Source organism: Oculina patagonica, chromosome 4 (assembly GCF_052425735.1).
Source record: "Oculina patagonica isolate OP01 chromosome 4, crgOcupat, whole genome shotgun sequence".
Classification (NCBI taxonomy): Eukaryota; Metazoa; Cnidaria; class Anthozoa; order Scleractinia; family Oculinidae; genus Oculina; species Oculina patagonica.
The window spans coordinates 44,214,821-44,336,716 of NC_135761.1; the positions used below are offsets into that span (position 1 = coordinate 44,214,821).

At 38.9% G+C, this 121,896-nt stretch overlaps 4 protein-coding genes and 3 pseudogenes across 10 annotated transcripts; 5 read left to right on the forward strand and 2 right to left on the reverse strand.

Annotated features, from left to right (window-relative positions):
• Positions 1-5,657: 5,657 nt before the first annotated feature.
• On the forward strand, positions 5,658-26,161 carry LOC144652483 (ATP-binding cassette sub-family C member 4-like; annotated as a pseudogene). The gene is made up of 8 exons (XR_013570549.1): positions 5,658-5,770; positions 15,538-16,086; positions 16,763-17,142; positions 17,668-19,634; positions 20,360-20,930; positions 21,744-21,880; positions 22,345-22,706; positions 23,214-26,161. The product of XR_013570549.1 is annotated as an ATP-binding cassette sub-family C member 4-like (transcript).
• Positions 26,162-31,111: 4,950 nt separating this feature from the next.
• Positions 31,112-43,212, reverse strand: LOC144652490 (ATP-binding cassette sub-family C member 4-like). Its single transcript, XM_078512504.1, has 7 exons — positions 42,557-43,212; positions 41,461-41,840; positions 38,564-40,200; positions 37,379-37,949; positions 36,943-37,079; positions 33,689-34,050; positions 31,112-32,424 (listed from the first exon to the last, which is right to left on the reverse strand). Exons 1-7 carry the CDS (start codon positions 43,079-43,081, stop codon positions 31,870-31,872), a joined length of 4,167 nt encoding a protein of 1,388 aa, XP_078368630.1. The 5' UTR covers positions 43,082-43,212; the 3' UTR covers positions 31,112-31,869.
• A 2,666-nt stretch (positions 43,213-45,878) lies between these two features.
• LOC144647928 (uncharacterized) lies at positions 45,879-50,612 on the forward strand (annotated as a pseudogene).
• A 5,639-nt stretch (positions 50,613-56,251) lies between these two features.
• On the forward strand, positions 56,252-59,396 carry LOC144652529 (uncharacterized). Its single transcript, XM_078512575.1, has one exon. The coding sequence runs from the start codon at positions 56,593-56,595 to the stop codon at positions 58,819-58,821; it is 2,229 nt and encodes a 742-aa protein (XP_078368701.1). The 5' UTR covers positions 56,252-56,592; the 3' UTR covers positions 58,822-59,396.
• A 2,235-nt stretch (positions 59,397-61,631) lies between these two features.
• LOC144652478 (uncharacterized) lies at positions 61,632-81,659 on the reverse strand. 4 transcript variants are annotated; one of them, XM_078512487.1, is made up of 21 exons: positions 81,139-81,659; positions 80,938-81,024; positions 79,048-79,176; positions 78,058-78,120; positions 77,021-77,527; positions 76,653-76,742; positions 75,756-76,214; positions 74,899-75,018; positions 74,451-74,567; positions 73,640-74,080; positions 71,287-71,672; positions 70,543-70,813; positions 69,606-69,837; positions 68,834-69,024; positions 68,503-68,757; positions 67,691-68,062; positions 66,819-66,957; positions 66,075-66,216; positions 65,375-65,704; positions 64,425-64,686; positions 61,632-63,943 (listed from the first exon to the last, which is right to left on the reverse strand). In XM_078512487.1, the coding sequence occupies exons 1-21, from the start codon at positions 81,161-81,163 to the stop codon at positions 63,783-63,785; spliced, it is 4,779 nt and encodes a 1,592-aa protein (XP_078368613.1). In that variant the 5' UTR covers positions 81,164-81,659; the 3' UTR covers positions 61,632-63,782. The 4 variants fall into 4 exon arrangements, with proteins under 4 accessions (XP_078368613.1, XP_078368614.1, XP_078368615.1 ...); XM_078512488.1 differs by lacking the exon at positions 79,048-79,176 and having other exon boundaries at positions 81,139-81,658; XM_078512489.1 differs by lacking the exon at positions 75,756-76,214 and having other exon boundaries at positions 81,139-81,657.
• A 4,591-nt stretch (positions 81,660-86,250) lies between these two features.
• Positions 86,251-93,353, forward strand: LOC144652651 (uncharacterized). Of its 2 annotated transcripts, XM_078512729.1 has the most exons (6): positions 86,251-86,488; positions 86,776-86,862; positions 90,494-90,595; positions 91,696-91,742; positions 91,817-91,883; positions 92,896-93,353. In XM_078512729.1, the coding sequence occupies exons 1-6, from the start codon at positions 86,464-86,466 to the stop codon at positions 93,009-93,011; spliced, it is 444 nt and encodes a 147-aa protein (XP_078368855.1). In that variant the 5' UTR covers positions 86,251-86,463; the 3' UTR covers positions 93,012-93,353. The 2 variants fall into 2 exon arrangements, with proteins under 2 accessions (XP_078368855.1, XP_078368856.1); XM_078512730.1 differs by lacking the exons at positions 86,251-86,488; positions 86,776-86,862 and adding an exon at positions 90,292-90,364.
• Positions 93,354-97,828: 4,475 nt separating this feature from the next.
• On the forward strand, positions 97,829-121,367 carry LOC144652476 (uncharacterized; annotated as a pseudogene). Its single transcript, XR_013570545.1, has 21 exons — positions 97,829-98,104; positions 98,310-98,384; positions 103,083-103,427; positions 104,043-104,321; positions 104,949-105,068; positions 105,864-105,911; positions 106,467-106,682; positions 107,093-107,344; positions 107,792-108,117; positions 108,684-109,122; positions 109,899-110,284; positions 110,793-111,063; positions 111,623-111,869; positions 112,310-112,503; positions 113,582-113,836; positions 114,480-114,854; positions 115,399-115,537; positions 116,180-116,321; positions 116,798-117,127; positions 118,204-118,492; positions 119,380-121,367. The product of XR_013570545.1 is annotated as an uncharacterized LOC144652476 (transcript).
• Positions 121,368-121,896: the final 529 nt, after the last annotated feature.

Here is a 121,896-nt window from a genome sequence, read left to right on the forward strand (position 1 = left end):
TAGTCGCTTACTGATTTATTTACGATATGCAAAACAAATAACGTAATAAACTTAACGTACGATAGTTTAGAATCTCAATGCCTCATACTAAAGAAGTAGAAATTTAAAACGTTTGTTTCAAAGTGGTTTGATTTGAAGGTACCCGGATAGGTCTTCACGTTCGATTAATATTCTTGTAAGCCATTTACCAAACTGAATGTGTATTCAAAGCAAAGTATTTCCATACGCGTTTTTTTTGTTTCAAATTAAACTTGTTGCCTTCTCACGCGCATTAAGTAAAACTCATTGCGCAAGCTCACGGCATATACTTCAAGGAAGGCTAAACTTCCTTTACAGCGAAAGAAGAGACCACAAAATCGACGGCCTTTTATTGTATAGATTACATCAGCAATCCATAGTTTACTAAGATAACCAGCTGGATTCAAAAGCATGTAAGCCACTTATATTACATTGCCAACCAAGGTGAGTTTTCATTTCATATATTTTAACGGAATCTTTACTTCATCGTCTGTTGCATTTAAAAAGAATCAAAACAAATTATGTGTTAAACTTTAGATACGATAGTAAAGATACTCGATTCTTGATGACAAAGTAGCAGCGATCAAGAACGTTTACTTTAAAAGCGGTTTCATTTCAAGTTATCAGAGCAGGATTTGTCTGCACGCTCGATTGTGATTATTATAAGCCATTTAACGCAATGCGTATTCAAACCAAAGTATTTTTGTGCTCTTTCCGTTTTTTTTTTAATAAAATCGAACCTTCATAACGCCTTATCATCAGCGCAATAAAAACCTGAATAAATTTTAAGATAGGGTTAACTTTCTTTTCAGGAAAATAGAAAGATCTATAGCTTACGTCAGCCGAGTAACCTGACTATTTGCACAGTTCACTCTTTTGCATTCTAACGACTGCGAGATTTCGTATTGTAAAAAAAAATGTTTCATCTAAACAAAACATCATCCGCTGCGCGATCGTTTAGTTAAAGTTACACCTTACACACTTATTTCGTTTATTTAAAGATTCACTCCTGTTTAGGAGTCTTAGGAGACTAAATTTTCTCGCTTACTGATGCATTTAAGATTAGCAAAACAAATTACGTAACAAACGTTAAGTACGATAGTTTAAGATCTCAATGCCTCATGCCAAAGAAGAAGAAATTAAGAACGCTTGTTTCAAAGTGGTTCGATTTGAAGGTATCCTGATATGTCTTCACGTTCGATTATTATTCTTGTAAGCCATTTACCAAACTGAATGTGTATTCAAAGCAAGGTATTTTCATACGCGTTTTTTTCTTTCAAATTAAACTTGTTGCCTTCTCACGCGCATTAAGTAAAACTCATTCCGCCGAAGCTCACGGCATTAACTTTAAGGAAGCCTTCATTTCCCCTTCAGCGAAAGAAGAAGAGACCACAAAATCGACGGCCTTATATTGTATAGATTACATCACCAATCCATTGTTTGCTAAGATAACCAGATGGATTCAAAAGCATGTAAGCCACTAACTCTACATTGCCAACCAAGGTGAGTTTTCATTTCATATCTTTTAACGGAATCATGATTAAAGAATTTTGAATGGCATTTTACTTCATCGTCTGTTGCATTTAAAACGAATCAAAACGAATTATGTTTCAAACTTTAGATACGATAGTTAAGATACTCGATTCTTGATGACAAAGTAGCGGTGATTAAGAACGAAAGGGGTTTCATTTAAAGTTGTCAGAGCAGGATTTCTCTTCACGCTCGTTTATAATTATTGTAAGCCATTTAACGCATGCGTATTCAAACCAAAGTATTTTTGTGCTCTTTCCGTTTTTTTTTAATAAAATCGGACCTTCATAACGCCTTATCATCGGCGCAATAAAAACCTGAATAAATTTTTAAGATAGGCCTAACTTCCTTTTCAGCAAAGGAGTGGCCTAACTTCCTTTTCAGCAAAGGAGAAAGATCTATAGCTTACGTCAGCCGAGTAACCTGACTATTTGCACAGTTCACTGTTTTGCATTCTAACGACTGCGAGATTTCATATTGTAAAAAAAAAAATGTTTTATCTAAACGACACATCATCCGCTTTGTGGTCGTTTAGTTTAAGTTACACCTTACACACTTATTTCGTTTATTTAAAGATTCACTCCTGCTTAGGAGTCTTAGCAGACTAAACTTCCTCCCTTACTGATGCATTTAAGATTAGCAAAACAAATTACGTAACAAACTTTAAGTACGATAGTTAAGAATCTCAATGCCTCATTCCAAAGAAGTAGAAATTAAGAACGTTTGTTTCAAAGTGGTTCGATTTGAAAGTATCCGGATATGTCTTCACGTTCGATTATTATTCTTGTAAGCCATTTACCAAACTGAATGTGTATTCAAAGCAAAGTATTTTCATACGCGTTTTTTTTTTTTTTTTCAAACAGAACTTGTTGCCTTCTCACGCGCATTAAGTAAACTCTTTGCGCAAGCTCACGGCATTTACTTCAAGGAAGGCTACACTTCCTTTACAGCGAAAGAAGAGACCACAAAATATACGGCCTTATATTGTATAGATTGAATCAGCAATCCATAGTTTACTAAGATAACCAGCTGGATTCAAAAGTATGTAAGCCACTAACTCTACATTGCCAACCAAGGTGAGTTTTCATTTCATATCTTTTAACGGAATCATGATTAAAGAATTTTGAATGGCACTTTACTTCATCGTCTGTTGCATTTAAAACGAATCAAAACAAATTGTGTCAAACTTTAAATACGATTGTTAAGAAACTCGATTCTTGATGACAAAGGAGCAGTAATCAAGAACGAAAGTGGTTTCATTTAAAGTTATATCAGAGCAGGATTTCTCTTCACGCTCGATTACAATTATTCTAAGCCATTTAACGCAATGCGTATTCAAAGCAAAGTATTTTTGTGCTCTTTCCGTTTTTATTTTTAATAAAATTGAACCTTCTAACGCCTTATCATCGGCGCAATAAAAACCTGAATAAATTTTAAGATAGGCTTAACTTCCTTTTCAGCAAAAGAAAAAGATCTTTTGCTTACGTCAGCCGAGTAACCTGACTATTTGCACAGTTCACTCTTTTGCATTCTAACGACTGCGAGATTTCAAATTGTAAAAAAAAGAGTTTCATCTAAACGAAACATCATCCGCTGCGTGGTCGTTTAGTTAAAGTTACACCTTACACACTTATTTCGTTTATTTAAAAATTCACTCCTGTTTAGGAGTCTTAGGAGGGTAAACTTCTTCGCTTACTGATGCATTTAAGATTAGCAAAACAAATTACGTAATAAACTTAACGTACGATAATTTAGAATCTCAACGCCTCATGCCAAAGAAGTAAAAATTAAGAACGATTGTTAAGAAACTCGATTCTTGATGACAAAGGAGCAGTAATCAGAACGAAAGTGGTTTCATTTAAAGTTGTCAGGGTAGGATTTGTCTTCACGCTCGATTATAATTATTGTAAGCCATTTAACGCAATGCGTATTCAAACCAAAGTATTTTTGTGTCCTTTCCGTTTTTTTTTTAATAAAATCGAACCTTCAAAACGCCTTATCATCGGCGCAATAAAACCCTGAATAAATTTTAAGATAGGCTTAACTTCCTTTTCAGCAAAAGAGAAAGATCTTTTGCTTACGTCAGCCGAGTAACCTGACTATTTGCACAGTTCACTCTTTTGCATTCTAACGACTGCGAGATTTCAAATTGTAAAATAAAGAGTTTCATCTAAACGAGACATCATCCGCTGCGTGGTCGTTTAGTTAAAGTTACACCTTACACACTTATTTCGTTTATTTAGAAATTCACTCCTGTTTAGGAGTCTTATGGTGGATTTCCACTGACGCGTAAATTTTTACGTGCGTGAAAAAAATTAGAGACAATGTATGAACGGCCTGCGTAAACGTGTACGCAAGCCGTTCATTCATTGTCTCTAATTTTTTCACGCACGTAAAAAATTACGCGTCAGTGGAAATCCACCATTAGGAGGGTAAACTTCTTCGCTTACTGATGCATTTAAGATTAGCAAAACAAATTACGTAATAAACTTAACGTACGATAATTTAGAACCTCAACGCCTCATGCCAAAGAAGTAAAAATTAAGAACGTTTGTTTCAAAGTGGTTCCATTTGAAGGTATCCGGATATGTCTTCACGTTTGATAATTATTCTTGTAAGCCATTTACCAAACTGAATGTGTATTCAAAGCAAAGCATTTTCATACAAGTTTTTTTTTTTTTTTTTCAAATTAAACTTGTTGCCTTCTCATTCGCATTAAGTAATATTCATTCTGATCGCCAAAAAATTTATATCATATTGAAGTTCAGTCTATGTGTAATGCATGTGATGTAGTAGTTTTGTCATTGACATCAATCCCTTTAAGTATGAGGGTTTCAAAGTTGATAGGTATCGCTAGAAAAAAAACTGGGTCGAGCCACCTTAAGTAAAACGCATTGCGCAAGCTCACGGCATATACTTCAAGGAAGGCTACACTTCCTTTTCAGCGAAAGAAGAGACCACAAAATCGACAGCGTTTTATTGTATAGATTACATCAGCAATCCATAGTTTACTAAGATAACCAGCTGGATTCAAAAGCACGTAAGCCACTAACTCTACATTGCCAACCAAGGTGAGTTTTCATTTCATATCTTTTAACAGAATCATGATTAAAGAATTTTGAATGGCACTTTACTTCATCGTCTGTTGCATTTAAAACGAATCAAAACAAATTATGTGTTAAACTTTTGATACGATTGTTAAGATACTCGATTCTTGATGACAAAGTAGCAGCGATCAAGAACGTTTACTTTAAAAGCGGTTTCATTTAAAGTTATCAGAGCAGGATTTTTCTTCACGCTCGATTATAATTATTGTAAGCCGTTTAACGGAATGCTGATTCAAACCAAAGTAATTTTGTGCTCGTTCCGTTCTTTTTTTAAAATAAAATCGAACCTTCATAACGCCTTATCATCGGCGCAATAAAAACCTGAATAAATTTTAAGATAGGCTTAACTTCCTTTTCAGCAAAAGAGAAAGATCTATAGCTTACGTCAGCCGAGTAACCTGACTATTTGCACAGTTCACTCTTTTGCATTCTAACGACTGCGAGATTTCATACTGTAAAAAATAGGTTTCATCTAAACGAAACATCATCCGCTGCGTGGTCGTTTAGTTAAAGTTACACCTTACACACTTATTTCGTTTATTTAAAGATTCACTCCTAACTCTACATTGCCAACCAAGGTGAGTTTTCATTTCATATCTTTTAACAGAATCATGATTAAAGAATTTTGAATGCCATTTTACTTCATCGTCTGTTGCATTTAAAACGAATCGAAACAAATTATGTGTTAAACTTTAGATACGATAGTTAAGAAACTCGATTCTTGGTGACAAAGGAGCAGTAATCAAGAACGAAAGCGGTTTCATTCAAAGTTGTCAGAGCAGGATTTCTCCTCACGCTCGACTATAATTATTGTAAGCCATTTAACGCAATGCGTATTCAAACCAAAGTATTTGTGTGCTCTTTCCGTTTTTTTTTTTAATAAAATCGAACCTTCATAACGCCTTATCAAATTAAACTTGTTGCCTTCTCACTCATTGCGAAAGCTCACGGCAGTAACTTCAATGAAGCCTACACTTCCTTTTCAGCGAAAGAAGAAGAGACCACAAAATCGACGGCCTTTTATTGTACAGATTACATCAGCAATCCATAGTTTACTAAGATAACCAGCTGGATTCAAGAGCATGAAAGCCACTTACACTACACTGCCAAACAAGGTGAGGTTTCATTTCATATCTTGATTTAGTTTGCAAACGGAGGTAGAATTAAATCAAATTCGAAAATATTCTTACGTCTGATCGCCGAGTGAAGATTTAATCATCATCAAATGCAGAAACAATAACTCATTTTAAGTGTGCTCCTATTTAAAAATTAGAGCCGGTAATTCTTAATCCTTTCTTGGTAGGTTGCGTTTTGTCAGTTAGTAGCAGTGTTGAATAGTTACTTCGTCATTTTATGCATTAAGATTTTTATAATGACACCTTATTAACTGTTGGATCAGTACCCAGCCGGTAATTACTATACTCCCGCGTTTGAACCTTTTAAAAAACTCCAGAGCGAAGAAAACGTCAGCAGGTGCCTTTCGCGAAATCAATCACTATATCATAACCTCCAAACTTGATTTAGTAACCAAGGTTTCCAAAATGTTAATCTTAGATATTCTTTAGTTAAGAAGTTTTGCTTGTAATAAGGAAAAAGAGGAATGTTCCATAGGTCTTTTTAACACTCGGCCGGGTGATTGAATGGTAGCTCGGTTTTGCTACGCTAAAGACAGTAGTGCTTTATAGAATGGGACCTTTTATATTTTTTTTTATATATTTTTTTATATTTGGTCACTCGTTATGTTCATCAGTTCAGACGAATGTCCACTTTTGGAAATGTTTTGATCCGCAGATCAAAACAAACAGTTATCCAATCATTTCTCGAATTTGGAGTCACATGATGCGAGGTCTGTTGACATAAAATATTCCTGCCCTGTCGATCGAAATCTAGAACAGCGAAGTGTACAGAACTCGAATTCGAATGAAACAAGCTTCGTTCTATTAACTAAGCGGAAATTCACAGCTTACAGAAAGAAGAAAATATGCCATTGACCTCTCTTGGACAGGAATAAGTAAAGCGGATACGAGCGCTTGCATTTTAAATGCTTTTCTGTCGCGCGCTATGCCCACACTATGCACTTGGTTTTGGTAAATTAAAAGAACTGAGCTATGAACTCCGCTTTTAAAATAAGATACTCTCGCAGTTTACGCCACATTATGCAAGGATTTAAGCATCCTGGGCCTAACTTTATTCACGGCTTGCAGAAAGAAAAAAATATGCCGTTTATCTCTCTTGGCCGAGAGTGAGTAAAGCGGAAACGAACGTTTTCCGTCGCGCGCTTATGTACATATCAGTGACACACTAAGCACTTGGTTTGGTAAATTAACAGGAGCTATGAACTCCGATTTTCAGATAAGATACTCTCACAATTATCCCGGGCATTAGCTTGGCGGCGTCTCGAATTCAAAAATTAAATGCGATGTCGCAAACTGACATGAAAACATTTACAGTTGGTATCGTGCCAGAACTGACCGGTCTAACAAATTGATAGTCGAAGGTTTGCATAAGCCGTTAAACTTATTACTTGTTTTCTACGAATTAAACGAAAAAGTAAATAGCTTCCTAGAAGCCACATGAATATTTGGCGCAACTGAGTCAAGAAAATAGAACACGCGTCGAAGGAAGCGACACATTACAGTGGCATTACATTGCTGCAAATCAAACAGCCTGGCTTGACAACACAATAAAAATATTAGAAAAGAAAAATCCTTCGCGCAGCTCATAATCTGCTGGTCTTGTAGTGAAAACATAAAGTGAACTGTACTGAGTTTTATCTTGCAATAAAAATGAGTCACAACAAACCTTTCTAACATATATTTCATCAACAAATAGGCGTCAAAAGTTGTCAAACTCTGCTTCGCAAAATAGCTGGCCAGGAAATCAATTTGAAGGCTGGCTCAATCATTTGAAAACATCATGGCATTTTGAGCTCCTTATAAACATAACAACAAGACCGTCAGAACTCCTAGCTGGTTAGAATTAAGTTGACTACACTGAAATGCAGGAACATACATTGACTGAAGTCTCCTTCGCCTTCCCTTGGCATGGCGCAAACACGCAGCTCGCCAGGGTTCTCATTCCTTCCATGTTTTTCTAACTCCAGGTTATCAAGAAATTGAATCTTATCGAGAAAATAATTTCCTTCGCTTCAGGCGAGTCCGTGCTTGATTTCTTTTGCCAGATACCCTTCCTTTTAATACATTTCAATGTGCTTTTGCGCTTTTCAGCCGCGCGTCGACCTTCGGTCCAAAGAAACCAGAAAGAAAACAAAGCTCGCATCCTGTTGTCCTTGTTGACCTTGTTGTGTCTTTAAACACGTCCAGCAGATAATCTGTGGCGATCCTGGATATATTTAAGATGTTCTTTGACGTCAATTATCCATCAAGTCATCGACTGGAGCGAACGAAAAGAAGTCCAAACAGATTAGTTGTAAGCAGTCTCACTTTGCGTAGACGATGGCTTCCAGCAAAAATCGCGGCCCATCCACCCAAATTGCGGCCCATCGCTCAGATTTCGCACAGAGCAACTACAATCCACGCCACTTTTCTTGGGACACTCGTCGTTTTTGGCACTTCGGAAGAGGAAAAAAATCAATAATTACCCCCCGCCCCATTACAATGTTGTGTACCTTGAAAAACCAATGCCTACCGTTGCTGTCTGTTTTGCAACATTGGTTTCCGGGGGAGGGGGTTCTCCATTTCTGAGAAATCGTGACGAAATGTCACGTTATACTTGCTGAAATGGGTGTCCCAAGTCTTTATGGCGCGGATTGTCTGGATGGTCAGTGCATACACCTCAAAAATAGTTGCATTAGGCCGATCAAAATGAAACTTGGCCTAAGTATTTATCTTAAGTACCTAAACCAATGAGTGGAAATAGAAGGTCATGTGACCACCTTGTGACGTAGACGAACAAAAACTTAATCGTCACATGGACGAGCCTGTTCTGCAGTCAAATGCCTTATTTTTATAGAATTAAACATTCTTATTCATCTGAATTCGTTACCAAACTTTAGACGGTCATTTGGGTCGAAATATAACAGTTTTATGCTTTTCTTCGCCCTACTGTGATTTTGGGTTAAAAAAACAATGGTATTTGTACATTTTTGGTGTGAAATTCTGAGATGGTGTCACGCTTCACCAATGGTTCACCATTGGAAATGACGTCACTATGACGTCAGCATTGCAGTTATCTGTCATTTTGATAGCAGCATTCGACTCAGCGTCCAAAATTACCTAGTATACAATCCTTTGGCCCTACGTTGAGCCTTATGTTGGCGAATTATAGACGGTTCACCATGGTGAACCTCTTATTATTTAAAGAAAATTAATTATTTTCCTTTTATAATAATGGTTCACCATGGTGAACCATTGATGTTTCGGCGTAAAAAGGGCTACGATAGGGCAACAAAGATGGTATTCTAGGTAATTTCATGCGCCGAGTCCAATGCTACTGTCTCACCGATCGATAACTGCAATCCTGACGTCATTATGACGTCATTTTCAATGGTGAACCACATGATTCACCATGGTGAAGCGATATTTAGCTTTTCAAATGAGCTTTAAACTTGTTGTAAAAGTGAAAATTGGTACAGGAGTACATTTATAACACAATGAAACGACAATTGACATAGAAAAGCTTCATGTTGCTGACAAATTGAACTTTGTTGTGTTGTTCTGGCTGTGATATGCTTTATGGAGTGTTATATTCGGCCGACTTGATATAAAACCAGGATTTTCCTTAATTTCAAAACATGAAATAACGTTACCAAATAAAATTGGGATCTTGTAGAAGCTTCTGTTTTAATGAGCAACCGATAAGGATAGCACATGCACAGTTTGGGAGGAAATAAGTAAATTCCTCTAGTTTCCTTGATTTCACCTTCGGACAATCCACGCCACTTTTCTTGGGACACTCGTCGTTTTTGGCACTTCGGAAGAGGAAAAAAATCAATAATTACCCCCCGCCCCATTACAATGTTGTGTACCTTGAAAAACCAATGCCTACCGTTGCTGTCTGTTTTGCAACATTGGTTTCGGGGGGAGGGGGTTCTCCATTTCTGAGAAATCGTGACGAAATGTCACGTTATACTTGCTGAAATGGGTGTCCCAAGTCTTTATGGCGCGGATTGTAGAATAACTGTAGAACATCTCTGAATTTTTTCAAGGCTCAGAAAAATTTTTCACAAGAGATACACTGGATTAAAGCTGAAGAAACGACCCGAAAGACAACCAAAACAAACATACGCTTTGAAAGTAAATTCTAACCTCCGCGCACAATCCGCCGTGATTTTACACAATTGTCACGCATAACGCTTCTTCAATGCTTTCTTTGTGTTGTGTTACCATCTGGCAGGAAGCGCACCACGGGAAAACTTGAAAAAAGGCAAATATAAAATTCTAGTGGAGTCCACTCGGGAGGAATTGACACCGCCATGTTGTTACGTCACGCTATTGTTTTCCACATTTCCAAAAGTGGACATTCTCCTGGAGTGTTCATAAAGAAACAAATAATATTTCAATTAGAGGAAGTTTCCACAAAAAACTCCACCCCCTTAAACCCCTAATTGAAGAAACGTTGACCCTGCAAAAGCATAAACCATGAACGGTATGACCCACTGGTGTTCTGGGTAGACAGCCTCAGTTAGCTGGTTCCTTTTATTGATATAATCAAGATATTTTCTTTCTTTGTGAGCTTTGAAGCATGATTTATGCAACCTGTTTTATCATCATGTTTATTCTGACACAGACGACGATTATCTTTTCTGATTTCCCAGTCAACATTTGGGTCGCATCGTTTATGGTATATGCTTTTTATGGGTCAACGATTCTTTAATCAGGTATATACAAAAAGCTGTCAAGCTTATCTCGGAAGTATGCAAATTTATTCGCTTTTCGAATTAATGGCTTCCAACGGGCAATGCAAAGTGGCTTATTGAAAATGCTCTGCCGGCTATTTCCTGAAATATGGCTTAATTAAGTAACACAAGTAGTGCACGATAATCATGACGAGACATGATTACTTCAAATTCAACAGTCGCAAGACGGATTCGCGTTCAATCGACAATCGACAAGAGCATGCGAACTAAACGGGAAGCCATTGAAGAAATGGCAGGAAAGAAACGTTGCAACGGTTGCAACGGTCAGGACATCAGACCCGAGCAAAGGTGAACATATTTATGTTGGTTTATGCCTTAGTATTTCTAGTATTGCAATTACATTGATTCAAATAACAAATACGGTGGTAATACTTTTGGTCAAGCATTCGAAGGCTGGCGTGATTTTGTGCCGTTTTTGTACGATTTTGAATATTTTTTTGACAAATGCTTATTGATTGGTCCAAACCAAACTTTTCGTATTTTGGAAATATCATCCTTCTACAGTTGAAATGCCTTAATCTCAAGGAATTCCGAGATATGGCACATGGTGAAAATGACGATTCTTTTGACCGACCATCTTTCATGGCACGTGAGAATATTCTGGTTTTGTTTACCGTTAAATAATTAACTTAAACCAAAACTCTTGAAACTATGCTTCTTTGGACAAGGAAGAGTCATGCAATAAACCGGTTTTATCAAAAAAATTTCTGCGCTTGATCGGTTTGACATGCGAATCGAATGAAAATGGTCGATTTTCAACCCAGTTTGGACCTTCGGAATCGAGTCTAGACGTAAAATCGAGAATTTCGTTTTTTCAGAAAAATAAAAATATGTGAAGAAAAAAAACAACATAACGTTTTTAGTTTTACTAAGGGCTACCTATATGCAGAAGATAAGCGAACTCTTTTTTTAACCTTGCCGCACTTTTTTGTGGAAACTTCCTATTAAGTAAACAACGGTTATACTCGTGATTACAGGAGACGGTAATCAAAGGCAAGTAAATGTCAAAAACCCAGACTCGATTTTTATCTTAAAGTTACTGGAAAACTGACAAGAAAATAAAAAGCTTGGAAAAGGTATTTTGTTTGAATGCTCTATGTATTGTCTGTTTATTGGCATTCAACTGACTGCGAGATATTGGATTTTATAATTTTCGTTTAACAAAAATATTATCAGCTGCGCGAACGTTTAATTTAATACACAGAGCAGAAAAAGGATCAAGAAAATTCAGTTACAGAAAATTAATTATTTCACTTTCTTACCTTGATTATGTGACACTCGAAAATTCACAGTAATTAAAAAATTCCTGTCTACTTATGAATACTAGTGATGATTTCATACAAAAATTCGAAATCTGTCAGATGATATGTTTAATATCGCCGTAGGGCCAGTGATCAAATATTAACCCTTAAGGGCCTGTTTACATGGAGGGAGGGTGTCCCGGCTAACCGAGTTACCCGGCTAGAAGGGATGAAACATTCCCCGCCTTTACATGGAGAATTCACAGCCCTTCTACCCGAGTTGAGGCAGAGTCATTGAAGCGTGACACAGCGTGAGAAAACCATATAGCTTCAAACGATTGTAGAAAAAAGGCCTTTTTACTGAATAATCAAGGCTAGCTATCTTAAAACCTATATTACTTTGATGTGCAAGCTCTTAGAAATTTACTCCGTCTATTTTGTGGGGAATTCAATCGAAATTCAACAGTCTTTGGTCACCAAATTGAGATTAAATTTGTTGTTTCGTGAATTAGGATAATCATTCCTACGAAAATTTCGAACTAATTATAGCTGTTGCTCTAAGAAATATTTTCCAGCTTACAAATAAAACTAACTCGATCTAGTTTTGGTCAAATAGCACTGTTTGGGTCCCGAATTTATGCATTTTATGCCATTAACTTCAAAGTAAATTTAAGAACACGCACGAAGACTTATCCCGGCAAGCCAGGATAGCCCGGGCATAACAGTTTGCATGGCAAAAAGCTATCCCGCCTAGAAGGGTGCCCCGGGCAAGTAGACCGAGTGCCCCGGCAAGGCGGGTTACCCTTCTAGCATGTAAAGGCTTCGATACGTTTTCTAAAGAAACGTATGAAAAGTTGGCTCGCCCAGGGTAGCTCGGGGCACCCGCCGGGGGCACCACCCGTCGGGGCACCCGCCTTCCATGTAAACAGACCCTTATAGTAGGCTATGGTTTGTTTGTCCGTACTAATCAGGAAGAGACAGATGAAACCAAATTTGGTTAAATGCCGGATTAAAGGATTTAGTATATTTTTTATTGTTTGATGCATTAAAGCTTAGCAAAACAAATCTTAAAATGTAAGTACAACAGGTAAGAAACTCGATGCTTGATGCCAAATGAGACGAAATCAAGAATGTTTGTTTAAGAGTGGCTTGATTTACAGGTATCAGAACACGATATGTCTTTATACGCTTAACCCTCGGACGTACAAGGGGGGGGGGGTGGATGCCACCCCCCCCCCCCGTAAGGTTTTTTCCAAATTTTGAAACAAGCATTTACCCTACAATGCTGAAACTTTCGGTAGCTGTTCATTGATCCTTTGCAGAAATTTTGATATGTCAACCATGTGTCCATAGTATGTGACGTTGCCATGGCAACGTCATAAATACAAGCAGGTCTTGCCAAAAATCGTCATTTTTAACATTTTTCTTGATTTTTTCCATTTTTTTATAACAGAAGTGCAAGATTTGTTTATTTTTACATTCCATAAGCATTCTAGCTTGATTTTGCATCAATTTCTGTTACTTTGTGACTTTCTAAGAAAATGTTGAAATCCAATATGGCGGATCCAAGATGGCGGCTCTTATGACGTCACGTGACGTCATATGACGTCATAGCCAATTAAAATTATGTCATCTTGTAGAGTAAGCTAAGGGCTTTCTTCTCAGAGCAAAATAATTTCGCTACGCCTTAATATAACGAAAACTGCGGGGAGGGGTTCCATCCCCCCCCCCCCTTATACGATGATGGGGGTATGAGTTTGCTTGTACGTCCGAGGGTTAATTATGATGATCGTAAGCCATTTAAAGCAATGCGTATTCAAAACAAAATATTTCATTCCTTATCAAACCAAACCTGCATGTCGCCTTGACATTAGCGCATAAAAAACTCAGTGCAAAGGCTCGCAGCGTTAAATGTAAGAAAGCGTCAACTTCCTTTTTTTTGCGAAAGAGGGAGGTTCTGGTTTTTGCAGACCACAAAATCGATGGCTTAATTTATATTCTATAGATTACGGCAGTCGAGCAATCCAATTATATACATTTGCACTTTCTACGTATTTGCATTTAAAAGACTGCGAGATATTGTATTGTAAAAAAAGAGCTTCATTGAATCGAAAGGTTATTACTTCGTTGTAGAAAATCGAAATCGGAAAGAATAATGTTCCCAAATCAAAATATTTCTCATTTTTTTCAATAACACAGAAATCTGCTTTTGCATTTCCCGCATCTTAATATTTGTTTGGGGCCAGTAATTAAATCTTATCCCTTTTAAGGTAGCCGACTTTCTGTTTGTCTACCTTTTTGCATTCTAACGACTGTGATATATTGTATTATAGCTTGCGTTTGAGAGCGAGAGTGAGACTTAGCTTCCAATTATGAGAACGTTTGTTTACAGTTTTAATTTCGAAATTGTATTCAAAAGGAACGCTGCTATCCGGCAATAATTACCTTGCATGCCCTAGGCCTACTCTGGGACCCAAAGTCGCCGTAACGTTGGGCGACGCTTATTTTGACCAAAATTACGGGCGGTTTAAGGTGACTGGGCGATTCTGAGCGATTTTAGGCAGTTTTAGGTGACCTTTTAGGCAATTTTAGGTGACCGACCTAAGTACAGTTGTGGTATACATGTACATGGGAATCATCATGGTACACCATAAAGCATTGTTACAGAAAATATCTATACTATCTATAAAACAACTTAGAGCGACTTTGGGTGACTTTAGGCGACTTAAGGCGACTTTAGGCGATATTAGGCGACTTTGGGCGATTTTGGGTCCCAGAGTAGGCCTATGCCCTCTTGAAGAACTAGAAAGCGTAACGAGCACAATCGTCTGCTTTTTGCGCACCAATGCTATTACTGTGAATAGTTTAAGTTACAACGCTGCTGTTTACGGCTAATGGTCGTTTAAACGTAACATACTCCCATTCTAATCTGCCCACCAAGCAAGCCTCGTCAGCAAGTGAAGATTTGGAGGGCAATTATCATAAACATAAAAAAGTTGATTTAATTGCCAATAAATAGAACGAAAAGTGCGTTGAATAATGAAGCGTGACTGTCTGATTGAATGCCCTGCGGAAAGAACTCGCACTGCACGCGGGGGACGTGGTCAGCAAAAAATTCAGCACCGAAGGAGCTTTGTATAAAATTGTTATTTTAGACTTAGATAGTAACCAGTAAATAAAAAAGTCTGCATGTAAAATATCCTATTAAAAAAAGCTTCAAAAGGACTGTCACCAAAAGTACAAATTTTATGCAGGCTAAGTGTATACGTATCCAGATTCCCTTCACAGCAAGTACAAGTCCTTGTGCAAAATGCATTTCAACCATATGTTGTGTGTTCATGATTTTTAACATTGGCATGGCAACGACGTTTCGTCAAGCAGGCTCAGCAAAATCGCAACCTTTTTCAACAAAAATCTTATTTTCAATCACGATTCTTCAGAATTAGTACATTCCGTATTCATTTTCGTTATCATTTGCGGATCCAAGATTGCAGACTAAAGGACGTCAGACGACTTCATAACCAACAAATAGCCGTCTCATCTGTAGAGCAAGAGGGGGGGGAAGGGGGGTTGTGTGTCCATCACCCCCTTACTCTCTCGTACGGTCGCTCCCATATGATTTTGGATACACGTCCAAGGGTCCGAGTCCGTGCGTGAAGACTTCCCCGCCCCCCACCCCACCCCTTGCCTCGCCCAAGGTCTTTATAGGGTTAACTAATCAGTTAATAGCTACTCTTTCTAATTGCTATTCTCTCTGTTCCAGAATTGTAAACAGCAACGCATTCTTTGAAACATGAATGGCCCTTCAGAGAGCCAAAATCCAAGAGATGGAGCAAGTTGGCTGTCAATCATGTTCTTCTGGTGGATGAATGACGTGTTAAAGCTGGGCAATAAACGACCGCTGACCGAAGACGATTTGTTTCCTCCTCTTGAAGATTACAAAGCTGACGTTCTCGTAGAGAATGCTGAGAAATATTGGCTCAAAGAATTAAAAAGGAGTCAGTCCGCGAAAAGGAAACCACGTTTGTGGAAAGCAATGATCAGTCTTGTTCCCTGGAAATCAGGTTTTGTAATGATAATCTTAAAAACGCTTCAGTCTTTGAGTTTTGTCTTCCTTCCAGTATGTCTTTGGCTTGTGTTAAAGACTTTAAACGATGGACCAAATATAGACATGAAGTACGCGTTAGTCTATGTGGCGACTTTGGGAATAACGAGCGTAGTAAAGGCTTTAACGACGCAGCACTATGATTACTTAACCGAACTCTGGGGATTGAAGCTAAAGGTGGCTTTAATAGGACTGGTTTATAAGAAGGTAAGCTTAATCATAGTATGGGCTGCAGGCTTCGGGACAGGATAGGAGAGGAACTCTCCTGGAATAATGATAATTGATGAGAATCAATTTATATAGCGCATTTTTTTTTTTTATTTTTCAAATGCGCTGTACACATTTTTTTTTTACACAAAGGCCACACCCCCCCGGGATCCCCTTTTTTGTTTGGTTTTTTTTAAATGGGTGAAGGGGGCTTTTTTTTTCTTAGAAAAATTTTTTTTAAAAAATTTTTTTTTTTTTTTTTTTTTGGGGGCCCCCCCCCCCCCCCCCCCCCCCCGCCCGTCAACCAAGAGCGTGGAATCAAACTCCTTCACATGAATAAGCGGCTTGATGACAATTTGCCCCAAGTGCTTAGCAAAACCAAAAAGAATATTTTTTTTTCCAGTACGCTGCCTTGAATTGACGCTTTCTAAATTTAACAAAAGCAGCACACCATAAAATATCCCTGCAGAATCATGCAAGACAAATCCTGAGAAGTCAAGTTCGTTCAGACAATACGCCATTTTTTTCTTTGATGTTGGCAAATGGGCAGAATGAGCGCGTTTTAAAATAACCCCATAAAAGTTAATGCACGAAATATACCGGTACTATCTAGAATCGACCAGCAAGTACCTTTATGGCTGAGTAGAATACATTGTTTGTATTTGTAATCTTGTAGGTTCTCTCCCTTAGTCGTTGTAGCTTGGAGGCTACGTTGTCTGGAAACACTATCAACCTGGTGTCAAATGACGCACAGAAGATCGAGAAGTCTTTGAACAGCATTGGCTTTATGCTGTTGGCTCCGCTAGAAATCATCATCAGCCTGTTGATCCTGTGGTACTTGATTGGCTGGAAGGCACTTATTGGTGCTTCCTTCTTTATCGTTTTAGCAGCCTTTCAAATGTTAATGGCGAGAAAAGCTGCAAAGCTGAGGAAAAAAGCGGCCGCCTTTACAGACAAACGGCTCGTGGTGATGAATGAAATCATCTCTGGAATACGAGCTGTGAAAATGCATGCTTGGGAGTGGAATTTCAGAGACGTCGTTTGCGACCTTCGCAGGTAAATCTAAGTACAGTCGAACCTCTCTTTAGTGAGCATTGCAAATGTCAAGATTTTGTGGTGGCTTACAAAAGGTCAGACCACAGAGGTCTAGATTTTGAGACATAGCCTGTAGTTGTTTCCGGTAGAGGCTTTATCTTGCAAAAGTTCACCAGCCAGCCCAGAAACGCTATATGTAAGAGCACATCCTGTAATTCGAAGAGATTTTAGTGCATCCAGGGCCATTCCCAAGTTGTAATATTTTAACTAGCAGCGTCTCAATAAACCCAAAAATTAATAACAAAACATGACTAACTCATTACAGCAACATATTCATGCTCCAGTGTTTTTGCTTGAACGTATTTTTAAATACGTAATTATTTCTTCCGGGGAAGCTATCATCTTAATAGCTTCCCCGGGTGAAATACACCCGAAAAGCCGTCCTCACAGACCAGTTTGCCAGGGCTGCTACTCTTTTGAAAAGATGACCACGCCCCTGCTTTATTATTTCTCATTATTTTTGTTTCTTCTGCACTCTGTTTGCAGGAAGGAGATGGCTATAATACATTTAAAGGGTTTGATTGTGTCAATGCTTCTTGTTTTGTTCTTCACAACGATTCCCATTGCTACCCTGGTTTCCGTGACAACTCTGACTTTGACAGGGACTCACCTGTCACCATTTGCAATATTCACACTACTTCTAGGCTTTGCTATACTACGAGAAACATTTTGTTATAACTTGAGTTTGGCCATGCAAATTGCTTCAGATGGTAAAGTAGCTCTTGATAGAATACAGACTTTTCTAACAGAGAAGGTGACAATGATCGAAGGAATTGGGGAGACCCATGCCCAAAATCTACCAATAAAACAAACCGTTAACCTTAACGACAACCTTTTGGTGCAAAATGGCACAGGTAAAAATGAAACGAAAATGGCTGCCCAGTTAATAAGTTACATAAAACGAGAAGACCACTTAGGCCAAGCTCAAATGGTCAGTCCCAGCTCTTCAGCGGAGGCGTTAACGGAAAAAGTGACAACAGAATTATTCTCCATCAACTTAATCATTAAACAGCCTTATGTCTCAGTATTTGAAGCGTCATGTTCTTGGAATCAAGAGACTTCAAGCGACACTTTGAGCGACATTACTTTCAGTGTTTCCAATGGTGACTTGTTAGCAATAACAGGTGCAGTTGGAAGTGGAAAATCCTCACTACTAACAGCCATTCTCGGAGAACTGCCCCTCCGTACAGGAGCAATATCGTACTATGGAAAATTGGCCTATGTTCCCCAAATACCCTGGGTATTTTCTGGCACTGTAAGAGAGAACATTCTGTTTGGATTACCTTTCAACGAGGAGAGATTCCAGCACGTAGTTCACATATGCGATTTGACGAAAGATTTGACAACCTTTACGCGTGGTGACCTTACGGAAATTGGTCAGCGTGGAGTGACCCTTAGTGGAGGTCAAAAGGCACGTGTGGGTTTAGCTCGTGCAGTGTATTCAGAAGCTGATATTTATCTGCTTGATGATCCTCTGAGTGCAGTCGACACGAAAGTAGGAAGAAAACTTTTTGAGAGCTGTATCCTTGGCCATTTATCTGGCCGTATTCGTTTGTTGGCCACCCACCAGTTGCAATATTTAAACGATGTGGATCGCGTCGTTGTGATGGAAGACGGTTCGATCGTTCACCAGGGATTATACACGGAACTTCTTGAACAAGGAGCACTAATGCGAGTCGCGGGATTTCCTGAGCCCCATGATGATGGACCTGGGCTCGTAGACAGTATCAGCCTAGACGAATTAAATGCTTCGCAAATTCATAGCTCCTCGACACTCACAAACACATGCGATATGCCCGAGACTGGTCAACCACAAAATCATGACCTGAAATTGGCTGATCCATTTGAGCATGGCACTAGGCTTACGAAGACTTCCACTCTTGACGAGTTCCCTGATGAAAGCCGGAACATCGATAAGCTGCAGCATGGCTCTTCAGTCTCGATGAACGCAGGCGTGAAAGGTCTAGCAAAAGGAACAGAAAACGAAACATTTGTACCTAATGCTCAGGGTAACGAAAGCGTTGACCAGGAATTGTCCAAATCTATCGATAATGACCCTGATGTTGTAGGGAGTGTAACTGTCGACGCTTTCAATGATAAAGGGATCATCAGGAAAAGCCTGCGCGAACTTTCAATCTCCTCGGGATCGTTTATGGATGGACAGCCTGAAGCCTTTATAGAGGATTCGACTCTACTTGAAGCGGCGAACGAAAGCAATGGCGGCAATGTCATCGACGAAATGAGTCAGCAAATTACTAGTGTTCCGGTAGATCCAAACATGTGTAATGTGTTAAAAGCTGATGATGATCAACAATCAACCCTTGACTTAAAGGAAGAGGAGGAAACCAAGAGTGCCGGAACTGTGACCTGGCGACTTTATTGGGACTATTTTAAGGAAGGACTGCCTGTTTCCAGGATCATGTTTCTTGCAGTTGCCTTACTATTTGCACAAGGTAAAGCTAATTCAATAACTTGAAAATATCGTATGTGGGTAAGAGAATAAGAAGAATAAGAATAAGAACTTTAATAGTAATCTCCCCATAGAGCTTTTCAGGGTGTGTGTAATTTAGTGGCATACCGAATTGTTACGACACAATAATATTTAACATTAGCTTGTGACTACATTTTTACAAAGTTTATAATTATCTATTGATTTTTCTCTATAATAAGACAGTCATTGTGGAATTTGTTTAGTTTGGGAAAAACTGCTTGATACCCCAAAAATTATTTTGGCAAGACGTCACAAAAATTAACATTGTTAAGAGACAGGTTTTATTGTGTATTTTTCAGTGTTTCTAAGACGACCTAAAGTGATTGCTGTCAAAAAAGATATGGCTAACAATGAAAGTTGCATAGTGAAATGTTTGCAGGGTTGTGTGATACATGTTACAAAATCGACATTCAGTTTCACTTGCTTGGCCAGATAAAACTGTAGTAAAAATAAACATTATCTAAAAGGGCTTCTTAAATGTTGTTACTTGGGTCACCTTGATCATGAGAGCCTTACAAATCCACTTGACAGGCATCTGTGCTCTCTTTCAATAAGGAACAATAATAATGACAATAATAATGATAAGGAATAATGATGATTACTCGATCGCTTGAATTTAATGCTTGCACTCATTGTTTCATTCAGTGTATTTTTTCTGAATGACTAAAAGCATGAAAATTGTCTCAGTTTGTCTCCTAGCTCCAAACTGGTGGTTGACAAGAATGGCAGAGATGTCGCCCGACCAACAGAAAGCACCAATCACTCAAGTCGTTCACGCTTGTCTGGTGGCGGTGGCCATTGTTGTCATGGTAGCATCGTCTTTCTCCTTTTACTACCTCCTGCTGAAAGCTGCAGAGAACCTTCACAGTAAAATGACCCAGGCGACAATCAAGGCCCCGGTAATTTTTTTTGATTCAACCCCAGCTGGGCGTATCCTGAATCGCTTTTCCAAAGATATTGGTTCTATGGACGACGTGTTGCCACCGCTATTTCTACAAGCTCTTATATTTTGCCTCTTTTCGCTTTCCGCTATTTTGGTCCCCGCTGCAACAAACGTCTGGCTCTTTTTGGCCCTTCTTCCAATTATTGGAATATTTGTTTACTTTGCGCGCTATTACCTGAAGTCTTCTAGAGAGCTGAAGAGAATCGAGGCCATCAAATGCAGCCCTGTGTACTCACACATCACGGAAACAGTTAATGGACTTGAAATAGTGCACACTTCAAACATGGGCAGGACATTTGAAGACAGACTGAAGAGGTTAGTTCCAATTCAATAGTAAACATAAAGATTTTTGACTGTACTTTATTTCCGGCTAAAACATATTTGCGATAGCTATTGGAATTTAAAGCACTTGCTTATTAAAGTAATAATCCTATTTATACAAATTTAAGTCTTTTATTGTCATTACACATACTGATGAATATATGAAATGAATCAAATATGTGAAAAAGAAGGTTAAAAGAGATAGATATTAATATTTCTAGGTATTTCATTGTTCGCTTTGTAATTTCCTTTAAAAGCTTAAAGGCTGACGGACACATTTTTATTTATTTTTGAAGACGTCAAGTGATTAAGGATTGGTAGTAATATACGAATGTATCCATCAATTAGTGGCACAAACTACTTGGTAAAGACAAATGTGAGCGCTTTCAACTTGATAACACGAGTCACCACGGCCATGTTTCTACAATTCGCCTGCAGTTCAGTGAGTAGAGGACCCGACCGGTGTGCGATATTCATGGGTTTGGTCGACCTTCTGTTGGGGAAACGAAGCATTCTAGCTTTCTACTAGAGGCTTTTCTCACTAACTGATAAACTTCTTTGTTATAAAAAAAATGATAGTTTAGACTTAACCATATGTAGAAAATTGGTTTTGAGGAAGAATAAACACTAGAATTACTGTTAAGCAGGATGATGGGTTACCCTGATTTAATCACCAAATCTATAATCAGGGATTAAAGTGCCCTGAATTTTTCTAAGGCTGGGCTTTCTGGCATTAAACTTCTCATACGATATCGATTTCTTACTTGTTCCTTTTTCATTTTTTTGTCATTTGTATACTTTTTCTAGGTATCAGGACGAGAATACTCAAGCTTTTTTCATGGTAGTTTCCTCTAATCGCTGGTTGAGCGTACGTCTCGATCTGCTGTCTGGTGTGTTTGTCACGATTGTCGCAGTGGCTGCCATTTTGGTTACAGAAAATCCTGGTGAGTTAATTAGTCCTGGGTGGGAAGACTACCGTATGAAAGGGACGGAAATCTTCGTCAACTCTCTTGCGAATGTAAATTTAGAATTTGGGCCTTACTGGGGGTTTTCCAAGTAGAATGCTATTCTTTTTGGCCGTCAAGGTCTCGCCTAGGGTTTTGCATGAAGAAATAACAACACTTTCATACTGTGTTGGCGGTCTTGAACGATCAGGCGTGGAAAATAGTCTCTTCAGGGAATCAAAAAAGCTTGAGCCACGCCAGAGCGAATTCACGGTTTGGTGTGAGGTACGTTAAGATAAAATTAAAATCGAAAGACGTGAGCTGGAAACAATAGCGAGAGCTGAACATTTCCCACGTGTCCCTCGTTTATCAATTTGTTCTCTACAAATAAAATTTGACTGGTTATTACCTCTTCGGGTGTTGAAATTCCTTACATTTAAAAATTCTCCTCTCTTCTTCGTCAGCCTTGGCCGGACTCGCTCTGACATACGCATTGCAAACACTGGACGTGACTCAATATGGTGTACGATCAGCTTCAGAGGTGGAAAACTTGATGACGTCAGTCGAACGTGTAATTGCGTATACTGAGATCGACTCTGAGCCCGGCTACAGCACTGAAAGCCATCCTTCAGAATCCTGGCCCAATGAAGGAAGCTTAACAATAGAAGACCTTTCTTTGGTTTACTTTAAAGGCGGACCTCGTGTCTTAAATAATATCAACGTTTGCGTTACCAACAAGGAGAAGGTTGGAGTTGTAGGTCGAACTGGTGCTGGAAAGTCATCTTTGGTATCCGCTTTGTTTCGTATGCCAGATCCCCTGGGGAAGGTACGTTGCTGGACAAGATAATTGATAGTAAAATTAATAGTCAGGCCAGTCTAAAACACCTCCCGAAAAAGAGGAATGCTTCAAAGAATATTATTTATTATTATTATTATTGGTAGTTTGGCTGCCTGATAGTTTCTATTGCCCATTTCGCGAGCAAGGAGAGCACTGCAAAGAGTCTGCAACATTGTTTGGACACAAGTAGCAAGTTAACCAACTAACAGAAAGTTTGTCTTCGCATCAGTGTGTGTATTGATCAAAGGCAACTAAATGACAAGCTCTTAATTAAAAGTTGTTAAGTCCCATACAAACACCAGAAGACGAAGATGCCTGTCTGCCCAACTACAGAGCTCCTCCAAATTTTTTGATTTACAAACTGCTCTTTCCAGCAGTTTACCCTTGTTTTCTGATTAGTTAATCTGCAAATACAACGTGGTAGTCTGAATGATTACCACATTTTTTCACAGTTAGAAAAGAATATTTTGTGACAAGCCTTGCTTTACGTTTTAGGTTTTTATCGATGGCGTGGATATTGGATCTATCAATCTCCAAGACGGCCCGCAGGTCCATGGCTGTTATCACCCAGGATCCGGTGCTATTTGGAGGTACCTTGAAAAAGAATATAGACCCATTCTCAGAATATACGGACCAAGATCTCTGGACAGCTCTGGAGGAGGTGCAGATGAAGTCCCTTGTTGAAGATTTGCCAGGACAGCTTGAATTCAAACTGAAAGAGTCCGGAACAAACTTGAGCGTTGGTGAGAGACAGTTGGTGTGTTTGGCTCGTGCTCTGGTCCAAAAGAGCAAGATCATCATCATGGATGAGGCCACTGCTAATGTGGATTTCAAGACCGATCGTCTGATCCAGGAAGTCATTCGTAACAAATTTATAGACTCCACAGTGCTGACCATTGCGCATCGACTGAACACCATCATGGACTATGATCAGGTGCTGGTTCTTGACGGTGGACGAGTGGCGGAGTTTGATAAACCTGGGATGTTGTTAAGAAAAGGTGGACTATTTGCTGAAATGGTGAGAAGCCAGAACCAAAAGCATTAAAATTAGCAGCGGCCCAATTGGCACATAAAGACTGATTGTGAATAATGAACGATGACAAATAAAGTACTAGCGAGTCCTAAAGGAATAAACAGTTCAAAAACGGATTCGTGGGCCAAAAAATAGTGGCGTTGTTCATATTTGTGAAAACTTGACCTACAGTGCTCAGAAAGTAATCACTGTGAAGATAAGGGTTTAACAGTAGATGAGTTTAATTGTAGATTTTGCTATTTTCTTATTATGTATCTTACTATACATCTGTACTTCATTTCTTAATCTATTTTTATATTAACCTTTTATTAACTATTTTATAACTATTTTTATTTTACTATATTTAAAACTTTTAAAACATTTTTTTTTAATGTTATTGTCCCAAAAAGTTGGTTTTTTACTGTCACGCAACTGTCACGCCGCGAAAAGATAAATCCAAAACTATTGAGTCAAAAAAAATAAGAATATTACAGGTTGTAGAAAACCACTTTATAAACTACTTGTCCAAGTCGCTGGTCTGTACGGTATTCCTTACTTGAGTTATCCATCAAAATGTTTCACGCAAATAAATTTAGAGAGCACAGTATGGAAACGCCATGTTGAAGCCCAACTGCTTGGGCTCCAACATGGCAGCCAGAAATCAACAGAAACATCTGGCATTTACTTCTGCTATAAAAATCGGTCAGATCACCACCATGAACAAGTAAACATTCATATAAACATTTCTCGCAGAATCTCGACTGTTCAGATTGTTAAAAATCACAAGATAAAGCATTTTGTTAAGTATACGTGACAGCCTTGTGGCGGCCATCTTTGATCTCGTGTGGCGTGAAACTCCGAAATTCAAAATACTCTATGTTAAGGACGGCGAATGCTATCAAGCTAAAAACCTTCAACAAGATAATATATATTAAGGACTTCAAGAATAGCCAGTGAAGGATAAAAACTCAGGGGTCTTGCGATTCTGGATTTTTGAATTTTTATGACGTCACGTGGAAACCAAGAATAATTTTGGCACTTTAATAACGTTCCTGTATTTATGTATCTTTGTACATATTTTCGAAGTATAGTAACAATTACCAACAGGATTTTACCGGTCCTCTAAGTTACTATGAAGCCCATCGACTACTCAAGTGACCTCTTAGAAATAAAGTACTTTTGATGATGGTGCTGAAAAATAATAATTATTACAGTATATTTGTTATTTTTATTTGAGAATGCTAGGGACCTAGTGGATAAGAAACAATCGCACGAGTCTTTGTCGACACTAGAAAAGGGCTCGACTTCATAAATTGTAGATATGTGCATCCATGTTATTGTTGCCATTTATAAGGTGGCGGTGCATGGAATTAATAATATAGCTTGAGCTTTTATAATGAATTTCAAGGAATAGGAGCTAGTTTACAAGGTAGTGGCTTGAGTGTTGTGCAGCCTCCATGTAACAGCCTTATCATGCACAACTCCTTTTTGTATACGATTGTCCACATGTAGAGCCAGCTACTAGGTATCACCGATTACTCGACCACTTTGGTACATTTTCGTTCACATTTGAATTATGTAACGTTTGAACTATGTAAAATTCACAGAGTGCCAGTCATGAACTGTATATAATCTAATCAGTTTTTTTTTTATAATTTTTGATACTTTAAGGACTAACTTATATTTTTTTTATATTACGATTAGTTTATATTTAGGAATAGTCTATATTCAGTTTTAGATCTATCTTAGTCCAGTCCCTGAACTCCCCCTTCCGCGCGCCTTTTATAGGTGTTTAACCCAGGCGCGAGAAGAGAAAGTCCAGGATAACTTACATGCGCATGCTCAGAACGAATTAATCAGAAACGAGGAGTATGACGTCACTCGCTTGGGACGCACGCGCTAAGGTTAAAATTGCTTGCTCAAATGAATGCAAGAATAAATGTTTTTTTGTCCTAAATTGCATTCAAAGCCAATTCAATTAACAAATACAAAATACCAGGAAAAGTTGAAGGATAGCGATTTGCGTTTTCACCGTCAGCTTTTAGTATAATTATAGTATAACAAGTTAGGCATTTTTCAAAAGTTATTCTCGTTGATCCTGCTTTAGTACACGGTCGCGTAGTTGAATACGTCATTTGTGCTGCGCGTTTTTAGAAGTACTGCCAATTACGGTTTCCCCGATTTCGGGGGAAAAACTGGCGCATGCGAATGCGCATGCAAGTTATCCTGGATTCTCTCTTTTCGAGCCTGGGTTCAACCTCTATGAGGTGCACGAGGAAGAGAGAGTTTAAAGACTGGAGTAGATCTATCTTAGCAACATTTCTATCTTTTTAATTTTAATGCCATTGTAAAGATTTAGCTAGTAGCCGAGCGTTTTTAACATGACCCTCTGGCTCGGGAGACTGAGAGACCACTCCCCACTTTTTTGACGTTAAAAATAAAGTTACTGTTACTGTTACTTAAAATAGCGTAAAAAGGAAATCCGTAGCCAACTCTAAACTGTGACAGAATTTGAAGACATAGAAAGTTTTAGTCCGTTTAAGGAATTGATAAAACTGTAAAGGAACGAAACTATGAACGTTATGTTGAATAAACCGAAGTGGATGAAAATTTTAACCTAGGGGCGGCTAAACGTTCAGACATATTCATCCAATATTATAATGTTGGATAAAAATGTCGGATCGTTTTGTCTGTATGCTTGGCTTAAAATTCTCACAAGCGAAATTAATTCCCCTTACTACAACGCATGAACTCCGCATCACGCGTTACAAAATTGTAGACAGCATTTATCGTGTTCCTTAGGTCCCTGTAACTGCTACAATGCTTGTCAAGAATCTTCACACAATTCCCACTCCAGGATGCAGATCCCTCGCCTGTTGCAAATGCTGCATTTACGAGACAGTGATTACAAAGGAGCAAGCGAAGACGACAATATTTGATCTTATTTTACATTGTAGTCACTATGTGTCTTCTCATTGGCTATAGAGAGCCTGCAGCTAATTCTGGGAATCAGCGTAACCTACAGATTATTCACTAATCTGCTAGCAGATTAGTGAATAATCTGTAGGTTGCGCGCGCAATGCATTTTTACCAGAGTAATTTTAAGTTCACGTGTGGTGAATGGGGGGTGAGTGGTGTCTTGCACACAGCAAAGAAAAACATGGCTCGTCGATTCGCTTTTTCAACCAAGCAAGAAATTGAAAAATTGCTGGACGATAACACAAAAAAAAAGATCGACAAAGGTTGCGAAGGAACTGTTCCACGAACACCTTGAGGAGAAAAACAATTAGGAGCCGGACGGCAGAAAGGGATTAGCACTAGTGTTGAAATCGTTTGTCGTTGTTCTTTTCAAAACAATATAAAACAATTATTAGATTCCGTTTTTGTAATATCCGGAGTAATCAAGGTCTCGGTAAGTGTTATCAGCCTAAGCCTTCGGCTTACAAAAACCTCATCCAATAATTGTTTAATATCCGCACAAATAATTGTTTAATATCTGCAGAAAAGAGTTTTGTGGGACAACGCAGAACAATTTTTGTTGTCTGTGGTGAAAGGAAAGGAAAAAGTGTTTGTCTTTCGTATCGTCTGTGCCGTGCACGATCATACCTAAAAACCTTTTCATTGTAGATGTAGTCATCCCTCTTTTAGATCTGGAAAATTATTTCGGATGGATCCAATCTGACATTCTCGATTGATGAGGAGCAGCCAGTAGGCAGCTCCCGATCAATCGGGCATTTAAAAATTTGGTCGTTTGAAAGTTTTCAGTAAGAATGTTGAGGAAGAGACATGACGGTTTTTTCAGTTAAGATGTCGGGCCATTTGCGAGTTGTCAGCTAATCTGTTTAGGATAAGAGATGATTTGTTACAATGTCAAGCCATTTGTTAGTTAAATTAAATTTTAGCCGTGTGTCTGTTTTCATTTTGAATGATGAGGTGGTAATAAGATTTGTCAGGTTATATAAGGGCCTTTGGTTAGCTGTAACTAACTTGCCTGAGTTGCCAGTACGTTGAGGTTAATGCACAACTTAAGGCATTATCCTCCAATATATCAGCCGCCGGAAAGGGTTTATTTACTAAATATCGTCGTCTTCGTTTATGACTTTTGTTATCACTGTCTCATAAATGCAGCATTTGCATTTAAGCTTAACAAGCCTAGCGTGGAAATTGAAGATTTTTGCCGAGCAGTGTAGCAGTGTTGAAGTGACCTAAGGGCCTGTTTACATGGAGGGAGGGTGCCCCGGATAACCGAGTTACCCGGCTAGAAGAGCTGAAACAAAGCCGGCCTTTGCCTGCAGAATTAACAGCCCTTCTACCCGAGTTGTGACAGCGTCATTTTCGTGTCATAGCGTTGGAAAACATTAAGCTCCAAATGATTGAAGAAAAATATTACTAACAATTATTCACCGAAGTGGAGGTAAATATCCACCACATTCACCGACACTGAGGTGAATACTTGTTTTAGTATATACCACATAAATTAAATAACTATCTGCAGATTTTCGGTAAACAAAGCGACGCGCGAAGCCATTTTGTTTCTCTTTAGCTGCTCGGAGGTGAATAGTACTTTGCTAAGCATCTACGAGGTAACCAAGCAGCGAGCGCAAAAAAGCACTATTCACTTGTGTGGTATATACTAATCAAGGCTAGTCGTCCGCAAGCTCTTAGAAATTACTGAGTACCTTTAATTTTATAGGAATTCAACAGTCTTTGGACACCAAATTGAAATCAAATTTGTTGTTGTGTGAATTAGCACAACCATTCCTCGAACATTTTGAATTATTTAGCTGTTGCTCAAAGATATATTTTCCAGTCGGCAGAAAAAACTAATTTTGGTTAAATAGCACTGTTTGGATTCAGAATTGTAATTGGTCAAATGTTATGAATAATAATAATTATGACAATTGCGCAGTATCAATCAAGGATTTTCACTTGCGCAAATAAAAGAAAATACAAAATGGCCCTAAAATTATAAACTAAAATACATGATAGTGTAAAATAAAGAATAAATAGCTTTAAACGCCCTGAAAATGGTCAAACAACTACAGAACTTCAAGAAAATGGGAGATCACCACTTTGGAGCAGCCAAAAAGATCGCACCCAGGGTAGCGGAGGAAGTAAGTATCCCATGACCAGAATCACCACAGACCCAACAGAAGGAGGGGGGAGACAGGAGCCACGAACAAAAAAGACGAACGAAGGCAAAATGGAGTGATCTAAGCAGAGGCGTATGTGACATTTTGCTTCGTTCTAAAACAAGGCGAGCGGCTGAGTTCTGTTATGCCATTAACTTCAAATTTAATTCAAGAACACGCGCGAAGACTTATCCCGGGAAGACTGGATAACCTTGGCATAACCGTTTCCATGGCAAAAGATAGCCCGCCTAAACGGGTGCCCGGGCAAGTAGACATAGTAAACTGAGAAAGCGGGTTACCCTGTTTAGCATGTAGACGCTTCAACTGAATGCGTTTTCTTAAGAAACGTATGAAAAGTTGGCTCGACCAGGGTACCTCGGTTAGTCGGGTAACTCTGTTGGCCGGGGCACCCTCCCTCCATGTAAACAGGCCCTAAGCAACACGATAAATGTGGACAATCTTGTTAGCCGTCCTGTGGGGTTCATGCGTTGTAGTAAGGATACTTTCGCTTGTGTGAATTTTAAGCCAAGCATGTCGGCTAAACGACGTCCGAATATTTTTATCCAACATCGTATTGGATAAACATGTCTGATCGTTTAGCCGCCATTAGGTTGGAAATTTTCATCCAAACCGGGTCATCCAACATAACGTTGGATAAGATTGTTTGTTAGTTTAGCTGGAGCTCAACAAATATCACATTTTATTTTTTTTCCTCTACAGTTCTATTCCATGTCAATTGATTAAACGGAAGTAAACTTTCTCTGTCTTTATTAATAATTCTGTCAGATTACGGTGGCTCGGGTTCAAGACAGAAACTTACTAATAGTAATGGTAACTTTATTTAACGTCGAAAACGTGGAGAGTGTTTTCCCAGTCTCCCGAGCCAGAGGCTCATGTTAAAAACGCTCGACTTCTAGCTAAATCTTTTCAATAGCATCAATAGTAAAAAGAAAGAGATAGATCTAAAATTAAATAAAGACTATTCCTTAATATTAAAAATATAAATTAGTCCTAAGAATATGAAAAAAAAATATGAAAACATGGATAATATCATATACAGTTCATGCACTGGCGCTCTGTGAACCTCACATTATTCAGATGTGAACGAAATTGTGCCAAAGTGGTGGAGGATTCGGTGATATATAGCTGGTAGCTACAATTTTTTGACAAAAGTAGTTGACACATCGACTTCGCTCTGCGGTTTTTATGACAAATTTAACACTAGTTTTTAAATTTCATGACTGTCTGCTAAAATACCCCCCTCCCCCCCATCCAATGTTGTAAAATGGTAGCAAAGGACTCCTAGAAACAAACTACAACATTGATTGGGGGGAGGGGGGTTGGAAAGGTGGGGCAAAAGGATGGAATTGGTCCATATAACAATAAAAAAGGGCGTAAATTATTAATGGGTCAACATTTTGTCAATGATTGTAGTTCCACATGTGGCAATCATATACAAAACGGAGTTGTGCGTGATAAGGCTGTTATATTGATGCTCCACAGGTCACTTCCCGTATACTAGCTATTACTCCTTGAAACTCATTAATAAAAGCTCCAGTTCCATGCACCACCACCTTATAAATGGTGACATAAGATGGATACACAGGTCTGCAATTTATGAAGACGAGACCTTTTCTAGTGTCGACAAAGAGTCGTGCGGCTCTTACTTTAACATTTGGTCTCTAGATACGTTGTCGAGTTATTAGTGTTAATAGCAGAACTCCTTTCTTGCGCTCTCAAATACAGCATAACGATTATGAATTTTCCGCCCCTTCATCAAAAGTACTTAATTTTTAAGAAATAACTTAAATAGTCGATGGCCCATAATAACACAGAGGGCACTGAGATCGCCTTCTGTGGTGGTTGTTACCATACTTACAAAATACGCAAAAAAATTTTTTTATTCATCTACTGTTAAAGAGGTCCCGTGGTCCTCTTTATGAGTTACGATGATTCTTTAAGTCGAGTCAACGTGATGTTTACAAGAGGTATGATATAGTGTATTGAACCACGCTTTGCCAACTCTTTGCCTGTATGCAAACTACACTTTGGCTGCGTAAGTTCCACTCCACTTTGCTTTCGGTTAGTTCTACACTGGTTTGCTTGCGATTTGTTACACTCTGGTTTGCTTGCGGTTAGCTTTTGTTGGCAGGGCAGCATCGTAAATAACTTTAGCAACTGTAAGTAACTGTAAATATTTAAAATTTACAGTATGACTCATGACCCAAAATCATTGACTCATTTGACTCATAAAAACTTTAATCTCACTGTTAAAAACTTATCTTCACAGCGACAATCGGTTGTGAGCACTGTAGGTCACGTCTTCACAAACATAAACAACGCCGCTATTTTGTGCCCGTAAATCCGTTAAAATTTTACAGGTTTTAAGTGATAATACAAAAGGTGTCAGGCCAAACACGACTCCCGCTGGTCGCTAAATGTTAGCCTTCCCTCTGTTAACGGAGGATTTTACGCGCTTTCTAGAGTCGTTTTAGCAATAATCTTTATGCCATTGTGTTTGCTATCTCTGTGGCATATTTCGTTAGGTTTATCGGCTCATGTTTGTTGAAGGATTCTTTATAGCCCTTTAAAGGAATTTTTTAGTCGATCTCTAACCGTCATCTTGTTTATCTTAAGCGGCGGTTAGCTCACAGAGTGAGGCTGGGTTTCCACTTACGCGTAATTTTTTACGTGCGTTTACGTGCGTGAAAGAATTTATGAACGTATGAACGACTTGCGAAAACGTGTACACAAGTCGTTTATACATTGTCTCTAATTTTTTTTTTTTTTTTTTTTTTACCGGCACGTAAACGCACGTACGAAATTGCGCGTCGGTGGAAATCCACCTTAACGTTTCTTTACTACGGTTGCGAGGGTCTAAGATCCGAGTCTTTCAAGGCTACTGCAGTCCCTAAGCATTGAGAGCTATGGCTTCTTTGGGTTGTTCTAAGTTCCCCTTAGTTTAATTTGTTGTGATTTGCGTTCTTGGAGCTAAACACTGCCAATTTCAATACTTGACACTTTGGTTCTGGCTTCTCACCATTTCTGCAAAGAGTCCACCTTTTCTTATCAGCACGTCAGGTTTATCAAACTCCGCCACTCGTCCGCCATCAAGAACTAGCACCTTATCATAGTCCATAATGGTGTTCAGTCGATGCGCGATGGTCAACACTGTGGAATCTTTAAACTTGTCACGTATGACTTCCTGGATCAGACGATCAGTGTTGAAATCCACATTAGCAGTGGCCTCATCCATAATGATGATCTTGCTCTTCTGGACCAGTGCACGAGCCAAGCACACCAACTGTCTCTCGCCAACGCTCAAATTTGTTCCAGACTCTCTCAGTTTGAATTCAAGCTGTCCTGGTAGATCTTCCACAAGGGTCTTCAACTGCACCTCCTCCAGAGCTGTCCAGAGATCTTGATCGTGATATTGTGAAAATGGATCCATGTTTCTTTTCAACGTACCTTCAAATAGCACCGGATCCTGCGTTATAACGGCCATGGACCTGCGGGCTTCTTGGAGGTTGATAGATGCAATATCAACACCATCGATTAGCACCTAAAAAGAGAGTAGTCTGGTTTATTCGGCCGAACTCTCGCGAGAGTTACCGATCACCGATTTGTTTGAAATTCGCAGAAAAGAAAATTTCGAATCATTCAGTTCATATCAGATCAGAATATACATAACACAGTAACAACCTAGTACATACGCACGATTTTGGAGTTATATAAATTTCGCTGAAAATCTCAGCCTCGTCAGGCATGCCTTGGTACTCAGTGTATGATGCACCAAGTGTCTTAGATAGTCCACCGACGCCATGTAAGGCCTCACACAGAGTGCCCCATCATATTTCTCCTTCATCAAGCACTACGCTAGGGAGTTTTACATAATTCCACTCCTTCTTCGTGTTGATGAGGGATCCCTTTGCCACTCGGTTGATTCTCACGCTCTATGCGATTTGTCTTAACATGGCATCATTACCATACACCCCAGTCACGGACATTTTGAATTCTTACCGTTCCTTCTCATGTTTCTCTACGCAATGTTTCCATAATGCTGTTTATCGTCTTGTTTCTCTAAACCCTCTGTGTGCTCTTTGCCTCTTGTATAGGCATTTCTGGTTGCCTCACTAATGTACTTATCTTTGCATCCCTGGCATTCAATCTTGTAGGTCACACCGTCGGTGGACTATCATACACTGAGTACCAAGGCATCTAGAAATCCAAGAGGGCGGAACATGCCTGACGAGGCTGAGATTTTCAGCGAAATTTATATAACTCCAAAATCGTGCGTTCAAAGAATAACAAAAACAGAGAATGTCAAGAGATTACCGAAATTTATCTAATTCTTTTATCGCTTCGACGAAAGAACTTTATGAAGCATAATAATTCTTCAAAAACTCATTAATAATTCATTAAGAAAATACAAAGGAAATTAATGTTTAATGAGTGTCTTTATATCTGATAACGACACGGCTAAATTTTATGTCCAATTTTCTTGCCAAAATAACCCAAAATCTAAGTATCAGTGCAAGAATGAAAAGATCTACATCAGAGGTTTTTGAAGCCGTTCAATAAACTCGCAGTTCGTGCTTTATCAAGTTTTAAACACTCGGCTGCGCCTCGTGTTTTAAACTTGATAAAGCACTCCTGCTTGTCTGTTAAAAAAACGGAACAGATTAAAGGGAAAAGAAGCAATTTAGATCAGAAACACGGAAAAACACAAGGTTGAAATGTACACGTGTTTTTTTGTCCGTTCGCTCAATGTTGCACATTTCCCAGTACTTAGTTTGAACACTACGCGGCAATAACGTTTAACTGACCTTTTCTGAGGGATCTGGCATACGAAACAGCGCAGATACCAGAGATGACTTGCCTGCGCCAGTGCGACCCACAACTCCAACTTTCTCTTTACTAGAAACACAAACACATATGTCATTCAAGATGCGTGGTCCCCCATCAAAGTACACCAAAGAAAGATTCTGCATGGTTAAGTTTCCTTCAGTAGGCCAAAACTCTGGAGGAAGGGTTTCAGTGCTGTAGCCGGGTTCTGAATCGATTCTTGTATACGTCATTACACGTTCGACTGACGTCATCAAGTTTTCCACCTCTGTAGCCATTCGTACGCCATATTGTGTATGGTCCAGCGTTTGTAGTGCGTACGTCAGAGCGAGGCCGGCTAAAACTAAAGAGAAACGACAGCGACAACGTCAATAAGTACATTCCAGACTGCGGTAGGCAGATTAAGGCTCCTATTGCCAGGCCGAAGTGGACATCTACGAGAGGCGCTCGCTGAAGAACGATTTAACTTTTAGAAGTTGGCTTTATCCTAAAAATTTGGAATATTTCAAAAGGGGAGTGGTAGTCTTTTAGGAAGGGTCGACTGCAACTGACTATAGTTAGTACTCTACTAACTATGAACTGACTAAAGACCAAGAATGATTATTACTAAACTAGTAATACGTGACTCGCAGGGCCTCGCGGAGCTCTGGGTTATTGTTGCCTAGTAACGGACAAAATACAGCAGACAGAATACAAACAGAAACTGAAGAACAACGAACTGCACGATTACAGAGACTTCGACAAAATACCGCGGACAGAATACAAACAGCAACTGAACAACAGCGAACTGCACGATTACAGAGACTTCGACAAAATACCGCGGACAGAATACAAACAGAAACTGAACAACAACGAACTGCACGATTACAGAGAACAGTCAGAGACTTCGACAAAATGCCGCGGATAGAATACAAACAGAAGCTGAAGACACAAGAATACAGAGATTACAATTACTGAGACAAAATTATACAGACAGACTTTTTGTAGAATCAACTGAACAGCTACAGGATAGATTACAATTAAGAAGGGAAAGTGATGCAGCGCGCTTACAATTAGAATCGGAGGAGAGAAATATTCGATTACAGTCTGCTAGAGAAAATAGTGCCACGCGTAGACAACAACAACAATTACAGCAACAGCAACAGGAACTAAACAGAGATGTTATAAAATTTGAAACGATCTCTGACTTAAAAACTTTAAAAATACAAGCTTTCGGCTTTTGAACTACAGCCTTCGACGGGTAAAATGTAAAAAGGTAAAATATGCAGTGTGTGAAGTTGCGAAATAAAAATGCTAATAACTAAGAATATTTGTTAAAAAGAATGCGAAATAAAAATGCTAATAACTAAGAATATTTGTTAAAAAGAATGTTGTACTGTCCAGGTAGAGGACAGGAATTGTTATCCGCATTGGGAGTTAGCTTCGAATGCCACGCTTCCAACGTTTTTCTTGTTCTAAAGCCGCCTTGTCAATGACAGATGCATTATCAGTCAATCGCGTGATTGTTGGACCAGACGTGATTGGCAATCCTGGAACCTTTGCCGCGGTTTTACATTTCTCAGGTGTTCTTTTTCCTGGTGTTGAAGGCTCTGCCCGTCTCACCAATGTAACACCATGAACACTAGAACAAGGAATTTTATAGACAACGTTTGTCTGCGATCCAAAGAAGGTCGAATTTTGGAGCCGGGAACTGTTTGGAGGGTGTAGTGTTTTTTACATGTATTCGTGCTTTTTGAGGACACGGGTCAGTGGTTCTGTTACGCTTAATGTGGTAGAGGGGAGATGGCGCCCGACATTTAAGAATGTTCAAAAGTTCCTCGGGACAGCACGTCAGGGTCGGTTTTGTTAGACTGATGTTTTTATGAACTCGATGGGTAGCGATAGTGTGATGAGGAATGGAGAATTGACCATGGTAGGCGCGCAAGACGCCCCACCCACAGGGACCGACCCAGTCCTGACCCCCTCAACAGTCCGCATCGACGGCGTTCTAGTGTTAGTACGTGAGAGGCAAAGAATGTAAAACCGCAGGGCCCTAAACGGGCGCAGAACAAGAAAGAAGGTGACAGCAACCCAATGATACAATCCGCCCCTACATTCTTTAACAATATTCTTAGTTATTAGCATTTTATTTCGCATTCTTTAACAAATATTCTTAGTTATTAGCATTTTTATTTCGCAACTTCACACACTGATATTTTACCTTTTACATTTTACCCGTCGAAGGCTGTAGTTCAAACAGCCGAAAGCTTGTATTTTTAAAGTTTTTAAGTCAGAGATCGTTTCAAATTTTATAATATGTTGTATCCTGGCTGCGGTCCTTCAATATTTTTACGTAAACAGAGATGATTATCTTTCCAAGGGATGGAGAAATCCCGATCAGCCTTTACATCAGCAACAATGGGCTCAGAACGAAATGGCAAATTTTCATACAACAATGAACAGTTTTCAACATCAGCAGTTTATACCCTAAATAGGCGTTGAGGGAGTATTATGTGGAAATCAGTGTTATTTTAATCCGAAAAGAAAAACGATAAAAATGAAAGGCTCAGGATTCGCCCCACAAAAAAAAATAAGAAAAAAAAAAAAACCGTAGCCGGATTCGAACCCCCGCCCTCAATCCCGAAGATCTGATTTCAAGTTCGACGCCTTACCATTAGGCCACCAGCGCGCGGCGGCCGTGTGACGTCATTTCCGTCACACACCAAGCTCACAAAATAAATAAATAAATATATATATATATATATATATATATATATGACCGTAAACTCCACACGAGATTTCATCCCGCCTGAGCCCTTTGAGGGACAAAATTATACACCCCGCTACGCTCGGCCTTCGGCCTCGCTTCGCGAGGAATTATTGATTAAACAGTAAGGAACAAGTAGGCAAGGGGGAGATAGACGCAACCGCGTTCTTCTTCCGTCTTTATTTACCATACCAGCAAAAACGCATACTGTTGCAATGTTGCGTGCGCTGATACTTAGGAGAAATGTTGAAGCCCTTCCTTGATGCCTCTTCCCTCGCTGCCCTTTATAAACACACCGGAGACGGTTTTTTACAACGCCTAAGTTGCCAGGAATGCATATATAACCAATATACCGCATGCTCACCCCTAAGTCAAAACTGACTGTAACTTTTATAATGAAGAGGATTTCTGAGCAATGCTGTCCGAATTTTTTAGCAGTAGTAGGAAGGCCTTGCAGCTTCACTTCAGACTAAGCTTGATGCTACTTACCAGAATTTTCTTTCATAAAAATAGCAGCCACTGCAACAACCATAACGAACACGCCGCAAAGAAGATCCATGCGTACACCCAACCAGCGATTACACGAGACTACCATAAAGAAAGCTTGTGTGTTCTCGTCCTGGAACCTAAGATTACAAAATTGAAAAACAACTGCTAAGTTATTGCATTTCCTTTGATGACGTCGCGTGCATGTTCGTTTTGTAAAAACATATCTACAGGATCTTACCTGCGTGCAAAATGGCGGCTAGTACAATTTTAATTGGTGGACACTGAATTAAAACACTATAAATTCACTATTTGCAATAGTATTCTGTTATTACTACCATCGAAATACTATTTCAGTAGCGAAATTACCTTAAATGACTCGTTATCCTCGTAGTCTGTGTAAACTTGGTATTTTCTAGCTGACGTTATTTCTACTAACCTTTGAAATCTTTCCAGAAACGTTCTGTTCATATCTGAAATATGGACGATTTCAAGTCCATTAGCTGTTTCCGTGATGTGTGAGTACACAGGGCTGCATTTGATGGCCTCAATCCTCTTCAGCTCTCTGGAAGACTTCAAGTAATAACGAGCATAGTACACCAATATCCCAAGAATTGGAAGAAGAGCCAAGAAGAGCCAGTAGTTTGTTGCAGCGGGAACCAACATAGTACAGAGCTGGGACAGGCAAGTCATAAGTGCTAGCAGAAACATTGGTGGTAATACGTCATCCATACAGCCAACATCTTTGGAGAAGCGATTCAGGATACGCCCAGCTGGGTTTGTGTCAAAAAACAACACAGGGGCTTTGATTGTCGACATAGTCATTTTGTTGTGAAGGTTTTCAGCAGCTTTCAGTAGGAGGAAGTAAAAGAAGAAACACGATGCTGCATTGACAACAATAGCCACTCCCACCAGACAGGCGTGAATGATTTGAGTGTCCGGGGCTTTTTGCTGGTCATGTGTCATTTCTGCCATTCTAGACAGCCAGGAGTTGGGAGCTATTAGGCAGACTGTAAAAACGTTCACACTGTTAGTCGCTTTTTCAGATAATCTAAATCTGAATTGGATTGGTATCTGGTGGATACAATGCGCATCATTCCCCAATCTAAGGGCTTATCTAAACAATAATTAATATGTAAGCTGGTAGTTCAGAGCAAGTATGTTAGCCCGAAACTCGTTGTTTAGAAATATTTCAAATAGTAGGATTGTAGCAAGACTGACGAAATGGATAGAATTACTATTTTCTGTGATATTCTAAAAATGTACAGTTTGTCAGAAAACGTTTTTATGCATCACCAGGATTTGTGTAAAAAAGTCACGATAAACTTTGTTTGTCTAAGGGCGCTTTCCATTTGTCAGAACTGGCCGGCCGGTCCGGTGGGTTTTGAGTGTTAAATGGGCCTTTTCCGCGAGATTTTCCAGCAAATCCACCATAACGATGTAAGTATATTTATGTATTGACTGATTTGACCGGACAAATCTGATAAACAACGCAATTGTGTTTTCGAATATACCTGTCTGACAGGCCAGATCTGACAAATGGAAAGCGAAATGTTAGAAATGTTGGCAAAAAATGAAATTGCGTGAAACGGATGATGTGTCACGGTTAACAAAAAAGGGTTACCTTGCGCCATGATTAAGAGAACTGCCAGGAGCAGTATCAAGGGAGTAGGTAGTCCTTCCTTAAAGTATTCCCAGTACAGTCGCCAAGTGACAGTGCCGGCCATTTTACTCTCCTCTTCTTCCTTTAAATCAAGAGCTGGTCGATGATCCACCTCAGGCTCCTCATACGAGCTTACCCTGGAAAGCGAGCGAGCTATACGTGTAACACTTCCATTGTTAACAAATCCAACGCTTACTGGTACGAAAACATCATCTTCCAACAAGTTGTACAAGTCAGTGTCATGTGCCTTCTTGGGCGAAAACGAGGTAGCTGCTCGAGGTCTGTGCATGATTGTGCCTCTAGCATTGGCCTCGTATAGACTGGCACTTCTTGCTTGCCTTGGCGTACTTTCAAAGTGCTCAGATACTTCAAAAATGTTGGGAAATACTCCCTGGTCTGTGAGCTCAGTATATCCTCCCTGATGAACGATTGAGCCGTTTTCCATCACTGCAATCCGATCCACATCTTTTAAATACTGCAGCTGGTGTGTGACCAACAAACGAATACGACCTGATAAATGACCCATTAAACATTCATCGAATAGTTTCCTTCCTACTTTAGTGTCGACTGCACTCAGTGGATCATCTAGAAGGTAAATCTCAGCATCTGAATACACTGCACGAGCTAAACCCACACGTGCTTTTTGGCCTCCACTGAGGGTCACTCCACGCTGCCCGATCTCTGTGAGGTCGCCACTGGTAAAGACGGCCAAGTCCTTTGTCAAACCACTGATGTCTACAACATGTTGGAATCTCTCCTCGTCAAATGGCAAGCCAAACAAAATGTTCTCCCTGACAGTCCCCGAAAATACCCAGGGTATTTGCGGAACATAGGCCACTTTCCCATGATATGATATCGTCCCCTCGTGTAAAGGTAATTCGCCAAGAACAGCTGTTAGTAGAGTGGATTTTCCACTTCCTACCGGTCCAGTTATTGCCAAGATCTCACCATTGCATACATTCAAAGTTACATTACTCAAGGTCACGTTGTCGGTGAAAGCTTCTTGATTCCAAGAACATGACGCTTCCGAAATTGAGACAAATGGTTCTTTGGAGCTTGAGCCATTTGGTTCATGATTTGTAATTAATCCGGCGGTCGCGTGATCTTCAAAATCCTTCAACGAAACGTAAACGTTACCAGAAGACATGTTGTCGGCCTTGCTGGGCACTAAACTACAGGTAAATGTTTGAGGACTTTGATCTGAACAGTTGCCTCGTTTGCTGTAATTGGTCAACAGTTGTTGTAGCACAAGGTCATCGTCAATACGTAACGGCTCTGTTAAAAGCAGACCCTCTGTTTGGTACTTTTTGTCTCTTTCAATCTCTGATACCTTGTCCTGAAGAAAGACTTGTATTCTATCGAGTGCAACTTTAGCCTCTGCGACAATGTACACGGAGAGACTCAAGCTGTTACAAAATGTAAACCTGATTGTCACTAAGCCGAGAAGAAGCGTGAATATTGTGAAAGATGATAAGTGAGTTCCTGTCAAAGCCAGTGTTGCTACGGAAATAAGGGCGGCGGTCGGAAGCGTAATGTCGTACAGAACAAAGAGCAGGGAAACAATGAGACCTTTCATACGAATTATTGCCATCTCCTTTCTGCAAAAAAATAAAATAAAATAAATTACTACATAAAGAAAACGTTGACCAACCGTTTAAGGCTGACTGGGTTGATTTACCCTTTTCCATTGCTATCAAACTAGGTTGAAAAAGTTGATTTGGTTGAAGTTTCTTTGAATAGAAAACTTTATCGACTATTTTCTGTTAAAATTGTTGACCAGTATTGAACAATCGCTTCAAACAAATCAATCCCTATGGAACGCGGAAAAACTCAACCGATCGAACTAACCGAAAACCGTTTTTTGATCTTTGTAGAACGAAACCGAACGGTTATCAACCATTAAAATCGAAAACGTTTAAAAAGTCTTCTATTCAAACAGATTATCCGAAACCGTACGCGGTTTGGAAGCGATTGGTAACCTGAACTAGGCACGACTCTATTGAGTAAAAGATTGGCAATTCATCATGAAAGCCTCAGTGGGCCTTCAAGCAATAATGCATGGACTTGGGAGTCGCTTCCTTTCTTTCGTTGTCTGTCATATAATATATAGTATCAGGAAAGGTTTCTCGTTAATCAGCGATTATTTATTCATGCATATACAGCGTAAAACACATCGCCTTTGTTGCTTAATACTTGAGTGTTTAAAGTTGGCGTTAGAACAGTGAATAAACCGAGGGAAAAATGTTGGTCTATGATAAGTTTGTTAAGAAAGATGTCACACCTACTTTCAGGGTTACGTGTAGCTTTCTATCGACATCCATTTTTCGACGGCTAGACAACAAGACGGCCAAAATCCGCCAATCACAGCCCACTAACATGACCTTCTGAACTTGTGGTCTCTTTTCCATGAAACCAACACCGGTATGTATCAGTTCTGATTGGCTCATCTCAAACACCACGTCAAAAGACGATGTCGAAAGATGGATGTAAAAAGAGAGCTTTGCACGTAACACTGAAAGCGAGTATAATCGGCTAGTGACAAAAGCTACGCAGAAGAGAAATTCGAGTTCTCCCAGCAGAGTCGAAACTATGGACTTCCAGACACCAGTTGTACGCTCTACAAGTGAGCTACAGAAGACTCGTGGGAGCTGGGCTATATAAATGTAGGTTCTATGTCACAAATGTTCCACAAACTGTTTGTTTAATTGTTTTGAAATTCTAAGCGACGGAACCCAACAGCTTTCCTTTTCTTTCTTAACATAGAGTAAAATTGCAAAATGAAAGATGATCGAATTCACAAGGTGCCCGCCCTAGCTTAACAATGAAGCACAAACATTAATTTTGATTTTCGCTGTTACCTGCGAAGGTCGCACAAAACGTCTATGAAGTTCCACTCCCAAGCATGCATCTTCACCGCTCTTATTCCAGAGATGACTTCATTCATCACCACGAGCCGTTTGTCTGTGAAAGCAGCCGCTTTCTCTCTGAGCTTGGCAGCTTTTCGTGCCATTAACATTTGAAAGGTGATTAAAAGGAAAAAAACAGCAGCACCGGCCAGAGCCTCCCAGCCAATCAAGTACCACAAGATCACCAGGCTAATTGTGAGCTCCAGGGGCGCAGTTAACACCATGCCCAGTTGGTTCAAGGACCGCTCGATTTTTTGTGCGTCATTCGAGACCAGGTTGATAGTGTTACCAGATAGTGTAGCCTCAAGGCTGTATCGATTTAGCGAGAGGACCTGAATGAAGAAAAAATACATTTGAACCTTTCTACAATGTTAGCCCAAGGAACTGGATGAAGGGGTTCCTTCTAGAGATGAGGCCATTGTAGGTAGGTAGAGATGGGAGCTTATCCTCAATTTCCGTAGCATGAAATAACGAGAAGCGTTCCTTCTCCCCCTGGATGAAATGCTAGTCCAACGCTTGTCATTACACTTCTGGATGGAGAAAGGCACTAAAGGGTTAGCATGTTCCCTTTACCGGTGGCTTTCTTAAGCTACATTAGCTGATAGGGAAGCGAACACGATTGGAACAAGGAGTCCTATCGAGAATTCTGCTTCCGATCATTCAAATGAATAACATTACCGTAGAATACACGTTATAAGCCCACCCCTTACCCCTAACAAGCCCCCTGGTTATACTTCCATCTGATGCTAACAATAAAATAGATCAGAGTGGCTCCTCCCGATCATTTCCAACCCAAAGTTTCCTTTTAAGCCACATATAACAGTGTTTAAGCTCCCAACCTTACCTCAACCCCTTGTATATAAGCCCTCTGTGTTACCGAAGTTACAAAAACTTATAACCAGCATTGTAAGGTACACTTTTTCTTGGAGTGAATTTGGCAACTAAATAAAATTCACTGCTTAAGGCTTTCACTTGCAATACAAAACGACAGGATTCGATTACGAATTATAAGAATCCAGGCGTACACCCACCTTATTTAGAAGTTTACCTTTTTGTAAACGAGCCCTATTAACGCCACTTTCAGCTTCAATCCCCAGAGCTCAGTAAGGTAGTCATAATGTTGCGTTGACATGACTTTAACTGAGCTTGTCGCTCCTAAAAGCGCCACACCGATTATAGCAAACTTCATGTCCATATTTGGCCCATCATTTAAAGCCTTCAAGACAACCCAAAGACATACAGGCAGAAAGACAAAACTTAAAGAGTAGAATAATCTTAAGACTATCATTCGAAGACCTGATTTCCAAGGAAGTATTCTGGACATTGCTTTCCACAGCCGTGGTTTCTTGTTTTTCAAGTGACTTCTTTTCAATTCGTCCGACCAACACTTCTCAGCCTTCTTTACAAGCACTTCCGCTTTGTAATCGTCAACAAGAGGAAACAAGTCATCATCGGTCAACGGTCGTTTATTGCCCAGTCTTAACACGTCATTCATCCACCAGAGGAACATGATTGACAGCCAGCTTGCTCCATCTCTGGGATTTTTGCTTTCTGAGCTGCGCATGCCCCGCATGACTTCTCCAAGAATGTGTTACTGTTTTTCGGACATTCCTAAAATAAAAGTGAAAATAAAAAAAAAAACTTTCGCCGCCTGACGTCTGTGACTCGAATATTGACAAATATAGTTGTATGTAAGTAAGAGAGGGTCACTACAATACAATTTGAGGGTCATTCTAAAAACATTTTCGACTGGCGTGCCATGCTCTTTAAACTAAATCCGGCAAATTATAATCATTTTAGCGCCACGAGATTTATGTAACGTATTGAAGAAGTTATGAGAATGCACGGATTATGTAGTGCTAGTGGTTTTGCATAAATACATTAGATTGTGCTATGAATTCGCCACTCTAACGGTTGTGACAGTGTCACACAACGCCACATAGAGCAGAATGTCACGTCCTTAGCTCAGAGAAATAAGATAAGTTGACAAATTTTGGACCATCGCTGGAGACACCTATTAGTCCTAGTTAGGATCGGGCAGGCGAAGAGCCACTCTGTGGATATACTGCCCGAAGTGCCATTATTATTATTATTATTTTATTATTATTATTATTATTATTATTATTATTATTATTATTATTATTATTATTATTATATTATCATTGATAAAATCACTTAATAAAGGCTGAATACCACTGGAACTCTATAAGCAGCAATGTAAATTTTTTCTAAAGAAAATAAGAACATAGCCTAAATTTGTGCCAATTACCATTTATCGCTATTGATGTAGGAATCTGGTTAGTCTAACTTGGAAAATGCAGGTTCCTTCTCGCGGGTTTCAACTGGATTGCTTTTCGATTTGTTTTAGTGGTAACTCGCCTAAAAGGGTTCGAATCGGCCTGAGAAATTCCGACAAGCGACATGTACACGGGTAGGTGAAGTCTGCATACGAGCCTAGTGGCCCATCAGGCTAGAGCCTATCCCGGGTTCCTTAGCATGAAGCTACTAGAAATATTTCTACACCCACCTGAATGGGATGCTAGTCCGTCGTAGGGTTACCCCTAGCAGCAAATTCGCCAGTACCCCGTTATACACCTGGGTGGAGAGAGGCAGTATGAGAGTAAAGTGTTTGCCGAAGAGACTTAGATATTGGCCCGTCAAGGTCAAACATTAGTGTATTTCGAACAACATTTGATCAGTCAAGATTTCCAGTGGGCAGAGAAATATGTTTAGCGATCGAGAATCGAGAACAAATTTTGTCATCAACGAAACGTTTATCGGTCAAGAATTACAACTGTTATAACTGCGATATTAAAGTGCCTGAAAAACTCCTGCTCTTTAGCCAGTTAGTCACGTGGTTTTCAACTGGGCTTTTAACGTACCTGGGAAACTCTAGCCTGCGAACGCAGACGAAATTTCCAGCTGTCGACAGCCGGAAATGTGTCTGCGTTCGCAGGCTAGAAAACTCCTGCTCCTTAGATGAAATGACATTCCGATAGCGACATGCAAACTCGTTCAAAATTGCGACATGACAAGCTACAGACGGGCGACATGCATACCCTAACAGAGCCTCGCTAATACATTCCTATTCTTCATCAGAATGTGGTGCGTTAGTTGGTTGCCCGGGGGGGAATATAGGAGTCCCCCCGGAGGTTGGTTGCCAGATTAGAACAGCTTTATTCCCGCTCATACTGTGACAAATAGAATATAATTATATTAAACGCAGAGCCTCCTTTAATATACTCACGAATTAACTGGCAATTAAAGTAATGACCTACTGGACTGTATCTCAAAAAAAATTGATCGCTTAAGTGTAATACTCCATAATTTTCGAGCTTTTTAAAAGTTCGCGGACACCGTCCTCACCGTTTTGTAAATTTGGCATGCAGTCTTTTTTAGGCCTAACTACCAAATGGATATTAAAAAGTTTCAATTTTTTTTGGAAAATATCGAGAAGGCCGATTGAAGCGTCCGTGACGGCCCGCCAACAGGCGGATCGAAGGTTTTTTTACTTCGACACTGAACCTGCCGTCACAGTTTCTGACAACGTTAGTAGACTCTTCTTCTTTTATATATAAAATAGACGGCAATTGAGTTTGATGATCAACGGCCAAGAAGTTAGTATTTACGATTGAACATCTCAAATTTCTTCGTACTCACTTTCTGGAGCCAGAAAACATAATAAAAAAATTAGGAACTTATAAATTGGCCACAGCGCCATCAGCGGCACTCAGATAGGGAAATTATATAGCAGTTTTATATTTTTTTCTTAAACAAATACATAATTGCAGTTGGCGATTTGAGCGACGACTTTCTAAATATGGCCTTTTTTTTTTTTATCGCTTTTTAAGTTCGTCACAAGAATTGCCGCATTCCAAATCATTTTAGAAATTCACACCTACCTTTAAAGATAGTAATACCTTCAAGTTTTTTTATGCAATGGTCCTATCTTACTATCACGCTTAAGGATTCCTCTAAATCTTCGCCTACCTTTTGGCAAAGGTTTTGTGTCTCCAGGCAGAATGCTCGTTATCAGCAATGAAAGTCGAAGAGATAAGAAGCGAGTAATTACTCGACATCGTTTGAGCTTGACGTGTATTTTAGATTGCGCTCGAGCTCCGTTAATTAAGTTTATTCATTTGGCGATCAGATAAAAATCAATGAATGATCAGAGATATTAAAGTCCATCTAAGCACGAGAGACAGGTTTTTCAGAAGATTTATGCATAGAAATACCGGTTTATTTTTGAGCGGTAAATCTGCATTTATAATAGCTGGGAGTTTGGGGTGTTTTTTGGTGTTGTTTTTTTGAGGGGGCTCGAGGGGGGGAGGGGGTGGAAGTGGTGCCCGTATCTTTTACACGTCGAAGAAATGGGGAAGGAACATCCTTCGTATGCCATGTCACCCCTGTGGAGCGCCGCGCCCAACACGATAAAAAATTTATGGCCGCCCGTCCATTTATGTAGTTCTCCGCCAGGCCCATGGCAGGTACGGCCTAGTGGCCCATCAGGCCGGAGCCATACCGGTTTCCGCAACGAGCGAAGATTTTACTCCACCCGGATGGGATGCTATTCCATCACAGGGTTACCTCCCTCCCGAAAAGCTAAAGATGACTGTATCATTTTTACACCTGGGTAAGGAAAGGGACCGGGAGGAGAGGCCCAAAGAACTAACGCAGTCCCCCAAAAGCTCTATCCAGGACTGGTCCAGAGTCCAGCGCAGTGACCATATTAGGCCATCACGCTCCCCAACTGTTAAGAAAGTGAAAAATCTGCTTGTATAAGCCCTGGGGTTGTACAGTTTGGTACGAAATGTGGGCTAAATAAGCGCCGCACTGGAGGCGTAAAAATTTAATAAGCGCCGCGGCGCATCGAGTAATTACGGTAGTCCCTTTCTTCACCTAGGTCGGCGATAAGGACATACGTGATGTAAGTCATGACGCATCACGAGAGGTGTCCTTATGGAGAGGTTCGACTTTAATAAAAAAAAAAAAAGTCCGAGATAACAAAAACAGCGAAGTTCTCACCTGCTTTTTTTTTTAAATGGACTTTAATAACTCTGATCATTCATTGATTTTTATCTGATCGCCAAATGAATAAACTTATTTAACACATTTAAAAGCCCACATTTCGTACCAAACTGTACAACCCCAGGGCTTATACAAGCAGATTTTTGCACTTTCTTACACGGTTGGGGAGCGTGATGGCCTAATAATGGTCACTGCGCTGGACTCTGGACCAAACAGTCCTGGATAGAGCTTTTGGGGGACAATGCGTTACGTTCTTTGGAAAGCCTCTCAACTCCCAGAGTCCCTTTCCTTACCCAGGTGTAAAAATGATTACCAGTCAATCTTTAGCTTTTCGGGAAGGGAGGTAACCCTGCGATGGAATAGCATCCCATCCGGGTGGAGTAAAAAATACTCGTTGTCGCTTCACGTTGCGGAAACCGGTATGAGCTCCGGCCTGATGGGCCACTAGGCTCGTAACCTGCCTATTGAGAGACCTGGCGGAGAACTACATAAATGGACCGGGCGGCCATAAATTTTTTATCGTGAATTGAGGCGCGGCGCTCCCACATTAAGGGGTGACATGGCATAACGAAGAGTAATTGATAATCCATTCCCCGAACTGTTCCAAATTCAGGCCACTGTGTAAAAGAACAAAAGAGGATACGAAGGCACCACTTCCACACACCCCTCCCCCCCTCGAGCCCCCTCAAAAAAAAAAAAAACAACATCAAAAAACACCCCAAACTCCCAGCTATACACCGATTCAGCGTAAGCCGGAAGTTGCATGGAAACGAGGCCTAAGGGCCCTCGGCGGCTAAAAACTATAAAGTTTTTACTAGCGTTTGGGGCGTTTCAAGTCAAAATAAAGCATTTCCTTTACGAATTAGCCACGATTCTTGATCCCTATCAGTGCAAACGTATAAAGAGAAGAAATTTTAATGTCTACCAGGCGACAGGCGAAATTCTAACAGCTTAGCGGTACGATTTTGCTGTCAAACTTCAATATTCCCTCTCCAGCATAGGCTGAATTTCGTCTGTTCTCTCAGGTAGGGATCAGTGGAAAACACGGGGCCGGGGTCCCGGGGTCCCGGGGTCCCGGGGTGTGGAAAACACGGGGTGTGGAAAACAGGGGTGTGGAAAACGGGGGTGTGGAAAACGCGGGGTGTGGAAAACGCGGGGTTGGAAAACAGGGGTGGAAAACACGGGGACCCGGGGTCTGAAAAAAAAGAAGGTGAAAAAATCTCTGCTAAAAAGAAATTTATTTCACCAAATTAATTTCTGACGTCTTTGCGTTGAAAAGCTATTATAAAGCTAAACTGTTTTAGAATATGAAAAAATAGAAAAACCCACCAAAAAAAAAAAAGCACACCAACGAAAATAATTCTCCGCGCCAAATCGCTGCGGGCACTAGAGCGCATTCGAAGTAAACCGAGATTTTTCCGGGTGCGGAGAAGGGGGGCGGAGAAGGAAGCAAAAAACCCTCTAAGAGCACATATCCACGTTCCCTTTCGTTTTGATAAACTCAATCTTAACATTACGTTCATTCATAAAAGATAACGTTATTTAGCCGTTTGAGTTTACACAAGTACTTTACTTAAAGCTATTTAAAAGAGGCTAGGTCACGCATGAGATAAAAGGTTTTTTTTTTAATTTTGAGCCCAGACCCGAAAAAAATAAAGAAGTATAAAAAAAGTTAAATTAAAGTTAAGTTAAAAAAAAATTTATAATTGACCTAGCCCCTTCAGTTATGCTGGCATCAGCCAGAGAGACCTTGCACAACTCAATCAGACTCATTCATTATTATTTCAATAATCACATCTTATTTTTTCGGCCATGTTTTCACGTGCCGCACGGCATGCTGCTGAAGTGTTTTTCAGAATTGCCGTCACTTTATCAGTAACAGTAAACTTAAGACAAAAGATTTAAGGAGAAGATCACAACTAATCCACAGAAATTGTTAAATCCCTTAATATAAGCTTTCAAATTTTTTTGACCGTATTCAATATAGAATTTTATCTTGATTATTTGATTTTGCAATTACTTAATAAAGGTTTAAATCCTGCATTTGCCAGGTTTTTTTCATGATTTTGTTTTGTTTTCTTTTCCACACCCCGTGTTTTCCACACCCCGTGTTTTCCACACCCCGTGTTTTCCACACCCCGTGTTTTCCACACCCCGCGTTTTCCACACCCCGTGTTTTCCACACCCCGTGTTTTCCACACCCCGCGTTTTCCACACCCCGCGTTTTCCACACCCCGTGTTTTCCACACCCCGTGTTTTCCACACCCCGCGTTTTCCACACCCCGTGTTTTCCACACCCCGTGTTTTCCACACCCCGGGACCCCAGGACCCCGGGACCCCGGGACCCCGGCCCCGTGTTTTCCACTGATCTCTCAGGTAGTTTACAATCAATTTTGAATTTTGTTAATCAATAAAATGAAACCACTTTAAAGTCCAGAATACCTTTTAACCCTTTCCTTACCAGGTAGCCCTGTGGATTTCGATCTGAATGAAAACTTTCTAGTATTATGGAGAAACTCGCGTATTCACGCAAACATCATTAAAGACAGTCTACTGATTCTGTTACAGAATTTGACAGATTTTTTCAGTAGAATTTGTGATTGGCATGAACTGTTTCAGGTGTAAATTCAATTGTACATGTATTTGAGTTGCAGATTCATACAGGTTAATAATAAAATAAAGCCGACTTTCATATCAAAAGAATGATAATATAAAGTACACAACGTCGTTTTCGACGCCAATGGGTGAGTCGGTGTGTATACATGGAAGCTTATTTAGTGTTTAAAGTCATCAATGCTTTTTAAACACACAAATTCTAGAGTAGTAGCAAAGTGTAGCAGTGTATACAAAGCAGACTCGGTTGTTATTGCCGGTAAAGTTATACCGACCTGAAGGCTTACATGTAAACTAGAAAATATTTTCTGCCGGTCAAATTCGATCCAGTTCACAAATGAAATCAGGTCCGTCCGTAAAAAAATTCAGTGAAAAAATCTGACATACCTGTATTTGACTGGGTTGACTGTACGCTTTTCGATTGTTGATTAATTATTATGATTGGAAAATGTAACAACAAACTGCAGCACATGTTTACCCGAGCTTCTCTGTCGAAACAAACTAACATAATTTAGATAACTGAAACTATTTGTGACACATGTTTACGCGTGACCTTCTCTACGATTCTGTGTCGATACCTGCAACTTTTTATTCGGATTAAGTATTTTGAGTAGACCTTTGTCCTTCTCAATAAATGGTGATTCTATAAAGCAAGTTGAATTTACAAAATCCCTTAGTGTATATATAGATAAGAACCTAACTTGGAATCTACACATTACAAATATTTCTAAAAAGATTGCATCTGGCATTGGCACCCTAAAGCGTAGCAGGTCTTTTGTTCCATTTAAGACATTACTATGTATCTATAACTCTTTAGTACAACCCCATTTTGATTATTGTAGTGTCGTTTGGGGGAATTGCAGTAAAACTCTGGCAAGTAAACTACAAAAACTGCAAAACCATGCTGCGCGTATCTTGACCTCTTCTTCCTACGATGCCAATGCTGATGATCTTATTGCAAGACTTGGCTGGAATAAACTCGATGTCCAATTTAAATTTAAAACAGCCGTCATGGTCTATAAATCACTCAATGGTCTTGTACCTGACTACCTTAGGACAATGTTTTCTAATAGAAGCGAAAAAAAGAACCTATTCACTGAGAGGGTCCGCGGGTAAACTAACTGTTCCGCTCCCCCGCACTAATTTTCTTAAAAACAGTTGTAGCTATAGAGGTGCGGTGCTGTGGAACAGTTTACCTGTCGACCTTCGGCAAGCACAAACTCTCACTAGCTTTAAATCCGGCTGCAGCAGTTTCGTTTTTGGCTAGAATCAATGTAAATATTAACATCACACGGCATTCATGGAAAGCAGGCATTTCTTTTATTATAACTAATTAATTCATTGTAGACGACTAATGTAATTTAAATTTATTATGTAAAATAGGTATTAAGTAATTTTAAATAAGTATTATGTATTTTAAGTCCTGATGATTTTTTACCGTGTTGAAATAAAGAGTATTATTATTATTTTATTATTGAAAACCTAAGGGTCTCTCAAAACCAAATTTGTTCTTCAAAAGTTCCATTCAGTAAATCATAAGGTAGTTCGTTTTATTGATTAACAAAATCCAAAATTGAGTGGGCAAACATTCAGGTTATGCTGATGAGCGAATATAAAATATTCGATTCCAAAGAAGGAGACAACAAAATCTTACCGGTAAGCTGTAAGAATTTCTTCTCTAGCCTGCTGGACCTTAAATTTCTTCTTCTTATACTTTTGAACTTAGGATCAAGATTCGCGGCTAATTTGTAAAGGGAATGCTTTTACCGACTCGAAATGCCCCACACGCTAATAAAAACTTTATGAATTTTGACCCGCCGAGGGCCCTTAGGCCTCGTTTCCATGCAACTTCCGGCTTACGCTGAATCGGTGTACGTGTATACCAGAGTAGTGACAAGGAACGGCAGTTTCTCACGTACTAAAACGAGTTAAAAATAGTCTTGCCAAACCATAAAAACCATTTCCTTGTGAATAAACGCAGCGGCAAGGATATTTTTTTTCCGCTTGGCCCAGAATTACGATATTTAAAAGGACCCTAGTCAGCTACACCTTTGTTTTTGTTTACATACGCCATACGCGAGTGTCATACGTGAGTTCCGGTGTTACGCGAGTTCCGGTGTTACGTACTTTTTGCACGTCTTTACCAGCCAAGGTTGTCCGTGCCGTGACTTAAATTTGAGCTGGCCTGTGACAATTGCAAGTGCGGGACGAAGAAAGTTTCGTGTAAAAACAAAACAGCCGCGGTTTTAGTAAATAGAAATCTCAGTGCTTTTGCTCGCCACCGTGAACAAGTGGCAAACGCTGAGAGAGAAATAAAGGTATTTCTTGTAAGATTGTTTTGTGTGTCGTTATACTATATACATGTTGTTTCACACCTTTTTTTAAGTCTTCGCCAACGAAAGTCAGGCTCAGTGCTGTCTCTGGTTATGCTCCTAGGCGGGGGATTTGACACCAGTAATCTGGTCTAATCTGCCCTTTTTTGAGTACTTATGCTTAGTGTGCAAGTGGCCCCACGGATGCCTGTGGTGGTGGGCACGTGAACAACTTTCAACTTTATCTTGATTGCTTTCATCACCAAATATAATATTTGTGTTTTTCTAACTTGGTTAAACAAAACTCTAAGATTAAGCTAAAAAAACACAACGAAGACTAAAGCTACAAGATAAAGCGACGAGAATTATGCAGAAATTAGCGAGGTCAAGTACTGTTAATAGCAAATAAACAAACCAATCGAGCCTACCTTGCTAGAAGCAAGCTCTTTCTTTCTGCTCTTGATCCACTCAGTAAAGTCTCGAGAACTAAACTGACTACGAGCTAAACACGTGCTCCTATTTATACCAGAGTAGTGACAAGGAACGGCAGTTTCTCACGTACTAAAACGAGTTAAAAATAGCCTTGCCAAACCATAAAACCCATTTCCTTGCGAGTAAACGCAGCGGCAAGGATATCCTGCACTAATTACGATATTTTAAAGGATCCTAGTCAGCCACACCTTTGTTTTTGTTTACATACGCCATATGCAAGTGTCATACGCGAGTTCCGGTGTAAGCGAGTTCTGGTGTACGTGAGTTCCGGTGTACGCGAGTTCCGGTGTACGTGAGTTCCGGTGTACGCGAGTTCCGGTGTTACGTACTTTTTGCGCGTCTTTACCAAATGTATGTGCAAATCTCCGCGGCTCTCCTCGGTAAGGCAAAGGCGTGAGATTATGAATATGAATATGGATATGGATATGGAGATAATAACAGGCGGTGAAAGCTTAACAACAGTCGCCGTTTTTTAATCGAGGCTAAAAGAAATCGACAATGAAGCGACCGCAACCAACGTGGTCGTCTTAAATCGAGTAGCGAGTGTTGTTCAGCTATTATTATATTTCACACATACGGGTACTAAGATAACTTGAATCTATATATTGGAACGTGTTTTATTTACCACAGAGCTGCTCCTACAAGAATACATGCAGCAGAAAGAAGACATCTAAGAGCCAAGGTTGTCCGTGCCGTAACTCAAATTTGAGCTGCTGTGACAATACACCGATTCAGCGAAAGCCGGAAGTTGCATGTGAACAAGGCCTAAGGGCCCTCGGCGGCTCAAAATTATAAAGATTTTATTAGCGTGTGGGGCATTTTGAGTTGGTAAAAGCATTCCCTTTACAAATTAGCCACGAATCTTGATTCTTGAAGAAGAAATTTAAGGTCTTGCAGGCTATAGAAGAAATTCTTACAGCTTACCGGTAAGATTTTGGTGTCATCTTCTTTGGAATCGAATATTTTATATTTACTCATCAGCATAGCCTGAATGTTTGCCGCTCTCTGGCTACACTCAATTTTGGATTTTGTTAATCAATAAAAACGAACGTAACTACCTTATGATTCACTGAATGGAACTTTTGAAGAACAAAATTAATTTGGTTTTGAGAGCCCCTTAAGTTTCTAATCCGAATAAAAAGTTGCAGGTATCGACATAGAATCGTAGAGAGTCACGCGTAAACATGTCTCACAAATAGTTTCAGTTATCTAAATTATGTTAGTTTGTTTCGACAGAAAAGATTACGTAAACATGTATCGCAGTTTGTTGTAACATTTCTCAATCATAATAATTAATCAACAATCGAAAAGCGTACAGTCAACCCAGTCAAATACAGGTATGTCAGATTTCTTTCACTGAATTATTTTATCGGACCTGACTTCATTTCTGAACTGGATCGAATTTGACCGGCAAGAGAATATTTTATTGTTTACATGTAAGCTTCCAGGTCAGTATAATTTTACCGGTAATAACAACCGAGTCTGCTATGAATACACTGCTACATTTTGCTACCACTCTAGAATCTGTGTGTTTAATTAAAAAGCATAGATGAATTTAAACACTAAATAACCTTCCGTGTATACACACAACTCACCCATTGGCGTCGAAAACGACGTTGTGTACTTTATATTATAATTCTTTTGATATGAAAGTTGGCTTTATTTTATTATTAAACAGCTGCATGAATCTGCAACTCAAATACATGTACTGAATTCAATTTACACTTGAAACAGTTCATGCCAATCACAAATTCTACTGAAAAAATCTAACAAATTCTGTAACAGAATCAGTAGACTGTCTTTAATGATGTGTGCGTGACGTTTTCGCGAGTTTCGCCATATAATATATTAGAAAGTTTTCATTTAGATCGAAAACCAAAGGGCTTCCTTCCCACAGAAAAACCTGTTTCTTAAAAGGTATTCTGGATTTTTAAGTGGTTTCATTTTATTGATCAACAAAATTCAAAATTGATTGTAAACTACCTGAGAGAACGGATGAAATTCAGCCTATGCTAAGGAATATTGAAGTTGGCAGCAAAATCTTACCGCTAAGCTGTTAGAATTTCGCCTGTCGCCTGGTAGATATTAACATTTCTTCTCTTTATACGTTTGCACTGATAGGGATCAAGAATCGTGGCTAATTTGTAAAGGAAATGCTTTCTTTCGACTCGAAATGCCCCACACGCTAGTAAAATCTTTATAGTTTTTAGCCGCCGAGGGCCCTTAGGCCTCGTTTCCATGCAACTTCCGGCTTACGCCGAATCGGTGTATTATAAATGCAGATTTACCGCTCAAATATAAACCGGTATTTCTATGCATAAATGCTTCTGAAACAAACTTCCGTGTCTCTCGTGCTTAGAAATGGACTTTAATAACTCTGATCATTCATTGATTTTTATCTGATCGCCAAATGAATAAGCCTAATTAACGGAGCTCGAGCGCAATCTATAAATACACGTCAAGCTCAAACGATGTTCATTTCACAGCAGTTAGAATTTTACTCGAGCTTCTGTATCTCTTCGACTTTCATTGCTGATAACGAGCATTCTGCCTGGAGACACAAAACTTCGTTTGGCCAAAAGGTAGGCGAAAAGATTTAGAGGAATCCTTAAGCGTGAAATAGTTAAAGATAGGCACTCTAAGAATTCCTTAATTTGCATATTTGTGAAAACAGCCAGATAACACAAACACTTGAAGTTATGTCTGACAGGTATTTTCACTAGTATAAAACCGTTCTATGACATTCTTGCTTTCCTAGTAATTTTTAAAGAAAAAGTAAGAATGACCCTGTTACGGAATGGGCAATTTCTTAAACAGTGATTTGGGAAATGCGAGCAACAGAAGTTCTTGTGAAACGAATATTGAATAACAACAGCGTATAATCTCGACAACAAATAAAATAAAGTTGCCGACATAAAAATTTGGAGAAACGATCGTACGCTCAAAAATCGCCATATCTTTGGCAAAGATCATGTATTTGTTTAAGATAAGCAAAGAATACATGGAAACTGCTTATTATAAACGACTGTAACCCTTTCATGTTTCTCCCGATTATTTGCTGTTAAATGAGCTGATCCGCTGAAATGGCGCTGAAATGGCCAATTTACTAGAGGTTCCATAATTTTTTATTCTTAACGGTTACATTTCCCCAATTTTTTTATTAATGGAATCAATTCACCAATGAACAAGCTTTGTTCATGGTAAATGGCTAGTTCTAAATCGAGATAACAGTGGAGTTATTAGCCTTTCATTTTGTAGTAAATTTGAGACTGTTCAAAACATCGATAACATACCTTCGAACTTCTTGGCCGTTGATCATCCAAACTCAACATTTGCCGAATCTATTTTGATATATAGAAAGAAGAAAGATAGTTTTTTATAACTATGCCAAGTATGATCGAGAAACTGTGACGGCAGGTTCAGTGTCGAAGGTACAAGAACACCTTCGATCCGCCATGTTGGCGAGCCGTCACGGACGCTTCAAATCGGCCTTCTCGATATTTTCCAAAATAAGAAGAATTGAAACTTTTTAATATACATTTGGTAGTTAGGACCCTAAAACAAGACTGCATGCCAAATTTCAGCGAAATCGGTGAGGTACGGTGTCCGACCAAAGTTCGAATCTTATAGACTATGACAATTAATATTTTCAGTCGGCGGAGTAATATTTTTAGCGATCGAGAATTTTTGATCAGCTGAGAAATAATTTTGTAAATACAGAAATTTTCATCGTTCAAGAATTTAAACAGTTTAAATTTCCTTAACGAAGTGCCCTTTGGGTTGGAGAAAGTTCTGCTGTTGTGTACTTAAGCTTACAGTCACGCCGTTTTTCAATTTATATATTTATATATTTTATAATTTTGCCGCCGCTATTTTGACCGAGTGGTCATACCGAGAGACTGGGCGTCCAGTGGCGTGACAAAAATACCGGTATTGTTTCAATTATTTTGTTCATATCGCGCGTTACGTAACCCGCATTCGAGTGTTCTTGTTTTCATATTTCTTGTTTTTTGCTTTTTTTTTTTTACTTTACGTTTTAATCACTTCCACTGTATAATAAGAAAAAATGAGGCATTCAAAATTTACAAATGTCCTCTTTTAAATAGAAATCCTACAATTTTTGCAACATTGTGAGGTAGTGCAGCACGCATGGTTAAAAAATTTTTGTCTATTAAACGGCTCCAACGATAGCGATATGTAGCGATATCAAAGGTCATTGTTTCGAAACACTAGCAAAGTAAATTATTTTTTCCGGTAAACAATACTACCCAGCAAAATACCACAAGCCAATACAGGAAAATCCTATCATTGTGTTAATTCCTTTTTACACCCTCCTCGCATTTCACGTCACGATTGTCACACACTTGACGGAAAACTGAATGTCGTCCAAATCACCTCGTCGTACTTTCGAAGAATTTTTCTCGACGGTTTATGTAGAAGTAAACGCGCATAAGATCGTCACGTCTTGTAATCATTACTTCGTTATGAGGACGAGGGAAAATCCCTTCGTACAACGCTCGCAGCATGGGCTTAAAGCGCCCTCAAGAGAACAACCTTGGATTGTGTTCCTCACTCGTCACCTCAGCAATTGTCTTCATCGCTGAGTTGCGCCGAAAATCGACTTAAACCTCGTGATCGGATGTCATCACGGCATACAATGGCCTTTAGATCGCGCTTGGCCTCAAAACTAGTCATGGCCGTCGCCTCAAGAAGGAACTTTTTCATTCGTTTGTTTGGTCTACTGGTCATCGCATCGTTATTTACATCGTATTTGATTTTCGTACAGGTCAATGCTGACGACCAGAAAGTGCACATTACTCGGGAAAGATCACGGAAAGATAGTAACATAGCAATTGGGCTAACGCCGGAGAGGAGATCCGACAGGAATTCCAGACGACGCGAGACTGTTTTGGAACCTCCGCGACTAGTTCAAGCGACTAGTGCGTTTTTACATGGAAATTCACGCAGGGGAGAAAACAGTAGAGAAGACACATCTTTTAGACAAAATTCAGAGAGAACTGGTTATGAGGCACGTCAAGCGCACGGCAAGAAATCTAAGTGGTCAGTTCTTAAGGAGACATTTAGAGACAACAGAGCCCGTAGGACTGCTCAACAGCTTGCAGATAGCTACATGGGCGCCCAAGCTAATGAAGAGAAGAATTCAAGGTTTTCATTTATCGGTAATACGTTCAGAGACAATATAGGCATGAGAGGAACTTTTACTAAGAGCGTGACAACAACGTCAGTCCCAGGGTCAATGCTAAATGATAAGTCATCTGTAATTGCTGATTCAATCAGAGGCAATAGCCACTCGCAAAAAGCTGTTAATAAACCATTGGAATCTAGAAATGTTGCTGCAATGGAAGACGCGAAGAACCGAAAAATTTCAACCTCGCTTGATGATATATCACACGACTTTAGGGCGCACGGGACTACAACCAGTAAACAAATAGAAGATCAAAACAGAACTGTTCTTGAACATGTCAACACACCAAGCTCGACCCTATACGACAACTCCTCTGTTATTAGCGAATCGTTTAGAGACACTGACAGCGCGCGAAAAAATGTTAACAGAGTACTTGAATCTAGAAGCACAACTGCAATGGAAAATGTGAAGGAAACAGTGCCAACAACACAAGTAAACTCGCGAAGTGTTAGCGATACATTGAGACCTGTCATCAATGCACGCACAACGGTGAAAACCCATTTGGAACCCACAAGCATGACTACAATAAAAGACGCAAAGAAACCAAGCTCGACCCCGCGTTATAATCCATTAGTTATTCGCCAAGCATTCGATGGCACAAACAAAGCACGCGTGACAGTTTTGAAACAGAAATCGGAACAAGTCACTAATATGGCTACTCCTGGCGTGACATTCGCAAGAAGAAATCTTATCATTGTAGCTCAACCTCGTACTGGTTCTTCCTTTCTTGGGGACGCTTTTAACCAACACCCAGAGGTTTTCTATTTATTTGAGCCTCTTCATGGGATTGTTAACAGTCCGTTACAGCATCTCAACGACCGAAGACCGATGCAATTCCTCGCAGGAATGTTACAATGTAAGTTCACTTCTCTGAACTATGTGAAACAAATAGAAAAATTCCGAAGGTTTTCCAGTAATGCTCTTTCATCCCCACCTCTGTGCGTAAGAAAGACTTTCCTTGAGACGCCGAGAAAGAAATGCGATTCCTTGAATACAAGAAACATGGAAACCGTCTGCAAGATGAACTATAGTGTAACAGTCATGAAAATTCTCACTTCAAGAATACCAAATGGCAAGGTCGAGTCGCTTTTACCTCTTTGTAACTCGAGTAATTGTACGATAATTTATTTAGTTAGGGATCCCCGACCAGTAGTCTTCTCTCATATGAAGGTCGGTATCCAGTCTTGGCAGAATTTTAAAATCCGTGCTAATGACAATGCGCCTCGCCCTTCCATAAAAATGTACAGCGCGCAGGTATGCCGACAAATTGAAGAGAATGTGAAGAAGTTTCAGAACCTCACTGGCTTGATGAAAAATAGATATTACTTGCTTCGCTACGAAGACCTTGCTCGAAATGCAACTGAAACTTTGCGAAGGGTGTTTAAAATGGCTGGACTTAATATGGCGAACAGTACCCTTCAGTGGATTAAACTTCACACTGGTGAAGTGAAAAGCAATACAAGGGATGACAAAGGCAACTTCTCCACGAAAAGAAATTCTAAAGCTGTTTACGATAAATGGCGGCTTGAAATTGATCCTTGTGTTGTTAATATCATTGAAGACAATTGTCGCTCTGTTTTAAAGCTGCTCGGTTATAAACCCCTATATGGGTCGGAACAAATGCAGTATAACCTAAACGTGTCACTTTCAGATGGGATATAAGCGGCTTATTAGCTTTGTATAAATCATATTTAACGATAGCGATTCAATTTCTAATACTTTATCCTGCTTAAATATCCTTGTAATGTTTTCCACATTTTCAGACTTGAGAGTGAATAAATCGGACTCAATGTTTACCTTGCAAAATAAGGGCTGAATTTCTTCTAGTCTTGCATAGACGGGGAGACCATTTCACTATGGGAATGTGCCTCTCCAGAAAACCCAATCTTTATTCGTCCTGAGTGGTCTTCTTGACCAATCTTTTAAGACCTTTAACGTTTTAATAATCGGCTACTTTGAACTATCTTTTTGGTTGTTTGTATTTTACTACTATGTTCGTTTCACTATGTTTGTGGTGATTTAGGATAATAAGACAAAACGCATCTCAACGATTCGTTAGTTCCATCATCTTCTGTTTGAACTATACATTTTTTTATGAAAAACAATTTGACGCTCAGCATAATATTAAATTGAAAACAAAACTTACGTTACGGTGTTTTTATTTTCTTTAATCGCGTGTGCATAGAAAATTGCATTATTACAGTAGAAGAATAAATACAAAGCTGTTTACAAATTTACTTTAGTTTGGGCATGTTTGTCTGTCGGGTAAACAAGTCCCTTCTTTGGACGGGCTAAAAGCACGCAATTCTGTTAAGGCGTTGCGTTACAGCTTTCAAGATACTCGCAAACTGTCACGCTCTGTGAGAATATAATCCTTTCATAAGTCCCTTATGAGACGACGAGCGTCCCCGCCCCCCTTTGCCTGGAAGACACTTCGGGACTTGTTTACTCGAAAAGATATGACAGACCTCAGTAATATCTAACATTATGATAATAAATATGTTCGGTTTTATTTAGAGTTAGGCCACTTTAACTTAGCGTGCGAACCCAGACGTAATTCCGGCTGTCGTTTCTCTATGTCTGCACTCGCAGGCTAATTTTAGCTCGACAGTATCTAAGTGAAGTGTTAAAATGTTTTAGCTTTTGACGTTTATCTACTTTTTTCCCTTTGACCAGCTGCAAATCGCTTGACCCCACTCTAGCATATGGTGACCGAGGACTTTCCTGAAAAACGACGTTGTTTGAAACATCCCAGCTACAGCTATACTACAAATAGTTACAACTTAAATGTTTTAGCTTTCGACGTTTATCTACTTTTTTCCTTTTACCAGCTGCAAATCGCTTGACACCACTCTTGCATATGGTGACCGAGGTAGACGTTGTTTGAAACATTCCAGCTACAGCTATACTAAAAAATAGTTACAACTTAAAAAGTCTGTTGAACCAGGCAGGGCGTAAGAAAAAAATGATGGCCTTATCAGTGTTGTTCGTGACTATAACACTAAAAGCAGGAACGATTGTTAAATATCAGTTGTCTATTTTACAGGAGTAATTTTGGCCCATTTTTTAACACAGCACAAACATTAGAAAGTGCTTTAATGTAAAATATGACAGCTGAAATCGAATGCTATTTTCTGTTGAGATTCAACTAACTTAAGTGACACTGTCACGGAATTTTTTCTGCTTTTCGATAATAAGTACCAAAATTGGCGAGGTAGTCTTGCTCGTACGTGAAATGCGCCTAGTACTTCAAGATGAAGATATAAAGTCAATTGCTGTTGAAGTCTACAAGGGCAAAACTTGAAAAAATCAGCCTGGCGTTTTCAAGTTGAGATCTAAATTTCCTGATGGCATCACAATAATATCATTTGTTTATAGCTTCAGTACACTGGCATCGTAATTTTTAACAAAACTGGACCACTATTTGTAGCTTTCCACTCGTCTTTGAGCTCTTGAAATTTTGAAGCTCGTGACAGTGTCACTTAAATAACTCGCTAACCTTAATCTGTCGCAATGTAAACGTGGCGACGAGGTAAACGTATAAGATCAGGTTAGATGTCAAATTACCGAAAAGTGCTGAAAGCGGCTTATAATGCACGCTTCACGACATATTTACAGTCGTCGAGTTTGTTTGCCTTTTCCGGGTATTTTTAGTTTGCAGTCTGAATGGAAATATTTCAAAAGTCGCTTTTTCAGATTTCGTATTTCACTACACTTCCATATTTGCGTTCGACGAAGGAGAACGCAAACCTAATTTCGTCCTGTGGTTTTCGATAGCTGGTGTCCTGTGCACGGTTTTTTGCAGGAAAATTCCACATTCCTGTAAGGAGACTAGAATGGCCACCCCAGTAAAATTTTGCAGGGGCAAGTCTCGGCCGGGAAACTGGTAACCACAGATGGCCTAGATTCATGCAAAACAAGATGGCGTCGCAAACTGAGATAAGAAACATTTTTTGCTTCAAGAAAAAGGCTAAAAACGTGTAGCCAAACTAGAAATTTGGCGGAAATTGTCATGGAGAACATTAGAGGGTTATCATCCAGGGTAGCAGAGTCGTCGTCAGCCACCGAACGGCATAAAAAGAGTTGAAATCGAGTAAGTCGATGCGTAGTTTCGTGGGGAGTTCGTTCGTAGGTAAGCAGCGTGTTTTCCTGCAATAATTATATGTTGCACAAAACTACAAATTGTCATAGTATTACATGCAACGAGAGTGGGTGTAATAAGGATCAAAATTGTTTTCTCGCTTCTTAGAATTTGTGATGTATCGTTATTCCTAGAAATGCTAGACATTTTAACAAGGAAATCGTTGTACGTGTATATTGAATGTTACATTAATGCGTGTAGTGGATTACTGTATGAATTATGTCTGTATTTTGAAGTATTTGTGGAATTTTAAATCAAAGCGAAAGTATTTCCGGCAGAAGTTTGTGGAAGTTTAAAGGCAGGGCTTAGCCAAAGCAACACACACTGGGGCTTCGAACAAGTAGTAGTTAATTATGAAGGAACAAATTAAAGATGCATAAAAGTCGTTTAAATCCAACCGATAACAAGTCAAGTGAAATAAATAATCATTTTTGTGTACATAACAATTATTTTTATGGAGTAGACGAAATGATCGCTAATATCAGCTAGTGCATTTGTGGTTTTGTTTATGTTTTGTGAGTTTCACATCAAAGTGCCAGGAGCGAATTCAATTTTATTTACATTTATTCTGATATCAATAAGCGAATGTCAGACAACTAACCCCAGACAACTCGCCCCCAATATTGCTTACGAGTCGTTTTGCTAACGAACAGTTTGCCAAAGTTGTCTCTCTTTGCACACGCTTTAAGAACGAGAAATATTCAGATTTTCACTCTCTTTTACCAAAACACAAGTTGGGGACAAATAATATTGTCTTAAGATTGGGGGCGAGTTGTCTGGGGCGAATTTTCTAGGGAGCGGGTTGTCCAGATACTCAATAAGCTTTTGCCATTCCGGTCATTATTTCAGGTTCTTTTTCTTCTTTTAATCACAATCACGACTTGTGATGAATCATTTGAATGGCTTTGATTAGGTAGCATTCATCCAAAGAAAAATGCTGCTTTATCATATCAAGAACTGCTACAATCTAACACAGGGTGTCTGCTTCAACAAAAATCAACCGTGCCTTCTCAATGCAAAACCCCAGAAATTGCTATTCCAACATACCAATACTCGAACGCACTCTTTAATCTATGATTACTGCTAGTTTATTTATGAAAAGCTTTAAAATGGCGGAAAACAAGCTTCGAACTGTGGCAAGTGATCACGATTCTTCAACAGAATGTGGCAAATTTAGTTAAAATAGAAAACATTTCTGAAAAATGCACAATTAATTACGTACAAATCCTCCTAAAATATCAATCTTACAAGTAAAAATCTATACTGTTACAGCCAACCTATTGAAGCAAAGAACTACTTGAATGAAAAGGCTATTTCTCGCGCTAGAATTAAAGATGGCCGTGATGCAGGCGCCTTATTCGTTTTTTTTTATTATTTTTTTACAGGGAAACTATTTTTCTATTTATCTTATTTATTGACATATATAACACTACAGCCCTTATACTTATAAGCAACGGTTAAAAATCAACAAAACTAGAAATAAAACTTATAGCTACCCAGCGCGGATCCAGGCGTGGCACGAACGGGGAAAGTGAAAGTTGTCCTATCCCTTCACATGTTTTATTTCTCTGTATCGTCTCTTTATATCAGGGAAAAGGGTGTCGCCCCAAGATACGCTACTGTGATAGGTCACTAATAAAGCTAGTTTGTTTAGAAAACAGGCAGCTTAGCAGCCTTTGCTGTGCGGCCTGTTCTACATGCTACAGGAAACATCAGGCTTCTTAGCTTTTTTCTATACACCAACTATGGATTTATCTTTTTCAGTTCCTAAAAGGAGCTTTCGTCACATAATTTGTCTGTTTTGAATATAGGCGTTTTGCAACAAGCAGTCACATAGTACAGAATCCGTCAACCGGGACAGCCAAAACAAAGAAAAGTTAAACTTGACTGGTTAAAGCCGCTTTGTTCTGGAAGCTGCCATACAGCATGGCGGATTTTGAACCATGTTAAGGCGGGTTTGCACGGGTAATTTTTATGTGACAACTTTTATATGACAAATATATTGTTCGTGTAGATGGCACAACAATTTTTTTGTCAATAGTTCAAAGTTTAGTGTGCCAGTAATGAACTTGGACAGCAGAGATACGCACAAAGATGCGCGTGCACAGTGCCAAGTGGTAGATTGGGAGATTGGGGACTACCAATGCTGTCGCAATATTTGCAACATTTTATGCGACGAGTCATCTACACGAGCAATATTTCGTTCTTTCGTCTGTGACAAATTGTATTTGTCACGTTAAAGCTAACACGCCAGCTTCTCAGCAAACATAATTGTCACATAAAAATTGGCCAATTTTCGTCGTCTACACGGGCAACTAAAAAATTGTATATAAAAATCGTGACATAAAAACTTCCCGTGTAAACTGGCCTTAACCGATTATTGCAAGAAGCCTTTTGTACAGGGCAAAGCTGGACATATCACAAGGATCGATTTGGTAAACAGCGTGTTTTTAAGAGTCGGTCCGGAGTTAATCTCAATCGTTTATAATCTTTGGTCATACATATCCAAAGGATATTCGCCCTTTATTTTCTGCCTTTTTCTCCACCACAAGATGCCAAATATTAAGAGGACAGCCAGAATGCCAAATAGGAAGCCCAATACTGTACCAACGATAGCAGGTGTGTAATCATGTGATGTTTTTCCTACAAGAGAGTTAAATGACAAAGAAGCACGTTAGCCCTGGTTACGGCGCGAGTTGGTTGTCTATATGGGCCACAAGGGGTCGGGAGAGTCGAAAAGATACCTGCACATAGATAGAATTTGAACACGCAACATCTGCAGTTCTTACTATCTTACCCAGATTTATATGCCTTCCATTTCTTTCTTTTTAGACTCGTGTTTTGAAGTTTAGGTTTCATTACTCGGGTTAAAGAGCTGTGTAATATAAAGTATGGAAAATATGTTCGTGGTTTAGCCGGCCCGCGCCGGCTTCTCGCTGACAAACGTTATTTGTTAGACATGAAGACAGCTCAGAACAATCCCTTGATTCAAAGACACACTTTCTTCTTTTTTCTGTTCAATGTTGGAATCGATACGAGTGAAAATTTTAACATTCCAACAAACTTACATGCATAATAGCCCCGATGATAAGTAAATATTTGTTTATAAAACAAATAGACTAACCTTCAACAGTCTCGGAGGTATCATATGATGGAGCAAAGAATGTTGCGTGCGATGACGCACAAACCAACTTGTCCCCATCAGGTCCTATCGCCGTCAAACCTGTTTTAACCCAGATCCTTTCCTGTTCGTCGAAGTACACACAGCCGACCGTTTTTCCGCTTGGTACTGAGGTTACAATGAAGGACAGCCTTAAAGGTTCAGAAAGGCTCTGAACCTCGATGAGTTCCTTAGTTATCGGATCCCGCAACTCGATGCCAAGGACCTAAAAAGCGCAAATGATGCAGCTTAGTTGGTTATTTTGAGCTGCTTCGTACTAACTATCAAATGGCAAAAGAAACTGTGTCACCAATTTTTCAAAATTTAGGCATCGGAAAATTACAACCAAATTTGGTGAAAAAATGAAAAATCACTATGGACAGTGAAGAAACATTTCAATTACATAGCCAATACAAAAGAAGGTACGGATGGACAAAACATTAAGTTTCATAGCAAAAATGTGGCAAACATTATTTTACTAATATAGATTTAACTCGGCCGTCCAGTCCATTTAACAATAACAGTAATTATAACTACAATTGAGTTTTGCAGCGGTTACGAGAACCAATCACAACTAGCGTAAGCAACACAATGGGCCAATAAGTACACGTGATCGGCACGTGGGAAATGCACGTAAGCAAGTAGGGAATAGCTTTGGTCTGCATCTGTTTGGTTAAATAGGTGGTGCAATTTTTTAAACCAATTCTGGAGCTTACACTTTGTGTTGTTTTTGCAATTGTGAATAATCGCATCTGTTCGGGTTTTTTTTTTTATCCACAAGAAAGATTCATTGATTGGTACATCGCCTCTTCGTTGAATCAACCACCCCAGAAATAAATCCAAAGGACAAAGGAGCCCTCAACTGGACACAAAACATATCAAAAGTTTTTTCTCGGTTTCTTGTTGATCCTTACCTGAGAACTAACTACTTCAATGTCATCGCTCTGTTTGCTTTCGTCAGCCACAATCACTTTCTCCTTGTACTGGATGAGCTTTAGAAATACCCCACAGCAAATCTTTCCACCTCCGCACTGCCTCGGTGCACTGTACTGTCCCGATAGTGTCGGACCCGGGTCAAACTTGGGTGCCCAGGGCATACTGCTGGAGGTGATCTCAGACTCTAATTTGGATACCTGCACCTTCACTGATCCAAGTCGTTGATCATAGGCTTCCCTAGCAGGATCTCCGCACTTTAAATCTGCCCCCATGTTGTCCGCCAGTTTGTCTAAGGCCTCCTCGACGGTCTGTAGAAATTGAAAGAGTTTAAAAGAGAGTGAGTTTCTCCATTTTCTAACAATAAACCAAAGTTAAGCTGGAGGTTAACGCACGGTCAGTAATGTTGGTTAATAAAAGTTTAAGGAATCCTATCTTAGGATCACACTGAGAACACAATGTCAAAAGGAATACCCCATTTATGGACTGAGAAACGCAAAAAACATACCCTATCACATACATTTATAGCACACTTATGAGAGTACCCTTTCCCTTCACCACTCCCTCGTCCATTTCAGGCTCAGTTCATTTTTTTGATTAATAACTACTTCTTTGTTCTTTAGGTACCCACCTAATGTACACTGTCATCGTTTTCTAGATTTCTTTTAGTCAAACACCCACCTCTTTCATGTTGTCATCATTGTCAATAGTGTCTTCAGAAAGGTCAGCCAACCATTTAATAAAGTTGTCTGCTAGATTGTCAGGGATTGGATTGTCGTCAAGTCCTTCAAGAATTGTCAGTGCTGCTTGACCCGTGGTAGAACTGAAATGGTTCAAGTAAACACGCATTCTGAGAAGGCTGGTAGATTATTACAACATTATGTTTCGGCTGCACTAATTATAAATTCTTATTACCAGAATTGAGATATATGGTGCTTCCTGTAGCTAAAGGGAAACCTCCACCCCCTCTTCAGTTGAACAAAGCCAGTTTTGTGGTTTTTAGGCTTGCAAAAGTACTCAGAGAAACCAATAACAACATTTCCATAGATTTGGGCGTCTGCGATTACCACTTAAACCGGCTTTCAGTGGTACGTGCATAGCTATCTTTCTAAGCAATGAGCCCACATAGTCAGAAGGTCATGCTAGTGGACTGTGATTGGTGGATTTCAATCCACCAAGTTTGTTTGTTTGTCGAAAGATGTAAGTCGTTACAAAGCCGCTATACGCTAAAAATGAAAGCTACTGAAAGCGGGTGTAAAGCAGATTCTATGAAAATAAGGTGTTAAACAAAGTCTATGAAAAAAGGGCGTATTTTTTTGAAAACTGATCATTGCACTGACTAACCAACGAAAATTATCCGAAGCCTTATCAGGAAATTAAAACAGTGAAAATAATAAAAAAAAAAGTGTGAACCATCTAGCATACCTGTTGTCCGCAGCTTTTGCATCTGTCTTCACAAGAACAGTCAAAAGTGGGAAGGCTATGTCTTCGTCGATCACAGCAGAGCCGAGAATTTGCAGAAGAACTCCTTGTGTGATTTGAGAAATGTTACTTCTCAGTTCATCTGAAAATTGACGTTTTACAAATACAGTTAGAATAACGAAGGTGTTTATGTAGCCTGACGCGTGTCTATGGCAACAAGGGGATGTGTTACGTTCGAAGAGGTGGGAATTTCCTCGCACTATTTTATCATTGAACAACAAGTAGTCCTGGATTATTCGAGTCCTACGTGCTACAAAGTTAATTAAAACAAAAAAGATTTGCTCCTCTACGGTAATAAGTTCGACTTGTTAGTACGATCGTCATTATTTAAAATTAATGATATATATATCTTGTTAAAAATAACAGACGTTATTTGTACATACAACAGTGATGACAGTTGTAGTAGAGAGGACTCCTCACTAAACTAACTTTAGTGACGAGAAAAGCAATCGTGTTTTTTTATTCATGCGATGTTTCCGTCTTTTTTATACATTACATTTTTTTCAGTTGAATGTGTACTTGGTTTAGTAAAATACGTGCAGCTGTAGTAATTGAATAAGTTCTAAGTTCGGTTTTAGAGCAGGTTTAAATTGAGTGCGGAATACCAAAACCATTAAACAAATACAATGGCCATTAGCACAACAAACGTGAGTCATTGAAAACTGGCGGGCGGGAAGGTGCGAATGGTTAGTATTTGTTGGTTAAGGTGGATGGGGAAATTTTTTCACACTTATCACAGAGCGAAATTAAACACATTAAAAAGGCAATCCTAGATATAATGACAATGATTAAAACGCAGGTCTTGCAAAACTCACCTGAAGTATTAGAGTCTTGCACCGTATCCATAATACTGATCAAAGCGCCTAAAGCAGCATCCACGTCACCACTCTGCAACGGAGCCTCGACTGCATCATCAAGTAGACTCTCTAGAGCATCTGGCGTCAGATCGCTTGCATCCGGTGGACTGGAGGTGATATTCACTGTTGCTATGACGAACGAATCATATGCATCCGAAACAATGACGCATAACGGAAGGATGTAACCTGGACCGGATCCCTGGGGCATTATTTGTTCCCGTTCTGGATCGCTTGATGGAGCCCCAAAGGTCTCGCAGACATCTTCCTCGACTAGTACGCCGAATGCGTATTGAAGAGGAAGGGCGTCTGCGTCACTTATCCATTGAGGAGCTGCAATTGTAAAGAAAATTATCCAGTGTTAGCTCAGCTCACACTATTTACACATTTATGAAGTGATCTTTTTGGGTAAACCAACATATTATTAACATTTTGTTTAGTTTCGTTATAACTTATCTTAAACCTTTTTATCACATGGCAATCAAGCAATCGCAGGGTCGTGAACAAGCATAAATGGACAACAGTTTATGGTTAAGGGCCTCGTTTTGACTAGTGATATAACTGTAGCAAAAGTATAAGCTAGTAAAGCCAGTAGCGATGTTATTATAAACGCAAAAGCGAGATAAACGTTTAAGTTGCGTAGTGGAAACCAGCCTTTAGGCTGACGTTCTATTTTGCTGGAAAAACCACTGACAAATCGAAAACCTAGAAATCACTTTTCCTCTTTTTCACTGCCTTCCTATCATTTCAGTATTTCTCTCTTATTCACTCACCCGACATTGTTACTGTATCCAGTGCTTGCACCGTTGTCGGTTGCGCAGAGAAAGATCCGGAAGTAGGCCCTGTTCTTACTTCCACGTCCATGGACGCCACACCTTCTTGACTTCCGTCATTCACCTTCAGTTTGAATCGATACTTGGAGCCCGGTGTCAGAAGCCCCTCGGGTAGAGTCAACAGAACAAATGAAGTATTCCCAGGGTTAAAAACTGAGATGGGAGTGTAGCTACTCAGATCTACAACGGCAAAACCTGGAAAAGGTAAAAACAAAGTGTTATTCCTCCATTTATGGAGACTGTTAATCTTTTAGTGGCACCTTCAACACACCTTGTACTTGTGACGAAGTCCATACCACATTGGTGGGCTCTGTACTTGTTGTGTAATATCCCTCGAGTGTAACACTGTCGCTTGCCTTGACTTTCATTGATTGACCCACCCACACAGCCGGCGGATTACCCTCCACCACGGTCAGTGTTATTGATGACGAGGCAGACCTTGAATCCTTGCTTACATCCACACTGACAATTAAGGAAAGCAATCATTTAAAACATGAGAGTGCATGGACTGAAAACTTCCAGTCGTTAAAAATGGTAGAGAGAAAAATTATGTTATACTGAATATAGTTATCATCAAAAGAAGTAATCAAGTCTTCTTGAGTTCTCATTCCCTTTCTGCGAGTGAAAAACAACATTCATATCTCCAGGTAGACTCAGCTATGACCTCTTTGCGTGCTTCGGCTAGAAACTATATGTTTTGTTAGATGGCAGTTGTCGGTAGTTCTTATTAGTTAAACCCTCGAGAACTGTGTCCTGGTTTACTGGTGTTTGATATCCCACACAGAGGCTAAATTTCCCTAGGGCTGACTGTCAAAGGTTGGACTGTCAAATAAATGTTCTAATATTTGTAAATTACTTTCGTCCTTTTAATTTTTACCCTTCCTTTTTCATCTTCATTTTAAACGAAAATTACAGTAAAAAACTGCCTCAAAATAGCAGTTAAAAACGTTTTGAAGCAACAAGGGTTAAACCTGGGTTGACTTACAATTTCAGATTACTGACACCTTGTTGGGGAAAACATTCTTTTACATTTTTAAACAAACCTGATTACGTAAGTTTTTCCTGCAGAGAATTCATTACTCTGCACTTCCGTTTCACACCCAGAGATAGATGCAAATATCGACTGTCCGTCCACAGCCGAAACACAGTCCCCGCCTCCTTGCACTTCACAACTCCAGCTACAATTTAAAGGCTCATTGGTTTGATCAGGATCGACTGTCAGGGTCTTGGCGTCCAATTCTATTGCACCACTCTCGCGACCAATCTGTCGATCACCTACAACGAACAGATCTGTTTGTTAGCCTCTGTGTGTTGTAAGCCTTATGGTTAGTGCCCCGGACTCCGGGTCAAGCGATCCGGCTTCGAGGCCTGGCCGGGGTCATTGTGTTGTGTTCTTGGGCTAGACACTTTTCTCTTATAGTGCCTCTCATAATGCTAGGGGGGGTACCCTGCGATGGAAAGGCATCGTATTCAGGGAAGGGAGAGAAGAAATATATTCCTAGCCGCGCTTAAGATGCTACAGAAACCGGGATAAGCTCCGGTAAGTATGGGCCACTTGGGCTCGAGGCTTCCCCCCATGCTGCACAAACAGGTGTGGCCAAATGCCACAAGCACAGTTTTGTATGTTAGCATGTTTTGTAGGCCTAATATTTTACATTTCCAATCATTTACTTTTCTCATTTACAAAAAAAACGTTTTACGAATAACTCAGGCCTTTTATACTTTTAATATTTTTAGATATTTTTTTTTAGATTTTTTCTAGCAATACTTACTAAAATTACATTACTATGTCTTTTATATCTTGCTTTTAATTTACAAAATTTTAACTTAGTTTTATCTTTCCTTTTGTTTATTTTGTTTACTTGTTGTTTTTTTGGGGGGGGCTTTCTGTAGAGTAGCTTTCAGCTAAGTGAAGTTCCACGTTAAAATAAAGTTATCTTATCTTATCTTATCGCAAATAAGGTAAAAAATTGTTCTAACCTCCCACTATAGCGGTTTGCAGAGGACTGGGTAGAGCTTTGATGACTTGACTGGCAGTGCCCTGGACACTAGGATCGTAGTTCATACTTGCCGTCACGTTAAATGTGCAGGTGACGTCAGCGGTCAATACACCTTGCTCTATTCTCATGGTGACCTGGTCTTTGGTTGCCTGGAACGAGTCACTGGACTCCACCTTTTGTTCTGCACTTGCATCGATGCATGTAACAGTCCATGAAAAGTCCACTCTAGTGTCGTTAACACAAGGAGCGACCTTCCGAGAAAAGAAACAGGAGTTGTTTAGATTAATTTAGTTTAATTCAACATTTTTAAAGGTTTTCCTGTTTACTTTCTTACAAAAAAAGAAAATTAAAGCTTGCAAAGCAATTCGACGAACTCTGAACCATTTTATGTAATTACCAACATCTTCCGCCGTTGTTTATTTTTATCATTTACATTTGACAATTCGTCACCTTTTTTTAGTCTCAAAAATTAAAATTTTCTCAAAAATATAACCACAAAGACGGCGGCTTTGCTAAGTGGGTACGAATGTAAAACCGAATAATTTTGCTGGATTTCTTTTTGGAATTCGTCGCCAGAAAAATTGTGATAAAAAACGTTTTACCCTGTCTCTTAACCTTCAGTACAGTTGGCCTAACGTAAAAAATCATGGAGCTTTCACGTCTCCGGAAGATGTGGCAAATCGTTAGATAATTAATGTTATTAATGTTATTGGATTGTACTTACAAGTATATTGGCTTTGATTGACAGCTCTTCCGAGACATACACCTCCCCTACATTAAGATCGATGCCTGAACTCAGCGTCAAGGCAGGAACCGGTTCAGTTGCTTTCGTTATGGAATGAGTGACTTCTTCAAATTCTGATGGTCTTAAAAAGTTGGCCACTTTAAGCGTTAACTCATACGTTTTACCAGTTCCGAACAGTGTCCCAAGGATGTTAATACGATCGGCATCAGGACCCAGTCCATTTAGGACATTTCTTATATTGACGACATCTTGTCCACCGTTAGGCGATGTCAATTTCCATTCATAGATAAGTGGACGGCCTCCACCTCCAAAGGAATGTGAGCCAGACAGAGTGAGATTTCCACACGAGGCAAGAGTGTCAGAACCTGAAAAAATAGTAGTAAATTGCTTTATTTGCATGATCGCCACATTTCACAGATTTGCAAAAACATATGTAAACTAAAGTAACAAAACGATCCTATTCTATCATATTAAAACTTTATTAAAAGGGCTATGTCCACGCAAGTTTAGGCAATTTCGGCACTGACCAACTGGTCATAGAATTAACTCAAATATCACAAAAAACGGCTTAAAACTGTAAAAGAACTCAAAAGAAACAGAGAAAGGCCAAAACGAGGTATGGATGGGCAAAATTCAAGAAGATAAAAACGGATTGCTTTCGGGAAAACTTAGCCTGCGTAGCTGGCGGGATTTGCGTGGCGCGAGAAAAATCGTGGGCGAAGCCCGCGTGTGTGAGCGGCGAAGCCCCGATTGACTCCCTCCCAATTCCCTCGCGACTTTGCAGCTCGGGTCTGCCGTTGGCCGTAAACTAAGCACTCGCACTCGGTCGCGAATCCCGCCAGCTACGTAGACTAGGGAAAACTTGCAAAACGTCGGCCCGACTTTTTTTCAAGTTTATCTTAATTTGTATGAAAGTGTCATTAACAATACTCGAGCCATTAACCCTCGGACGTACAAGCAAACTCATACCCCCATCATCGTACAAGGGGGGGGGGGGGGTGGATGGAACCCCTCCCCGGAGTTTTCGTTATATTAAGGCGTAGCGAAATTATTTTGCTCTGACAAGAAAGCCCTTAGCTTACTCTACAAGATGACATAATTTTAATTGGCTGTGACGTCATATGACGTCACGTGACGTCATAAGAGCCGCCATCTTGGATCCGCCATCTTGGATTTCAACATTTTCTTAGAAAGTCACAAAATAACGGAAATTGATGCAAAATCAAGCCAGAATGCTTAGGGAATGTAAAAATAAACAAATTTTGCACTTCTGTTTAAAAAAACTGGAAAAAATCAAGAAAAATGTTAAAAATGACGATTTTTTGCAAGACCTGCCTGTATTTATGACGTTGCCATGGTAACGTCAAATACCATGGAGACATGGTTGACATATCAAAATTTCCGCAAAGGATGAATGAACAGCTACTGAAAGTTTCAGCATCGTAGAGTAAATCGTTTTTTCAAAATTTGGGAAAAACCTTATGGGGGGGGGGTGGCATCCACCCCCCCCCCCCCCCCATTGTACGTCCGAGGGTTAACAATGCTACAGAGCCGTAAACCTCTGGAACTGCCTTGACATTAAAATCAAAAACGCTAAATCTCTGAACTCTTTTAAAACAAACCTTAGGAATCATCTTCTTCTAAATTTTTAATTATTATTTAATGTATTTTTAATTTTATTTGTAAATATTAGAGTTAGTAGTTTTATTTTTTATTGTAAATAGTTACTGAAAAGCCCTGTGGGGAGCTAACTATTAAAGTTCTTATCTTCTTATCTTATCATATCTTAAATCATCCTTGTTTGTTATGTGGCCGTGTTTTTGCCAATAAAAGACTTTTGCTCCATCAATTTAAAGTTTAGAGCTTTCCATTAACGAAAATAAGAAGAATTTAGTAAAATACCGTGACCTAGCCCCTTTAAGCTACATCACTTTCACTTGATAATAACAGTGCATCACGTATATTAAGACATGAAGAAATAAACTTCAACACCAGCGCATTTACATGATGATCATAAGAGTTAGAAGAAGTAGACACCTTTATTTAATCATAATGCTCAGGGTTGTACTTTCAGGGTCTTAAAAACAACTTGCTACCAACAGGAGCCCTGAGCACATAAACAATACAAAAACTAGAGAAATACTATAAAAACTATTTACAATCTAAATATAGTTTTCTCAATATCATATCAGTGTTTTTGACAAACGCGTATAGAGAAATTATTAATGATGCTATTCTTTATAAAACTCGAATCCTAGAAGTTGTCCTTGGAGGATACCAGAATTAACAGTCATTAGCTCTTACCAAACTCCTAAACGTTACCACTGCATACCTGTGATTACCGGCGTAGGTATCAGAAGGTTATCCGGTTGGTGGACTTCGAATGAACCACTAAGGAACCTGCTGTATTGTTCACCGAGGGCCTTGATCACGTCATCCTTGAACACCAGGTCGTCACCAACTGTAATGCTAGCACCACCTCCTAGGATTATTTGCAGTTCTTGGCTGTGACTAAAACTGCACTGAGGATTACTTCCTAACAAAGCAATTGTCTCAATGGTAAACAAATTGTCGCATGTTTCATCTCCATCGACAGTTTCGGCTTCCTTATCAAACTCAACCAGAATTTTTGCGGCTGTGTCGCTGAACTTGACTGCGGAAACATCGGGTGCGCTGACATACACTATACTGCTAACTACTACCAATGATGATGTAGCAGTTGGCATAATTGAAGAAACAAAGGCAGTTGAAGATGTCGAAACTGTAGAAGACTCTGCAATTAAACAGTGCGATGTGAGTAAACACAACTCTCGGTCGGTATTTATACTAAAGCCACTTGGCCAGCAAGCTAGCTAGCCAGATAGTTAGTCGGTTTGTGCCATGTTTAACGGTTAGTCAGCTAATTAAAATAGTCAATAAAATACCAGTTAATTATTTCTTCAGTGTGTCAGCTTAGCAGTGCTTGGACTGGAGAATGGGAATTTTTTGGAATCTCATATACAAGAGCATGGTATTTGACGCCTTTGCTCTCTGCAACATCCAATGTGCCACATTTCCCGTCCAGGCCCAGAAGATTAGAAAAGACTAGAGGATGCATCGTATGAGGACAAATGTTGAAGTTAAGATTTATTGGCAACACCTACCACGACTCCCCTGGGATCCTGAAGAGAGAGTCTCTGTAGTTGTTACTGCTAAAGACGCTGTAGTAGTCGGTGCAATCGAAGTCGTGATGTCGTGCGAAGTCGTGGAGACGGTAGAGTCTGAAAATTATGTACAGTGATCAATTAGTCAGTAGTCATCCATTACTCATTGGTCAAACATTAGTCAATACTCATCTATTAGTCCAAAGCCATACATAAGTCATAAGTCAAAGATCATCCATAAGTTAAGTCTTCGATTTATGTCGGTATCACCGGGCATAAACATAATCCCACAAGAAGAACGAACACACAACAAGGAGTTTTTGCATTTTTCACGACCGACGGCGGATTCTTCCTCTCCCGGCAACCCAATAAGTGATTTATACAAGCAAACATGAATGTTATTTTGAAGCACGAAGAAAAGTTTGGGAATTCAATCGAAGATACCTACCGTGACACCCAGGAGCTCCTGGGCATGAAGCCTCAGTAGTCGAAACTGTTAAGGATGCAGAGTCAGTTGGCATAATCGAAGTAGTGTCGTCATAAGAAGTCGCTGTGGTTACAGTAAAGTCTGAAAATTCCGTTTAGTGACACAGTAAGCAATAGTTAACCGCTATTCAGTTGAGATCCATTTGTTCGTGGTCATACATATGTCAATAGAGACCATTAGTAAAAAGAAGTACACGTGCACTAGTAAAATAGCCACCCATGAGACAAACATTATACTATAGTCAGTAGAAGTCTAATTGTTAATCAATAGTTATGCATGCGTCACGACCAATAGTCGTATATTTCTCAGTCTTACTGACAGCCCTCAGTAGACGGCTAGCTAGGCAACCCATTTACCCCGTATTCAGATCAGAAATTTCGTCTTGTAGTGAAGGAGTTGTGAATCAGTTAATTTCAATCATTGACTCGGCATTTAAGTCGACATCCCCCCGCCCCGCCTTCCTCGTCGTCTGCAACGCCGAGCCGAATTGAAGCTATGACATTGTATGACACGCCCAAAGACTTGTCTTTTGAGGCCAAAACAGGACAATTCTGGCGTCCTTCGACGAAGTCCAGGATCCATTATTTTGTAGTCCTGATTAGATACCGCTAAAGCTAACTCAAAAGTTTAGAAATTCATAATTTGGCAAAACTTGCTTTTCAAAATATGGTTATTATGCAAATAATACGATGTAATGTCCAACCAAATTGTAATCACGATATAAATTTCGTATTAATTCACATATTTTAGTGGCAATGCAATGTAGTAAGTCAATTTCATTTAACGTACTCTAGTCGTAACGTCGTTTGAACACCTACCATGACAGTCAGGGGATCCTGAACATGAAGTCTCTGTGGCTATAGATACTGAAGATGTCGAGGTAGTTGCTAATGTCGAAGTAGTATCAGTAACTACTGAAGATGTCGAGGTAGTTGCTAATGTCGAAGTAGTATCAGTAACTACTGAAGATGTCGAGGTAGTTGCTATTGTCGAAGTAGTAACAGTAACTACTGAAGATGTCGAAGTAGTTGATAATGTCGAAGTAGTAGCAGTAACTACTGATGATGTCGACATAGTTGGTAATGTCGAGGTAGTAGCAGTAACTACTGAAGATGTCGTGGCAGTTGGTAATGTTGAGGTAGTAGTGGTAGAAAATGAAGATGTCGACATAGTTGCTAATGTTGAGGTAGTAGTAGCAACTACTGAAGATGTCGCGGTAGTAAGTAATGTTGAAGTTGTAGCAGTAACGTCGTGAGATGTCGTTGACATCGAGGAGTCTGAAAATTGGCGAAAGGTCCAGTTTACTCGTAAGGGCAACTTTACATGCTCTAGACTTAAGTCAGGAAGACAGACGGCGTAAGCTAATAGTTTGTTCGTAAGCTAGGTTGTTAGTAAGGAAGTGGTAGGTAGGTAGGTAGGTAGGTAGGTAGGTAGGTAGGTAGGTAGGTAGGTAGGTAGGTAGGTAGGTAGGTAGGTAGGTAGGTAGGTAGGTGGGTAGGTAGGTAGGTGGGTGGGTAGGTGAGTAGTTAGTTGGTTGGTTGGTTAATTGGTTGGTTGGTTAATTGGTTGGTTGATTGGTTGGCTGGGTGGCTGATTGGGTGGTTTGGTGGCTAGATGGTTGGTTAGTATTAGTAGCTTAACCAACAGGACATGACACATTACAACATAACTAAATATTTAATGATAAATATTTTACTGAAATGATGACAACGCACCTGTCTCGGTTGTCTCAGGTGCTTGGGTCGGTGGGACAGACGAAACAGATCCTGCACTGTGGCTATAAGGGGTCGCTGAGATTACGGAATCTGAAATTAATCAAAAAAATTTATAACTGGATTCTTATTGACCCTTCTCGTACTGACGGTAAACTTGAATGGAGTGTGTTTGTTCTCTTTCAAGGCAGAGAAATGGTTCATTAGAGTTAAACTCTCTGCTATACGAGGTTTCAAAGACCTCATCTAGTCGTAATTTGGTGACTTTGGGGATCTTAGCGTTGACTTGCTGTCCGCACAACAGCAACTAACCTTAGTAAGTAACTTTTTTATTCTGTGCTTTTTGACAGAAATGACAAGGTTATACTTACATGATGTACTGCACTCAACTTCCAGCCAGCAAAATTCACCAGTGTGAACAGAAGGCGGTGGAATTGGAGAGCTCGTTGTCGGCGAAACAGTGGAACTTTCACTCACTGACGTGGCACTTACACTCGCTGAAGAGCTCGATGTCGGCGAAACAGATGAACTGTCACTCGAACTTGCACTCGCGGAACTTGAACTCGCTGAGGAACTTGATGTCAACGAGACAGTGGAACTCTCACTCACTGACGCACTTACACTGGCCGAAGAGCTCGATGTCGGTGAAACGGAACTGTATCTCGTTGACATGGCATTACCACACGCTCTATACGAACTGCTGACGCTGGAAGAACTAGAACTCATGCTGCCAGAAGATGATGATGACGTCGCGCTGGTATCAGACGATAAGCTTACGGATGATGACGACATGCTAGCATCAGATGACGTGCTAAGAGATGATGACGTCATGCTCATGGACGCGGTCGTCATGTGCTCCATGGAGGATGAAACATTTCCTGATAAAGAGAGAAAATAAATTTTATAAGCAGAAAGAACGTTATTTGTATGAGAATAATATGTACTTAATCTCGTCATGTTCGCTGTGATGTTGGTATGGTTAAACCTTGCTATGCCATGTTTATTGGCCGGAAGCACTAGCTTGGTAATTCCCTCTGTTTTTTTTTTTTTTTTTAAAAAAAGGGCAATGAAATCAGTATATCAATTAAAATATTCCAGCTCTTCTTACTCCATTCAACTGAAACCGGTCTTAAAGTCAACTTCTTCTTTGAAAAATTGTACAGGGATTCTTCTTAAATCTTGAAGCAATTACTTTATAATTAAAACTGACAGTTGCTAATTACATTGTTTTTGTCTTTTCGTTTGTTTCCTTTTGACTATTTCTATCAGTTGCCAGAAGGTATCTGATGTCTTAATTTTTTTATCTCTTCTTTTCGTCCGCGCACATTTCTGTCGTGATTATGTTAAGTGTTGTTGTGCTGTCATTGTTATTGTTTCGTAGTTGTTGTTGTTGTGTTAGTTCACTTACCCCAAGTACTCTTGCAAACGCAGACTTCGTAGCAGTTTGATGGCACGGATGGCGTCGCGGAAACTAAAATGATAAGAGCAAAGACATTTTGAGCTTAAGCTTGCTGAGTTACTTTGTTAATTACCTTTTTATAGGAAATTAACGCTCCATGTAAGTAACGCCAATTATTAAAATTTGCGTTAATTTAAGAGGCGTTTTTTTTAGCGATAATATCTGCGACATTTAAGCGGAACGTTAATTTCCAAGACCTTCTTTTGATCCCAAATACTGGATACTGTCTGAACACACATAGAAACTAGAAAACAATATCCTTCTCTTCTCTGTACACCATTTTTTAGTCTTTTACAATGTCAAACACTTAATATTTCCAATTTATTCTTCCTTTCGGAAGAGGGGTACAGCAAACAAAATATCTTAAGAGACATCACAAATCGCGTTAATTTTCTTAATTTTTGCCATTGTTGCATAACCTTTAGATCGCGAAAAATGCGCGGAAGAAAGGCCAAAACCCAACTTTCTGCGCGTGATCGGCAAGTCATGTCGTCCTTTATCTCCTTGTCCAATTGTCGCCATTGTTGCGAAAGCAAGTGATTTCGCACGTCCTGTAATTCATTATTTGCCAGTTCTTCAAAAATGAATACTGATCTGGAACAGACGTTTGGATTCACATTTTCCGAATTAGCCGAAGACATTCAAGCGATCTTTTGTTATCACTACATTTTAAAGTAATCTCTATGTATTTGCTTGTGATATCCCAAGTAAATAGAAAGTTTCTCCGCTGGGTGTTTATTTTGAATTTTGATTGTTGGAAATGTGTATAACAACTATATATAAAAAAAGAATAATGCATTGAAAACCAGCCAGACATTTCGAATCACTTTTGTTTATCAGCAAGGTGTGTCCCTTAAGTTTGTCAAACTGTCATTCTAACAGCCAGTTTGTCAGGTTAATAAGATAGGTAGAAGTGTGCATTCTGTCGAAGATACCTACCTTGACTCGCAAGAGATCCTGAGAACGACGCCTCTGTAGTTGAGACTGTTAAGGATGCAGAGTCAGTTGGTGAAATCGAGGTCGTGACGTCAGAAGAGGTCGTTAAGGAAGCAGTTGAGTTTGAAAATTCTGTATAGTGAATACATTAGTCATTCGTTATAGTTTCAGTATTGTATGTTACTTTTTGAAGTAAGAGCAAGTACAGGCAGGTCAGGCAGTCAGAAGGCCTTCAGTTGATATCCTAGAAAACACCTGATTGAAGAATCGTTGACCCATGAAAAGTTTAAACTATGAACGTTGCGATCTAATTTTTTTACTGGGAAAAATAATTGTCGTCTGCGACAGAATAAACATGATAGTAAAGCAGGTTGCATAAACCATTCTCTTGAGGCTCGCAAAGGAAGAAAATATCTTGATTATCAAAAAAGGAATATTACTAAGCTTGCAAGTTCTATTTACCCGGATATTTGTTGGGTTATATCGTTTATGGTCTATGAATTTACATGGTCAACGTTTCGCCAATTAGGTGTGTATAACAATTTTTGCAGCTTTGATCTGTGTTGTTTGTTTTGCCTTTTGTAAAATCATTTCAGTGAATGGAACGTCGTGTTCAGTACATTGTCTATGTCTGTAAGCATTCTATGTCATTTATTTTAAATGCAATAAAGCGACGAGGAGCCGCGGCTGCTTTAATTTTCAAATCGCGAACAACGTGCGAAGAGAAGACCAACACTCAACTCTTTCCCCTCGTTTAATTTTTTCCTTTGTCCCGTTGTTTCGCCAGTTGGCAACGACAGGTGATTTGTGCGCGCACTGTTATTCATTATTTGCCAGTTATTCAAAATTTGAATTTGAATGAATGGACTTTTGAGTTCAAAATTTGTTATTTGCATTTTCCGAATAACGTGAAGACATATGAGAGATCTCTTTCAGGCAATTTTCTTTTTTAAAAAAATCTTTATGCATTTCCATTTGATAATGCAACGACGACTACAAGTTATCTGAAAGAATTTTCGCTTGTTGTTTACTTTCAATTTCAGGGTCTCTATGACAACTATCAATAACAAAGAAAAATAGCTACAGTGTAACTTTAGAATCCAGACACTTCGAATTACTAATCTTTCAACTATGTGGTTTATTTTTCGTCAAAATCATTGTATTTTGTTGAAATTTGGTTTCAAAACACACAACTCAGAATTCGCCTTTTAGTTATCTATCTAAAGTCTTAAATTGTTGCGAAAGATGAAAATTGTTCCTTAATTATACTCGATAGTACCTAATAGTCTTTTCGCAGCTTGAATTGGGATTCAGTTCTAAAGAAACATCAACATAAAGAAGTTTTTTTCTTTTCTTTTAATGGGGTGCTCACTGTTTTTAGTAGTCAAAGAAAGCCGCCTAGCCGAAACTTAAAACTCAAAACAAAGATATTTTAACATTTTCTATCTTTCGTCTTTGCATGACCAATACTGGAGAGAAATTTTGATTAACGTAGGTAGCTGCGTAAAAAAGAAACTTTCAAATTTGTGCAAGTATTTGGGTTTGAGATGTGTGAGTTAAAGAGATTCAAAACACGAAATATTTCACTTTTTATATGCAATTAGAAGTCAGCGTCTTGAAACATTGGACTGTTGTTAATATGTTAAAAACTATGATCTTTTACGCCCTTTTTTTATGCCCGTAATGATTAAAAAGTCATTTCAGCCTTGATAAAAACTAACAGTCATCCGAATCGTGCATTCGAATCGTAAATTGAGACTGATTTAGTTTTAAAATCGGTTTGAAAACGACAAATTTTGAAACGAGATCGATTTGATTGTCGGAATATATGTAGTAAGACTAAAGTAAAATATAATGTCAATAAAAATTAAACGTGGAACTTTGAGTACCTACCTGAGCTACTACCGCATGAAATCGACAGGAAGGAGACGAATACCCATATTTTGATGAGCAATAGTCGAGCTCTCCAACTTTTTTCAACTGAAATTGAGAATGCAAAATGGTGGTTCATGGATTAGCAACGCACCATAAAAATTCACATTTCAGCAAGTCTAGATTCATAAAAATTGTCTTTTAAATTGAGATGACACCAACCTTTTGAATTTTTTGTATTGTCCATCCCGACTTAACGTCTCGTCTCAATTAAGCAAGATCAATTTGGTAAAATCCACAGCTATTTTGTGAAAGTTGCAAAATATCTTTTCACTTGAACTGCGATCGTTGCACTCTTTCGATCTCTGAACAACTGCAGGAGTGGAATCAACGGAAAAGCATTTAAAACTGCTATTTTCGGCCTCCTCCGTCATATAATGAAGCGAATTTTCTTGATTCAGAAAAAGAATGCGTGCTTTGCATCATACCTCACTTTATGATGCCTGCAGTGACGCAAGCCTCTAACTGTGTCGATTTGTATGAATTGTAATTAGTCAGCTAGTCTGACGACTTCAGCAAAGTAGTGGGTCCTAGTTGTTATGACTTTTAGAGTTGCGTTTCAGTATTTGTTTTGAAAGATGTTGCTAGAAAATTGGCGCTAAAAGCAGTTATTATAAAGGATAGCTTGTTATGTTTTTGTTTGTAATATTAAATTAATGGTAGCCATAGAAATGTGGTAAACTCAAGCTTAATACTGCCTTTTTTCATTGCAGCTTTCTGTGTTTCTATTCCTTGTGAAAGAAATAAAAGAATGAGCATAATTTGTGACTATCAACAACATCCCCTTGTATATTAAAAAGTTAGTTCCATAACGCCTATTCTGATTGGACAACTGGCAGTGTTGTGTAAACACTGTTGATGACGTCATGCTGAATTTCTTCTCGAAATTACGAAAAAAGGCAGGGAGTAAAAAATGTTTTCGCTAATTGTTAAAACACGCTAATAAAAACAGTCCCGGATCATTTTGAAGAACTCGGAAGACCTTGTATCAATGTTCGCGCACTTTCAAATTCTTCCAAACCCACTCTTGACTTTGCACGTGGTTATGTAAACATAAAGCGCGTTTTCCAGCTTTTCCTTAATATCAACATGATAAAATATTAAAGCTTAAAAACGCATATGAATGTATTAGAAAGTCAATAGCTTTTACAGAGAATCAAAAACGTGCAAAAACTGATCCTGACTCTCAAGATTTAATGTTTTGATAGTAATTTTCAAGGTTAACTTTTGGTAAAAAAAAATCAAAATTATAAATTATAAGTTAAGTTTAAAGATTAAAAATCTTTAGGTAGCGTTAACTGATGTCATAAGTCTGGAACATTCTTTCCTTGACTATTTCAAGTTGGTTACCACAAATAGACGCTTTCCGTTTGCAGAGGAAATTAAAACATTTGACTTGATTCCTTTAAGATCAATAAGGCTTTATTTGTATGTTTTGTTTTGGACTTGCATAGCAATTGAGGATAAAAATAAGCGAAAATAAGCCACGACGTTTCGAACTCATCTTGAGTTCATTATCAAGTAGATATGAGTAAAATAACGGTCGAGTTAAGTTTAAATGAAAATAGAGGTGATAGAGTATATTAGAATATTTTAAAAGCAGTGTTTCGCGGTCAATAGCGTTCACAGTGTTAGTGCGTGCGGTATTTAATTAGGTAAATACTTTCGCACGTATCGAGTCCGCCTGCGTGTTTAGTGCTGGTTTTCTCTCGCAAATTATAAGCATTTCGTTCACTAAACAATATACTCTATCACCTCTATTTGCATTTAAACTTAACTCGACCGTTATTTTACTCATATCTACTTGATAATGAACTCAAGATGAGTTCGAAACGTCGTGGCTTATTTTCGCTTATTTTTATCCTCAATTGTATATCGACTTGCATAGCGTTACGTATTTTGTATAAAAACGGGACAAAAGTCTGTGTTTGCTATAAAATGCATATTTTTAATCTCTCACGAAAAAATAACACAATGGTAGTTGTGAGGTATTGTTATCAAAGACTATAATGGCTACCATATATATTTTCGCGTCATTTAATTTTCCGCGATTGCCAAAAAGTCGCAAAATAAAAAACTCGTGGAGAAAGTGATCCCGAAATTTTATAACCCTATTGTGAAAAAACCCCTTTTTTGACTCTTACGTCGGTTTACATTATTATCCTAATCAACGCTCACTTTCTAGGAATCAAACAACAGCGAGAGAATAAGCATGGTACATGCTGATGGTTCTGTTCAATTTCATTGTGAGATGTGCCTATAAAACTAATGTGTTTATTGAACTAACGTAGACTATGGAAACACGATGACAGCTCCTTAAAACAAAAACAAAAACAAGTTCTAGTTGCAAGACATTGTTATCCGCTCGCATTTCTTTCCCTGCTCGATCATAATAGCTGCCTTATTGTTATCTATTTTCACGGGATTTAATTTTCGCGATTGCCAAAAAGTCGCAAAATTGAAAACCCGCGGGAAAAGTTATCCCGGAATTTAATAACCTTAAAACTGTTCATACGTAATAAAGTTCTTGAAAATTTTCTTGTAGTTTTGTAATGTAGAATATAGTACAATGCAGCCTGCCTTGACCAGTGGACGAAACACGACAGGCGATTCAAGTTTTTCGGATACAGTGAAGAAACGCTGTCAATCAACCTGTTGCTAAGAATGACATCATCGCTATATACTTCGCGCGCTAACGTTGAAAAAATAAAAAAAATATACAAGAATCCTTGAAATCTGTTTGCTTTTTAGCTAAATACGTAGAAAAGCAGCATGATCGTTTTGTAAGAATCATGAATTTTTTTTTCTCAATGAAATCTGAAACTTAAATTTTTCGTTTCAAGTTGTCGGTTGTTTTGTGTTTTGCATAAGTGAAAAGATCTCGGGTAAACGCTGTGATGATGTCTGCTCGTCGAACTGAATCGACAGGTGCGTTTTTCTTAAACGGTAAAAAATAAAATTGTGTAACAGTTTTGGGTAAAAATTGCTTGGTAAAAATCCAAGAAAAACTTTAATAAAATAGTTGGCATCTAAGACATGTGAAACATTCTTCAATAATAGTCCATTACGTGTCCATTATGTCTGCCAGAGCTAGAAATTGGCCAAATTTCAAAACCGAAATTGACCTTAAATTAAAAAGTAAACAATTTTGCTATTTTCTTTATTCATAAATAGAAAATGGAGCGCGTTTCTACGTAGCCTATGCAAATAAAAGAGGGAGTTTGAGGGGAGAATTCGAATGTTTTTAAAGTAAACATGGGCCGCAGAGGGGACTTTATAGAAGAAGTACTTTTGTATTCTCCCAAATGTTCTCGCTGGCGCCCTGCAATGCCAGTCTACTTGACTTGAATTTTCTTTCGAACAAGTATAAATATACTATCTCTTTATTCAAGACGATTTCATACTAACACTTTTCTTTATTTCAATTTCACCGTTAGGTTACCGTTTATATTCTGTATTTATTTTCTCTAGAACTTTAAGCGCCAAACTCGTCGGCTGGTGGGACATAAATAATAAATAACTCTTTCTGAGCACAAAAAATAAGCCATAAACATTACTATAACATAGCAACAGCGCCATCCGATTTTAAATGATTTCAGGACGATGCAACTTTTATCTTCATAAACAATTGTATGACAAACACAGTGTACAAACGGAGAAAACGCTTACAGTAAAATTGAGCCGTGCCAACCCCGGGAATATTTTGTCATAAGTAAACGTTTAATTCATAGGCGGTTATTTCATTTAAGTTGTCGAAAAGAAACGGCCTACGTGAATTGACCAAAAGAAAGGAAGCTAAATTTGTACTTAAGCCAACTGGCTTATGCTGCTTGAGCCTGTCTCGGTTTCTGTACCATTGAGGGACTAGGAGCATTGCTTATAAGCTCTCGGAAGGCCGAAAATTACTGTGTCACAGCTGTGTTAAGTTTATTCTAAGTTTTGCCAAATACTCGCTATGAAACTTAATGTTTTCAAAGAATTAAAGTTACAAGCCAACGATATAGAGGAAAATACATGGTTGCGCGGAGATGTGAAATTTATCTTCTCGTGTTCGAATCGATATCTCACAAGTAAGCGCAGCGAACGAATGAGATATCGATTTGAACACGAGAAGATAAATTTCATATCCCAAGCAACCATGTTATATTTTGTTCATTATATAAACCCACTAATTTCGATGTTTTTTGGCGATTTTCCGGAGATTTCAGACCATTTTCTGAAGATTTTCAAAGATTTTAAATGTTGTCTGAAGGTAGTATGAATGTTTCCGAACATTTTCCGAACATTTCCTGAGATTTTCGAAGATTGCCGAAGATTGTCGAAGACTGCCGAGGAAGATCCGAAGATGTTTCGACTTAATATTGTTAACCTTTGGCTCATTGAGCATTGAAACATGGCAAACTCTGCGAGCTGATTGGTCAAAAATGATATTACACGTGTAGATATCATTTTTTTTTCCACACTTGTGATACCATTTTTATCGATTTGCTCTATACCATTGCAGTTTATATAATAAATTTACTTTGAAAACTGTTCAGCCCAACAGTATTTCAAAAGCTCATATCGCAATCCGTTGCAAACATTGTCACTTTTAGCCATCCGGATTTTCTTTGTATTTGTTTGTGTTATTGAAATGTTCCTTCATGCTTAAATTTGGCTTAAATCCATAAACAGTTCCTTTTACAGGATTGGCTGAGAAGACAATAGACAAACAACAGAATGATAGCCCTAGCCCTTAAATCAATAGAGGTGACAGCAGGGAGCGAATTAAATTACAGGTTCCGAAGAGGTACATGGCGACAGAAATGGAATGCTAGTATAGCCAACCCGGGGGTGGGGGGGGGGGCACCCTATATATTTTTGGGTGGGGGTGTGCCGCTTGGAATTTAAAACCCTTACCCTATACTAGACCATGTTTAGCTGATTTCGCAACCCTATACTAGACAACACACCGAAAATCCCTACCCTATCCCAGACTTGCATTTCTTTTAAAACTGTATCAGTGTTTCCATGGAAAACAAGCTGTGAACAACGTTGCTTTGCGTTTAGGAAAGTACCTTTCTCTTCTGAGTTTCTATTCCTATTCTGGACTTAATTCATCATACCACCGATTAGTTTTATAATTTGTTATAATTTCACCCTACGGGATATCATAGTTGGTTTTAATTTCTAATGCTTGTTGCCTTGACTATAACCACAACTCGAGTAAATAAACGCAGTAAGAAGCTTAAGTCGGTTCCTGCGTCATTAACTTTGCTCAACGTTAAACACATATTGTAATCTTTTGCAGGAAGACTTTGTATTTTGTCAACGGAGCGTGCACTCCGCGTCTAGGAAGTCAAAATTACCATTTAAACTCTTTCGCTACACAACTTTAGAACTTCTGAAAGCTTTCACCACGACTGAGTTAGGCAAGTTACGCGCCAAAATTTTCAGACCAGGTCAAAAATCCAGGATTTGTTCGATATTACAACTGACGAGGAGAGAATGGAGATTACAGAAAACTCAAAGGGTACAAGTAATATTTAAAATGTTTCAAGTTTACTTTAATTGCATAACAACAACAACAACAACAACAACAACAATCTTTATTTCGTTCCGGGAAAAATTTTACGATAAAGATAAAAACATGCAATGTGAAAACATAACAATCACAAATCAATCACAAATCTGTAGGAAAATTCATTTTAGGTGGTATTGTATTCTCAACTTAAAAACGTTGTTGAATATATACGAATTGTTGTTTATGTTAAATACGCCATGAATTGCCTAGAAACTTATTACGTCTCAAATTTTCAGGTCTACGAGTATCACTCATCGTACAGACATGGATATTTATCTCCTTCCTGTCAATTTCAGATGCCAGAGTAATAAATATTAACATTGGTAGGTTTGAAAACGAGCCATCTACCCCACTCAATTATTTTTTTATACTACCTGGGTTTATTCGTTTCAAAACGTCGATTACTAAGCACTTGTGATATTTTCCTATTTTCTCAAATATTGTTTGCGAATTTTTAACCATACTTCGTAAAGAACTTAATTTTTTACAAAAATGTGAGAGATTTAACTGATGCTCTCACTATTTCTATTTTTTTTTTTCATTCCTCGAATTCTACTTGAATAATGTAGTCGTACAAACATGTGACTAAAAAAACGGATCTGTCCTAACTATTTTGGATATCGCAATCGTTTTCATTTTCAAGTTTTCGTTTTATAGTCTCCGAGAAAAAAGCTGATTCCTTTTGTAAAGATCAATTTATGATTGGAAAAAGTAAATTTGAATCTGTAGCATCGCTTAATGCCAAAACGAAAACTTTTTTCGTTTGGTAAACACTTAAGCAGGAAAGAATGACCCAAGAGAAGGGGATGTTGGCTTATCGATTTACCAGAGTTAATTGACATTCAAGGGTGGTCGCATTGTTAAGCGAAATGAGCGAAATCTGTTAACATTAAGAGCCTTTCATATGTAATTTTAACCACTTCGGTTTGGCGTTCAAGTAGTATATAATTTAGAATTTTATTTAAAATACTAGTCAACCAAAGAATGTTTTCTTTTCTGCGAAGTGAGAAAAGAGATATTTGTATATTACATTAGCATATCAGTTATTAACTCTCCACCAGGTATTTGACCTGTTGGCGAGATTATTTACCTAGTGGGCTCGTTAATTATCGCCCATATTTTCTTCTAATTTACTAAATTCAAAAAGTGACAAATTTCGCTGACTTTGTGGTTGCAAGAGAAAATCTTCAGAGAAAATTTATTTATGTTTGCTTGATTTCCATTTAATTAACCTACAGATGTTTATAAACATTTTCTGACTATAACTTGTCTTAATTTTTTAAGATAAAACCTAAGACTGTGTTAAATGCATTGTTTATAAAAAATATATTCCTCAAATGAATATCTTGATGATTATCAATTCAACTGTTCAAATGTCGGTCTATGTCTATTTTTAATATTTTGGTTGCTCGCATTTGAATAGCTACTGGCTAAGGCGTGAATATCGTAGAAAGCGCTGCAATCACCACAATTAGACTTGTGCATCCCTTGGAAATTCGTTAACAAACAGCAAACCAGCGAGAGCTTTAATCTGTTTCGCAGCTTGCGGGATTAGCAACTAAGTGATGAATTTTAATAATTTCTGGCTTCAAAGGAAAATATCAATATTTAAATTTTTGGGTAATTACTTAAAATGTTAAGTTGGTTTTTTTACTTGTAAATGTTTCTGTGATTGACGGAGCTTTGTATTCGTTTTCGTTCTTGTAAAATATATCTTCTGGTCAAAAAAGAAAAAAAATTAAAGTACCCTTGAGTGAAGAAATTGTTGTCGTAAAATACCCATTACCGCGAGGTAAACGTTAAGTCGCAACGAAACGTGCCAATTGTTAGAAAAAGCAGCAATTCAAATTCGTGGAAAAACGCAATCGGCCAAAAAAATCGAGAAGAAATCAACAGTTATTTAAAAAGCTGAGTTTCATGTTGTTGATATTTCAAACAGTTGTAGCTTTTACCCTTTAATTTAAATCAAGAGCAAGGCAAATTTCTGAGCGTTATTTCATGTTCGCTATTTAGTGTCCAATTTAAATAAAGGGTATTTTGCATTAATTCGGTGCTGAAACTAAGCAGTAAAATATCTAAAAATTGTGCTTTGGAATCGTAATAAAGTAATATAAAACTTGTGAAGAAATGGAAGTTATTTCGCGACGTTGTTTGATTATACCAAAAAAATTGATAACATTCTATTTCACACTTTTAAATGCGGCAGCGAATATGAAATAGCGCACAACTGCAAGCGTCAATTCAACGGACTAGAAAAAAAACAGCTGCTTGCTTAAAGCGAAATAGAAAAGCGACAAAAAATGAAGTTCGTTAAAAATAGGAAGGACATAGAAAGAGGGAATTCGTTTTATCGAAACTGTTTACTCGTCGTGTTGCTATTCGATCTAAAAAAAAAAGATTCCTGGGAAAGGCAACATACAACCGATTTTCACATCTGAAGCTGCTAAAGGCCCTCGAATCCACACACAACATTTTTTCAGAAGTAAATTTTGTTTTCTTGGCACGAAACATTTTTTTTTTTGCTTTAGCAATGTTTCGTGACTGCTTTCGTGACTGATCGACTTATTTGAACTAAGGATTCAAGTGACAGAAAGCACAAAAACGATTTTTGTATTTGTTGATCTCAAAAACCGAATGAATCTTTAACCCTTCGTAAGACTTGAATGTTTTGAAAAAATACTATAAATAATTTAGTGTTATTTATATCGATCGTCGTGCTTCAGAAATTGGTGACCATTAATTATAAGAAACGTTTACTAAATTACTTAAAAATATTTTCAAGGCTTTTATATGTCTTTCCAAGACGGAAATTCTACGGAATTTGGTCCAACTTTTGTCAACAATCTTTTAATTACTAAATGATATTTTCTAAAAATAAAAAATAAAAAACGAAATCTTAATCCAAAGTTTCTTTTCTCACGGTTGAAAAGGCAAGAGCAATATCTACAAAGCTAAGCGCCACTCAAGTTCGCAAAAGATCAGAGTATTTCATCAGAGTAGTGTTCATCTCTCGTTCCATTTACTATAATAATGCAAAAAGTACGGTTGTAAATAATGTTTCGATAATTTAAAATTAAAAATAGAATTTTTAATTCTTATATTTTTATTGGCAATGGACCATAGTCTAAAATATTATTAGTAGTTTCTTTTAACGAATCTGAATCCCGCAAAAATTAACCTTTTTCTATTTTTTTTCTGTTTATCGTTGCCATGGCCTTTTATGTGCCCTAACGTATCATCGTGCTGGGTAGATATTGAGTGCAGGACACATAAGTTAACTTTTCTTCCTAGTTTAAGAAGAAAGAGTAATAATTTTGTACTGTTCAAGATAAATTATCATCCCCATCGTCATTATCATCTTCATAATCATTATCTTCATCATCTTCTTCATTATCGATAATTTCTTTATCCCGATTTGGGAAACAGGTCATTTTAAGACAAGTTACACCAGTCGAGATATCAGTTATTAATTCCGGCTATTTAATATCCGTAGTACAAGCCTTGCACTTAAATTATTTTTGGCTTGTTCCTTTGTTTTTGTTTTTTTGTTTTTTCCTTGTTTTTTGTTTTGTTTGGTTTTTTGTCTGTTTGGCGTTTTGTTTCTAGACACTTCTAATGGCTGTATCTCGTAAACGTTCATAATGAAATTTAAAAGTATAGAAAATCGTAGATTATGTCCCCAAACTAGGGAAACGAAGCCAAACTCTAAAAAAAAAACTAAACAAAGCAAACAATATATCAAGGCAGTTTCCCCACCAACTCCATCCATTTGCGATAATGAACTGGAGTAAACATGTCCTAGGACATGAGTCTATTCACTAACGAGTGAGTTCATTTAACTAATAAACATGATACTAAACAAGTCCTGTTTGAGACAAATAAGTCCAGAATAACTTAGCAACAAATAGCGTGCAAGCGCGCGTCTAGTTAATTTCAATTCTCGTCCATTTTCAGTTTTTCCAACACCCACGATGTCTATCTCACCAACTTTATCGACTGCCGCACCGACGACATCCAGGATGTCGCTGCGTACTGAATGCAACGAGGACTGCAATGGTAAGTATCTATTGACAACATCCTTGAAATTGAATAGAATAAATTTGTAGCGCGCTCAACTCTGAGAGGAGCAGTGATAATAATGGTCAAAAGTAGGAAGATTTCAATTCATCGTTTTATTGCGACAACGCTGTTTCGTGTGATCAAAGTATGACCACACTCATCAGGCAACATCAACGAATGACCGTTAAAATACATAAACTGGCAATAAAAGGCTATCTTAAGGTTAGTATGCGATATAAAAACAGTTGCTATGATATATAAAAACTATAGGGTTTAAAAACAGAAATTGCGTATACTAAAGATTGCGTTACTTAATCACAAAGTTCTTGAGAAGGAATCTGTTTCTGTGTGGGCAGGAGCTTGCTAGTTCATTTCGCTTGTTAAGACTGCGTAAATTCTTCTTACAAATGATTACAAATTTTTCAAAAAGACATAGACAACATTCCATACGACAAGATCACTCATCATCATCATCAACATCATTATTATCATCATCGTTTTATCTACTCACCAACACTGCGTGAATTACTGCCTACTTGTTGCCAGGCAAAAAAGGTCTGGAGGCTAACGTTTCGACAATTTAATTTGAGCGGACGTCAAATGCGGAGACAAGCGAAAGCTGTTGTCAATCGATGGTGTCAAGAAATCCGTTATTGAAACTGATTTTTTCGTTTTGCCGTGACACTATTGGATGCTGATCCAATGGAAAGGTTTCCTAAACGGTTAATTTCTGTAATGCATAGCTTCAAACAGTTTACTGTACATGTGTTGCACAATCGTAATAAATGACGTCACTCCAACTAAGAAAACTACATGCTACTTTAATGAGCTTTGTACTTCATGTACGCCCAGCTGCTTCTTTCTTTGTTGATTTTTTAACTAGTAAGCCATGGACCAACAAGTATGCCAGCTAGGCTTGTCGGTTGGTGGTCTGAATCGCGAAAAAAAATGGCGGCCCCAATAATGTTTCTTCCCGTTTCACAGCATTGTGGCTCAAAATATATGTTTACTGATAACTCGCCTTTTCACTTAAATTCATTCATATTACTTGTTCAGTCGACATTATAGTATTTCTTTAATTTGATTTCATCTTTCAGGTAAATGTGATGGTAGCGCATATGTGGAATGCGGCCTCTGCATTGAGGTAAGATGACACGCTTCGATTTCCTCAAGTATACTATGCATGAATAGAAATTTATAGCTCACTTATTCAACCAGCCAGGTGATGCTTCACCGATGGACTGTTTTGGCACGTGTTATGGAACAGCAACGGTGGATGAATGCGGTATGTTCTAACTATTCTATTCTTGTCATGATGGTACACACCTCGGTTTACATCAGTTTCCAAGGTGAACACATTACCCAGAGGGTATGGTTATGGGTCAGTTTTTTCTGAAAATGGGTATGGATTGTGATCAGTTTGGTTTGAAATAGGATATGGCTTGTGCACCATGGTCATATAGCGATAACTTTAAATTTTTGGAAGAAACTGTTTTCATAACTTGAACGTTCTTCTCTTTAGAAGTGCGATTAAATGAGCTTGGGAAGCAAACCGAAACAGTTGCTGGGTAGGGTCTCACCTAAAATAGGATATCGATTCTTTAGTTTCTGTCAGGTATAGAATAAAGTAGGAAAAATCGCATATTTTGGTGTGAAATAGGATAATGCTTTCTAGAAGCCCGTTGCCTCCATCCCCCTCCCCCAACTTAAGATTTAGGGCCAGGGAGTACCCCCCGAAGTACACCTAAATCTTTTTACTACTAATTTTGCAGTTTAAATAAATAGTTCAAATAAACCTTGTTGTTATAAGCTCGTTTCTTTTAATCTGGTTTCAATCTTCTTCAATCTTAAAGGGACTATGTCATGCAATTGTAAGCGATTTTGGCACTGACCAACTGTTCGCAGAATTAACTGAAATATCACAATAACGATTTAAAACTGTAGAAGAACTCAAAGGAAACACAGGCATGGATGGGCAAAATTCGAGAAGATTGAAACGGATTGCCTTCGGGTAAACTTGAAAAACGTCGGTCCAATTTTTTTAAAGTTTATCTTAATTTGTTTCAAAGTTACAATTACAATGCTTAAGATCATTCTTGTTTGTTACAGTATGTGGCCATGATTTTGCCAATTAAAGACTTTTGCTCTGCCAATTTAAAATTTAGAGCTCTTAATTAACGAAAATGTATAGAATTATCTAAAGCAGCGTAACCTAGCCCCTTTGATTTGTTATTTTATCTTTTTGCGTTGGTTCTTTATATATTGAGAACATGTCGTGACAACATCATTTCATTCAGGTGTCTGCAGTAGAGACAACAGTACATGCGCCGGATGCGACGGTATTCCAAACAGCGGTTTGACGTTTGACGCATGCGGTGTGTGTGGCGGGGACGGATCAACCTGCACAGTTTAACCTGCACAGAGATCAAACTAAGAAAAACAGTTATAATAATAAAGGGCCCCTAATTCTTGCATTGTGTGGTTTGTTCTACTTCATTTTCTTTATTAAGAATAGAAAATGGAATGCGTGTTTAAACTAAGAAAAACAGTTATAATAATAATAAAGGGCCCCTAATTCTTGCATTGTGTGGCTTGTTCTTCCTCATTTTCTTTATTAAGAATAGAAAATGGAGTGCGTGTTTAAACTAAGAAAAACAGTTATAATAATAGTGGGCCTCTAATTCTTTCATTGTGTGGCTTGTTATTCCTCATTTTCTTTATTAAGAATAGAAAATGGAATGCGTGTTTAAACTAAGAAAAACAGTTATAATAATAAAGGGCCTTTGATTCTTCCACTGTGTGGTTTGTTCTACCTCATTTTAGAGAGAGTTTGGGGGAATTTAAATGTTTATAAAGCAAACATGGGCCGTTGTCGAGGATTTAAATAATTATTACATTTGTATTCTCCCAAACGTTCTCGCTGGCACCTATAATATACTAACTTCTAAATCAAGACCAATTCATACTAACATTTTTCCAAATTTTCATCACAGTTTTTTTAAACTTGAAAATTGTTCCATGTCCACCCATCACTCGCCACAATAATTTTTAAGCGCCAAATTTGTCGACTGGTGGGACATAAATAATAAATTACTGTTTTCGAGCACAGAAATTAAAGTATAAATCTTACGATATCATGCCCTATTCTTACTTATTTTCGCGAGTACTAATTTTCGCAATTTTTGCGATTTCAAAATACTGTATTTTCTCGATTAAAAGCCCCCGGCGTTTATTTCAAACTGTTTTATTTCAAACCCGTCGTTGATTTGACTTCTGCAGTTCGTTCGAGCCCGGTGTTTATTAATCAAGGGTTTTTATTTATTATTTTTGACAAAAACGTATTTTGGTTATATGCCTACAACTTATTATTCGCCAAGTAAATAGCTGGGGGCCTAATTTTAACTCCAACTTGGAGACTTGGCGTTTATTTGGTACCCAGCGTTTAATCGAGAAAATACGTAACCGCGAAATTTATTACGCGCAAAAAAACATTGCGCGAAATTTAAGAACGCGAAAATTAATACCATATTATAGTTTATATCAAAACAGTAAAAAAAATTTAACTGTTTGGAACTGCAACTATTTATACTTGAAATAGAGATTACTCCATGGAAAATGCGCGCGTACGATTTTTATTGACGAGTTGAGTAGTATCAGAAAACGAACGAGTGAGCGTAGCGAACGAGTGAGTTTTCTGATACAACTCTACGAGTGAATAAAAATCGTACAAAGCATTTTCCATGGTGTAATTTGTTTATTTTATAGATACTGAGGTTTTTGAAAAGCAAATTAAATCGCTCGACTTTTTATCAGTTACACGCGTGTTTAGGAAACCCATTCATCTGCCATAAACTAAGATAGCTAAAACATGTTTGTCTTTCAAAATCACATCTTTAATGAAGTAGCACAAGAAATGAGACGTCAGTTTTATACTCTCACAACTTTTACAGAAACAACTTTTGATAGAAAACCTGACTGAGACTTGTACAAAACTTGCAAGTTCCAGTTCAATGTTTTAACAGAACGAAACAGCGCTAAACGCTGAATAACTCAACGCGAACTCGAGCGAACTTTTACCAAATTAAATCAAGAAAACAGTCTGCCAAAACCAAGGACAAACCTGCAGTGTCTTCGTCATCATCTGAATCAAAACTCGCTACAATCCCTCGGAGTGAAGACGGCCCGTATTCTTGTCCTTCCTTTGTGCGAATTTACTCAAAGGTTTATTCAACTCGGCAGGAGGAATTTCGGTTATCTCGCTTCGTGTTTCTCTTTTTGTTTGAAGAAACGTTGTGACAACAAGGCCGCCTTGTTTCGTTTTCTTTTTAGTGTTTTGGTTTTCCTGTTCTGCAATATAAACGACTCAGTGGAGCCGTAAAAGACACAAACAAACCTTGAACGTGTCTCCGCCATGTCGCCGGTGTTTACGACGAGAATCAAAATGGCGATACGGTGTTGTTCACAAGTTGTTTTTCGTCGTTCGCGCTTGTGATTGGACGAACGACGTTTTTTCACTAGTGAGTTTTCATCGTTCGCCTTTCCTATTGGCTAATGCATTTTACGTATCATTTGTACGCAATCGTTTTTTCGTGAGAAAATCTCAGTATCTATGATATAAAACATATTTCCGTCTTGTTTTTGACTAGCATCTTTCCTCTCATTACTGCTTTCTTCAGCTTGTAAATCGGTTAAAACCCCTAGAGTGCAGTCACCAAAGTTTCCATTTGCAGACTTCTGGTAGTCAAATTGAACCAGATCTTTGTATATGTCCAGTAGTTCCTTAGTCTTTGACGACTAAGCCATAAAACACTGACAAAATTGTGAAATTTATTACACTTTTGCTCTAATTTTCCTTGCAATCGCGAAAATTAATACTCGCGAAATTCGGCTCCCGAATTTTTGCGAAATTAAGTACGCGCGAAATTTAGTAAGAATAAGGTAGTAACAGCGCCGTCCTATTCGGAATGATTTCAGGTCTATGGTGCCACTAGCGTCTTTACCTTGTTACCACATACGAAGAAAACTTACCAAGCCCGGGAATATCGTCAAAGGCAAACGTTTTTGTACTCAAATACAGTTATTGTATTTAAATAAGCTTCGTCACGGACAAAACATTTTGAAAAAAATGGCATTTTTTAAACTTTTTAATTCGTAATCCGTGTTAATCTTCGTCAGTCGAAACCAATCTTGTTTATTTTGAACTGTTTTTATTCCTCTGTTGGTGTTTTTCTGCATAAGAAAACTATTAATTATTTTGAGGTTTCCTTCAAGGTGAAAGTAAGAAGAGAAATGACTTGAAATACCGTGACATAGCTACTTTAAATTGTCGAATGGAGACAACCAACGCGACTTGACCGAAAGGCAAAAAGCTAAATTTGCACTTAAGCAAACTGGGCCCAGGCTGCCGGAGCTTATCTCCGTCTCCGTAGTGTGAGGGACTGGGAGCATTCTCATGCATGACATGAAGGTTTCCCTAACAGATCGCAGGATTCAGTTAGTTTGCAGCCATCTTAGACTTCAAACAATGTTTCCTCTTTCGACTAAAAGATAAACTTTCTATCCTTCGTGCCATTGCAACTAAAAATAATAAACTAGTTCAATTCAAGGAACCTTGGTCCGCTCTGTTGTTGAACGGTTGGAATAAGGGTGAGAATGTTGTCTCTGAAAGGAGGGTTACCCTCAACGCTGAGCCATCCTTTGCCGAGCATTTATATAATGAAAGTTGTCCTTACTGTCGGAGCCAGAAATTGACCCTTTTAGTTTCGCGCATGCTCTATCAAATTTTGTCCCGACTTATCCCTGGTAGGCGAGGCAAGAAATAGCGCAAAATACGTCCGCTCGCCCCAGGGTCACCCCACCTTCAAAGGGAATGAGACTACAAGTCACCTTGCGAAATCTTCGGGAAACCTTGATTCAGTTTTGCTATCTTCAGTGGACCTCGAATAATTTATTGGTAATGACAATTTGCGACAATTCAATCGTCGATTTACTGTCATTATGTAATTTTTGATATAAAACAATAAGCAAATATTTGTTGCCGTTCATTTCCTCGAATCTGACCTCTATTGCCAAATTGACGCAACCTCTGTTTTCGTTACGTAAATGTTGTGGGAGTTTGAAACGTTGTGAAAAGTTTGTAACAAAACATTGCGAAAACAAATCGAGGCAAGCCAAACTGCGAATGAAAGTTCAGTCTTGGGCAACAGTTATTAAATCTGCTATGCAATTTCGGCTTACAGAGCTGAGTTATAATTTTTAGTAAGCGACCGAAATTTCGGCTCAAGAGGCAGATTTTACAAATTTGAGACACATGTCTGACGCAGTTTTCGAGTAAACATCGTTGCACGTGTAATGTGTTTGATCGGTGCGAAGGCAAAATCAAACTACGTGCACGTACATAGCAAAGAGTAAACAGAGATGAGAAAAATACCACCCTGATTGTAGATTACTCATTTCCTTCTTTTAGGTCGCTGTCGTAATTTCCTGAACAACATTGTCGTTCGTCGAGAGCTGTCATCCGTCCTCGCACGTCTTCCGGTATTCAACTTTGCCAGATGCGTTTAATTTCGGCGTGAGTTAGTGAAATATTGCAAAACGAAACGAGAAGGTCTATTAAAACTTACGTTGGCTAGTTTCTACCTGTGGTTACATTTAGCCAAAATAAAATTATTATAGCAAAGCTTTTGTTCGCTTATCAAAGTATATAAAAATATGACTGATACAAACTATTTAAAGTTTATCAACATTTCTGCTTAGCTCCAGCTTATTCTTTAGGGAAAGTTTTAAAATTATTACGAAAAAACAAAGCTGAAAAGTGCAGTTTTCCTCAATCATGTTTTTGGTTTCGTAGTCAAAGTGGTAAACCACATTTATTCAAAAACATGAAAAAGAACTTCAAAACTTGCATTATACACGCGATTTCGTCACGTTGTCTCTCCAAGTTTCCATGACAACCACCAATTATATAAACAGAAGTAAATTTCCTATTTTTAATTTATCTAATCACTTTCGAGGTTATTATTAATACGCCCTTATCCTTTTCTTTTTCTAGCAAAATCGTCCGCCATACGAAAGCCATTCAAAGTCGCTGGCGCGTTGACAGCGCGCAGACGTTGTATCATTGGTTAATTATTTCGCCCTACGGGATATCATAGTTGGTTTTAATTTCTAATGCTTGTTACCTTGACTATAACCACAACTCGAGTAAATAAACGCAGTAAGAAGCTTAAGTCGGTTCCGTGCGTCATTAACTTTGCTCAACGTGAAACAAAAATTGTAATTTTTACAGGAAGGCTCTGTATTTAGTCAACGAAGCGTGCACTCCGCGTCTAAGAAGTCAAAATTACCATTTAAACTCTTTCGCTACACCACTTAAGATCTTTTGAAGGCTTCCACCACGAGTTAGGTGAGTTACGCGCCAAAGTTTTCAGACCAGGTGAAAAATCCAGGATTTCGTCGATATTACAACTGGTGTGGAGAGAATGGAGATTACAGAAAACTCAAAAGGTACAAGTAACGTTTCAATTTTTTTTCAATTTAGCTCTAACTGCATCAATCACAAACTTGTAGGAAAATTCATTTTAAGTGGTTTTGTATGTGAAGTTTTGTAGCTATATCGCAACTTAAAAACGTTGTTAAATATATACGAGTAATTGTTTATGTTAAATACGCCATAAATTGTCCAGAAACTTATCTCGTCTCACATTTTCAGGTCTACGAGTATCACTTATCGTGCAGACATGGATATTTATCTCCCTCGTGTCGATTTCAGATGCCAACGTTGTCGGTAGGTTTGAATACGAGCCTTCTATTCCACGATATATTTGTTGTCGCTACATGGGTTTATTCGTTTCAACAAGTCGATTAGTTTGTACTTGCGATATATTCCAATTTTCTCACAAATATTGTTTGCGAATTTTTAACCATACTTCGTAAAGAATTTATATTTTTACAAAAACATTATAGGTTTAACTGATGCTCTCACTATTTCAATATTTTTTTCTCGAGGTCTATCGGAATAATATAGCCGCACAAACATATGAGTTAAGAAATGGATCTGTCCTTATTACTTCGGTTTTCGGAATCGTTTTCAGCATTTTCAAGTTTACGTTTTGTAGTCTCCGAGAAAAACTGATTCCTTTTTAAGATCAATTTTTTGATTGGAAAAGGTAAATTTGGTTCTGTAACATCGCTTAATGCCAAAACCGAAACTTTTATCTTTTGGCAAACACTTAAGCAGGATAGAATGACCCAAGAGGAGGGGATGTTGGCTTATCGATTAACCAAAGTTAATTGATCCAGATGCTGAATTACACAAGAAATATTTCTTGTTTTTGCCGTTAGTAGAATGTAACCCGTAAAGGATTTTGCGCCCAACGTTTAGCAGACTGAACGCCTGGTTAAATTCGGCGGTGCGTTTTGAGGGCATCTTTTAATTTTCTTTATGCAAAACAGAAGAATAGAAACAATTATTTTAATAGTTCTTTTTTAAGTGTTGAAAAGGCGACGTATCTCTAGAATACACTAATAATCTCACAATTCTCGATATAAAAGTTGCTGTTTTTATCCACGATGCCTCGAAGTTTCTATCTTTACGATTTTCGTATTTGTAACCCTTAGCAACGTCAAAGTTTATCGTAACACCTCTTGGAGATAAGTCAAAAATGGGTTTGTAACAATTAGCAGTTGTGGTTTTCATTCAAGGGTGGTTGCATTGTTATGAAAATCAGCGAATTCTGTTAACATTCAGAGCCTTTCAGATGTAATTTAAACAACTGCGGTTTGGCGTTCAAGTAATAAACAATATATAATTTAGAATTTTATTTAAAATACTAGTCAACTATAGAGTGTTTTCTTTTCTGCGAAGTGAAAAAAGAAATATTTCAAAATTGCATTAGCATATATATCGGTTATAAACTTTCCACCAGGTTTTTGACCTGTTGGCGAAATTATTTACCTAGTGGGCTCGTAAATTCCCATATTTTCTTCAAATTTTCTAAATTCAAAAAGTGAAAAATTTCACTGTTTTGAGTAACACTGTCGTTGTGGTTGCACGAGAAAATTTACTTATGTTTTGCTTGATTTCCATTTAATTAAGCTACAGATGTTAATGAAAATTTTCTGACTATAACTTGTCTTTATTTTTTTAAGAAAATGCCCAAGATTGTGTTAAATGCAACGTTTATACAAATAAATATCTTGATGATTTTGTAGCAAATTTTCAATTCATTTGTGTCGGTCTAGGTCTATTTTTAATATTTTAGTTGCTCGCATTTGAATAGCTACTGGCTTAGGCGTGAATATCGTAGAAACTGCAATCGACACAATTAGACCAGTGTATCCTTTGAAAATTCGTTAACAAACAGCAAACCAGCGAGAGCTTTAATCTTTTTCGCAGCTTGCGGGATTAGCAACTAAGTGATGAATTTTAATAATTTCTGGTTTCAAAGGAAAATATTAATATTTAAATTGGTGGGTTATTACTTAAAATGTTGAAGTTGGTTTTTTTACTGTTTTTGCACGGGGCTGTCGAAGCTTTTATTCTTTTTTTCTTTCTTGGAAAATGAATGTTCTAGTCGAAAAATATCAAAGTACTCTTGAACGAAGAAAATGTTAAAAATGAATATAAATTTGTGATAAATAAATTATGAGAAATAAACCATTACTGCGAGGTAAACGTTAAGTCGCAACGAAAGGTGCAACGAAAGGTGCCAATTATTAGAGAAAGCAGCAATTTAAATACGTGGAAAAACGCATTCTGCCGAAAATCGAGAAGAAATCAACAGTTATTTAAAAAGCTGGCTTTCATTTTGTCGATATTTCAAACCGATTTAGCTTTGATCATCAAAACTAAATCAAGAACGAGACAAATTTCCAAACGTTATAGTCCGACTAAATTCAGGCTCCATTCAAATTAAGGGTATTTTTCGTTAATTTGGTGCTGAAACTAATTAGGCAAATATCCAAAAATCCTTCTTTGGAATCGCAATAAAGAAATAAAACTCTTGTAAAGAAATGGAAGTAATTTTGCGAAGTTGTTCGGTTAATCCAGAAAGATTAGCCACATTTTTTTTTAAAGATTAGCCTCATTGTTTTAAAAAAATCAATAACATTGTATTTCACACTTTAATATATGGCAGCGAAGATGAAAATAACGCACAATTTGCCGGCACCAATTTAACGGACTTGAAAAGAAAGAAAGGTGCTTACTTTAAGCGAAGCAGAAACGCGAGAGAAAGAATGAAATGAAGTTCGGGGAAGCTAGGAAGAAACAAAGTCCTGGGAATTAAGGCAACCTGCAACCGACTTTCGCATCTGAAACTGCCTAAGGCCCTCGCATCCAGCACAACATTTGTTTAGAAGTAAATTTTGTTTCCTTGGCACGAAACTTTTTTTTTGCTATAGCAGTGTTTCCTCGCTGTTTTTGTGACTGATCTCGACTTGTTTATTTTTTTATTTGAGCTTTTAAAAGATTCAAACAGCGAAAGGTACAAGGCGATTTTTCTATATATTGATGTCAAAAACCGAATGAATCTTTAACGTGGGGTTGGTGGGGGTTTTCGTAAGACTTCTTAAATGTTTTGAAAAAAATGTTATAAATAATTTAATTTTATTTATATCGATCGTCGTGCTACAGAAATCGGGACTTTGAATGTGAAAAAAACCTTTGCTAAATTACTTAAAAAAAAATTCATTGCTTTTATATAACTGCCCAAACTGCCCAAGACGGGGCAGCTTTGGGTGTCCAAAACGAAAACTCGACGGAATTTGGTCCAACTTTTATCAATAATCCATTATTAAATGACATTTTCTAAAAAGAAAAAAACAGATCATAATCTAAATTTAAAAACAGTTCTTTTCCGAGGTTGAAAAGGCAATTGCAATATCTGCAAATCTAAGCGCCAGTCAAATTCGCAAAAGATATGTAATTCTAAGGTTTTGATACGACACAATTATTACGCAATACCTTGTACCGAGCTTTGACAGTTTTCATTTCGTAAAACGTTAGGATTTGCTTACATCCAAAGTTAATGTCTCCCTAAAAGTACCGGAGTTAAGATTATCAAACTAAATCAAGGGATAGGAATTGATCTCGGACTATGGCCCATTTCTAGTCAGTGTAGAGAACATAAAGCAGTCTTAATAGATGAGTTATCTTGAGGCAATTTTACCAAATAAGTGTTCATCTCTCGTTCCCGAAATAATTTTGCGTTAAATTCGAAATCAAATTAAGATTTTGTGGGCAAAGAAAAGAGGAGAGTAAAAACGCACGAATCAAACAGAATTCAAGTTTAACTGATTTCTGATTTTTTTGTTTATCGTTGTCATGGCACTATCTGTTTCGTTAAAAAACAAACGATACCAATTGCAAACTTCACTCTGATGTGATTTTCATATCAATGCGACGAAGGTAACGTAAATAAAAACTGAATAAAAATGATTGATATGGTCCGGAAAAAACTGTTTCGAGACTCCTTTAAAAACATGAATGTGCGCAGTATTACGTATACAGCAGTGGTTGGAGCAACGACCTTAAAATAGCTACGCCAAGGGGATTCGCAGATTTTTGGTCTAAAACGGTCTGAAATAAGTGGTAGGAAACTTTACCCATGAAAAACATTATCTTTAAACATCTGAAGGAAGATATAACTTTAATTTGCAGATAAAAATCAAACTACGGCTATAAATATTGAGTTTTTCGAAGATCCACGGAAACAACTTGAAAAGTTAAGCCTTAATTTTTCAAGTTGCAATCCTTTTTTTATCCCAGCCATCTGCAGCCAAGGACGCTCGTTAACAGTTTCAGTGTCATATAGCAATGTTAATAGAAATGGACTGTTATTTTTAGGTTTCCTGCAACACAAATATAAATTTTGGCTGTTCTAACAACTGGTAGAATTCGTGACAAACCCCTTTTAAACACGCTTTTAAAACTGAAACAAATACGGATCAACAACTGAAAGATTAAAAGTAAAGCCACGTATATAAAGTTAATTGTTCTGCTCCTTTATTTTTTTAGTCAACGTTTAAGTAAAAAAGCTTTCGTTAATACTCTTCGGAAATGACAATTTTCCCATTGCGTTTCATATTTCAGTGAATTCTTGGCAGTAGAATCGAAACAAACCGCATCCGAAAAGGACGACAAATTACTTCAGTTTGAAGGAATACTTCGATATTCATGATAATTTCACAAATATTGCAATAATTGAACGGACATGTAAAGAGTGAATTACAACAGAGACAGTAATAGCAAGGCGAAATAATATGTACTAACTGCGATTGTCAATCGTTAGGTAGAAAGCTAGAGTGCCCAAAAATATTAAAATAAATAATGTATGCTCGTTGCAAGACAAAATAGTGAACGCTTATTACAGAAGAAGTGTTAACTCATAATAGTTTAAACGCAGACCTGTGTATAAAGCTCGACACAAACTTGCAATTCCTAGAAGAAAAGTAACCTAAATGTTATCCTTTGGTTTCACAGAGAGTTCCGAGACAGTGAACATGGGCGACGTAAACCAAACATACACGGTCAACGCGACACAGTCCATGGTTAATGTTACAATGTCAGCTACAGTGTCGCCATCTATGGCAAATGTTACAATGTCAGCTACAGTGTCGCCATCTATGGCAAATGTTACAATGTCAGCTACAGTGTCGCCATCTATGGCAAATGTTACAATGTCAGCTACAGTGTCGCCATCTATGGCAAATGTTACAATGTCAGCTACAGTGTCGCCATCTATGGCAAATTACTCTGTCCCAGTCTCCGCAACACCACCGCTGCCATCAAACTGCTACAGAGTCTGTAGATGCAACGGTTCTGACGGTGAGTGAATTAAACGGATCGTGTCAAGGATTTTACACATAAGATTGAAATATAAAAATAATCACTTAAAACAAGGAAGGAAATTTCAATAACGCGACAAATACAAAAGAAAGTACGGATGGACATAAATTGAAGAAGATTTAAATGAATTGCGGAATGGGTTATTGAAAAACTGTTAGGCTGAACAGTTTTCAAAGTTAATCTCGTTTGTTTGTAACTTCTAATTAAATCGTCCGGGAGACAAATGTGTTCCTATTTAAGCTATGGTTTTTGTCATTTAGATTCATAAAAGTAATTTCTTTGCTAACATTAAGTTCATAGGGAGTATTTGGCAAAAGTTACAAATGATGCACTTAACTCAGCCGTGACACAGTCCCTTTAACGGGTGCTGGTTTGTATTGTTGCGAGATTCGTCAATAGATGTTGGCATGAATCATATTGTTCTTAACTTGTTACTTTTTGCCAAGGCCCTGCTGCTACTTAGTACAGATATATTAAGGCCGGGAAAGTTGATATTTATAAATATTTATGAAGGATTAACTACACATTTCTTAAAGATCTTTAGCAGGATTGTGCTCAATGTTCTTACACAGTTTCTTTTTTTCCTTCATACAGCATATGCTTCCACCATGGTGTACAACATGACCGTTAACGCGACGCTTAGCGTGAACATGACGGCCGTGCCAGTAAACATGGCATCATCACCAGTTGACGCGTCTTCTTACGACATGAGTCCAACACCCTCTGGTGTTGACATGTCGTATACAGCGAGTGCAAGTGTCTCGGTAATGAGCTACAATTCCTCCATTTGGCCGGCACCGAGTTCTGCAGTTTCACCGCCTTTTATGTGCCCTAACGTATCGACTTGCTGGGTAGATATTGAGTGCAGGACACGTAAGTTAACCTTTCGTCCTTGTTTTAAGAAGAAGAATGATAATTTTGTACTCTATAAGATAAGTCATCATCAACATCGTCGTCGTCATCATTCATTTCCTTTTCCCGATTTGGGAAACAGGCTCTTTTAAGAGAAGTTACACCAGTCGTCATATCAGTTAATCAGTTCTGACCATTTTTAATATCCGTAGTACAAGCCTCGTATTTTAATTATTTTTGGCTTGTTCCTTTGTGTTTTGCTTGCTGGCTTGTTTGTTTGATTGTTTTTTGTTTGTTTGTTTGTTTGTTTGTTTTTTGTTTCACACTCCTAGTCACGTCAAGTGCCTATATGTTGTAAATGTTCGTAATCCAATTTAATACACTGGAAATTAATATTGGAATAAAGGATAGAAAATAGCAGATTATGTGCCCACGCTAGGCAAACAAAGCCAAACACTTGAAAAACACTGAAAAAATAAACGAAACTTTACTAATATATCAAGGAAGTTTCCCCACTAACTCCATCCATTTGCAGTAATGAATGTGACTGAACAAGTCCTGTTTAAGGTCAATAAGTCCACAATCACTTAGCATTAAATAGCGTGAAAGCGTGCGTCTAGCCTATTTCCAATTTTCGTCCATTTTCAGATTTTCCAAGACCCACGATGACCCCTTATGACTCAATGACTATTTCACCAACTTTATCGACTGCCGCACCGATGTCATCCTCGGTTCCGCCTGAATGCTCTGGAATAGTTGACTGCAATGGTATGTATCGTTTTTACAACATTCCATGTGACAAGTCAACTCAGTCGATAGCTTTCTATCATCATCATCATCATCATCATCATCATCATCATCCTTTTCATCATCATCGTCGTCGTCATCATCGTCGTTATCATCATCATCATCATCATCATCATCATTATTATCATCATCACTATTATCTACTCACCAACACAACGTGAATTATAAGCCAGCTTAGTGCCAGGAAAATTATTGCTGGAGGCTAACGTTTCGTCAATTTAATTTGAGCGGACGTCATCTGCGGAGACAAGTGAAAATTGTTTTCAATCGAGGATGTCAAGAATTTAGTTATTAAAACTGATGTTTGCGATTTTCCGTGACACTATTGGTCGTTGATCCAATGGAAAGGTTTCCTAAACAGTTAATTTCTGTAAAGCATAGCTTCAAACAGTTTACTGTACATGTGATGCACAATCGTGCTATATGACGTTACTTCAACTAAGAAAACTACATGATACTTGAATGTGCTTTATACCTCATATACGCCCAGTTTCTTTATTTCTTTGTTGCTTTGTAACTATAGTAGGCCAAGGACAACCAAGTAAGCCAGCAGGCTGGCTCGTCGTTTGGTGGTTTGAGTCACAAAATAAAAACTGGCCCCAATAATGTTTACTCCCGTTTCACAGCATTATGGCTCAAAATATTTGTTTACTGATAACTCGCCTTACCTATTTTCGCTTAAATTCATTCAAATTACTTCTTTAGTTAGCATTATAGTATTTTTTTTAATTTGGATTGCATCTTTCTTTGCTTCAGGTGATTGTGATGGTAGCGCAATTCAGGGATTGCGATGTCTGCATTGAGGTAAAATGATACGGTTTAATTTCCTCAAGTATACTGTGCATGAATACAACTTTTTAGCTCAGTTATTCAGCCAGCCAATTTTTGTTCGCTTACGTGTACAGCATTTATGAGAAGTGTCATCAAATTCTGCTATATAATTTATACTTGTTAATATCATTTTCCTTAAAAGTGCAGTGTCACGAGAATTCTTATAACTTTTCATGTTAGCTCTGATAGATTTATTAGGGTGCACTCAGTGATCAACAAAATAACCTTTGAAAAACAAAGAAAGGCATAAACTTATTCTACAAGATGTGAATAAATATAATCATTGGTTTAAAAGTGGTTTTCTTTCAAGTTACATTGTCAAATTTTAAAATGTTTGCCAGATGTTTTCAAAGTATTAGGCCATTATTGCCCTATCCGCTTACAGCCAAACCACCTTTGGACACTTTTCATGACTAGTATAGTTCATTTTAGCAATGCCAGGCTACTATGAGTGGTTTTCTTATTAATAGTAACACCTTCATTGCATTTTCAAGTAGCACTAAATCATGGTGACATTGTCTCTTTAAGGGCAACACAGGTGTTGCTTCACTGAGGGACTGTGCTGGCGTGTGCGATGGAAACTGCGAACAAACTCCAGCTGTGGAATCTGCTTAGGGGAAGGGGAAGAAGATCCGTTCTTGGACTGCAACAGTACGTGTTTTGGAACAGCAACGACGGACAGTTGCAGTGCGTGCACGGGTGGTACTACAGGACTGATAGCGGATTACTTAAAGGATGAATGCGGTACGTTCTAACTATTCTAATTTCCATGATGGCACACACCTCGGGTTACATGAGCTTTCAAGGTGTACCCATTACCCAAACTGGGTATGGTTTTGGGCCAATTTGTCAAAAAAAATGGGTATGAATTTTGATCGAGTTTGGTTGTCATAGGATTAACTGAGATATCACAATAACGACTTAAGACTGTAGAAGAACTCCAAGGAAAAACAGAAAGGCCAAAAAGTGGCTTGGATGAGCAAAATTCGAGAAGGTGGAATTGAATTTCGGCCCGAAGTTTATATCAATTTGTTTAAAAGTTTTTATTTACAATGCTTGAAATCATCCTTGTTTGTTACCGTATGTGGCCGTTATTTTGCCAATAAAAGACTTGTGCTATTTAAAACATGTGGTAACAACTTCATTTCCTTCAGGTGTCTGCAGTGGAGACAACAGTACATGCGCCGGATGCGACGGTATTCCAAACAGCGGTTTGGTGTTTGACGCATGCGATGTGTGTGGCGGGGACGGATCAACGTGTACGGAGATCATGGCGACTATACCACAAACCATTTCGAGCAGTCAACCGAGTGTTTGGGTGATTGGAGCTGGACTGGATGATGGTACCGAGACAGTATGTGGGTTATATGACCCAGAGAGTGGAGACATGGTTGTCAATGCCACAGGTAAAATACGAAAGACAATTACTTGATAATATTTGATGAATTTAATTTTTGGCGGCCTTCGAATAGACTGTCTCCTTTGTACACTAAGCAGATGGCAACAATGCTCAAAAATGCACCCAAAAAGAGTTACTGAGCATTGCCATGGCTCTACATGTGCGTGATACCTTTTGTTAGGTTCTTTGCTGCATTCGATCCTCGTGCAAAACAAAAAACTTGAACTCTTGTATTCTGGTTGTTTTTAAAAAGAGGAACTCACCGATAGTGTATTGTGCATATAGCTGTTTGGAGCTTAACGCGGATTTTTCTTTTGACTTTCTGAGGTTGGGAAGGGCGCGGGCAGTTCTGACAATAACGGGCACACTAAACTTTAGCTAACTAGAATACTCGTTGAAAGTTATTGCTAATTTGATTTATTTCCATTTTCTATCTTTTCAATTCTACCTTTAGCATCTCAACGCAATCTGACGCATGTCCGATGTGAATTCCAACCGTGGGTCAATTACACCGCGGGCGTGTACAACCTGTCAGTGACAATTGTCCACAGTAACCAGGCGGATGTGAGAACCAACAAATCACTTCCGGTGTATTATTACTCGAGATCAGACCTCTCTCTGACAAATGTAATACCTAATGAAGTTCTCAAAGGAGACCTCCCACAATACGTGACCTTAAACGGCAGCAGGCTCTTTAACTGGACAGAGACCGTGTGTTATTTTGGTTCCCAGGAAACTCGCGACGTGGTTTATGTCAATGAAACTCATCTTCAGTGCAAAGTAAGTTGTTCTTTTCTTTGCCACAGTGATGTATATTAACACTGTCAGAAGAAACCCGGGGGGCACAGACGGGGAGCCCGCCCCGCGACCCCACCAACCATGACAGGATACCCCGAACGAGGACCCCCACCTAAGACGTGACAAGCGAAGGACGCTGTCGAAAAAAACAGGGGGACAGGCACCAATGACGGACAACCCCAAGGCCCAACAGGAAAAGGCCCCCGGGCGGAGCCCCGAAGCCGAAGGAGTACCCCCCGGGGAAGAAACACAGTGGGAAATTGCTTATTTGATCACCGACATCTAGTCGTGCAAACGAGACAGTCAAATATAATGTCAGGATTTTTTGTCTTGTTCGATTTCAAAACCGAGTTCCATTGAAGTGTTGACACGAGGGCATTAGAAAATCAATCAATCAATCAATCAACGAACGAACGAACGAACGAACGAACGAACGAACGAATAAGGAACAAATGAATGAATATGTGTGTGTGTTTGTTTATTTTTTTGCTTGTTATTCCATTTCGTTGCAACAGCTTCTAACAATTCACTCCATCTTAAACTTTTAGGTAACCGCAGTTGACACCTCGACGCGTTTCTCTGTGTCCCTCTCAATGGACGGTGGACTGGTACGAGTTGGCAATGCTGACCTGACAGTGTTTGCGAGCGCACCCAGCGTTAGAGGGGTGAAGTTCAGCGACACGGCAGCGGAAATTCTGGTTCAGTTTGACATAGAAGTTGACATTTCCAGTGCAGATGAAACATGCATGCTTTTCTTCACAAGTGAGACAGTTGCCACGTTAGGAAATGACCCAGACTGTTTCCTGATCAACACTCAAGAATTAGTAATACTTCTAGGAAATGGCGCTAACGTCACGATTAATGACAGCTTGGTATTTAAGGATAACGTCATCAAGGCCCTCGGTGAACAATACAGCAGGTTCCTCACTGGCTCTTTCCCAGTCAACCCGCCTGATAACGCTGTGAGACCCACGCCCGTCATCACAGGTATGCAGCGGTAATATATATTAATTGTCCAAATTATGCAATAAGTCTTCATATTTAACAGCGAGACTTTAACCCCGTGTTTTTTCTTGAGCGATGAATTTCCACCATAATGTTTTAGTGGATTCGTCGAGAAGAACTTTGGTTAACAAGCTCTGGCGTTTCGTTAGCCGTTGGAAATTTAACGACTGTGTGCCTCTGATTCGGTTGTACTGTTGAAAGCACAAATCTTATCATAACATCGATGAGCATACAAAATTTATGTCCGGTTTTGAATTTGGATCAGCTGCTCTTTAGAAGACAACTGACAGTAACAATGTTGCAGTCTCTGATATGAGACTGCGGATAATTGCTTTGTTGCGTTATTGTTGCTTTGTTGCGTTTTACTCAAAATGTTACAATTATTGCAATGGCTTTGTGGCATTTTACGATAAGCAAAGCAAAACCTCTAGTTCATGCATGTCAAATCTTTGTGGATGAGTATACCTACTTTTTATTACGTTAAAGAAATTGAACTTCTTATGCTACGCTCGCTTTACAAGTGAATTGGCGTAAAAACCTCTGAATCAAGCTCAAATGCAAGCGCGGCGGAGAAATGTGGAGCTATCCATTCTTTGTTCTTGCGTTGATCGAGTTTGTATATTAAAATTAATTCTCCTACTTTAACAAAATTTAATAAAATTATAGTATGATAACATAAAACAAACAAGAGGTTGTTATATATTGTTTTCTCCATCACTTAAGTATACTCGACGTTAACGTTGCGTTTTCTAACACAGGCCCTGACACACTTTCCTCTTGTGGAAATCTTACTCTGTCTGGTCTCCAGTCCTTCGGGGGTGGCGGCCGCCCACTCATCTTCGAATGGGTGTTGAATTCACCGAATGGTGGACAATATGTAACGGACATAAGAGCCGTCCTGAGCGGGCTTAGCTCAGACGCCGATCGCGTCCACATCTCAGGGACACTGTTCAATTCTGGCAAAACCTACGAGTTTAAGCTCAAAGTGGCCAATTTTTTAAACCCATCAACCTTTGAAGAAGTTACCCATTCGCTTGTGAAAGCTACTGATCCAGTCCCAGCCTTGACGCTGAGTTCAGCCATCGATCTTAATGTAGGGGAGGTCTATGTCTCGGAGGAGCTATCGATCAAAGCCGGTGCAATTGTAAGCGCAATAGCAGTAGTTCAATATGACGGTTACAAATTTCTACTATTACTTGAAGTGTTTTCCTGTTGCTTTATTCTACGCTTTACCATCGTCCTATTTTCTTCTCATCTTACTCTGCTTGCTCTTCTTTCTGCTTATACTGCGCCTCCTCCTTCTTATCCGCCTCGAATTCCTCGTCCTTTTCTTCCTCCTCTTCCAGTCCCTCTTCCTTCTTCCATTTTCCTCTCTCCTTTTTTACCCCTTTTAATTCTCGCCTTCCTCGTTTGTTCTACTTCAATTCCTCATCACTATCCTTCTACTTTCTCCTTCTCCTTCTCCTTCTCGTTCTCCTTCTCCTTTCCGTTCCCTCTATGCCTGGCCCCATTCGCGTGCTCTGCATGATTTTGCTCCAATGTTGCCACTAGTTTACTTCTAGCGTTTCTTTTGAGTCTAGCCAGACGCAGTGACTTCGGTTCTTGTTTTATACGACAACCCTAAAAACTCACGTCTATGTATTTATTTACAGGTCGCTCCTTGCGTAAACAATACAAGGGTGGACTTTTCATGGATTGTTACATGCACTGATGCAAGTGCCAAACAAAAAGTGGAGTCCAGTGCATCATTCCAGGCTACTAAAAACCAGGCCACCCTCAAAGTAAGCCAGGGTGTATTGACCGGTGGTGTTACCTGCACATTTAACGTGACGGGAAGCATGAACTACGACCCTAGTGTCAAAAGTTCAGTCACCCAAGACATCAAAGCTCTAGCCTCTCCTATTGAGCCAGCTATATTTGGAGGTAAGGGCAAACGCAAAGGCGGTAAAAATTTGTCGATGAAATTATTTAAGTATTTACAGTGTAATATTTGTTCACCATTTGCATCTTACTACGACATTTTACTATCACACTGAGTATTTTCAGCCACTGTTGCCTATGGTTTCTTTCTAATTTCATCTTGATCTCAAAGTCGTACGTTTCGCATTTAGCATAGTGTAAAAATTGGGAGGACGCAGTAGCCCAATGGTTAGCGCGCTGGACTTTCCTGGATCGAGCGTTCCGGGTTTGAGCCCTGACCAGGGTCATTGTGTTGTGTTCTTGGAAAAGAGACTTAACTATCATAGTGCCTCTCTTTACCCAGGCGTAATGGGAACCGGTGAACTAATGTTGGGGGAGAGGGTAACCCTTCGTTAGACTAGCATCCCATCCAGGGAGGAGTAGAAATACTCCTAGCCGCTTAATGCTACAGAAACCGGGACAAGCTCCGGAGGCATGGACCACTTGGCTCGAAACAAGCTTTACCTGTTTATCGTATAGCGTAAAATGCACCTTAACCTGTGGTTTTTTTTGAACTTTTTAGGCAATCTACTTTTCGGCCGCGACAGTGGTGCAATAGAACTTGACGCCGAGAGCCTGACGTGGGACCCTGATCAAACCAGCCACTCTTTATCTTGTAGCTGGCGTTGTGAAGTTGTAGGTGGTGGACTTTGTTACTCAGCTCGTGAACAAGGAAAGGTGATATTCTCTTCCATCTCTGGTTTCGTCGCTGGGTGCATCACGACGATACAGAGCAATCACTTCGAAGCCGGGAAATCTTACAAAATCATGTACGTCTAGAAAACAGATAACTTTTAAATGTCTTTTTGATCCCAGTTTTATTTTAGCGAGAAGAGAACAGGCCTGCAAGAGCAAGAACGTCAGAGTGCAGTTGTTTGGAGACTAGCGCTTTATATGAGAAAACACGAAACTGTGTTCTGTTGGAAATCCGAAGTTCTGATTGGTTCTTCCAGTGTTGTCTAATTAAGAATTGTTTTATGCTTAGCATGAGTATATCGAGTTATGGATACACGAGGGAAGTTTGGAGAGCACTAAAGAAGCGTAAGAGTTGCTCTCGGCTATCTCCTCGAGAAACTCTTACGTCTTTACTTAAGTCGAAAATGAAGTTTTGGTTTCTGACTTAGAATTCGTCTTTCAACTGACCAAGTCAAAGAATATTTTTTTTACCAAACAAGTAGTGAACGTTTCTGGCCTCTCTTTTATTTTTCAGCGCGGATGTAAGCAAAGGCGCAAGGTCTGCCTCCACGTCTGTGACATTTACTGTGGTCGAGGGTAATCCTCCAAAAGTGTGGGTAGATTTAGCATCCATCAAGGTTAAGGCGAGTGACAGAGTTGAACTGGTGGGGTATTACAATACCAGCGTTCAGCCTACCAAGGTGGAATGGACCTCCGCACAAGAACAAGGTACGTCCATAGACTAGAGGCGCGTGCACACTTGGTGCCTGGGCACGGTACCCGAGTACGACCCTCACTGGGCACTAATGTGAACACACTATTTTTTCAAGTACCCACGCCATAATTCGAGCACGGTGCCCAGTACAAGGTCTCGACCTTGTACTTGGGCACTCAATGGTACTTGGGTACTTTGGTTTTCTGTGTGTGAACACGAAGCTAATTTTTTGCTGGTGCTCAGGTAACAGTGCTCGGGCACTGAGTGTGAACACGGCCTAAAATTACGATCTGAGCTCCAGGACCTTTGGGGGTGGGGGGAGGGTTGGTGTCCACCAAAGCTTCGCAAGCACTCATTGTGATTCTACAAAAGTAACGATTTTAAAAAAAGGAGATGAAATGATTTATATTTTAATCCCGTTGACTTGAGCCGCCATCAGGAATTTATTACAAAACGTGCATGAACTCGCCCAAGGAGACTTTTACATGGGGCGTGATATTGCCATAGAAAATAAGTTTGGGGTGAATTTCAGAACAATTCAGGGTATTAGTTGGACACGATTTGGTGGGCTTTCAGACTACAACAATAACCGTCATAAAATTTAATAACTTTAAAGTGTTATGACTTAGCTCATAATACATAATACAACAAATTAACTGTAGTCCCAACTCAAATAAGGCAGCACAGAAAAAGATGCAATTACTTTCTCTTATATATGCCTCTAAAACGATGTCTAAGCCATAATCAAGGGATGAAGGAATATTGCTATACTACCTTAAACTAGGTAGAGTTACGGAGTATCAGACCACGCGAGGAAGCCTCAAATAAAACTGGCGTAATTTGAAGCTTATTAAAATAGCCAAGGGAATCATTCCAAAGGGCGTTTCGCTGAAAGGGGTCCATTTGAAGGACGTCAATTTTAGTCCTCAAAGGCATATTAGTTCTATCGCCACTTAGCCCCTCAGTCTTCAAATGAAAGTCGATAGATCTCTACATAATAGCTTCTTAAGCTTTCCCAGACTAACATGCATGTAGCGATTTAGATGTCAAAGAGAACAACCAATCAATATTCTTGCCTTTGTTGTTTTGCAGGTTTCTCCGTTGTTGACTTGAGTAGCCTTAACACCTTCAAAGAATATTATCCTCGCGAGGCCTCATTTGTTCACTTGATTCTTCCCGCGAATTTTCTGAAAGCGGGCTCCAAGTATCGATTCAAGCTGACAGTAAATGACGGAAGTAAGGAGGGTGTGGCCTCCATGGATGTGGAAGTAAGAACTGGGCCTACTTCCGGTTCCTTCTCCGTTGCACCGACTACTGTGAAAGCGCTGGATACGGTCACTGTGTCCGGTGAGTAAGCAGATACCCTTTGACCTTTAGGGACGGACCAAAGGGGGGAGAAAAAATTGAAAAAAATTGTTGCGCGAAAGACAAAAAAATTGCAAACACGAAGAAACAAAAAAAGAGACGAAAAAAACGGCAGAGGGAAAACAAAAAAAAAAAAAGGCAGAGGAAAATTCTCCCCCCCCCCCCCCCCCTCCAAGAAAATAATGGTCCGTCCCTTATGATATAGCTTAAATGGCCCCTTGATAAACAATAATTTAGTGAGCTCGCGGAGATACAACAGTGTTAAACTGTTAAACAAAGGAAACTCTACATTGTAAAGCAATGTGTCCATGTGGAACGTCGTTAGTTCATTGCATAAACACTGGTCAATGAATATTTCAAAGATTTTCCGATAGGTTACGATCCTTTCCAGAAGTCTTTCGAAAATTGTCCAAAGATCTTGACATGAAAAGGTTTCCAAAGACTTTCAAGAAACATGCGCAGATATTTTCACCTAACACTCACAAATTTAGTTTTTAAGTCAATATGGCAAAACAAAATGTCAATTTTATAAGAGAAACTTGTATTCAGTTAAGATAATTTTTCAAAACCCTTGCTGTTCTCAAAAGTTGTTTATCATAAAGTATCATGTGTTTTATACTTGCAGCGAAACAATGGATCACCGATTCTGACGCGGGTCCTCTTTTATATGCATTCGGAGAACTAATCGACAAAGATGTCTGCGAGACTTACGGGGCCCCGTCACCTGACCCAGAAAGGCAAGAGATAGTGAGCCAAGGATCTGGTCCAAACAACATTCTACAGATGTGTGCGGTTATAATAGACAAGTTCGATACGTATGCCATTGCAACTTTCAATATTACCTCCAACCCACCGAGCGCCGCTGATCTGACCCCGGACGCGCTAGACAATTTGATCGCTAATGCCATTGAGGATAAGTTGCAGAGTGGGGATGCGGATGCTGCCATGGGCGCATTGATCAGTATTACAGACACTGTGTTAGAGTCTAACGATACATCAGGTGGGTCATGTTGTAGCTATGCCGTTCTGATGACGATGGCTGTTGCTAGGTTCAACTTGCCACAGGGCAAAATCACTTCGACAACTAGGCTTGTAACTAGCTGGCCAAAAAAAGATTCAAATTACATGATTTTCATCCTTTAACCAGCCCGAAATATACCATAAGTATTTAGCAAAGGGAAGTATTAGTATTATAGTGTTTTTTTATATCTGGGAAGAAAAAATTGGGATTGCATGGATGTTTCCATTGCAAGTCCTCGAAAAAGACGTAAAAGGGGCAAGAACGAACTACCCTACGCGATTTATCAAACAATCCTACAAATAATGGCTGGAAACTTCAGAGAAGGAGAAAAAAAGAAAAGAAAGAAAAACTAGGAAATTTTAAAAAATAGAAACATCAGCCTAATTGACTGCCCCAGTCTTGTAACATGAGTAGTTGAGTCACTGATGTCCCTATAATTCATCTTTCGATCGCAGTCCGTTTCAACCTTTTCTTATCTTTTCTCTTTTGGATTCTTATTAACTTTGTTATTTTAAATTTTCAGCTGAGTTGAAGAACAACATCTCACAAAAAGCACAAGAGGTTATTTTGGGAATCCTGGACTCTACCTCAATTGACGGAGATAACGCCGCCCCGCTGCTGACGGCTATTGTAAAGACTGATGCTAATGCTGCGCAAAACAGGTAAACTTCTGACCTTAACAAACCTTATCATTCTCGAGTCATATTGAAAAAAAAAATTCCCAGATAATAGATCATACGAAGGAAAAAATGTTCTAGTACCTCATCAGCCGAATGTTTAAGTAGCAGAATATTTTAGAGAACGAGATCGTTTTTAGCAATAGAAATTACAAACTTCTTAAATTTAAAGCTTTCTCCCTCGCACAAAAGCGACATTTTTATCTCTCCTATCAGAGAGCTCGTCTGAGATGGCATTTTACTAACGAAAGTTTAGTTGCTCATCACACCTAAATTTGAATTTCTGGTGCGATTAGGGACGGACCATTATTTTTGGGGGGTATGAAAAATATTGAAAAAAATTGTTTGCAGGGCCGAAAAAGACAAATTAAATTGTTTGCAAACGAGATATGTACAACAAAAATAGACTGAAATTCGAAAAAAATGTTTTGCAGAGGTGCATAAACTAAAAAAAAGGTTTGTAAAAATGAAAATATTTTCATACCCTCCTCCAAGACAATAATGGTCCGTCCCTTATAGGCCTTCCAAACAGACATTCCAACGAAATGAATTGATTCATTATGTGCCCTTGAAAATACATGTATTTCAATCTAATGAGGTCTTTTTATCTTTTATTTTTCAATTCAGTACTGGCATGGCGATAGCGGCAGTGACGATTCTAAAGGGATTTGATGACGAAGCACTAACTGATGATAAGGCCGAAGGCTTGTTTGACTGGATGGCGGACCTTGTCGGTGATTCTCTAGGAAATGATACAAGTTTGAAAGAGGTGAGGGGCTCAGTTCTGTGAAAGAATGAAATAGCGTGTTAAATAGCGTGATAAATTTCAAGTCTTTCAAAACTCGAAAGATCGCGGCAAATTCGAATGGCGGCAAGCCTCCCAAAACACACAACATGATTACCCTGAAAGACATTTTAATCTTGAATCCAATAAGCATCATTTCCAGGGCCTTCTTTGGCGTAGACTTGCCACGACTCTTATGAGTGACGTGGTCGCGAGAAAAGAGTATATAACACATAAAACGGACTTTGGGAAGGTCTAAGGTAGTCATTGTCTGTACCCGAAGCCATCTTGAACGAAATCAATCTTTGTTCGAGTTGGTGTTTAATTGCCTTTGAAATTACGGTAACGGCAACACAAGAGAGCTTGACGCAACCTAACGTTAAGTAATGTAGCATTAAGTACCGTAATATTTTTAGAAGAAGCGTACCATAACATAACGTCTTGTGCAACTTCCTCAACAGACCACGAAAGATTTCTTCGACGCACTGGCCGATAATTTGGACGAAGGTCTTCTCCTTGGTGATCCCCCTAGGGAAGTGTCCGATGACAGGCTCGGATCGGTTAAGATCCAATACACTACCTTGGAAAGTGAGGTAGCCACCAGCAGTAAACCCGGTGCTCCCAAGTTCGACCCCGGTGACTCGCTAGCGGATCTGTTCAAGGCACCAAGAAAGTGCGGAGAAGGGAAAACTTGCAGTGGGGTGGTACTGGAACTCATTCAGTACAAGGACAATTTGCTAACGGTGGACGAAAATGCTCAGAATAGTGATGTGGAAGTTGATGATGCTAAGGTATGGTAATTGTTCCCCGCAATAAGCGCAAAAGTCAAAAAAGAAAGGAAGGAAAAAAGTATTCTAGAGGGATAGAAACTCTGTTTTTCTGAGCATGACGCAACCAGAAGTATATATGGGTTATCCCTATAGATAGGATTTTTGTTCATCGCATGTATGTAGGTGAAAAATTTAGGTGATTCCCTGCTATTGCATTGCGCATCCTTACTGCGCAGAAGTTTACGCGTAATTAGCGCGCGCAAATAAACAAAATGGCGGCTTTTTCCTATGCCTTGGCTCGCGAGAGAGATAAATCATCGTTTTCTCGTAAACGAGTTCGGTAACCTATCATTTTTTTCTCTTAGTTCGAAGTTACCAATTAAATTATTTCTATAAAATGAATACAGATCAATTTCTATGGCAAAATGATACATTATCACCGAAAATGTGTACTTTGCCAGTACTCGTAAAGAAAATATAAGGAATTATATGGTAAATACAAGGTCTTCCTGCTCCTAAACGAATACGGTGACCCCCCTTTTGTATTTCAAAATTTAACTTCCCTTAAGGTAAACAACCAACTGGCAAAGTTTGGTTGGAAATCTATGAGCAGGCTATTCCAAGGGAATAACCTTAAAACAAAATACGTTCTAGAGCGCCATACTCCACTAGCTGTCCCTACCTACCCCTTACCATTCTGCCACGTTGCCCAAACGTCGTGAGGAAAGTTACTTAAGTATGTAGGTATATGTATGTACGATCACAAACTCTAAGATTTAAAATTGAGTCTTTGTACAACCGCAGTTAGCTTAAGCAGGCTTTTGGCTTTTAGCTTCTGAGTTGAAAGAGGTACAGCGAGCGCAATTTATTGTAAAATGTCTCACACAACAACAAAACACAATGTCCCGGCCCGTTGAGGTCTGAACGCACACGGAACTCTCGAAGTTCATGCTTCAACAATAATTATGTAGCTTTCTGCACTCGTTACGTGCCAACGATTCTAGCATGTTTTTCAGCATACTTGAATTGAAAAAAGGCACAATCAACACAAACTGTTGTCCAACGTATGACCGTATCTCTTTTTCTGCACTTAACAGGTTATTGGCCTTGAATTAAAAGACCCAGTTACGAAGAACAGAATTCCAGTAACTGGTCTGACAAAACCTCTAAAACTGAAGTTCAGCGTTTCTCCTGCACCAGCTGGCAAGCAACATGGCTGTAACTATTATGACGACGGAACAAAGACCTGGGTGAAAACTGGTCTTACGGCCGTAGATGGAGGAAACAACACGTTGATTTGTGAGTCAACGCACGCAACATTCTTCGCTCCGTCGAATGATGCAACGAATAGCACTTCTGCTCCTCCAACGACGCCTGCTGTTGGAGGTAAGTACAAGTTGGGCTTAAATGTCTGCGCGTTATCAGAAATAACAACCCCCCCCCCCCCCCTCCGAACCCCGCCCCGTATAAGACAAAGAATGATTCCATAACTTCAGCTTCAAAGTCATATAGTTAACACCAAAATAATTAAGAACAGACAGCTTTTAGGGAAGTGGTCATGACAAGTGTCGTCGACGAGGACCCACCTTGTGTTGGGGTAGAGGGCTATGCAAGATACCACCTGGCTAGAAAGCCAAATGGACAAAATTTATTGGCCTCAAAATGTGAGTTGAGACTTTCATATTATTAGCTTGCCTTGCTGGAGAAATGGCACAAGGAGTTTTAAATCTGTTTCTTAGTTTCTTCTCCTGATAGAGTGGGGGCTTTACAAACAAGACACCATCTTTCAAGGTGGGGAAAGGGCGGGGGGTACATGAAGAGACCACCTGTCTTTTTGCAGAGTGGTGGGTCCTGTCTGAATACAATAGTTTTGACCATTTCCCTTATAAACGATTTCAAAGGCTAGCTGCACCTTTTTTTCTTCGATCTCATTCACGATCTCAAGCAAAACCGACTGAACGGATTTTCGCCTCATACAGAAGTCAACAATATATGACTACCAATAAACAATCAAATCTTGCAACAGCTAAACTAACTTTTGAGACTTGGAGAAAGCAGTACCATCACTGGCAACCAAGATCAGCTACTGACAGAGGCTCGCACTAACATCAGAGAAACGACTTGGTACTTTTGATATCCTATCCTATGAAGATAAGTGCATTCCGTAGCATGGTTACCGGTGCCAAATACTGCAAGCGGCATGAAAATGGTACTGAATTAAACCAACGTCTCAACAATGCGTATTAACGTATCTTGTTCTCATTTTCTCGCAGCGACACCAACAGAAAAGGAGGATGATGATATGACAGGAGCTATTGTAGGCGGTGTTATTGGCGGCATTGTGTTCATTCTGCTTGTTATTCTTGGGGTCTGGTACTGCACTAAGAAGAAGAACAAGAACACTGGCAGGGTATCCCCAGAGGACCCTCCCGAACCTACACCAGTGGATTAAGATCGGGAGAGCATGAACGAGGAGAAGGGGGCTGCTTATACTATTACTAAAACCAAAAAAAAGCTGGCTATTTTTGTTACAAAAACTGTTCTACTCGATTTACTTAGGATAGGGTACCAAAAGGTACGGGTTTCTCTGATATATACCTTGTTCCACTTAGCTTTGACCAATCATATTACCTGTCTCAAACACGTGACAAAACTCGTGTTACGTAACCAAAAATAGCTTTTTCAGGATCATGACAAGGGGTGAGGAATCCTGTCTTTATTATCCTATCCGGATTATTTGCATCAAATAAAAATAGTTTCACTAGTATTTTAAAATTTATGTTAACAATTATAAAACTAATTCCTATAATATAGCAGTTCTAACTGGAAGTAATACCCCTGAAAGCCTTCTCAACAGCGGTGAGCACACTTCCGTGATCAAATTAATTATAGATATTTGTGGCTAATTAATTTATAAAATTCCTTGTTTTCTCAAGAATTCATTCATACGGACAATTCATCGACCTCCTTTTTTGAGGTGTTTAAAGCCACCTATAGCAAGTGTTTTATTATTTTTGAGCTTTGATTAACGAATAATCATTAGGGAATAGCCCAATTTTGATATATTAAAATTCAGCCCAAAACAATTAACCTCAGGACGAGGCTATTGAGTTTGTGGGGTTTATTCCCCAGAGCCTCGTTGTGATGTCTATTGTTTTAGGCTGAATTTTAAAATATCGAAATTGGGCTATTGGCCACACACAAGTTTTTCATAATAAGTAAATTGTAGGCCCATAGGGCCTACTACAGAATTAATTTATATAATTTATTTATTTTGTGGTCAAAGTGGCACAAAATGCATGTAAATACCACGTGCTAGCTGGCCTGGACAGTTTTGTATCATCATAAGAAAGTAAGCTTAGTAGGACAGAAAAATGATAGAAGAATCGTTATGCCGTAGTTACTTATTAACGACCACGAGTGAGAAATACAGTCTTCGGTGTGAACTCGTTTTGTAAACTCTGATGCATAGCTGAAGGCCCTTAAAATAAGTTTCTGATAGACGTACATGGCTAATTAAACGCTAGCTGCATAACACGGATACAGTGAAGGGTGAACAATTCATATATCTAGAATGTAAATATCTCCTTTATTAAATTTCACTAATTTGCATGGACATGTAAACGTGGCTTACACTTACTAGACTAAGCTCCTAACATAGGAGCTCCTATCATGATCCAACTTTCAAAACAAGTTAAAAAGGAGTTGCAAATAATTAGAGTGATTTTATTAGAGTGATTTTCGATTGCATGAGTGTCGTAAAACCTAAACCAAAGCAATCACTCTGGCCAATTACAAAGGACATAGACATTTCAGTGAACCAACTAAAACCGCGGAGCAAACCGCGGGAAAAGCGTGTGAGCGTAATGTTCTTTTTGGTCAAGAAAGTGGCGCGAGGTTTTTCACATAGCGGTCAAATTTCCGGCTTTCGTTAATTAATCAGTGACCAACCATAATACGAGGCGAAAAAACTGGTGGATACAACAGTGATGTAATTTTCTACTGCGCAGGCGCAGTGTATTTGACCGCGCTGTGAACTTGGACAGTTGCAATTACATTTAAAATGTTGAAATAACGTCTGCGTTTTAAGCAGTCAATTAAACTTTTTGAATAATTTCACCTCATCCAGACCTTTATCGTAAATGATCGCAACTCAGTCGCTTAGAATTTATGCACCCCGTGTGTTTAATATTGTAATAAACATATTCTGCCTTAAAGTTTGGTGTGTATTACAAATTATTAAAACTTTAATTAAAAAATGTTCAACAGTTTATTTTCTTTGGATTTAAATCTCGACCATAAAAGTCCTGTATCACATACGAGCTGTGACGCAAATATCATGTTCCCCATGAGCGTCTTCCAGTTTTATTCTAGGCGTTATGTTCTAGCTACCATAACTGAAATTCTACCAATTTTAATGAAGACGTAAAGAACAGCGTTTTCCCAGATTCCTGTAGCTCTACAAAAACATGAAGCTGTTTTCAACAAAGGCATAAGTCTGCGTTTGGGCCTAGAAGCCCATAGGGCGGAGCTTATCCCGGTTTCCGTAGCATTGAGCAGCTAGGAGTATTTCTACTCGCTCCTGGAATGAATGATAGCCCATCTTAGGGTTATCCCCAGCATTTAATTCTCAGGTACCGAATAAAGAGCCTGCTCGCAGGCTACCTCGCATCCCAAGTCCAAGGTGGGGACAATAACCTGCTTAAATTTCATATTGACTGCGTACTTCTTCAAGAATTTATCCATTCCTTGGCTACTGATTATTCCCGCGCGAAAATTCAAAACCGAGC

Coding starts and splice junctions, on each gene's coding strand:
- LOC144652478 (XM_078512487.1), bottom strand. CDS start 81,163: ATGGACAATACAAAAAATTCAAAAG. Junction 76,743..77,020: donor AGTTGAGTGCAGTACATCAT/GTAAGTATAACC, acceptor GATTAATTTCAG/ATTCCGTAATCTCAGCGACC. Junction 74,081..74,450: donor AGGATCCCAGGGGAGTCGTG/GTAGGTGTTGCC, acceptor GTTTAATTGCAG/AGTCTTCTACAGTTTCGACA.
- LOC144652651 (XM_078512729.1), top strand. CDS start 86,464: ATGGAGATTACAGAAAACTCAAAGG. Junction 86,489..86,775: donor GATTACAGAAAACTCAAAGG/GTACAAGTAATA, acceptor TCAAATTTTCAG/GTCTACGAGTATCACTCATC. Junction 90,596..91,695: donor ATGCAACGAGGACTGCAATG/GTAAGTATCTAT, acceptor TTCATCTTTCAG/GTAAATGTGATGGTAGCGCA.
- LOC144652490 (XM_078512504.1), bottom strand. CDS start 43,081: ATGCGGGGCATGCGCAGCTCAGAAAGCAAAAATCCCAGAGATGGAGCA. Junction 37,950..38,563: donor TCTCTTAATCATGGCGCAAG/GTAACCCTTTTT, acceptor ACGTTTTTACAG/TCTGCCTAATAGCTCCCAAC. Junction 32,425..33,688: donor TGCCAGATCCCTCAGAAAAG/GTCAGTTAAACG, acceptor CTCTCTTTTTAG/GTGCTAATCGATGGTGTTGA.
- LOC144652529 (XM_078512575.1), top strand. CDS start 56,593: ATGTCATCACGGCATACAATGGCCTTTAGATCGCGCTTGGCCTCAAAA.